Source organism: Magnolia sinica, chromosome 5 (assembly GCF_029962835.1).
Source record: "Magnolia sinica isolate HGM2019 chromosome 5, MsV1, whole genome shotgun sequence".
NCBI classification, from domain to species: domain Eukaryota; kingdom Viridiplantae; phylum Streptophyta; class Magnoliopsida; order Magnoliales; family Magnoliaceae; genus Magnolia; species Magnolia sinica.
The window spans coordinates 81,549,574-81,693,752 of record NC_080577.1 but is presented as its reverse complement, the minus strand read 5'-3'; the positions used below and the strand labels follow the sequence as shown (position 1 = coordinate 81,693,752).

General features: G+C 40.4%; 3 protein-coding genes and 2 long non-coding RNA genes across 9 annotated transcripts; 2 read left to right on the top strand and 3 right to left on the bottom strand.

Annotated features, from left to right (window-relative positions):
• Nucleotides 1-29,428: 29,428 nt before the first annotated feature.
• Nucleotides 29,429-32,525, bottom strand: LOC131247367 (BAG family molecular chaperone regulator 2-like). Its single transcript, XM_058247693.1, has 2 exons — nucleotides 31,835-32,525; nucleotides 29,429-29,711 (listed from the first exon to the last, which is right to left on the bottom strand). Exons 1-2 carry the CDS (start codon nucleotides 32,076-32,078, stop codon nucleotides 29,506-29,508), a joined length of 450 nt encoding a protein of 149 aa, XP_058103676.1. The 5' UTR covers nucleotides 32,079-32,525; the 3' UTR covers nucleotides 29,429-29,505.
• Nucleotides 32,526-45,822: 13,297 nt separating this feature from the next.
• LOC131247075 (DNA topoisomerase 2-like) lies at nucleotides 45,823-46,664 on the bottom strand. The gene is made up of 3 exons (XM_058247518.1): nucleotides 46,171-46,664; nucleotides 46,038-46,087; nucleotides 45,823-45,957 (listed from the first exon to the last, which is right to left on the bottom strand). Exons 1-3 carry the CDS (start codon nucleotides 46,304-46,306, stop codon nucleotides 45,823-45,825), a joined length of 321 nt encoding a protein of 106 aa, XP_058103501.1. The 5' UTR covers nucleotides 46,307-46,664.
• A 6,318-nt stretch (nucleotides 46,665-52,982) lies between these two features.
• On the bottom strand, nucleotides 52,983-127,668 carry LOC131246194 (uncharacterized). 5 transcript variants are annotated; one of them, XR_009171234.1, is made up of 7 exons: nucleotides 127,450-127,668; nucleotides 127,191-127,337; nucleotides 127,057-127,118; nucleotides 126,433-126,586; nucleotides 126,090-126,281; nucleotides 101,527-101,631; nucleotides 100,584-100,952 (listed from the first exon to the last, which is right to left on the bottom strand). XR_009171234.1 is itself a non-coding variant. In XM_058246102.1 (3 exons), exons 1-3 carry the CDS (start codon nucleotides 126,123-126,125, stop codon nucleotides 100,777-100,779), a joined length of 279 nt encoding a protein of 92 aa, XP_058102085.1. In that variant the 5' UTR covers nucleotides 126,126-126,426; the 3' UTR covers nucleotides 100,584-100,776. The 5 variants fall into 5 exon arrangements, 1 of the variants encoding a protein (XP_058102085.1); XR_009171233.1 differs by having other exon boundaries at nucleotides 101,551-101,631; XR_009171236.1 differs by having other exon boundaries at nucleotides 100,584-100,914; nucleotides 101,551-101,631.
• On the top strand, nucleotides 118,600-123,448 carry LOC131246195 (uncharacterized). Its single transcript, XR_009171237.1, has 4 exons — nucleotides 118,600-118,920; nucleotides 122,592-122,629; nucleotides 122,723-123,324; nucleotides 123,427-123,448. It is a non-coding gene; the product is annotated as an uncharacterized LOC131246195 (long non-coding RNA).
• On the top strand, nucleotides 123,643-124,217 carry LOC131246196 (uncharacterized). Its single transcript, XR_009171238.1, has 3 exons — nucleotides 123,643-123,733; nucleotides 123,876-123,971; nucleotides 124,069-124,217. It is a non-coding gene; the product is annotated as an uncharacterized LOC131246196 (long non-coding RNA).
• Nucleotides 127,669-144,179: the final 16,511 nt, after the last annotated feature.

Here is a 144,179-nt window from a genome sequence, read left to right as displayed (position 1 = left end):
AGATTTTTGACCGAATTTTTTTTTTTTTTTTTTTTTAATACATAGTAATACCTGAGCATGAAGACCCATGATCAAACTACCAAGCAACTCTCTTCATCATAAGTCCCGATGGTTATAAGTATAATGCTTTACAAAATATACGCAACGTCAACATTGCCAAATCGAAGAATAAATGCAATGCATCGAGAAAGCTAAGTCTTCCAAGCTACTCCAACCCTGAAAAAAAATGGAAAATAGGAGGCTTAGGCCAAAAAGCCTAGTGAGTACACACGTGTGTGCAGTGTGTCCTACAAGCAGGCAAGATAAATGTACTACAAGGAAATCATACCATAGCCATAACCATATTACATGCATCCGTAATCACGTCATCATCATCATATTGTCATGCCGTAATTATACAATATCGAAAATACTGACAAGTCCATGAGTCATACAATATCAGAGTACGCAATATAAATCAGCATGTAAATGAGGAGTTATAAAGAGTCAAATATCGGATGTCGAGGATGCAACACAATATGTGGTGCGAATGAAATGACTATGCTGGAGTGAAGTCGGGATGGTGGTACGTAGTATCGCAGACTATGGGGTCTGTCACAAGGGACTTCTATCCAAAATAGTCTCATACCTAATTTGGATAGTCAGACTCAATGTGGTAAACTCCTGATCTCGGTTAGTCGCGCGCCCCAACCGAAAGCCTGGCCATTGCGAAGGTACACACAACAGATAGTTGCGCACCATCAACCCGAGTGGATAGTGAATGAATAGATGAATGAGTATGTAACTCCTGATTAATAAGTCCACATATCAGTACAGTTCCTCTCTGAGATCATCACCGGGGTTTAGTACACTCCAAATGCCACTCTCTCTCCCAGCCGCACAGTCCAAGTGAGCGTAAGAAACCTCACTATCCACCTGGCCAATAGTCTACCAATACCTATCCGGCACGTCGATAGCGGACCCATTCATGAGCTGGTCAAACTCAGCCTAGTAATGCCCCCTACCCTCGGGCGGGTAAGGCCACACCCCTCCCAACCGACCACGACACAGTGGGAGACGCGGCCTCCTGGTATTCAGCACTCGGGCGCTCATGTATTCACTCGGTCTGAACGTTGGGGTGTCTCCTGGCCTCGGCGGTTTAAGAATTTTCACCCAAGGATATCTATGGCGCCCGTATGCTAGAACCAAACATTTCTGGTGTCCCATCTGGCCATCCACGATATGCCTATGGAGGCTACGGCCCTGATATCGCTAGGGCACACAATGCAAGATGCATGAGTCATACAATGCAGTCATGCATTAATCCTACGCATACCGTGCACTCATGTGAGATAACCTCTGCTTATTAGGGAGTCTCAAAACAATCTGTCCAACAACATATGCAATGGTCAAACACATCTTATAACAAACATGCAAATAATGCGTATGGGTATGTATAATGATGCTATGCTGTCACATACTCATAATCAGTATCAATAATCGGCCTCAACAATCGGCTTCGACAATGTGGACATTTAACCAACATTGTCCCTAAGGAATGACCCACATAAATATCAATACATACATCATGGTGAAATCACACCACATCGGTCCTCAGATACATCACTTCGGGTCTCACACAAGGGCCGCACATTCATCGCATTGAGCCTCACTCATGGGCCATGAATACACCACATCAGGCTGTACGACCCATGGGCTTCAAATACTCAAGAGGTGAGCCCTACACATGGGCCTCAAATACATCACAATGAGCCACAACCCATGGGCCTAAAATATATCTCAATTAGCCACGCCCATGAGTCTCAATTACATCACATTGGGCTTCGCTCATGGGCCTCGAATACATTGCAAGTGGCCTCAAATCTATTTCACAGGTAGACCACATACCTGGGCCTAATACACATCACTATGGGCCGCATCACATGGGCCGAAAATACATCACAATGAGCTTCATCATATGGACCGGAAATATATCTCAATGGGCCTTACCCATAGGCCACGAATACATGGCTACACCAATTATGATAAGTCCTATACTACAACCACTTCGCACGTCACATAGATAATGATTCATATTCGGTGTCACCTGGTTAAGGGCCGAGAGCCACATTTCATCATACCATTTATAGTTTAAAGATCACATTGTATAAAAATCTAGGATCTTGATAGCATTAGCTTGGGTAATATAACCCTAAATCATATTCAGTTTAGTGTACAACTTGGTCATGTGTGATTCAAGTGGTGGTATCTATGTCGATAAGTACAAATCTACATTGTTGAATGGTCATCAATGCCACTTGATTTCATACGGTTAGGTGGCCTTGTACTTATTTCACATTCATACAATTAGATGACTACGTATACTACATGTACTCCACCATTGCCTATGATTAGGTGGCTATACATACATCAAATACCCACATGATCAATGGGCCAAACAGGTAATATCACACCCTCACACCACTAGAGTTTATATATTTGTTATAATTAAACATGTTTTTAAGAGTTTAAACACAAGTATCATGATCTTATTACTTAGGGCCGCACTCTAACAAAAGTGCCAAGTGATTAAGGGATGTCCACAATCAGCCCATTTAAAGGATTAATCATCATTACTTCAAAAATTACCATACCAGTTCATCATACATTCCACACATGAAAATTACAAACTCTTATCGAAGAGGCCCAATGGTTAGCCCAAACAAGGCTATCACTGATGGGTCCATATGGCGTTCACTCAAAATGGGCCTTAACATTCTTGGGCTCACATATCAATGAAATTCATAATGGGTCCTATGCAGTAGAGTCCATGGGGATTTCCCATGAAGTTGAGTTGTGTGTGACCCACCTACGACTTAGGTCTGCTTTGATTATTTTAGTCCAAGTCCTAAAATGATATGAGGAAGTGGATGGTTTGCATGGATTAAATAGATACACCATAGTGGCCTTAGGTTGGATTTAATAGTTAAGTCCTTATTCTCACAGCCTTGTATTGTATGGTCCAATTCAGGTTGGATTGACTGTTCTGTGGGATAATGGCTTAAAGGAAACCCGGTATATGGGTCGATATCTAATACATCGTCAGGATGGCTCATAATGAATTTTCAATGATGAGAGTTTAATTTGCATTATTTCAGAACGTACGACTATCTAATCATTGGATGGGCCTAAGTCTTGGTAACATATCTTCAAAAGAGTTGATAAAATAGATAAACGATGAGGATCTTAAACATAAATCATGCCATAACCATGGTGGATTAAGTGGCATAACACCTACATCAAAGTGGGTCATACCACACACAAGTTGAGAGGGTTACCCTCCACTAAATATTCATAATTATTTGTTGGGCCCACAGAGATGTGGTTCATAAATCCAGCCCATCCATTATGTGTGTCCCACTTGGTTGAGGGGTCAGACCAAGTTTCAGATACATCCAAATTTCAGGTGGACCTAACACATGATTTTACATGCTCGAGCTTCGAGTTGTACGAATGGTTCAAGGAGATCAAAGTTACATGTGTGCTACAGGGAGGTATTTATTACATATACACAGTTCATCTATATTTTATTTTATTTTTTTATTTTTATTTCTTTCTTTTTTTTTTTTGAGATCATTTTATAGCCCATCCAAAAATGAATCATATCCGAATATTATCTGGACCTCACCACAAACAGTAGTGGAGATAATGATTTCACCATTAAACAATTTACAGGGCCCACCATACCGCTTATTTTCCATCCAATCTGTTCATAAGGTTACAAAGACCTGAATTAAGGGGAAAAACAAATTTCATACTGCTCCAAAATTTCTGACCCAAAAAGGGTTCCAATGGTTTACGTTCAATCCCTACCACTTTTGTAGTGTGGCCCACTTGATAGTTAGATCTATCTTATTTTTTTCTTCTCAAGCCTTAAGACAAACTTGCCAAATGGATGGACGGTTTGGATATAACACATACCTCATGATCAGATTGATCCAAATCTCTTTTTTTTGTAAGTATTATTATATATATATATATATATATATATATATATATATATATATATATATATATATATTTATGGTGTGGGCCGCCTGAGTTCTGTGTACGGCTGAAATTTGGGGGTGACCTATTTTTAAATGGGACCCATCAAATGCAGGGTGCTGATGTTCGACATACATCAAGGTGGGGCCTATGGTGGGGCTCACTTCTTTCCAGCGTCAACTGAGACGCTGCTTGCTGCAGCAACAGCGTCATTGCTGTTGCAACTTAGGTTTTTTTTTAATTTCATATTTAGGGCCCATAACAAGAGATCTAGCCCGTCTATTACGTGTGTCCCACTAAGTTAAGGGGTCATTTCAAGTTTCGAATACATCAAAATTTCAGGTGGGGCCCAGCAAGTGCTTTTATATGTTTTAGCCATGATTACACATTATTTTAGATGGTGTGGGCCACCTAGGTTCTTTGTATGGTTAATTTTTGGCGTGACCCATTTTCAAGAGGGGACCCATCAAATTCACGGCGCTGATGTTTGACATACATCAAGCTAAGGCCTGTGGTGGGGCCACCTCTTTCCAACGTCAAAAGAGACGCTGCATGCGTCAACGTTGTTTTGTTTTTTTTTTTTTTTTGTTTTTTTTTTTTTGTTTCTCATATATGGGGCCCACAACAGGACGATCTAGTCCATCTGTTGTGTGTGTCCCACATGGTGGAGCGTCCAATCCAAGTTTCAAATGCATCCAAATTTCAGGTGGGGCCCAGCAAGTGCTTTTATATGCTTTAGCCATGTCTACACATTAGTTTAGATGGTGTGGGCCACCTAAGATTTGGATTGTCTTCATTTTTCAGCTCCATGGCTAAAATGAGCTGAGAAATTAAATGGACAACGTGGATTAAATACATACATCACGTGTGGGGCCCGTTGGGGACCCACAACCCCTGCCCCTTTAAATCAAATGGTTGGAAGTGTCTCTCTCTTCTTTTTTTTTATACGTGTAAGTGTGTGTGAGTTTGGCCAGCCCAATGGGCCAATGGATGGGTGATTTGAATGCCATACAAACATTTTGGTGGGGCTCACTATCAATGGGTCCCACATGAACTCTATAATAAATTAATTTTATATGTTTTCTCCTATGCATCCCCACCATTAATAGCATCATCATCATTATTGCAATTATCTTCACCATCAATCATACTATCTTCATCATCCACACCATTAATCACATCATCATTAACATCATCTCTACCATACATAAACACAACAAAATAAAATAAGAATGAGTAGGGTGGGTGTACTCACCTTGATGAATTAGATGGATGGTTGAGATGAAATTAATGGTTGAGATGGATGGAAGGGATGTGATTGATGGCCCACCAAGATCAATCCTCTCTCTCTCTCTCTAATTGTAGAAAAATGGTGAAAGGCTAAGGGGTGGAAGTGTATTTATAGAGAAATGGATAAACTTTTGGTTAAGTTAGGCTAATGTGATTAATATTAGCTTAGGCTATAATTTTGATAATTAACTCATGATTTATAATTAATGGTGGATTAAAGAAGCATGGGATGGCATGGTTTGATGATGTCATACATGAGGTGTGGCATGGAGAGATGTTGACTTTGGGGAGCATATGAGAGATGGGAGGTATGGGTATGTGACATCACACACATGGGTAGAGATTCTCTCACCCATGTGTGGCATGTACATGTGTGCTTGACATGTGTTGTGCACATGTGTGGAATGAAATACATGGTGCCATGCGCACATGATACGGTTATTATTCTTCAGGGCGTATCTCACTAACGGAGTATCATACCGACGCACGGGTGGTACCTCCACGATCGCGGCGATGGGGCGGTCGATATGAGATAGGTTTCAAGGTCTTGGGGTTCTGGTCAGTTAGGTGTGTACTTATGAATGATCAATCCATGTCTAGCTTAAGGGCTTCAATCATCATAAGCATGGAAAATAGTACCGAATAGACCAGGTGTTACACCCAATATCCACACCCGTGGGATATTGGCTTTCACTATGAAAAAGGTTTTCCATGGTTCACCTTAAAACTTTCACAATTGTGTCTTTAGATGGGCTTACATAGTTACAAAAACTCCACGCTGAAATTTTTTGGATTACCTCAGAAAAAACCAAAAATGAGAGTTTCTGGATTACCACACAAACCATAAAAGATACACAAAATATAAATGGTACTTATCTGAAAATTCTCCTTTTGAAGAAGCTCGGTAGAACCAATCCGATGTAGACGAAGATGTTCAATGTCTAGTCTCACAAATGAAAGGTTCTAAATCTAAATGATTTTTAGATTAATTCAGCCTGGGCTAGCTTGATTTGATTTTGATCTCAAAGAGGGTAAAATCACAATTCCCTTCTTTAAAGAAAGAGTTGAATGGAGATCACAAAATCAAATGCAAAAAGCTATTTAAGAGAGTTTAAAATGAACACAATATAGCTTAAGAAGTGCAAGAACTTATCTCTCAGAGTGATAGTTTGATATAGCTTGAAATTCATGAAAAACTCTAAAATTCGTCCACTAGTTATAGGTGAAAATATTATTCTCTCGACTGGTCTAAGGGTTGGTTCGACTGGTCGAAGGACCAACCAAATTTCAAAATTTCTGTTGCGATAAGATAAGGTCGTTACTCGACTGGTCGAGTGGCTTGCTCGACTAGTTGAGTAGCCTGCTTTACTGGTCAAGCAATGCACTCGACTGGTCGAGTGGGACCAAAAAACCTTGTTGGATTTTGAGTCGAGCCTGCATGACTGGTCAAGCACTATTCACTCAATTGATCGAGCAGTCTCCACGACTGGTCGAGGGTCCAACAGAAAATTTTAAAAAGTTATAGCAACTCTTGGACTGGTCGAGCCAGATCTTGGACTAGTCGAACAAAGATTAGGACTAGTCGAGAAAATGACCTATAAACTTATGAAATGACCCACATAGCATATGCAATGAATGTGACCTAACCTATAGTCAATCTAGGGTCATCCATACCTTGTTTGTGAGTTTTAACAATTAAAACATTGTTTGCTCTGCAAATTCACACAGTTAAAATACTTGAAGCTTGTCTTCAAATCTTGAACTTGAGCTTGAATTCTTGAGTCTTTAAAATACTGATCTTGAAGATTATACTCGAACTTGAGCCTTGAACTATTACTTGTACTTGATCTTGAAATCTTAAACTTCGACAACGCTTCTTCAACTCGGATACATAGAAAAGTTTGATGAAGACTTGGACAACTTTAAAATACAGATTCTAAATGATTTGGCACAAAAAAATTTGACAACCTTTGGTGCTAGATTTACAATATAGCATTTACAGTTCCTTCATGTGTCATTTCAAGAATATCCCAGGCTTGTTTAGTTGTATCACATGAAATGATTCTTTTGAATTCATCATGTGATAGAGCATAAGTAATGGCATTTAAGGCCTTAGCATTTGCACTGTTTTCAATTTTCTGAGGTGTAGTCCATAAATTGAATGAGGTTTCCTTCATAAACTTAGTTCCATCACTGCCTAGAACTTCGGACGTAGGTGGTTTTTATTTGGTTACAGCAGCTTGTCACACACTTTCATGTAAGGATTTTAGAAAAATTCTCATTTTGGCTTTGCAGTATGCATAGTTAGAGCCATTAAAGGGTGGTGGCTTGGTAATAGACAAGCTATCAAAATTTGACAAAATGAAAGCTCTAGATATTTAAACTTAATGAACTTAATCCAAAAATATGAGCAACTTAGCTTTGATACCACTTGAAAAGGGTGAGCTTAACATCTTAGAGGGAGGGTGAATCAAAATCAATCATAGATCTCTATAGCTCTAGTATTGAAAAATTGATTCAAACTTAGTTCATAGAACAACCTTACACCAAAAAAGAAGTTTTAGGTAGGACAACCTGATTTCATGAATGTTTGTAAGGATCAAGACTTCAAACTAGGTAAGATATAATAAACATATCTATTACAACCATTCACCAATGCAAAAATAAAGTTACAATCATTCACCATAGATACAAAAATTAAACATTCACCATAACACCAGGAGTTATAGTGGTTTAGTGTGTACAACAACTGTTCTCAAATAGCCACACCTACTCCACTCCTAATAATTAGAACTCATGTGATATTAAAGTTCACTAAAAATAAGGTTTTCGTAGGTTCACCTTAAAACCTATACAGCTATGATTTTAAAAGGGCTATCATAAACAAAAACCCCACATTGAGATTTGCTGGCTATCTCATTCAAAACTAATACATGAGATTTTATGGATATCTCAAAGAAACCAAAATATATAGAAATAGAATTGTACTTATCTTCTCTTTGAAGACGTTCTTGATGTAGCCTGTAGAACCGCTTCGCTTGAAGTAGAATGTTCAATGTTCAGTAACACGAACAAGGGTTTTGGGTTCTAGATTGATTTTAAATTAATTCAAACCAAAGGCTACTTGTTTGAATTCCTCAAATCTCAAAAGAAGAGTGATTACTCTCTTTAAAACATAAGATCCATGAAAAGAGATCAAGGAATTAAAATAAAAAAAAGAAGCTATATAAACAAAATATTAAAATACCATGCAATAGCTTAAAGATGGTGGGGACTTCTCTCTCTCTTGGTGAAGACTTTTCTTCGCTTGGATTGGTAATTTTGGAATGAGAGAAAGCCTCTAACAAAATTTTAAATTTTGGGCGTGATTGGATAAAATTGTTCTTCGATTGGTCGAGCATGGGCTTCAACTTTGTTGGACTTTGAGTCAAGCAACCCTTGACTGGTTGAAGGTCCCTCTTTAACTAGTTGAGCAGTCTGCTCGACTGGTCAAAAAACCATAAAAATATCCATTTTTTTATTTCAAACTTGGACTGGTCGAAGATTATCTTAGAATGGTTGAGCCACAGCTTAGACTAGTTGAACCAAGGCCTAGATTAGTTGAACTTAAGCCTAAACAAAGTATAAAAACACACATAAGTTTATTTTTTGAAAGCACTAAGGTCTTTCTAGGGTCTGTTATACCTGAGAAGACTGGACATTGAAGTCTAAAGCTTGAATCTTCTTCTCGAATCTTCAATAAGGCATACTTGATCTTTTACTTGAAGTGTAGTCGAAGGTGGAGCATGATCTTCTACTATAAGTATAGTCGAACTCGAACTCATTTTAGCTTTGAACTTTCTAACTTCATGACTTGTACTTAAGCTTACACTTTTCAACTTCATGCCTTGTACTTGAAGGTGAACTTTTCATCTCGATTCACTTGAAGATTCACTTGAAGATTCACTTGAAGGTGAACTATCCATCTCATAAGTTGTTTTGTCTCATCGAAATTCAACAAACAAGAGTGTGCCCAGCACCTACAATAACTACCATGTCCGACTCTCTAAGTTCGTGGGAGGGGGTCTCCAGCGGTAACTGTGAGGCGAGTAGCCTCCGAACAATGTTGAACCCACCGTCGCTGTTAGTGATGATGAGCAACACCAATTTTCGAGCGTCACAATCATCGAGGGTATTGGAGAGGTTCCTAGTGGAGAGGCCAATTAGGGTGGAGCGAAATCTGTTTGATAAAGGGGACAAGGAGGAGACAAGGGGTCCCGTAGCCTTAACCCTTACTAAGGCTAACTTAGCTCAGATTAAGTTAAGGTACCATATTCTAGAATTGGTGATCCTCCAGGTTCCTTCGCCAGACAAGCTTCCTACTGATCCTCCAAAGGGAGCAGTTGCCATTTTCTAGGTCACCCTTCAATGTGGCCTTAGGCTCCCTCTGTAGAATATGGTAAGGTGGGTGCTCGCTCACGTGGACATGGCCCTAAGGCAGATGATCCCCAATGGATGGAGGGCATTGATCAGTTGTGTCATTCTATGGTCCGAGCTAGAGTAGCCCGAACTCACCGTTGAGGAGTTCCTCCATTTGTACCAACTGAAGCCTAACCATTTTCACTGAGGTTGGTACTATCTCTCTGCCTAGCAAGGGACCGGAGGGAGCATCATCACAGACTCCCCATCCTCTAATAAGAATTGGAGGGATAAATGGTTTTGGGCCTCTGGCTGTTGAGAAGTGGCAGACCTAACTTTTCATCGTCACTTGGTCCTTATAATGTTTACTGAACTAGGTCGGCATTCCTTTGACTTAGCTCTTTCTTAGTTTATTTTTGATTGGTCGGCCTTACGTATTCTTAATTTATTTGTGCGTATCTTCTCTCCTATCGGAGTTATTCCTAAATACCCTCCCCTGTTGAATGCTAGATCTCTTGCTTGAATCAGGAGAGTAAGAGCATTAAAGGAGGACAATAGGTCTTGGAGAGTACTTCTCCAACTAGAACTTTTGCTCAAGTCGGGTCTTGACACTGCTCTTACCGGTAAGAGCTTTGGTAAGAACTTTAACTGACCTATAGGACTTAGAAGAATTTTGTCGATCTTCATAATTAAGTTTACTCACGTTTTAATGTAAAAATGCCAGAAGCTTGCCCTTTATTGACGCCTATTACCAAGCGCAAGGTGCCTTCCCTTGAGGAGGTTGTGGCGTCGAAGAAAACAAAGAAAGAGAAGATGACTTCCAAAAGTAAGAGGGTCAACCCTTCGTCTCTCATCATTGTGGAGATCAAAGATGAGGGAGAGGCAACAGAGGCTGCCCTTGCTACTGCTGAGATGATGGTTAAGATGACCATCCGTGAGGAGCTTCCTCCTATGGAGGTCCAAGAGGCTGTTGAACCTTCTTCCGAGACTTGGCTTGTAGAGGCCGAGGGGGCCACTAGGCCAATTGCTAGGCCTTTTGAGGTTCGAGAGGAGGAAGGGTATCTTTCCAAGAGCATTCACGAGACCATAGAGGGGCTCCTACCTTGGTTGAGCGACATGTGTCCAAGAAGGAGCTCTTCCATCTTTTGGAATCTCCTCCATACACAATCCTTGCATCTGCGACAAAGTCCCTCCTCGGGGTAAGTGAATTTTCGTAAGTAGTTCGCTTTCCTCTCCATTTATTCTATTCTGAGCATTTTTTTGGCAGTTTGCTCCCTGCATGCTGAAGGTGCATCGCGACATTGCTCAGTTGCGGAAGCAGGCATGGGAGACTGAGCAGAAGCTCTTGCTGAAGGGAACTGAAGCCAATCAGCCTCGGGCTACGGCAGTCGTTGCGGAAGCTCGTGCTTCTTCTCTATGGGCCGAGCTAAAAGCAATGAAGAAGTTTCTTTCGGAGGCGTCTGATAAGTCAGCCCGAAAGGAGGATGAGAATGGGGAGCTGAGGATGAAGCTTAGAAGGGCTGAGATGAAGTTTGGGGAGGCCGAGGCGAAACTCAAGACAATTGAGGTAGAAGCTCGGTCAGCTATCTCCTTAGCTCGAGAGATGCTGTCAAGGAATACAAGTCTTCCGAAGAATACTCGGAAGACAGAGATTCTTTGTATCGGATGGCCTTCTCGAAATGCATCGAGGAGATTAAGGAGGCTTTTCTAAATCTAGATCTCTCTGGTTTCGAGGATGCTGATTAAGACTCTGAAGCTTCAGCCGAGGACGTGCCTTTCGAGCAGCCCCCCGAGGCTTGATGATCAGTTCTCTCTCTCTCTCTCTCTCTCTTTGATTTTTAAACTTTTAATGTAACTTGATGTAACATGCTCTAAGGAGCTTATCAATAAATTCACTTTTTGAGATGGTGTGTCCATTCATAGATTTTTCTAAGGTATATCGCACTTATTAGATAAGCCGGATCCAGTAGATACTTTTATGACAATAACAATCGGACCATGGAATTTTTATTCACACTATGACCAATATACAGTAAATTTTGAACCGGCTTGTCAAGGATGATAAATCTTAAGATGTTCGGTACTCCAGGATGAGGCATGAGCTGACCGTCTAGATCTTCTAGGCGGTATGATTCAAGTCAGCTTGTACTCGTCACCATGTAGGGCCCTTCCCATTTTAGGCCTAAGATTCTTGAGCCTGGTTCCTTAGTGTTTTGAAGGGTTCTCTGAAGGATTAAGTCACCAGTTCGGAACCTCCTAACATTCACCTTGACATTGTAGAAATGCACTACTTGCTGTTGGCGGATAGCGGTCCAGATTCGGGCTTATTATCTCCTTTCCTCAAGAAGGTCGAGGCTTAACACTAATAGCACGGAGTTCAATTGTTCGTCGAATGACTCTATCTATGCTGTTGGTAGCCTGATTTCCACTGGAGTGACGGCCTCTGCCCCATAGGCTAAGTAAAAGGGAGTTTTCCCAGTAGACGTCTGAGCGGTAGTTCACTATGCCCAAAGAACATTAGGAAGCTCTTCGACCCAAGCTCCCTTGGCCTTTCGAGCTTGGGACGAAGGTGGTGTTTGATAATCTTGTTGACCACATCAACTTGTCCGTTGGCTTGCAGATGTCACGGCAAGGAGTAAACATTTCACATTCTGAGATTTTCAAACATTCCTTGGAACTGCTTGTTATCGAACTGCTTTTCGTTATCGGAGATGATCGTGCGAGAAATTCCGAACCTGTATATGATGTTCTTTTAAACAAAGTCTGTTATTTTTTTCTCAGTTATTTTTGCCAGAGGTTCGACTTCAGCCCATTTCTTGAAGTAGTTGACTATGACCACAGTAAACTTGGTTTGGCCTTTATTGGTTGGGAGAGGGCCGATGATATCGATTTCTCACTGGGCAAATGACCATGGCCCGATCATAAGAGTTAGTTCTTAAGGAGGCCACCGAAGTATATTCATGAAGCGCTGTCATTTATCATATTTTCGAGCAAATTACAGAGCATTAGTTTGGATGGTCAGCCAATAATACCCCTGTCAAATGACCTTATGGGTTAAAGCTCGGCCTAGGGAGTGGTTTCCATAAATACCCTCATGAGTTTCCCTCGGAACATACTCTGCTTTGTCTGGTTGGAAACATCTAAGATAAGGGAAATAAAATCCTTTCTTATAAAGGATGTCGTTGACCATGGTGTAGCGAGCTGCCTTGGTCCGTAATTTACGCGCTTCCATCTGATCTCCGGGTAGCTTATCTTCCTTGATGAAGTTGATGATTGGGTCCATCTAAGTTGATTCTGAGCTCGTGGGAAGAGTTATGGTGAGGTCAGCCTTGTAAATGCTCAGTTTAGTAAGGAACTCGATCGGAACGGATCTTGAAATTTCGTCTTCATCTGTAGTGGCTAGCTTTGCTAACATGTCGACTTTGGAATTTTTCACTTGAGGAATCAGAGCTACATTGCATTTTTAGAATTTTTCAATCAAATCTTTAGCTTTCCCTAGATAAGTTTTCATGCGTTCCTTCTTGGCTTGATATGCTTTAGCTATTTGATTGACAACAAACTATGAATTGCTGAAGACTTTAAGGTGTTGGGCTCGCATGGTGGCTGCCAGCCTAAGTTTGACGAGCAAAACTTCGTATTCTGCTACATTGTTGGAGGCTTGAAATTCGAATCTCAAGGCATATTGTATGCATATACGAAATAGGGTCTTCAAGACTATCCCGGCCCCACTTGCCTTAAAGTTGGATGAACCATCAACAATAGCATCCACTTGGGTAGGTCGAGATTAATTTGAGAACTAGATGCTTGATCAGGTGGAATGTCTGGGACAAGTTCCAACCTGGGTAGGTCACGTTGAATGTCCAGGCCAATTTTGTGTCCGAGTGTGGGAGTAAGCTCGACGATAAAGTCAGTCACTGCCTGACCTTTAATAGTTGTTTGGGGTCGATACTTGATGTTGAACTCACTTAACTCGATTGCCCACTTTGTAAGACCCGTATCCTAGATCATACCGTTCCGTAGGCTTCCACGGTCTTCTCGGTCGAATTCCGGCAACCTTCGACTTTATCCAACATTTGCGCACGACCCTGAGTTATACATCGTCAACTAGAGTTGGCTCAACCCAAGACTTGTACTCTAGTGACCGCGCCGTCACCCAGTTCTGATGTCGCGTCTTGCGTGCCGAGGCGATACCCAGGCTAGGAGATGTGGGCCCAAGTTCGGTTTAAGGAAAATGCCACGCATTGCAAAACCCAAGAGAATCTCTACAACATGTCACATCAATCCATCAATCAATCCCATCAAGGGTCAAGTATATGTCAAGTACACCATCACCTCTCACCCATCCCCAAGCAATCCCAAAAGTTAAGAAGTTTTTACACCATCTACCCCAAAGTCAAAAAAAAGTTCTTACACCCATCACTCACCACATCCATCACTCCATCACCCATCTTTCTCTTTATAACCCTCTCTCTCTCTCTCTCTCTCATTTCTCAAACTCACCTTTCCTAAGGAAGAAAAATCACATGTCCAAAGCTCTCCCAAACGTCCATGAGAGAGAGCTTTATGTGTGGCCCACTTCCTACCCCTCATCTCCTATCTCAACGATCAAAACTCCATCTCTTCCGTTAGGATCGAAGCTAAGGGAGCAAGAAGAGTGGACGGTGGGTGATCTTGGACCCACATTTTAATCCTTTTGTAAAATGTCTTTTTGAGATCTAAGGGCCCACATATGGTGGGACCCACTTTGATGTATGCTTGTATCCAAGAGGGGCCCATAGTGGTGGGTCCCCTCCGTTATCTCCGATCTCTCTTCCCTCTCTCTTTCTCTCTCTTCTTCTCATGTATTATGGACCCCACTGTGATGAATGGTCCACGTCATCCCATCCGTAGGGCCCACCTTGTTGACCATCTTTGGGTGGGCCTGGATGTAGGAGAAACACAAATATCAGCTTGGGCCATGGGACCCAGGGCCACCCCACGGACCCACGTGATGTATGGGTTTTATCATCACCTTTCATCAAGGACAGTGAGACCCAAATCCATAGCTCAAGAGGTAGACTGGGTGATAGATACCTCGTTTCAACACTGAGGTCTTCGCCGTCAGGTCCAGACCCATAGCTCCAGTGGTAGGCTGAGTGAAAGATACCTCCTTTCAACATTGAGGTCTTGGCATGGATTCCGTACTGGGAGTGGCTAACGGTGAAGTGTAACTGATAGTGTAGTGTGGGCCAGCGGTGGAGGTCCATGGCACCCATCCACGCAGTCCATCCTTTGGGGTGGGCCACACGATCATGTATGTGTGGTATCCACCGTCCCTGGACGGTGGGACCCACCCCACGTGAGGGCCCTCCTTGATGTATGTGGCTGTTCGGTCTAAGGCTTGGACGTCAGCACCATATATAGTATATATTTTATATATTATATATATTATATATTATATTATATTATATATATATATATGAGGTGGTGGGCCCTACGTGGGACCCACCCACGTGTGATGTATGAATGTCCAGGCTGTCCAGGGCCTGGACGGGCTGATATATTGTATATATATCAATGTATTATATTATATTATATTAGCATATAATATAATATATTATATATTACTTTACAATTTAAATATTGTGGTGGGCCCTACGTGGGACCCACCTCTCCCTTTAATGCTTAAAAGCTGCACAGCAGTAGCTATTATATAATATATATATATATATATTATATTATATACTAAATGTATATATAATGGTGGGCCCTACATGGGACCCACCTCTGCCTCTTTTAGGTAGCAGTAGCTGCTCTATTGCTGTTGTGTACGGCAGCAAGTGGACCCCACCGCCAACTACTTAGCACAGCATCAAGTTTCATGGGTCCCATCTGTTCCATCCACGTTGTCTATCTATGGGACCCACCATGAGGCATGTGTTGTATACAAACCGTCTAACCATTTGAGATATCATTTTATGGCGTGAGCAAAAGAATGGGTTAGATCTAAAGTTCAAGTGGACCCCACCATTAAAATAGTGGACCGTGACATCCACCATTCAAACTTCTAAGGGCCATGGTAGTATCACCAATTAAGCTGATAATGTTTTCACTTCATTTATCTCTATGTTAACTTATGAATCGGTCTACTCTCAAATATACATAAGGGTGGGCCCGATTGGATACACACGAGGCCCATCCGTGTGGCCTATTTGATGTACATGAAGCCCGTTAGTGCGGCCCATATAATGCGACCCATGTGCAGGCCCCACCTGTTATGTACTTGAGGCCCAGGTGCAAGGCCCACCTATTATGTATATTAGGCCCATATGTAGGGCCCACCTAGTGTGTATTTGTGGCTCAAGTATGAGGCCTATTGTGTTGTGTAATAGGCCCATTGATGCGGCCCACTTCTCATATTTGAGGCCCATGGCTCGTGGCCCATTGAGATGTGTTTTTGGCCCATATGTTGTGGCCCATTTGGTGTATTCGTGACCCAGATATGTGGCCCATTGTGATGTATTTGAGGCCCATGGGTGAGGCCCGATGTGATGTGTGTGTGTGGCCGTTATGTTGCGTATGAATCCCTTATATGGGCCACTCCTTGGGAGCAATGTTGGTTAGATGTCCACATTGATGGGCAATGATGGTTAGATGTCCTCATTATGACCCTCCCTTAGGCCTTGTTAAGCCTATTCTTGCCAATTCCGATTGTCATGACCGATTGCCGATTCTAGTTGACGTGACTGATTTACCGATTTTGATTATCGATCAATTCTGATTGTCATGATCGATTGCCAATTTCGGTTGACGTGACTAATTTGTCGATTGTAATTATCGATCAATTCCGATTATCATGACCGATTATCGATTTCGGTTGATGTGACCGATTTATCGATTCTGATTATCGATCTATTCCGATTGTCATGACCGATTGCCAATTTTGGTTGACGTAACCGATTTACCGATTTTGATTGTCACGACCGATTGCCGATACATGCGGCCTGTATTTGAGGCCCACTGTGATGTGTATTCAGCCCGTGTTTAAGTTCCAATGTGATGTATATGAGGCCTATATGATGAGGCCCATTATGATGCAATTGAGGGCTAGGTGATGGAGCCCATTGTGATGTATGTTAGGACCATGTGAAAGGCCCATCGTGATGTATATTAAGCTCTTGAGTGAGGCCTATGGTGTTGTGTATCAGGCCCTTTATGAGGCCATGGGTCCACTATATGTTAGGCTCTATGTGGGCCACCCCTTGGGGGTAATGTTGGTTAAATGTCCACATTGTCGAGGTTAATTGTCTAGGCCGATTGTTGATACCGATTATGAGTATGTGACAACATAGCATCATGATACATGCCCATATGCATCATCTGCATGTTTGATATGAGATATGGTTGACCGTTGCATATGTCATGGGGCAGGTTGTTCATAGGACTCCTTGATGGGCGGAGTTGCCCCACATGAGCGTACGGTATGCGCAGGATTGATGTATGATTGGATTGTGTGACTCATGCATCTCGCATTTTGTGATTTTGATTACCTTACACCCTAGCGACATCAAGGTTGTAGCCTCCACATACAAATCGTGGATGGCCAGATGGGACACCAAAATTCTGTTCTACATGGGGTGCTATAGATATCCTTAGGTGAAAGTCTCAGAACCCTCTTGATTCTAGAGGTTGCTCTAACGTCTAGACCGAGTAAATGTATGAGCGCATGAGGGCCGTATACCATTAGGTCGCATCTCCCACTATGTTGTGGTCAATTGGAAGGGGGTACAGCCTTACCTGCCTGAGAGGAGGGGGCAATGCTAGGCTGAGTCTGACCAGCTTGAGGAATGGGTCCGCTATCGACGAACCGGGCCCGATATTGGTAGGTGGATAGTGAGGTCTCTTCCACCCACCTTGTTGAGCTCAATGGGGCGGCAATTTAGTTTGGAGTGTAATAGACCCTGGTGATTCCTCAGAGAGGAACTGTACTGATATGTGGACTTATTGAGTAGGAATTACATACTCATTCATTCATTCATTCATTCATTATCCACTCGGGTTGGTAGTGCACAACTAATTATTGTGTACTTTCACATGGCTAGGATTTCAGTTGGGCACGCGAGTAACTAGAGATCAGGAGTCTACCATATTGAGTCTGACTTTCCAAATTTAGGTATGGGACTGGTTTGGATAGAAGTCCTTTGTGATAGACCCCATAACTTGTGATACTACGTACTATCATCCCGACTTCACTCCAGCTTGGTCATTTCATTTGCACCGCATATTGCATTACATCTGCGGCATATGACATTTTGGGTTGTTATGTTTCAGCACTTATTTAACTTAGATAGACTTAGCATGATTTGCATATTGCCTTGCATTCTTAGCATAGGATATTGGCTTATTACATTTTTGCATCGCATAGCCTTGGTACGGCTGATAGCATTCAAGGATTAATAGATTGCCAGTATTTCCGCTTACTCTGATATCGTATGATTCATGATCTTGCCTGTATTACCGATGTTATATGATTTATGGCATTGTATTGCATTCTTGGCACTTACCTTACACACACACTTTCACCACCCTCTAAGCTTTCTATAAGCTTATGCACGATAGATGCGTGCAGGTGGCGTTAGGTCACAACAGCGTTGAGCTTAGAACATGCAGCGGACTTCTGGAGCTTTGATTTTGACATATGTATTTCCCTTTTAGCACTGTATTCAAATATTTATATTAGTGGATATGTGATGATGATGTTGCCTTTGTGATTTGGGTAAACTTGTGGTTATGCTTATTACGAGTTAAATATATATTAGAAAATCCTCCTTGTAGGATCCCAAGATTGGAATCTGGCGTATGGATGCTGAGAGCCGAGAATGGGTACTACGAAGGCTGTCGACACCGGATTCGGTGATCGAGAATTTTGTGAGCCCGGTTTCTGAGTTCGGGGCTTGACAGAAGTTGGTATCAGAGCATAACTAGGAAATTTCTAAGGATAACATCGCATATTTGCTGATAGCTACCTTATATTGTATGATTGTTATGAACTTAGAATGATCAGATCCCCGAATTTGAATAACTTAGAAACTTCCTGATATAGCTCCCTATCATGTGTGCATTCGAGAGTGTCCAAGGATGATAGGCCCTTGTTCCTTCCTGAAGGATATGGCACCCAAGCGAGTGACCTGAACGACTTCTGCTTCCCCGCCTGAGATTTCTGTTTCCCCACCAGAGACTTCTACACCCCCATCCGAGTCTAGCACAGCACCGACTGTGTTCGTAAGTGCGGACCAGCTACAACAGATGTTGCAAGCAATGACCGCTATTCTTCAGAGAGGAGACCGGAAGAGGCGAGCCCCCTCTGGTAGTTCCCAGTAGCATCGACGGCCACAGAGGCATAGGAACCTTCTGTCCTTCCGAGCATTTGCACCACTTATACATTAGTCTTCAAGTGTATGCTTTAGATATGGTGAGGCAGGCACCGCTTCTGGGAGTGCCCCACCCTCGGCAGCCCCTACCACCTAAACCGTTCTTTGGCGCTTGCTTTGGGTGCGGTGGGATAGGGCAGCGTAGGAGAGAGTGTCCCCATCCTCAGCAGCAGCCTCCACAGCAGCAGCAGCAGGATCCTCAAAAATCAGGAGATGTCGTCGGTGATTCATGTGACTTAGCCCCTGCACTGTCTTACTAGATTGCTTATGAATGAGGCGTCTTCAGAGTTAGACCTTGAGAATCATGGGCGTTATCCCCATATCTTAGGTGTTTGATTTTGTTGATATGTTGTGTTCTAATTATATATATAAATATAGTGGTGTGGATTTCCCTCCCTTGGTGAGCTTTGTATTGATTGTGTTAAGATTTAAATTTCAAGGATGAAATTTTTATTAGAAGGGGAGAGTTGTAAGACCCGTATCCTAGACCGTACCATTCCATAGGCTTCCGCGGTTGAATTCCGGCAACCTTCGACCTTTATGCGACGTTTGTACATGACCCTGAGTTACACGTCGTCAACAAGAGTCGGCTTAACTCGAAACTTGTGCCATAGCGACCGCACTGTCGCCGCGGTTCCCATGCCGTGTCTCGCGTGCCGAGGTGATACCCAGGCCAGGAGATGTGACCCCGCATTCGGTTTGAGGAAAACACCACACATTGCAAAACCCAAGAGAATCTCTACAACATGTCACCTCAATCCTTCAATCAATCCCATTAAGGGTCAAGTACATGTCAAGTACACCATCACCTCTCACCCATCCCCAAGCAACCTTAAAAGTCAAAAAGTTCTTACACCATCTATCCCAAAGTAAAAAAAAAGTTCTTACATCCATCACTCACCACATCCATCACTCCATCACCCATCTCTCTCTTTACAACCCTCTCTCTCTCTCTCTCTCATTTCTCAAACTCACCTTTCTCAAGCAAGAAAAATCACATGCCCAAAGCTCTCTCAAACCTCCATGAGAGAGAGCTTTGTGTGTGGCTCACTTCCTACCCCTCATCTCCCATCTCAACCATCAAAACTCCATCTCTTCCGTGAGGATCGAAGCTAAGGAGCAAACGAAGCCAAGGGAGCAAGAAGAGTGGACGGTGGGTGATCTTGGACCCACATTTTTATCCTTTTGTAAAATGTTTTTTTGAGATCTAAGGGCCCACATATGGTGGGACCCACTTTGATGTATGCTTGTATCCAAGAGGGGCCCATAGTGGCGGGGCCCCTCTATTATCTCTGATCTCTCTTCCCTCTCTCTTTCTCTCTCTCCTTCTAATGTATTATGGACCCCACTATGATGAATGGTCCACGTCATCCCATCCGTAGGGCCCACCTTGCTGACCATCTTTGGGTGGGCCTGGATGTAGGAGAAACACAAATATCAGCTTGCGCCATGGGACCCTGGGCCACCCCACGGACCGACATGATGTATGGGTTTTATCATCACCGTCCATCAGGGACAGTGAGACCCAGATCCATAGCTCAAGAGGTAGACTGGGTGATAGATACCTCATTTTAACACTGAGGTCTTCACCGTCAGGCCTAGACCCATAGCTCCAGTGGTAGGCTGAGTGAAAGATACCTCCTTTCAATGTTGAGGTCTTGGCATGGATTCCCTACTGCGAGTGGCTAATGGTGAAGTGTAACTGACAGTGTAGCGTGGGCCAGCGGTGGAGGTCCATGGGACCCATCCACACAGTCCATCCTTTGGGGTGGGCCACACCATCATGTATGTGTGGTTGCCACCGTCCCTGGACGGTGGGACCCACCCCACATGTGGGCCCTCCTTAATGTATGTGGCTGTCCAGTCCGTCCAAGGGCCTGGATGTCAGCACCATATATAGTATATATTTTATATATTATATATTTTATATTATATATATATATATATATTATATTATATATATATGAGGTGGTGGGCCCTACGTGGGACCCACCCACATGTGATGTATGAATGTCCAGGCCGTCCAGGGCCTGGACGGGTTGATATATTGTATATAATATCAATATATTATATTATATTATATTAACATATAATATAATATATTATATATTACTTTACAATTTGAATATTGTGGTGGGCCCTACATGGGACCCACCTCTCCCTTTAATGCTTAAAAGCTGCACAGCAGCAGCTATTATATAATGTATAATATATATATATATATATATATTATATTATATTATATACTGTACGTATATATAACGGTGGGCCCTACATGGGACCCACCTCTGCCTCTTTTAGGTAGCAGCAGCTGCCCTATTACTGCTGTGTACGACAACAACTGGACCTCACCGCCAACTGCTGAGCATAGCATCAAGTTTCGTGGGTCCCATCTGTTTCATCCACGCCGTCTATCTATGGGACCCACCATTAGGCATGTGTTGTATATAAACTATCCAACCATTTGAGATATCATTTTATGGCGTGAGCAAAAGAATGGGTCAGATTTAAAGTTCAAGTGGACCCCACTATTTAAATAGTGGACCGTGATATCCACCGTTCAAACTTTTAAGGGCCATGGTAGTCACCAATTAAGCTGATACTGTTTTCACTTCATTTATCTCTATGTGAACTTATGAATAGGTTGGCTCTCAAATATACATAAGGGTGGGCCCGATTGGATACACATGAGGCCCATCAATGTGGCCTATTTGATGTACATGAAGCTCGTTAGTGCGGCCCATATAATGCGGCCCATGTGCAGGGCCCACCTGTTATGTACTTGAGGCCCAGGTGCAAGGCCCACCTGTTATGTATATTAGGCCCATATGCAGGGCCCACCTGTTGTGTATTTGTGGCTCAAGTATGAGGCCCATTGTGTTATGTAGTAGGCCCATTGATGCGGCCCACTTGTCGTTTTGGAGGCCCATGGGTTGCAGCCCATTTTGATGTACTAAGGCCCATGGCTCGTGGCCCATTGAGACGTGTTTTCGGTCCATATGTCATGGCCCATTTGATGTATTCGAGACCCATATATGTGGCCCATTGTGATGTATTTGAGGCCCATGGGTGAGGCCCGATGTGATGTGTGTGTTTAGCCGTTACATTGCGTATGAATCCCTTATGTGGGCCACTCCTTGGGAGCAATGTTGGTTAGATGTCCACATTGATGGGCAATTATGGGTAGATGTCCTCATTGTGACTCTCCCTTAGGCCTTGTTAAGCCCATTCTTGCCGACTCCGATTGTCATGACCGATTGCCGATTCCGGTTGATGTGACTGATTTGACGATTCTGATTATCGATCAATTCTGATTATCATGACCGATTGTCGATTCCGGTTGACGTGACTGATTTGACGATTCTGATTATCGATCGATTCCGATTGTCATGACCGATTGCCGATTCCGGTTAATGTGACTGATTTGCCAATTCTGATTATTGATCGATTTCGATTGTCATGACCGATTGCTGATTTCGGTTGACGTGACCAATTTACCAATTCTGATTATCGATTGATACCGATTTTCATGACTGATTGCCAATTTCGATTGATATGACCGATTTGCTGATTCTGATTATTGATCGATTCTGATTGTCATGACCGATTGCCGATTTCGATTGACGTGACCGATTTACCAATTCTGATTATTGATCGATTCTGATTGTCATGACCGATTGCCGATTCCGATTGACGTGACCAATTTGCCAATTCTGATTATCGATATCGATCAATTCTGATTGTCATGACCGATTGCCGATTCCGATTGACGTGACTGATTTATCGATTCCGATTATCGATCGATTCTGATAATCGACGCCGATTCTGATTTGTCGAGGCCGATTGTATAGGCCGATTCCGATTGACGAGGCTGAGTATCGAGACCGATTCTGATTTGTCGAGGCCGATTGTATAGGCCTATTCCGATTATCGAGGCCGAGTGTCGAGGCCGATTCCGAGTGTCGATTTCGATTGCCGAGGTCGATTTCGATTACCAAGGTCGAATGTCGAGACTTATGTGATTTTATGCAGCCCGTATTTGAGGCCCATTGTGATTTGGATTCAGCCCGTGTTTTAGTTCCAATGTGATGTGTATGAGGCCTATGTGATTAGGCCCATTGTGATGCAATTGAGAGCTAGGTGATGGAGCCCATTGTGATGTATGTTAGGCCCATGTGAAAGGCCTATCGTGATGTGTATTAAGCTCTTGAGTGAGGCCCATGGTGTTTATATCAGGCCCTTTATGAGGCATGGGTCCACTATATGTTAGGCTCTATGTGGGCCACCCCTTGGGGGTAATGTTGGTTAAATGTCTATATTGTCGAGGCTAATTGTTGAGGCCGATTGTTGATACCGATTATGAGTAGGTGACAGTATAGCATCATGATATATGCCCATACGCATCATCTGCATGTTTGATATAAGATATGGTTGACCGTTGCATATGCCATAGGGCAAGTTGTTCATGGGACTCCCTGATGGGTGGAGTTGCCTCACATGAGTGCACGGTATGCGTAGGATTGATGTATGATTGGACTGTGCGACTCATGCATCTCGCATTTTATGATTTTGATTACCGTACGCCCTAGCGACATCAGGGCTGTAGCCTCTACATGCATATCGTGGATGGCCAGATGGGACACCAAAAATCTATTCTACATGAGGTGCTATAGATATCCTTAGGTAAAAGTCACAGAACCCTCTTGGTTCCAGGGGTTACTCCAACGTCTAGACCAAGTGGATGCATGAGCGCATGAGGGCCCTATACCATTAGGCCGCATCTCCCACTGTATCGTGGTCGGTTGGAAGGGGGTATGGCCTTTCCTACCTGAGAGGAGGGGGCAATGCTAGGCTGAGTCTGACCAGTTCGAGGAATGGGTCCGCTATCGATGAGCTGGGCCCGCTATTAGCAGGCGGACAGTGAGGTCTCTTCCACCCACCTTGTTGCGCGCGATGGGGCGGCAATTTGGTTTGGAGTGTAATAGACCCCGGTGATTTCCTAGAGAGGAACTGCATTGATATGTGGACTTATTGAGTAGGAATTACATATTCATTCATTCACTATCCACTCGGGTTGGTAGTGCATAAGTAATTATTATGTACTTTCACATGGCCAGGATTTCAGTTGGGCGCGCGACTAACTAGAGATCAGGAGTCTACCACATTGAGTCTGACTATCCAAATTTAGGTATGAGACTAGTTTGGATAGAAGTACTTTTGATAGACCCCATAGCTTGTGATACTACATACTATCATCCCAACTTCACTCCAGCTTAGTCATTTCATTCGTACCGCATATTGCATTACATCTGCGGCATATGACATTTTGAGTTGTTATGTTTTCGCACTTATATAACTTAGATGGACTTAGCATGATTTGCATATTGCCTTGCATTCTCAGCATATGATATTGGCTTATTACGTTTTTACATCGCATAGCCTTGGTACGGCTGATAGCATTCATGGATTTATAGATTGCTAGTATTTCTGCTTACTCTGATATCGTATGATTCATGATCTTGCATGTATTACCGATGTTATATGATTTATGGCATTGTATTGCATTCTTGGCACTTACCTTGCGCACACACTTTCACCACCCTCTATGCTTTCTATAAGCTTATGCACGATAGATGGTGCAGGTGGCGTTAGGTCGTAGCAGTGTTGAGCTTGGAACACGCAGCGGACTCGTGGAGCTTTGATTTTGACATATGTATTTCCCTTTCAACACTGTATTCAAATGTTTATATTAGTGGATATGTGATGATGATGTTGCCTTTGTAATTTGGGTAAACTTGTGGTTATGCTTATTACGAGTTAAATATACATTGAAAAATCTTCCTTGTTGGATCCCAGGATCGGAATCTGGCGTATGGACGCTGGGAGCTAAGAATGGGGTACTACGGAGGCTGTCGGCACCGGATTCGGCGATCGGGAATTTTATGAGCCCGATTTTCGAGTTTGGGGCGTGACACACTTGGTTAGCCTTCCTGAAGCTTCGGGCTTTTGGAGCACTTAACGGAGTGGTTGATCAGTCAGGACGACGATGGCGTGAGCTTGGAAGTATGGCCGCAATCATCGAGAAGAGATTACCAATGCCAATGCTAGTTTCTCCAGATTTAGATACCTAGTTTCAGCTGAAACTAGGGCCTTACCGACGTAGTATACCGGGAGTTACTTTCCCACATGCTCCCTAATTAAGGCCGAGCTAATTGCTGCATCAGAAATATTCAAGTATAATAGTAGAGATTCTCCTTGTTCAAGTTTCGAAAGCAATGATGACGATCCTAGGTATTGTTTAAGCTTTTGAAAGGCAGTCTCACATTCTTCTGTCTAATCTACTACCTATTTCCCTTTCAACTATTTGAAGAAGGGGAGAGATTTGTCTATAGCTCAAGAAACGAAGCAATTGAGTGCAGTGATTCTTCCTGTAAGTCTTTAGACGTCTTTAGTTGTCTTTGGTGAGCCCATGTCAAGCAGAGCTTTAATCTTTTTAGGGTTTGCTTCGATCCCTTGTTGGCTGACCAAAAAACTGAGGAATTTTCCCGAGCTAACTCCAAGGGCGTATTTGTTCAGATTCAACTTCATCTGATATTTACGACGAATGAGGAACATTTTTTTGAGATCAGAAGTGTGATCCGTGGCCTTGATGCTCTTGACGAGCATATTGTCTATGTAAACTTCCATTGTTCGCCCGATCTGGTGGGTGAACATCTTGTTCACAACCTGCTAATAAGTGGCTCCTACAATTTTCAATCCAAACGGCATAACTCGGTAACAATAAAGGCCTTTGTAGTGACAAAGGTTATATTTATCTTATCATATGTATGCATTACAATTTGATTATAACCAGAATAAGCGTCCATAAAGTTAAGTAGTTCATGCCCTGTAGGGTGTTGAGAGATGGACGATCGAGGATTGCATTGTAGACAGATGGACAGTCCACTACTAGGAAGTCAATCATCATAGTTACCTAGTTTTGTCCATCTCCAGCCATAAGTGGGAGCTGTATTATTCATTCTAGTATGACTTTGCTACCTGAGAAACCGAACAATGGAGTCTTGACAGGTCGAAGTCTAGACCGACCAACTCCCATCTTGTTAAACGCTTGCACAAAGAGGATATCTGCCCGACGATCCAGTATCCACAAGGATTTGGAATACCTTGCGATTGGCTATGGTCAGTATAACCACAACCACGTCGTTATGCGAATGGTGGACTCCTCGGGCATACTCTTCGGTGAAAGTCAGGCTACAGGTCTTTACTTTTTGCTCTTTCGAAGGTTGGTTGGTGGTAAGGATCTCGCGTTTTGAGTTGAAATGAACGATGCTTTGTGCATGGGCTTTCCAAGCTTGATTCAAATCTCCTCCACCGCCAGAGCCCCTGAAGATAGTGTGAATTTCTCCTACTAGTTCATTATTGATGGGCTGCGCATGTTTTGACATGACCCAATCTTTTCGATGACTGACTTATTTTCCAAGATGACCGCTACAAATGAGTGCTTCGATTTCTTGCTTGAGGTCGAAGCAGTCGCTCGTCAAATCACCGCGATCCCGATGGAAAAGAAGGTATTTTCTTTTGCTCCTTTTATTAGGATCATATTTCAACTTGCTCGGGTAGGTAAGGATACACTTGTCCTGAATCTCCATTAAGACTTGTTCGAGCGTTTTGTTGAGAGTGTATGTCTTGAACTTGCTGTAAGGTCGTTTATTTGGGCAATGGTTGTCCCATGATTGGTCGTCCTTCCACTTTCTGTTTGTAGCGGCCGAACTTGGTTCTACACTTGTTTGTTATTCTTTGGTCAGAAGACTTTTGTTCTGGATGGTGTCTCGCAGAACATGGGCTTCTTTGACGTTGGCATATTTTTGTGACCTGTTCAGTAGATCGGTCATCATTGTCGATGGGTTTTTGTCCATTGAAAAGAGGAATTGGCGATCTCTCAGTCCTCCCATTATCGCTGTCAAGGTGTGCTTTTCATAATGCTTCCGTTTGATATAATCCTTCAATAGCTTGCTGTCCTTTTCGATGACGTGAAGGAGATGAGAGGCCGGTTTGAGTCTTTTCTTTCCCCCGATGAAATTTGTGACAAAGATCTGACCGAGCTGGAAGAACGAACTGATGGAGTTTGGCTTCAATTGTTTGAGCCACAGGCGGGCGGCTCCGGTTAAGGTCAGTGAGAATGCTTAGCACATTACCGCGTTGGACGCGTTGTGTAGCTCCATCTAGACCCTAAAAGATTCCAAATGTTTTAATGGGTTGGTAGCTCCTGAGAAGGGAGTGATTTGAGGCATACAAAATCTGTCTAGGAATCATGCTTGTAAGACTTCGGTTGTAAATGGGGGTTCAGTTTCCTCCATTATCACTTCCATTAGAGTTGGCGTGTTCGTACGATAGGCTTGGTGCATGTCCCTGATCTTCGCAAGTCCTTGAGCTCGGCTTCCCATGGCTCGCCGCTCTCTGCAATAGCTTCGACTGGAGTTTTACCACGTTTCTTTCGGTCTAGCTCATGGTGTAGATCGAAAGCAGGCAAGGCTGCAGTCCTAGAGACGTGAGATGGGGCTGGATTGGTCGAACCGTGTTGTCGTCTTCTTCGAGAGGTGGCGGGTGTGTTGGAAGGCTGAGGGGGCTTATGGCCCGCTTACTCATCCTCCTTGACGGCCCTTTGTACGTTCTGAGGCTATAGTTGTTCCAACAAAACTGCCTCATGGAATTCATGTTGTTTTTCAACATTTCAACCTGCTGTTCGAGGGAGTTCAATCGTCCTCCTTAGATGCAGGACCTCTGACCTTGTCTTTCGAAATCGAAATCAGTCTGATGTTGGAAGGTAGAGCCCCGATGACTATCAAGCTACTCCGGGGGCGGCATAAGGTCAAGTGCAATTAGGGAGACGCGGGTTTTCTTCTTCTCTCTCACCATCGTGGTCTATCTGGTAAAACAGGAAATAACTTTGATCTCGTTTCTCATAGACCCTTGAACACCTGCACACAAGAGATAGAAGGACAAAGGAGACCCTGCCTAATACAGGGGATCCTCTGATGCATAAGTTAGGAATCTGGGTCTTTGTAGGAGATGATCTTTAAGGAAAAAAGTCACCAGTCGTGTTCAAGATTGTGCATTGGGTGGGTAAGTATGCGTACCTTTCACTGGCTAGGGGCTCCCTTATTTATACAAGAGGGAAGATCACACTGTATGAAGTGTTCCCTATTTAGGAGTCCTGATACGTTGAACATCTTCCCGTATGGATCTCTAGTTATGTTGGAGATCTCCCTGAGATTACGGGCATCCGAGATCCTTGAGATCCGATCTTATCTCCTGAAGATCTTGGGAGAGATCTTCGGCCCGTTCGGGAGATCTTCGGGTCGTTCGTTTGAGACAAGGTCGGACGGCAGAGGTGGATGATGCTTTAGAGGTAGTTAATACTAAGCTGTTCGACAAATCAGCATTCACCTGAGGTTGATACTGACTACCGACTTCATCGGAGACTGTGCCGACCTATGGCAGACCCATAACCAACCTATGGTCATGCCGACCTATAGTCGACCTATAACTAACCTATAGTTGCGCCAGCCTACTCAATAGATCGGCCAGTTGTCATCTGAACCCATGATTATACCAACTTACTTCGTGGTCGGCCTTTCTTTACCCGTAGATATCTCACGAGCAATCTATCTTATTGGGTCCATGCTGGTTGTAGAGTTGGCTCCTTTTATAAGTCACTCCATCTTTCTCCTAATATCTATAATATATTGTTTACCACTTATTTCAATTAAAGAAAATCGTAATTTTCTCTTGCTTGCTTTAAATAATAATAATAATAATAATAAATAAATAAATAAAATAAATTATTTTTCCTTGTTCGTTGGATTGAGATCACCCCAATCCATCTAAAGGTTATGTTTGGGAGCATCAAGAAATTGGGTGGTTTAATTTCTGCACGCACATTGCTAACCTGCTTTTCCTCTAAAACAAATAGTTCTCTAATGCCTTCTGCACACACGTGCAAATATATGCCATGTGAAAAAATAATTATATCTCCATTGTCTTTTGCATGCAAATGTATGCCACGTGCATAAGATCCAAATCATCCATAACTCGCCATCATGAGAAAGGGTTTCCCTTGAGCTAGGCCTATCCCAAAGAAAATCAACCACTGTCGTAATTGCTATCTCAGCGCCATCGGTAAGTTTTGACGGTGCAGACAGCTTTTTTTTACTACCATTTTTCTATGACTACCAAAAATGTTGACGACTTCGTATTTAAATCAACGCACTCAGTTTATTTTAATAGTTATTAAGGGTAAAAAATTACAAATGAGTAGTCCCATCAATTTCTTGAAACATTGTTAGTGATTAAAACAATGAAAAAAAATTAAAAAAAAAAATCAGACGATAATGGTCCTGCAATTCTTCCCAACGACCAGTTTCCTATGTTTGTTCGCTGGGTCTTCAAATAAGAGCACCTTGTCCATGTCTTCAACTCCAACCATGTGTAAAAAATCATCATCCTCTCTTTCCTTGCCTTTGAACAATAGCCTTTGTTCCTTTGGTTCCAAATCAGTGATCAAAGCCAAAATCATTTTCAATTGGCCTGCAAAAAAAAAAAAACAAAATCATTTAACCAAATATGAAAAATGATCAAGGTACTGCTGCAGTACCATAAGATTACCGTACTGCACATCTTTTCTCCTGCCAATATGTCGCGGATTAGATGCTGTACCGCACACCAACAACCTCGCTTATCTGTTGACGTCACCAAGTTATGTGGGTCCCACCTAAGGTATGTATTATATCCAAACCGTTCATCCACTTTTACTATCGTTGTAAGGTTTGAGCCCAAAAATAAGACAAATCCATACATCAAATAAACCACACTGGGGTCACATAAGTTTTGGATCAATCTAACATTTGTTTTTTCTCTTCATCCATATTTTTTTGACCTTATTAACAGATTGGATGGAGAAAAAAAATTATGGTGCGCCCTACGAATGTGTTAATGGTGGAAATCATTGTCTCCACTTCTATTTGTGGTGTGGTCAATTGAGCTTTGGATATGTCTCATTCTTGAATAAATGCCCTAAAATGATCTTACTAAATGGATGTACGGTGTAGATATAATAAATACATCATGGTGGGTCCCACGGAACTTTAATCTTCTTTCCATGGGATCGAGGATTGCCGGGCTCTTGTTCATGTGTCACCTACATACACAGGTAGCTGATACGGGGGTACAGCAGCTAATCAGCTTCCATATGTCACATGTATATCAAATCCAATCCGTTAACACTTTTTTCCACATTACCAGTCTCACATGGAATGTAGATCAGGATAATCTAATCATTTGATGTACCACAACACCAACATTATTGAACAACGATTGATCTGCCACAAGATGCAGATTTGACCCATCTCATGAATGGATCATCCTGATTTTCGATGTCCTCAACATACATGCATTGGCGGGGAAAATAATGCATGATTAGGTAAGATCATGATAATCGGGCAGTACCCGACAGCTTTCTTGATGCTTTAACGTTTTGCTGCAAGACCGTGGAGTTCTTCGTTTTTGGTTGTTCGGAAGCATACAAAATCGTACAATTGGGTGGGCCTCACGATCGAAAATCAATCGATGGATAACCGATGTTCCAAATCAATGTTAAAAAGTGGATCAACTGATTTAGATGTTAGGCGATATTCATGGTGGCCCACATTTTTGCATGTCCTTGATGTGGTGTGGCCTTCCTTTTATATGGCATGCATCCAACCCATCCAACAAACGCAACCATCGTTATAATGAAATGAATCCAAAATTGGGTTGATCAGATCATAAGGTGCACCCCTCAATTATTCTATATATATATATATATATATATATATATATATATATATATATATATATATATATACTCCACCCAAGAAATATCGAAATTCATGTGTAGCACATATGATGATTTGATCGGCTGGATTATTGGTTCGTATGATCGGGGGTGCATATCTTGGGCGGATTCTCATGCACATGCCACGTGAGGCCCACGATTTTGGACCTCACCGCTTTTTAAATGAAAATAATAATAATAATAATAATAATAATAATAATAATGGAGGGAATTTCGGGAGTTTCTCGATTTAAGAATCACTGCCCAGTAATGTGGCTGAGTCATTATTGCGGTAAAAACGGTAAGTTTTTAATAGGCACCGACGCCGATTGCCCGGTGAGCCGACTGTGTGGGGCCCACCGTAATTTATGTCTTTTCTACACCGTCCATCCGTTTTGCCAGACTATTTTAGGGCATGAGCCCAAAAATGAGGCGGATCAAGTGAATCACACCATAGAATAGTGTGGATTGAATGCCTACCGTTGAAAACTTAATGGGGGCCATAGAAGTTTTGGATCAACTTCATGTTTGTGTTTTCCCTTCATCGAGGCCTGTGTGGCCTTTTGAAGAGGTTGGATGCCAAATAATCATATCATGGTGGGCTGTAGGAAGGTTTCAAGGTTTCAACGGTGAGCATTATCCCCAATGTTTCCTGCCCTGGGTTCACTTGAGCTTTGGATCTACCCCATCTCAGGGCAGCCCTAAAATGAGCGGGAAAAACAGATGAACGGTGTGGACAAAACACATACATGATGGTGGGCCCCACAGAGTCCGTGACCAAGTTCCATTAAAATGTAACCAGACAATGAAAGAGCAGAAAGAGTAACGAGAGGTTTACCAAAGGTGGAAGTTGCTTCAATGGAGACATCATGCAAGTGGGACCCACTCCATACTTTTACTGTCACCATTCCTTCTCCTACACTTGCTTCATTCTCTCTTTTCTGTACAAGCATGCCGCCCGGCCTTAGTTCCCACTTGATATCACCGCTGCTGATGCAATCTCTACCGTCCCTGCCACCTTGGCCCCCACCACCTACCTTAGAATTACTCCTGCAAAACCTTCTTGATCTAAACCTAATCATTCTCTCTCTCTCTCTCTCTCTCTCTCTCTCTCTCTCTCTCTCTCTCTTTGTGTGTGTGTATCTGGTTTCTCATTCAAGGAAAGGTGATTAAGGAGGCTAGTTATAGAAGTTCGATGAGGGATGAGAGACATGCGTGGAGACAAGAAGGAAATAATTGGAAAGACAAGCCGTCCATTGGCTTTTCGCTTAGAGGATAAATTGTAGCTCTCTACCTTTTCTTAAGTTGTGGTGTCTCACTCACCATACATTTGTATCAATCCTGGCCGTCCAAGCAGTAGCGCCCATCATTGCTATCAAATAGACGGTTAAAACTAAGATGGTCCATGGGCCAAAAATTTCATCAAAACAAAGTAGAATATGGCAATCACTAGATGAGTATGTGTTTCAGGCTATGATCCAACCCCGATGGACCACAGATTTGAAATTACTAGATTAATAGCATATCTTCTTTACATGGCCCATCATCACATGATGGGCTATTACATAATACAGTATGCCACGTGTACAGTGTATGAGACACCATACCTTAAAAAGGTGTTGGTGGATACTCACCATAATCAAATTCTATTTTTCTAAGTTGGGTCCTCCACCGAAAAGACAAAAGAGGTTGGCCGTGGAATTCCATTACGGGGGAGAGTTTCTTGTGGCGGATTTTATGGGAGGAAAGCACATGGGGTTGGCAACACGGTCGCTTGATAGGCGGGCCAAGAAAATCGTATGAATGTTAGTTCATAGTTTATTGATTTCTTTTATGTGATATGTATGGCTCTATCCAATCTCCAAGTAGATTGCAGCAGAATATATGTAGGAAGGGTGGAGATTAGCTTCTTGTTTTAATGTGTGATCTGGCGTTTTTGCTCGTTAGGTGGACCTTGATGTGGCATTTTGGGAAATATTATTTCTGTGTGGTAGGTATACAAAGGTATATCTGCATGTGGCTGACATGGATCTCTCAACTTTGTTCGGACTTCCGAATCGGTCATGTAATTAATCAAATACTGATGGGGAGTTATTTGATACTCTGGCCATGCATGAGGCTTGATATGCAGGCTCTCAGAATTTGTAGAGGTATTATGCAGGGAGGGATGTGAGGGGATATATACCCCAAATCCATGGAACTCTGTGGACTTATGAGAGAGCTTCCTCGAATCCATGAGGGATAAAATTAGTAGAAATAATTTCTAATAAACTCGAAAAAAAATTGATTAATGATTTTTTAAAAATGAAATTACAACACTTTCATTGAGAAACACCGATGGATCGCCATTTTAGACTCAAACTCCAACTCAAACCCCTTTCTGTAAATAGTAAACTTATTATTTATATAGACGGTCTCCATTCCTACTAGACTTCATGGTTTTCAGCCAAAAGTAGTGAGTGTCCAATTTAGCGATCACGTTATTCTCCTCATTTTTTAAAACCATTGTCATCTTGGACATGACTCCTACAACTCAAAGGATCAAAAGTTATACTCAATTAAAACTTACTATCTATAGTAAAAACAAAATTAAATGGGACTTTGATACAATGGAATCTCGCAAATTCAGCATTAGCAATCCGGCATAGCCCAGTTGGTTGACTAAAGTAGCTTCTCCTGCTGCAAATTCATATATGATATGTTCAAAAACTCATCCTAGTTAGCGAGATATGACTATTTTAAGGTTAAGAGGGTCCGGAAAATTTCTGCCTCCAATCGAACCTTCTCTAGTCCATCTTTGCCATGAAAGTGTATGCAACCTGCTCTCAACGAAATGATACAATAGCTCAGATTAAATTGACTGAATTCTGGAACTCATTAAATTGATTAAATTCTGGAACTCATGCTGTTGCCAAATCATGGTCCCAAAATTAGATTGGTTGAACAATCAAACCTCCGATTTGTGGAAACTTGTTTGACCATCCGACTGATGGGGTCCACCTACGGATCCACTCCAATAAGCACAGTGAATAGAATGACCTGATGTGTCAGACATGTGTAATGAGTTTGATAGGTCAATCCAAAATCAATTTGATGTCGGAATCAGATAAAATGAGGAGAGTTATGTACTTGTTTGTGACCATCAGATCGGTGCGGCCCACCTACAGATCGATCCAATAGGTACAATGGAGTGAAGCTCTTGAAGTGTAAGAAATGTGTATAAAGTTTGGTAGGTCGATCCAATGTCCAAATTGAATAAATTAAATAGAGTTAAAGTCAAACTTTGTTGCGGATACCACTTGGGCCGCTATGGAATTTGCACAAGAAGATATGCCAAATTGAAGACCTTGATGCTGTGACTATTTTTATAGAATTTGAGATAAATCCAAGGTGCAGATCATATGAAACAAAGGGGTGCAGTCGCCCTGAAAATTCTAATATTCCAACAACATTAATGTCAAAAGTAGGGGTCCATGGTCACCATTTACGGGTTATCAGTCACCCTAGGTGCTGCCAACACAACACCTTAAAGGTTGCAAACACGACCCTCTAAATTCTTGCTGTGGTACTGATGGTAAATCGACCATATCTCACTCATGTAGCATCCAAATCAAGTAATCTTGGAACAGTTAGAGTATTCAAATGGAACCAAAAGCATTGCATTTGGATATTGTTTAATATAAATAAAAAAAAAAAAATGAATCATGAGATTATGTTCTGACTATTGGGGCTCGCATAAGCAATCTCAAAGTCAAATCAAACAAGCAAAAAGAAAATACAAACAAAGTAATCACAAGAACACACAAATTTATGGTGAAAAACTCTTGCGGAAAAAAAATCATAACACAAAGCAACAAGTAATCTACCATGAAAACAAATTAAAAGAGATGAACAACTTACAATGCAATCCTGACCCAGTGAAGGACGTTATGAGGTTTATCATCGTTTTCCTCAAAGAATAATTACTCCAAATCCATAGAGTTCAATGGACTCCTCGCAGAGATTCCTCGAATTCATGAGGGAAAAGAAATAAAATCTTTAAAAAAATAAAAAATTGATTGGTGATAAAAATGAATTTACAATTCTTAAAATAGTAATATCAAACCTACGAATAAGTTTCATAATCAAACTCCAACTCAAACACCCTAAAAAACATGACTTACTATAAATAGTAAACTTACTTTTTATAGATGGTCATGATTTCTACTAGACTTCATGGTTTTCGGCCAAAAATAGTAAGTGTCCAATTTGGCCTAACCATGTTATTCTCCTATTTTTTCTAAGCCCATTTCATGTTGGGCATGACTCCTCAAACCCAAAGGATCAAAAGTTATGACCGAACTAAAGCTTACTATAAATAGTAAAAACGAAAATTAATTGGACTTTCAACCATCAATCTAATGGAATATCGTAAATCTGGCGTGGGCAAACCGTCATAGTGGGTTGGTGAGATAAAATAGCTTCTCATACCCCAAAATCATATATGATACATTGAAAAACTCATTTCGGTTTGCAAGATACTCCTGTTTTAAAGTTACGATGGTCCAGATCACTTCCGCCTCCAATCGGGTCTTCTTCGGTCCATCTTCGCCATGAAAGTGTCCTTGACCTGCACTACATCAAATCCCTATATTATAAAACCCTAGAAACCCTTTCTCCAAACCCTAGATCTATTTAGAACAAGTTCCTAATACCGTAATTTCGTATTACATCCGTTTATATAACCCTAGATCCGGAATTAGAAATAAAACCGCACACATGCATAGAAACTGCGCGCACTGTCGATCTAACCTTCAATCAATCGTTCCCACAATATTCGATCAATCAAACATGCTGAAAAGTGTCTAGAAAGCTAACTTGATTTTTTAGAATTACCTAGATCAATCGAGTCTCCATGTTTAATCGATTGAACATGTCAAAAATTGTCCAGAGACTTAATTGGAAAATTTGGGATTTTTTTATTTGATAGAGGCTTCCATCTATCGATCGAAATCCCCTATTTTAGAACAGATTGAAGGCGATAATTTTAACAATTTCCATCGTGGCTTCAATATCCATGCTTCACTATTTCAAGTTGCTTCCTCAATCTCTAATCATCTACATCATAGCTATCATTATCATTTCTTGTGTACGATCCATTTTCATTTATCCTTTGTCAAGCCCAGAGTAGTCGAGTAAGACCTAAACTTCTCTACAGGAACAACTTTCATAAGTATATCCAGTATATTCATGCTCGTGTGGATCTTCTCAAGAGTAAAACCACATTCCTTTAACATCTCCTGAATAAAGTGATGATGTACATCAATATGTTTAGTTTGGGAATGGTATTCTGACTTTTCCACTAAATTAATTGTACTTTCACTATCACAATTCACTGGCATTTTCTCCTACTGAAACTCCAACTATAAGGCCCGTATCTTAAACCGTATCATTTCGTAGACTTTCGCAGTCCTCCCGGTCGAATTCTAGCGACCCGTGACGTGTAGGTAGCATTTGCACGCGATCCTGACTCGCATCCTATCGATTTAAGTCGACAACCTAAGACTTGTGCGAGTGCGACCGCGTCATCGTTGCGGTTCTAAAGCCACGTATTGCGCGCCGATGCGATACCCAGGCCAAGAGTTATGAGCCCGCATTTATTTCGAGAAATCGTGGCGCGTTGCAAATCCAGATAAGAAAATCTCTACAATATATCAAATCAATCACATCAATCAAGTCAAGTACACATCCCATCATACTCATCCCTCTCTCACCTAAAGTCAACAACACCTATCCCTATCCCATCCCTTCTTACCAAAAAGTCAAGGCAACCCATGCTTCCCATGACATATCTCTTACACACCTCTTCTCTCTCTCTCTCTCATTCCTCACTCCATTCCAAGCAACTCCCAAGGAAAGGACGTCCAAGCTTCCCATGGAGAAGCTATGGTGTGGCCCACTTCCTACCCCTTAATATCCCATCTCCAGCCTTCAATCTTCTTCTTCCACCATCATAGAGGAAGCTTAGGAGCTTAGCATTCCAAGGAGCTAAGAAGGAGCGAAATCGGTGGGTGCTTATAGGATTAGATTGTAATTTTTTATGATAGACCAAGTGGGGCTTACCGATTGATGGTATGGATCATATATGGGACCCATCTTGATGTATGTATTGTAATCCTAGGAGGGCTCATAGTGGCGGAGCCCTCCATCTCTCTCTCTCTCTCTCTCTCTCTCTCTCTCTCTCTCTCTCTCTCTCCTTCTTTCTCTCTCCTTTTGTGTATGATGACCCACCTTAATGTATGATCCACGCTGTCCATTTTGTGGGCCACACTGCTGCTAAGTGGGGCCCACCTCATTGCCATGGCTGGGGCCCATTCTAGCTGTCCATTCGGACTGGCCCGAGATGAAGGAAAGACACAAATATCAACTGATCCAAACTGTGCGGGCCACCCACGTGGGGCCCAGATGTGATGCATGTGTCTTGCATCCACCACCGTCCAGCAGATGGACGGTGGGGCCCTGATTTGATGTATGTATTTACATCTAGGCCGTCCAAGGATAATTTAAAATAATAATAATAATAATAATAACAATTAAATTATATATATATATATATATATATATATATATATATATATATATTATACCTAGTGGGCCCCACGTGGGATCCACCTGTTGGAAGCAGGTTGTGGTCAGCTTTATCTTCAATAGAACCTCGTGTATGTTGTAATTTCACCTATAGTGGAATCGCAATAATACATTGGTCTCTTGCCAAAATTTTATGAATATGGTCCATCGTCATTATGGATTATTTGATCGAAGGTCCCAATCAATCAAATGTAAGTATATGCATGATGTTTGGGGTTTACATTCATATAGTGTTATATGGGACTAGTTTATTCATTAATGTTGTGTTATGGTATGACTGTTTCCAATGTTCCAATAAAATTCAATTCCATACCTTTTCTTACTGGGTTTAACTATCTAAAAATGAAAGTTGTTTGTTAAAATAGTCTTGGACTGCATGAACTTGGACTTAACCCTAGAAGAAATAGTCTCCCATTGAATCTAACTCAGTTCAGAATTAAATAAAAATAAATATTATTATTATTATTATTATTACTATTATTATTTTTAAAAAAAGCCGCACTATAGGGCCTATACCAAGTTAAATAAAATGTGTCTTTAAGATCATAAAAAAACTCGATTTCTGACACCATACCAGCTGTAATGCTTGACACCCAGAAAGTCAAACAATTCTTGACTAAAATTGGAACCGATTCTAAAAGTTAAATAAAGCTTAATGGAGTTTGCGTCTGCATAACCTTTTTTTTTACAAGCATTTGTATTAGATCCGGACTCATTGAATAAAACTAACAGAGATGATTGTGTCTATGCATTTGATTTTGAAACATAAGCCATCAATACCAGGCACAGTAGAAAGTTGTACACGATTGACATACAATTCTTTTTAAATGTAGGAAGACATCTCTAACATATTCCCTTATTCTGCATCTACTGTGTCTACACCCAATTTTTACAAATGCCTCCTATCTTCTATCCTGCAACTTGCAAATAACTTCCCTCTTTTCTCGTATCCTTTAATGATCATAGTTTTAGCAATTTTGAAACTAATTGCATACAAATTTTAGCCTCCCACACCTCTAGCTATACGCATTGTGAAGATTTAGTCCTGGTGTATGGCCCACCTGATAAGCAGCCTGGATCTCGTACAAGTGCATCATATTGACATGCGTTTGGCTGAGTCGTCAGTGATTTGTGCAAATCGAGTAATTGTTTCTCTTTTATTTACATCCCATTGCTCCCGTTGATGCAAACGATCACACATGTCAGGAAATAATGGACCCACCCATGCAGGCCCGGACGCCTAGAAGCAATTTTTTGAGCCCGAGCAACAAAAAGCTGTGTGGCCCACTGTGGTGTGTGTTATACCCATTCCATTCATCATTTGAGCATGCTTACGTTAGGACGTGAGCCCAAAAATCAGGTCATACAAAAACCAAGTGGGCCACACCACAGGGTGATAATGGAGGCGCAATACGTTCATTATGTGAGTCCCTCCAGGATGAAGGCAGACCCAATATCAGCCTGATTCAAACTTCGCTGCGCCCAGGAAGGTTTCAATGGCAGTCGTCCCATGCCCACTTTTCCCTGCGATGTGACCCAACAGAGAGTTTTTGATCGGCTTTATTTCTCATCCACTTCTAACATGATGTGGCCGATGGCACATCATCAATGCAAGATATGCGCAACGGGGCCTTTTGTTGGGGGAGCGGATTGGAAGCGGATTGGCTGATGCACCACACACCAGCTATATAGCTAGTGTACTGACGTCAGCAAGTTCGGTGGGTCCCATCATGAGGTATGTGTTATATCCAAACCGTCCATCCATTTAGCCAGATCGTCTTAAGGCTTGCTTCTGAAAATAAGACACATCTAAATATTAGTTCGAACACACTGCCGAAAGCATGCAAAAAGCAGTGGGGGATTGAACATATACCATTGAAATCCTTTTGGGGTCACAAAAGTTTCGGATCAATATAAAAAAATTTTCCTCTTCATCCATTTATTGTTGACCTTATTAACCGATTGGATTGAAAATACACGTTAAGGTGGGCCCTACGAAAATTATTATCCTCACTGCTATTTTTGTTGTGGTCCATTTGAGCCTTGGATATGAATTATTTTTGTCTAATGCTCTAGAATGATCTGGAAAAATGGATTAACGGTGTGGATATAATAAATACATCATTATGGGGCCATGTAACTTTGATTTCCTTTGAACGGTTCGTACAACTCGAAGCTGGTCGTCATGGCAAGACACATGTCTACACCAGCTATATAGCTTGTGTAGTACACCAGCCAATCCGCTTCCGGAGAAGCTGACCTCACCCAAGAGGGCGTTGCTCTTTCCGTGGAGCCCACCTTCGTGTATGAATTCCGTATCTACGCCATCCATCCATTATTTTTCCAGGTCATTTTAGGGTATTATCCCAAAAATGAAGCAGATGCAATTATCGGGTGAACCATACCGTAGGAAACATAGGTGATTGAATGCCTTACAATTAAAAACTTCTTAAGGCACATCTTAACATTTTCGGAGTGTTTATTTGCCATTCATTGTTTTGATAAGGTTACTGTAAGACCCGTATCATAGTCCGTATCATTCCGTAGGTTTCCGTAGTCCTTCTAGTCGAATTTCGACAAACCTCGACCCACATTCGACGTTTGTGCGCGATCCTAAGATGAGTCCTGTATACCTGACTCGACTCAATCCGAAACTTGCATCTTAGCGACCGCGCCGTTGTCGCGGTTCCAACGCCACGACTCGCGCACCGATCCGATACCCAGGTTAGAAGTCGTGGGTCCGCGTTCATTCTTAAAAAACACCACACGTTGCGAATTTCGAGGGAATCTCTACGACATGTCTCATCAATCAATCAATCAATGTCACGTACAAGCCATATCCTAAGTACAACAACCCATCCCTCCTTTTCCATAAGTCAACTCTCTCCCTCCCCTCACCATTCCTCTTTTACCAAAATTTCAACCCCAACCATACCTCTCCTTACAACACCCATTCCATCCATCCTATATCAATCCATCACCTCACTTTCTCTCTTATTTTTCCAAGCAACCTCCCAAATCCCATGAAAGCACCATACGTCCAAGCTCCCTTCCACAACAACAAGTGTGGCCCACTTTCTTACTCTCTCATCTCACATCTCAACCATTCATCCATCATCTACCTCCATCAAACTTAAAGGCAAGGAGCTAAGGAGGCTAGGGGAGCAAGAAGAAGGAAGATAGGTGGGTGATCCACCATTGATTTCTATTTTAAGGGTCCACTTGTTGTGGGACTCAAAATGATGTATGCAATGAAGAGAGGGGCCCATAGTGGCGAGGTCTCTCTCTCTCTCTCTCTCTCTCTCTCTCTCTCTCTCTCTCTCTTTTCCTCTCCCTAGAATGTAGTGGGCCCCACCAAATTGTGTTAAATCTACTCCATCCATCAGATGGAGAGGCCCACCACATTTCAGGGAAATCCCACCCACTAGACTGAAATATATGTGATATATTTATATTATATTAATATATATATACACACACACACACACACACACATGCATGGTGGGCCACATCCATGTGGGACCCACCATGATGCCTTGTGTTATTCCTCACCGCCCAACGTTCAGAGACACTAGACGTGGCCCAACAGAGAAGTGTGAATTGGCTTGGGGGCATGGCTAATAGTGAAGTGTAAACTGATGTTGTGGTGTACTAAGCTTTGGGTGGGCGTTCATGTAGGCCCCACCTCGATGTATGTATATAATCCATGCCGTCTATTCCATTTCTCAGCATATTTTAGGCGTTGAGTTGAAAAATGAGATCAATCCGATGATCAAGCAGGCCATACCATAGGAAATAGTAGTGTTTACCGTTAAAACCTGTCTTGATGTTTTTATTCGCCAAAACATGATGCATATCGAGCTTGATAGGCTGGTATTGAGCCACAGAGACCAATGGGCGAGGCGGATTTCCCTATTGTGGGCCCTACATGGGAAAAACCATAAGAATATTGATTTCAAAAATAAAAATAAAAATACATGCATTAGGCAACAGCGCCTGCTGCTGCCACTGATAGCAGAGGACGCAAAAGCGTCCTCCTGCTGCATGGACAGTGGACGGGCAGGGATCACATGGTCCCACTTGTAGGCCCCACCATGATGTATGTTAGAACATCAACACCGTACAATCTGGTGGCCCCCTTCTGACCATGGGCCACCCCAAAAAAAAAAAAATCAGCCGTACATGGGACTTGGGTGGCCCACGTCACATGAACAGTGAGGATTGACACCTACCATTGAAACCCTTGTGAGTTGCAGAAGTTTCGGATCAAATATGAAATTTGTTTTTCCTATTCGTTCAGGTCCTGTGACCATATCAACAATTTGGATTGCATATAAATATTACGGTGGGCCCCATGTCTAAGTGGCCTCGTCAGTAGATTGGATGATAAATAAACATTACGATGGCCCCTGGTCCATGGGACCTTACCAACAGGCTGGGTGTAAAATAAACATTATGGTGGGCCCCAGGTCTGCATGACCTGGCCACAGGTTAGGTGGAGAATAAACATTACAGTGGGCCCCATGTTTTATGTGACCTTGTCAACGGGTTGGATGGAAAATAAACATTATGGTGGGCCCCATGTGGGACCCACTGATGTATGTATTGCAATCCACACCTTCCATTAGTGTGGGCCCCACCATGGGGTATGCACCTCATCTATGCTATCCATCCTTTCCATCCCTATGGGATCCACCATGATGCATGGGTTGCATCCAAGCCATCCAACCATTTTTAAAAGATCATTTTAAGGCTTGAGACTAAAAATAAGACAGATCTAGGATCAGGTGGACCACATTATAGGAACCAGTGGGTTTGAATGTCCACCATTAAAAAATCTTGGGGCTACCAAGTTTAGACCAAAATGATACTTGTTGTTCCTCTAAATCCAGGCCTTTGTGACCTTATGACTATGCTGGATGGGAAATAAACCCTATGATGGGGCCCATTGGAATTTAATCATGGAAAAATCATTATCTCCACTATGGTCCAGATGATCTTTTGATATGATTCATTTTATATTTATTGATTCTTAAAAATAGATGAGTTGGGTTCGGCCTATTTGAACTCGGCCCATTCAACTAGGCCCAGTTGATTTGGCACTTTGTTTAGGCCTCATTTGAGTAGGCCCGATGTGATATATGAGGCCCATTTGATGTATTAGAGGCCCATGGGTCGAGGCCGAATAGGATGTACATATGGTCCATTGTAGTGTGATTCCACCATGGTATATGTGTTGACATTTATAGCGGGCTATGCCTTGAGAGCAATGATGGTTTGATGTCCACATTGTAAGAATAATGTTGGTTAAACGTCCGCATTATGACTCTTCCTAGGGCCCATTGATAGGCTCATACTTGTAGTGTGTAGTCCGTCTAGGCCCACTTTCGTTATGAATAGAGCCCATCACCACATAACTTGTTTAGTATAGATCCATGATTCATGCTCATATGCATCATATGCATGTTTGATATGAGGAGTGACTGGTCATAGCATATGCCTTCGAACAGATTGTTTATGGGCTCCTTGATAGGCGGAGTTGCCCTTCATGAGCGCGCGGTATGCGTAGGACTATTGTATGACTGGTAGTGTGAATCATGCACTTCACATTTGTATGACATGATTACTAATTTCCTAGTGACATCAGGGTTACAACCTCCACAAACACATCGTAGATGGCAGGATCGGATACTAGAAATATTGTTACTAAGCATCGGGGCGCCATAGATGTCCCTGGGTGAAAATCCCTAAACCCGATGATACTAGAGGATGACTCCAATGTCGAGACCGAGTGGATATATGAGCACACGAGGGTTGAATACCAGGAGGCCGCGTCTCCCACTATGTCGTGGTCAGTTAGAAAGGGTTGTGGCCTTACTCACCCGAGAGTAAGGGGCAATACTAGGCTGAGTTTGACCAGCTCGTGAATGGGTCCACTATCGACGTGCCGGATAAGTATTGGCAGACTATTAGCCAGGCGGATAGTAAGGTTTCTTACGCTCACTTGGACTGTGTGGCTAGGAGAGCGACAGTGCCATTTGGAGTGTACTAAACCCTGGTGATTATCCGGAATGAGAACTGTACTGATATATGATGAGGATTAGCATGCTTGAACTGTATCTCACATCGCATGGTCTTGACATGGCCGATAGCATTCATATCTTGCACCGCATAGCTTTGGTACGGCTGATTGCATTCATCTACTCATCAACATGATTCCGCATTTCTCTGACATTGCATTCTGAGCACGCTTATATTGCGCACACACTTACACCACCCTCTAAGCTTTTTATAAGCTTATGCATGATTGATGGGTGCAGGTAATGTCAGGACGTAGGCGTAGCCTTGTCGCAGTTGGAGTGTGCAGCCGAGCTTTTGGAGTTTCTATTATTATCATTATCTTGTATTTCCCTTTATACGCACTGTATTCAAAGTTTTTTATCATAGTGGATTTTGTGATGGTGTTCTTGTGGTTATTGTTCGTGAGTTATGCTTATGGTTATGCTTATACTGAATCAAAATTATGCTTGAAATCCTCATTGTAGGATCCCAGGATCGGAACATGGTATATAGATGCTGGGAGCCGAGAATGGGGTACTACAGAGGCTGTCGGCGCTGGATCTGGAACCTTCACAAAGCCGAAGATTAATGCTCCAGATCCAGCAGCCCGCCTATTTACTACTGGAGCAGATGGTTCTATTCACCCCTGTAATTCTACGGTATAGATGGCCCTGGATTACGATCTATGGCTTATATCCCAAGGACAAATTAAACAGACAAATTTCTATATACCAACCACTATTCCTCTTTGTACTCTCGGTATTTCTAATGATATTTTTCACGAGAGAACCTCATCCCTTTTATAAGAAAAGATGGGAGTTTGGATGAGACTAGATAACTCCCATCCTCATTTAAATTTATATTTAAAAATCATCTTCCAACGGAAGAGGCCGGAAGAGGCTAAACTCATGGGACCACCCACTAGTGATTGCCCACCATTGGGCCCCACAGGCCTATGACCAACATCTCCCACTCAATCACATTGTGGGATATGAAAAGGCCTAGCTATATGTCCTAGGGGGGGGGGGGGGGGGGTGAATAGGACAATGCCAAATAAAACTTATAACAGCGGAATTAAAAAGAATATGATAGCCAAAATAAATCACAATGCAAGAAAGTAAAATAACCTCAAAATTCAGATCTTGAGAGGTTGATACAAATGTTGTTCTAAGGACAACCTTACACCAAAAACTAGAGTTTATGGTAGGACAACCTTATTTTTAGAAAGATCTTTGTATCAAATCTCAAACCAAAGAGGAATATAGAAATAAATACAAACTGAATTGAAATAAATTGTAATCACAAATGTATTGTTATAGGTACAGCCATACACCATCACTACCAGAAAACAGGGAAAAGGCTACGGATAAAAACCGTAGCTAAAAGCCTATAGCTACGGTTAAAATCCGTAGCACGACCGTAGCCATTGGTACCGTAGCCATAGGTCTAAAAGCTATGGCTACGGATAAAATCCGTAGCTATAGCGATATTGGATACGGATTAAAGCCGTAGCCATTGCTTCTGTAGCTATCAAGGATTTACGGCTACAGATTATATCTGTAGCCAAAAGTTGGGCATGAACTATAGCAATAGGCTGAAATTAGCAACAACTACGGTTTTCAGATTCAATGCTACGGTTAGTAGCCGTACCTAATGAAAGTATAGGTACGGAATAAATCTGTAGCAATATTGTCTGTAGTTTAAAATTACATACAGCTACAGATTTTATCTGTAGCTAAAAGTAGAATGAGAACTGTAGCGAAAAGCTAATTTTAGCAAGAGCTACGGTTTCAACAAAGGGCTACGGTGAATAGCCGTAGCTAATGCTTGTTGTTAATAGAAAATTTAATTGGTAATGGCAGCTCTTACTATTGTAGTACACCCTGTTAAATCATTCATTCATTCAATCAAACACAATCATTCATTTCCATTCACAAAAGTAAAATGCCAACATAATAATAGTTATATGTCTATTTAAAGTTCTCATTAACAACAAGATCCAATCGGCATCGACAGTAAATACTCATAATCACTTGCTCTTACAACTATTCCCACCTCCGGTGTCTCTTCATTTTCTTATGTTTCCATTGCCTCGCTGGTATCAACGCCTTTGATTTTAGGGAACGGTGTGAAACCTGTCTACTGCAACTCAAGGACCAGATCTGCTCTCTTCCTGTTACTCACAATAATCTCTCCTTCTACCACCCCAATGATGAATCTGACTTTGTTAGACAATCTCAACAGCTTTCTTTCAAGATTATCCAACATTACTTTCTGCATGAAAGTAGCAAGTCAATACTACCATCTTCTCAATTACCAAAAAGAAAAAATGGAGGGCCTAGATCAAAGCTCACCTTTCTCTTTACATAGAACTCAAGTCTTAAATGAAAGAATTCTTCAAGAACTGCAAGAAAAGAAGGCACGGTAATGAGAAAGCATGTATAGATTTAAGAAATTCATAGCAGTACATAGAATAAGCAAACTTACTTTGTTCGGGACTGTCATATTTCTTGATGACACCCCTCACATCGAATGAGCATATCAATGATCTTACCGAGACTGAACATGATGAGCATATCAATGATCTTACCGAGACCGAACATGGCCATCCCAAAACTTGCATTCGACAAGATCGTGACAAAATTTTTCATGATTTGAGGCTTCTTAACACCCCATCTACAGTAAGAAAGATGTTAGAAGAAAATCAGATGCACATGGAAAGAGCAACACATCTAAAATTCAAATCTCTGCCGGAAAAAAAGAAAACTATAATTCCAAATACCCACTTCCAGTTCATGAAGAAAGACTAAAGATCACATTGAAATCCATCGCTCTCCCCGAGGACCTGAAATTCCAAACTCCCAACCTCAAATTCAAGAAAAAAGAGCAAAAGAACAAAGCTAAATTCAAATATCTCTCTGAAAATCTGCAAAACCCTTCATCAACTGTTCTATACAATAGCAACTGTTCAACTAAACCCTTCATACCCCAACAACTGTTCCACATAATTCAAAAATCTGCTACCATTGTTCTATACAACAACAACATTAAGATATATTTAAACAACAACGGTGAGTGAAGGGCCAGTGAATAATCATACATTTTGAACTGTGTTTGGACAGAGATGCTAAAAAAGATTATTTTTTGTTGATCTGAAGAGGCCAGTGAATAATCAGATATGATGCATCATGTGTTCATGAATCTGTAGCTCCACCATTTTGCAGTCTTGGATTAGCATGCACAGATGATGCCTGCAACCTTCTCAATTCCTTAGAAAGTTGGTGGGAGATGAGCTGGCCAGAATGGGCTTGAAGGACTTGTGAAATATTCATGTGCATAATAGTTCTCTATGACGCTATGTATAGGTAATAGAAAAAGAAATTTTGGAAGTAAAAACCTTCAAAAGAGTAGAACTTGTCTCTAGATAAAGATTCATGACAGAGCAGGAATGTTGGAAAGGATTGGCAGATGCATCATTTATTGCTGCAGAAGGTATTTCTTTTAAGAACTTGAGGCAATCCTGGTAAAAAAGAAAGAAAGACGTTCATGAGTGGACTCTTAAACATTTTCATGTTCAAGAAGCTTTAAGAGAAAAAAAAATGGAGCATATATTGAGGACAAGTTCATTCATACAATGGCAATGAAATAAAGCATGTGAATCACCTCGAAAAAAGTATCCTTGTATGTGCACAGAAGTTTTGGATCAAGCTTATATTTTTGTTTAAATGGACCACACCACATGAAACAGATAAAATGTACTACGGTTGAAAATTTCTTGGGAGGCACAGAAGTTTTGGATCATGCTTATATTTTTGTTTAAATGGACCACACCACATGAAACAGATAAAATGTACTATGGTTGAAAATTTCTTAGGGGGCACAGAAGTTTTGGATCAAGCTTATATTCTTGTTTTCCATTCATCCATGTCTGTATGATCTTATGAACAGGTTGGATGACAAATAAACATCACTATGGGGTCTAGCAATCCAATTTCCTTAAAATGTCATGTCCACATTCCATTGGAAAAGTCAAACTGCTGAAATTAAATATCTTTCTATCAAAAGGTGAGGTCTGAAAATCTTAATATCTTTCTATCAAAACTGTGGGTGGCATTTGAAACAATTGATACTATCAAACATAATAATTGCTTAAATTAAATATATTATTTAAAACATAATATCTTTCTATTAAAACAGTGGGTGGCATTTGAAACACCAAGTGCATTCGCACTTTTGCCAATCCACACATGCTAGTTCTAGCAGAAAAATTATAACAGCTTAAAAAAATGGAAAAATAAAAAATAAAATGATAAAACTCACCTTGAAGCTATTGTTGTTTCTTCTTCCCAATTAGTTAGGATTGTCATATCAATGAGATTTTTTGGAAATTCCCAATTCCAAAATGGGCCATCAGATCAACAGTCTAGATCACTACACCACGGGCCTACCCCACGTATAAAAACATATTCTCAGGTCTGAGGGCCATAGACACTTCTGTCTAACCTGAAAGCATTTGGCTGAAAACCGATCCAACAAATGTCCTTGGTTTTGCTGCAAATATATATAAGCCATCATTAGTGACAAGTTCTCAATCAGGTAGCTACACATTCCATAGAATTTCAAGTTTATAGGCTATGACAGATTCGTTTACAAACACTAATGCAGAGATTGGTGCCATGTCCTTTTCTTTTCTTTTCTTTTTTGTTTTTTGCCATTTTTGGTTTCATGAAAAACGGAACCCAGATTCAGATAGCAATGAACTGAACACAACATTATTCATGCAGTGCTCATACCAGGATCATGATATGATGATACCAATGCCAATCACTGTTCAAATTCACTGTTCAAACTAGATTGATGTTCAAATTCACTGTGCAAAACCTCAGAATTTTATGGCGTGTTTGCATGGTCCGTGTCAAAGAATTCGATGACAGGCATGCATCCATTTTAAACCAATGCTTTGGAAATAAATAACCTACAATAGGTGGTTGTTTGATTAATTCAAACTAGGAGGAATTTACCAAGGCCTCTAATTGAATGCACAAATAACCTCCCTGACTGCTGCTGCTGGTGCCACCATCAAAGTCCCAAACAAGAACAGCTTGCAAATCAGTGAGCTTCACTTCAAGTCATCATAATTTGGAAAAATTGAAACTGTTTAAATCAAATTCATTCATGGTTGAAAAGAGACGTCTACTTCTCACAAACTTTCCTAGGAGCCTTCTGTATGTATATCACGAACCTGACCTTTGGAGAGCATGTGGAGGCATGGACAGCTTACAGAGCACCATCACTTTTTGCCCTCGCTTGGTGGCTTATCTTCATCTTTCTTTTGCTCTGTTTGACCTTGGAGAGATGCCAGCAAATCCTTAACTGAAGGATCATTAGGGTTAACTCCAGGAAGCGAAGCAAGAATAGATGACATGAAAGATTGGTCTCCAAGCACCTTGCTCATGTCATTCTGGCTCTGACATATCTGTATCTCCCACAGACACATCACCAGATTAACTAGATCTAGGATCATCCATTAACATTGCTAGGGCTTGCCCAAGCAAGGCAGTCTCATCCTCCGTGAGATCGGCTCTTTGAACACCCTGCCAATACAATTCATATAAGAATTCAATCGATTTCTATGTTAAGAAAACAAAAAAAAATCCTGACAGATGGCTCACAGCTGATCTCTACTGCCGCCTGGAGCATGTAAAAAGAAAAAAGAAAAAGAAGATGAATATGCCAATTGGGTAGTAGTCGAAATCGCCATTTCGTTTCATTTAAGTGGGAAGCAGGCCCTTAATTTCAATCAAATTCAAAAAAGCATTCACTTTGACAAAAAACGAGTAGCAACACGCTGCTAGAGGGGAAAAGGTCGAAACTGCAAATTCAGATGATTTTGAGTCTGAATTAAAATACATTATATGCATTGCCAACCTCATTCAAATTAGAATAATGATACCTGATTCAAGATTATTTTTTTCCGTTTTTCTTTATTTCCTTTAGTTCAATTCAACTGAGCATGCCTTGCATCCAAACACGCCTTACGTTTAATATAACAACCTCGCCAAAATTTGTGGCCCATAAGACATCTGCATTGAGATCCATAAATTGAGTTTGGCAGCTTGAATTTGAATCATGTCAGATCCATAAATTGAGTTTGGCAAACTACATTATGACATTAGAATTATTCAAAAGAGCTTTTCTTTTCCAAACAAACACAAACCCATGTAACTTAAGTACATAATCAAGTCTAATCAGCCATGTTTAGAAAACCAATAACTAGGCACTGAACATGCCCCACAAGTGTTATATGATTTTTAAATTTGTAGGGAAACATGCCTGGTCAAAGGCAAGGAAAATATAAAAAGGATCACAGCTGCAAAAGGATTTTAGCCATGATAGGAAACATGCCTGGTCAAAGGCAGGGAAAATATAATCTGCAAACTGAATTTCCACAATCACTCGATTCTCCTATTGTGGAAATTTAAAAAACAAACAAAGTTAAAAACAGAACATTTGAAAGCTTTGAACCATTCAGAAAATGCTAGAGTTGCATTACAGGAACACAAAAGGTAAGTTCATGATACATATTTTGGACTATTGTGCGTGCCCCACATTGCTATCACATAATGATTTTCTTTATTACCGGTGCAAATAGTACTCACCATCCATTCTTTCATACAACTAGAGACAAGCCATGAGACAGAAATCACACCAACCAATTGAACATAAGCTTCCAATCGCATGAAAAATAGATATTTAAGATTGTGTGGATAAATGAAATAGATCCAACAAAAAATTCAGACAATCTATCAGACAGATCCCACTTTGCATTGCTTATGATTCCAAAGCAACACTCTGGTTTGATGATTCAAACCATGCAATTTACAGAATTAGATCTCTCCGTATGGGAACACTCAAACACTCGGTGTTTGAGACCTTCATACTGCAAGTTACAGACATTAAAATAAATGTGAGGCTTGTGACTTTAAACAAACATTAAAAATACTGTAATAATGTCTTCATACTGCACTTCTAGCAGCAAATATTCAAGTTGAAAGAACTTTGAGAGCCATCCTGCCTTTGCACATGAATCTACATGGAAATCCATACATACCACTCATCAAGTTGGACCAACCATGTGGTGCAAAGCTCACACTGGTTAGTTGATCCTGCTTGTCCAACCAAAGGCAGAATCGGTAGATGAATTATCTAGATCAATTATTACTAGAGTTAAATGGATCATACACTTCCCTAGACAGTCCATTGATTGGACAGCTAGGATCATCTAATTAAAGTGGTTATTTTGACAAGGATGGACAATCAAAGGTGGGACCTACATGATATACAGTCTAGATCAACGATTTAACAGTATCTAGTATAATGAATATGAATTATATATCCATTTCTCTAGTGACTGACTGGACAGTTAGGATTTCCTGGCCAAAGCGATTTTCTGAGGGATAACCAATCAAAGGTGCAGCCCACATGATGGACATTCAAGATCAATTATTGAACATTTTCTAGGACAAAATATGGATCACCTATTTACCCAACCCATTGACTGAACGGTTCGGATGGAATGATATACACCAATGATAAGACCCTTTTTTAGGAGTATCTGGATCATCCATCATGATAGGGCCCTTTTTGGTGTAATCAATAAGGCCTGTCATAGGTTCAAAGTGGATCAGGGTCACTACTGATCCAGTTTTAAATGGATCATGGTTCTTTTTTCTTTTTTCTTTTTTCTTTTTACCCATTTAAAATTCAAGTTAGTCATAGGTCCACAATGTTAGACCTGATTTTGTTTTTTTTGTTTTTTTTTTTTTCAAGTTACTCATAGGTCCACAAAATTTGCGATTACTCTTCTACCTTTGTATAAGCTAACTACCTCACGTAGAGACACCCCAACAACAACTAGGATCTGAGAGATATCAATAGACAGACATTTGATACTCCAACACATTAAAAACCAGGCTTCTCAGGAGCATTCATCTCTTATCAAAGTAATCATAAAAACTCTTTGAGTTGCTCGGTCAGAAAATATGCAGGTTGAGTTGAATGGGGCCCAAGTACTAAAAAATTATGGAAAACAAACTATAACATATTCTTGTAAACTAACTGTAAAGAGATAACATTCCTATCTGTTGTCCCAAATGTAAACGGTGTAATTCTTTTAAATCAAATAACTACTGTACTTAAATTTTGTAACCACATCTCAGTAAGTTCAAAATGTGTGTAAACCAAGGATCAGAGCAAGATCGTACCTGCAATAAGTTCAAAACCCAGCATGCTATCGAACAGGTTGCCATGTAATGCTGCATCAAACAGGTCAAGCTACTGATCGGTTTGCTCATGTTCTAACAAACACAATACAGGAAAATCTCTTTTTAAGTACCATTTCTTAGACCACCAGAGAGAGGCTTGTACTCCACCTCTTCATTGCCAGTGCCTGTTCCAAAAGGGAAAAGGAATTGTAAGTCTCAAAAAAAAAAAATTCCTATTTTCCACAGAATAAAATTCCAAACTCTGCTTACAGCTGGAAATACAGAGTTCTGAAGAGCTCTTTTTGCCTGAATCTCCTATAGTTAGGTTGGAAAAAACAAAGATTTTTAGCTACAAAACTTCAAAATAGATAAATTCAAGAAAGTAATCTGATCTATGACTTCTCATTTCCCATTGCTGCAAATATATATAAGCCCCCCAGGGTCAGCTTCTTAAGAATGCTGAGCTACACATTTGACACCAACCGTCCAAATTTACCTAGGCTTGGGACCTGTTAGTGTGTGTCACAAAGAGCTCGCTTTCCACTGTGCTTGTTCAATAGCCTCTGAAAAGATATCTAAGACATTACAAAAGAAACAAGCATTTATTCAGAAAGATAACTAAGACAGTACAAAAGAATCAAGGTTTGCCACTTACGGACCAGCGATCTTAATTTGTCGGTTGTAAAATCCTGTAGGATTGATCCTCATTAGCCTGAAGGTCAGCCAAGGAACACTCAAACACTCGGTGTTTGAGACCTTCATTCTGCAAGTTACAGACATTAAAATAAATGTGAGGCTTGTGACTTTAAACAGACATTAAAAATACTGTAATAATGTCTTCATACTGCACTTCTAGCAACAAATATTCAGCATACAATTTGCTCCTTAGATTTCCACCATTGGAAACTCATTTTCTAACTTTAAATAATATCATTTTCAATACGGCCAAGCGTGTCAACACATTTAATAAGCTGTCCTTCATATTCCAGTAATTCGTAAATAATATGAAATTACTGTGCTCCATACTTAGAAAATGCTCCAGCTCCCTTAGATCACTATAAGTTACTGTGCTCCTAGTATAACCAAAGAAAAAGATCCAAATACAACTTCACCTTGAACTGCAGGGCACTGTTGATAGCATCACTTATCAGCTCCCAGTTTGGACCCATATCATGCATGAGGACAACAAGTGCCTGAAATAAGAAAATTTTAGTTAGGGAGTTCTCCATTGTCCTTGCAATTAGATTTCATATTTATTCTATTTACACGGGTTTCAATTTCTCAAAATCATTAAAATGAACAAACAGAATTTTCAAAAATAGAGTGTCTCCATAAACATAACTTTTATTTCCTTTTTTCCTCGGCTTGAATCACATTGCAACAGTTCATATGCTGCACTTTCCTTGTCGTCATTAAAATAAAACCAGTGGTTTTTAGAATAAGGGGTTTGTAACAAACTTGAAAAATCATACAGTCATAGAAAAGTAAAAGTTTTCTTTTTATTGTTTTCATAACAGATCTTTGGAAGTAAAATATGCTAAGATTCAATCTTAAATAAACAATAAAAATAAAAAGTGGGGTTTCCTAGTCACATGGACCTATGCCTATCTGTGAAAAATTCCAGAGCGTGTCTATTTTAATTTGCCACTGAATTAGAAAAGCAGCTAATATCATCATTCTCCAGAAAGAAGCAAGATCACTCTACTTTCCATTATCCTATGCTACACATTCTCCAACCCATGCACTATAGATCTGTGAGCAAATGAGATCAACAGATTTTCTCATTACCATGTGATCCTATTGACATCATAATCCACTGAATGTAAAATCATAAGATACAACATGAATGAACTTATAGGCCAATGATCCTGTTAAGTTCCATGCGTACCTCTAAGAATTGTAAGGCCATATGCCAACATATGCGAGCAAATCTGCCAGCCTGCAAGCAAAAATAAACTCAAAAATTATAATAGCTTCAAAAAATGAAAAAAAAAATAATGATAAAACTCACCTTGAAGCCCTTCCCCCTCCTCCTTTACCCGGGCTTGGGACCGGCAATGCAAGGAGTTGCATTGGCGGAGTTAAAAAAGGGCTTAAGCTCCATTTGGTTTGAGATAAATTTACATTCATAAACACCAATGTGATGACCAAATGGAGCCTAAGACTATAAATATATTCAAATATATAGTGCAAAATTCAAGCAGACTATAAATATCGATGAACTATAGAGTACGAAAAAAAAAAAAAAACAAGCCAAACATCATGTAGAGTAACTACTTAGGCCAAACATCATATAGAGTAACAACTTAAGCCAAAAAACAGCATCATGTAAGCCCCAACCAAAACCCACTTAAGCCAAATTACTATATGTTCAATTATATAGTACTATATTTGTTCAAATTATAGGAATCTCATTGATTGCTTCCCCCATTGCACAAGTGATCCCGGACCGGCCTCTCCAAGTGTAGATGCGAATCCATCTTCTTTCCACAAAGGAGCATCAGGGTGTATAATCTCAGTTAGGATAACAACAAAAGCTCCCTCTGCTAATGGCTCACAATGGACAACTGCATTTGGACTAACTTCGTGTACTTGACCACGAGCAACAACACCACGTAAGCCCCAACCAAGCAACTCGCATTTCTTACCAATATATATCGTATCCGGCTACATGTACACATATAAAATGGCGTTAGTATTATTAGCATTTATAATATAATTGTAAGCTTATTACATTAGCGAAATTATAATTACATACCGATGATCCCTGAGTAGATTTAGCCACTGGTGGTGATGGGAGGTTTTGACCAAACTGTGCCTCTTGATGCATACTCACCCAGGACTTTATATCAATCAATGATTTCTTTATCTCTAATATCTCCTGCGCTAGGCCTTCTCTTTCTTTTGCCATATTATGTAGCTTTGAACGGGCAGGAGTTGACTTCTTTAGTCCTGTTTTGCTTATCGAGCAACCCAGACCACGCATTCGTCCTCTACTATCAGAACCAACCAACTGTAAAATATTGCAAATCAAGTTATTAGGAAATTCATAATTACTGTAAAACTCAAGTAATTTTAAAACTTTATTGGTACCTATGTAAGGGCATCGTCAACGTCGGTCATCTTAGAAGCAGGATTGCTACTATAAAGCTCATCTAGTTTTTGCTGTGACAAAATTAATACAAATAAACGTAAAATAATTTAAAGTTATATAATGACATTTCATAATGGTACTGGTTAGTGGTAAGAGGGGTGCACTTACAACAAGGTCAGGATACTGGACGACTTTGTCCTTGCTCGTATGGGCTCTTAAGTAGACATCACCTCTACCTATCTCGGCATCAGAGGTAAGATTCCTCTCCATCGCCTTTGGCACATAACATATCGTTCAAATACACATCATTAATAGAGTTAATTAGATCAAAATTAAATTTAATTTTAAATTGTAATACCTATCTTTATATACATACCATCTGATGGCGAGTAACAGCCATGCTGCGCCTCCCAAGACACGCAGGTCCTTTTAGCTTTGCCCGATTGACTTTATTCCTTGCACTTACTCTCTTGAATTGCTCGGTGTTGTGTTGATCCACAAAGGTCCTCCAATCCTCCATAGGGACACCTGGGGGGGCAGGACTATCTCTAACAACTATAGGATCATTGTTTTTTATATATTGTTTAGTCAACCTTTTCTTATAATTTCTCCATGTTTCATTGATGCGTTGTGTTATGTACAAAACACCTGCATCCCAACTTTGACCCTCAAACTCATAAAACAGTGACAATGTTTCTATAACCTTTTGAATGTGTGCACAAGGCACCTGGCGAAAGTCCTCGTATATGATCGGGATATGAGCACGGGCTAGGACATCGATATGCGATGCAAAGTCTTTGTGATTGGGACTGTCCTCATTCGGTTGCCCGAATTCATTTGTCTTAAGGACTTTTTTCCTATCAGGTTGCACATGTAAAGAAGCACCCTTAGTAGGGCCTCTCTTTCTAGATGAAGAAGAAGCTGGCACATCTACATAAAAAAGAATAATAATTATATATAAACATCGTTGATTACCACCAATATATAAGAAAAATGAAATCTACATATCTAATTAATGAGAACTATCTTATTACCTTTGGTGTTGCTTGCATTTACAACCAATGCCTCTGGCTGTGAGTCCATGTGCTTATTTATATGCTAATAGAAAAAAAAACCCTAATGGTTAAGAAACAATTTAGATAACAGATAAAGCATAAACAATTCACTATATTATCCATACCTTCATTATATTTCCTTCGATATATATCATTTTGTTATATGGATTAAAAATACAAAGAATTCAATAGATTCTCCTTGATCGCTTTCTTTTCTTTGTTTTCTTAACTACAACGCTGACTTCTTCAGGTTCATTGAATATCAACTCATCGGCATTTACTAAGGTGGTGAGATCAGGTCCTGCATCAGCATCAGTCACAGCCTTCAATCGTTCTGATAGAAGGCATGTCTCCTCTTTGACAAAAATCTTTTTTGGAACCTCCAAGACCACGTGCCATTCAGGATTTTTATGATCTTTGGAGTAGAAAACTTGTACGGCATGCTCCGCGAGGATGAACGGCTCGTCACCCACTTTGTCTGAACTATAAAGACTAGATAAATTTACTAATCTCAGATTCACTTCAACATCAACAGCAACACCATGATGTGTCACCTTCACCCAATCACACTTAAATAGGATGGGCTTATACCCTGTACGGTACTCCAATTGGATAATTCTATGAAGGACTCCATAGTAAGGTTGATTTTCATCCACTGTATTTATATCCTTAGCACTAGATCGGAAAGTGGTCATACCTCTGTCATAACCCCACTATTTTGGTTCGTTTTATTCTCCTCATATTCCTTAGTGACGAAAAGGAAACCATTAATACAATACTTATTGTATTGCGTAGCAAAAGCTAGAGGTCCTCTCACTATATCTTTGAATTCTTCTTCGTTAGATTCGTTGAACTCTGTTTGTCTCTTTAACCAAGGTATGAATTCATCCTCGCTAGGCACCTTGTTAGTCCTCCTGTAGCATCGTTGCAAGAAATCTTTGTACTTCCTGTGGGTTATTCGATACCAATGTTATATTGAAATTGCATAAAGTAAAGAAGATATATATGAGCTAAAAGTACATACCCTTCCCACGCATCATAGCTGGGATGACTCTTCATGACCCAAGTATGAGCTTGTTCATATTCGATACCCATTAGGATAACACTTTGACTCGAACCTACTGGACCAACATTGTCATCATTAGAATCATCGTCAATAATTTCTTGTAACTTTTGTGGTTTTGGAATGACTCCATCAAAACGTTTTTCTAGCTTTTCCAAGAGGCTTGTTTTATGTTTTCCTCTATATTGGTTGCAGTATATAACCGTCTCCTCTTGGATGTATTGTTCTGCAATGCAACCCTCAGGTCGCGTCTTGTTACGGACATAAGCCTTGAATGTCTTCATGAACCTGACAAAAATAATGATACATTACATACACATGCATCTTTAGATGTTTCACCTATTTACTCTTACTAAGTTCATAGCGTACCTTTCGAATGGATACATCCATCGATAGTATACAGGACCACATATGCGAGCCTCGTAGGCCAAGTGGATGGTAAGATGCATCATCATGACAAATATCGATGGAGGGCATTTAATCTCAAGCTGACATAACGTCATATCCATGCCCCTCTCGAGAGTAATGAGCGTTTGAAGGTCTATGGTTGACGAGCACAAGGCATTAACGAAGGTGCAAAAGCTTATAATTATAGGACGAATGACCTTCCTATCCTTGAATGCATGCTGGATAAGAACCGGGAGTAGATGTTGCATCAACACATGATAAGAATGAGACTTCATTCCCTTTAAATCCATGCAATCTTTCATTACAATGGTCTTCCAGTTCACACTAAAACCAATAGGAACACGCAGATTATGTAAAGTTTGAATGAAAAGCTTTTTCTCTTCTTTTCTTAGACAGAAAGGACCTTGTTTCTGAATCGTCTTGCCATTACTCTTTTTCAGCCATAGACGCTTCTTAATTCCCAACCATTTCAGGTCCCTGCGCGCATTAACATCATCCTTGGTTTTGCCGGGCGTGTTCAACATCAAAGCGACAAGGATTTCACATATATTTTTCTCGACATGCATAACATCAAGGTTGTGGCGCACGGGAATATCTTTCCAATACTCCAGATCAAATAATATAGACCGTTTGAAGAACCACGGTGATTCAACGTCATCGATTAGCTCTTGTCGGCCTCCATCAATACCTCTTCTATTCTTCTTCCCAGACTTCCCCCACCGCATATTGAGGTTCGCAGTTTGTCTTTCGACCTTAATCCCATCCAGACGGATCGGTTGTCGTCGTATCTCCACTTTCTTATTGTAAGTGCCAGCACTTGTGTCCTTTCTAGCCTAGTCCAACATTGGCAACCACCGTCTATGGCCCATATAAACATGTTTCTTTCCATACTTGAGTCGCAAGGAATCTGTGTTGGGACCACATACAGGACAACCATATTTACCCTTGGTTCTACAACCAGAAACGTTGCCATATGCTGGAAAGTTATGGATTGTCCAGAGTAGAACTTCACGCATATTGAAATTGCTTTCATGGTATGCGCCGAACGTCATGACCCCTTTCTGCCATAAGTCTTGAAGTTCATCAATCAATGGTTGTAAGTAAACGTCAATATCCTTTCCCGGTTGTCGCGGTCCCTCAATGAGCAAAGTCAATATAGTAAATTGAGGTTTCATACAAAGCTTTGGTGGAAGGTTGTACGTCACACACATAACGGGCCATGAACTATATGAAGCGCTATAAGTGTCGTATGGGTTAAACCCATCTGTAGCCAAACCCAATCGAACATTACAAGACTCAGCTGAAAAATCCATATACTTGTCATCGAGATTCCTTCATGCAATAGAATCAGCTGGATGCTCCATCTTTTCATGTTGCAATTTCCTGGTTGAGTGCCAAGACATTTCTTTCGCCAACCATGGCACACTAAACATTCTTTGTAGCCTTGGTGTTAATGGAAAATACCTTAACACCTTGGCAGGTACTTGAAATTGTTTTCTGTCATCATCCATTTCTATCTTGAACCTAGAAGCGTTACAAGTTGGACAACTAGTTTTCATCTCATGCTCTCTCCAGTACAAGATGCAGTCATTTGGACAAGCATGGATCTTCACATAATCAAGACCCAACTTTGTAATAATCTTCTTTGCTTGGTAGGTATTAGTTGGGGCCTTATTACCAGAAGGCAACACCTTCTTTAGTAGTTGAAGGAGCTCTGTAAAGCTTTTTTCACTCCATCCATGGTTCACCTTTAATTTAAAAAGCTGTACAATGAAAGTCAGCACGGTGAAATCTTCTGCCCCAGGGTATAGCTCAGTCATTGCTTCTTGTAGATTTGCTTCAAAATCGTTACGTTCATTTTCCCTAAATTCGCCTTCGACTACAGGGGTCACATTCGGATCATCCTGGACAACTTTATCTAGGTTATTACCACTGAGTTCTTGAATGATCGTGTTGTGAACATCATTTAAGTTTGGGACACTATGGCATTGTTGGGAACTTGATGCACGTTCAGTGCACTCAGGTGATACATGCTCACCATGCATGTTCCAAACCCTATATTTTGGATCGAATCCATTTTTCATTAGATGTATTTCCAAATCATCATAAGAAATCGGTAAACGTGCACATCTGCAAGTGATGCATGGACAAAAAATGGTTTCTCTACCAGGAAGGTGATCTCGCGCAAACTTTAAAAAACTTCTCATTCCAGAAATAAAACATGGGTCCGGAAAACTTAGTGTTATCCACTCCCTATCCATTACAGGCGAAACCCGATTAACCAAAGGGTCCTTTTTGAACCTGCACCTTACCAAAAAAATAATTAATAAGTATTTTTCACTCATTCACGAATATAATTCTAAACACATGCATCTATGATCTTGATTTGAAATCAACTAAAACACCAAAGAGTTTTGAAGTACTTAGCTAAAATGCTAGTCAGAAATGGTTCATTGTTGTTATCAATGCACAATGAAAAAAGATCATCTATTAGCATCCATACAAGCACAACAACTTACCCAAGGCAAAAGTTCCTTCGTTGCCATGAAAAGAGATCTTTGAAGACTTAAAACCCAGTGTGGGCCACCACCATTGTTGTATTATTAGTTGAGGCTCCAAGTAAAATGATGGAAATGGTTAGACTGGAAGGTTCTATAAGGGATTTCAAGGAAAGGTTCTGAATATCCCTTTTAAGTGTTTTCTATCAAGAATTCAACGGTGCATCAAACAATTCATTGATAAGAATGTTGTTTGTCAGCTTGGCCAGATGAACGTCAACCAAATAGACCTTAATCTATTGTTAGGTCGTGCTTATCAAGAAATCTCTCAAGGCCAATGGATGGTACAACTTGAAGACCTACAGCACAATTAATTGGTTATGGCCGAAACAATTCTAGCAAGTACAACTTGAAGACCTACAGCATAATTAATTGGTTATAGCCGAAACAATTCTAGCAAGACAGAATGCAGAAAAGATTCCAAAGACGTTCGACTCAAAATAAACTCAAAATGCTGCACTATTGTGTTTTTCCTGAGTTGTAGGATCCTTCTCTCTCTCTCTCTCTCTCTCTCTCTCTCTCTCTCTCTCTCTCTCTCTCTCGCTTTAGAAACAGTCACACAACGTGCTGCTCCTGCTTCCTAGCTGTTTATACTTGACAATATTTTGAAACAGATGGTTCCCCGCTCCCACACCTACTTTGCTTATTTGGTTCCTTGTTTCTGTTTTAAAGAAACTTAAAATCGTAGTTCCCTTTTCGTAGTTCCCTGTTCAAGCTATCTATTCTAATTGTGTAACTACTATATTGACGTAGCAAAGTTCTTTGAGTTGAATATATGTGATTTAATTACCAGAAATGAAAGAAAGTAGGAATTGAAACAAGAGGTAGTGGGACCATGAGTGGTTGAAGTGGGCCAGCACCTTAAAAGTAGGGATTCATGCGGCTACTATAAATTTATGGCATTCCTTTTGAGTTGAAAGAAAGCAATCAATTGCAGGTTATTGGATTAACCAGGGGAGTCACTATTAACGCATGTTCCAATTGATTTAGCTGCACCCTATTTTCAATTTTGGGTCTTGAAATATTACCACAAATGTACTCTTTAGAATGCCCAAAATGGAAAATGGAGGGTAAGCAAATCAATCAGGTTCGGTGTTGACATCAATACCCTTTACTAATATTTCAGCATCATCAAACAAAATAGTAGTCTGTTGTGAGTATCAAACAACAATATACCCTAAAAGTATATTCCATCAACGGATAGAGAGAGAATACAATCAAACTGAAAATATACTACTCCACAAAATCACATCTCATTGACATTTTAACAACCAACTCCCCTGCATGTTTTAACAACCAACTCCACAAAAATTTCATATTCATTGAAATCAAGTGATTGGAAACATTGATCTAGTAATTGAAATAAAGATATATGCTATATAGAACACTTCATATGAGTTCTAGTAATTGAAATCATTGATCTGGTGTGCCACCCCATGAGTGTATATAGGCAAACAAATTCGAAAAACCAATCTGTGCAATTAAGATTCAGAAACAAAGGCTCCACAGGCAACAGGTAATCATACAAAGAACTTTCTATCCTTGCATGCCATTTGCTATGATTGAGGTTTGATTTTTTAACCCATCCCACTTTGAAATCCCACCATTGGATTTCTGATCATCCCATGACCACTCCCTAGGCTCTGTCTTCAATAGCCCGTCAACCAATGCTTCTTGTTTGAGTGGACAGTTCCTTTCTCATGCCATTGGTTGGATGACTACTACAGTCTAATGACTTATTGCAGCATTTCTCATCATCATCCAAGCCTCATCATCCAATAAATTGGGATGAGGCTTGATTTGCAATGAATCAAGGTGACGGAAATCAAGAGAGACAGAGAAAAGGGGCCAGAGATCGAGAGAGAGAGAAGAACGCATACCAAAATCCTCTCTGACGATGCAATCTAAGGAATGCCGATGATGATCTTTCTGTTTCAAACAATGGTGCGGGAGATCGAGAGAGAGAGAGAGAGAGAGAGAGAGAGAGAGAGGGATAGGAACAATGGTGCCGGAGATCGAGAGAGACAGAGAAAAGAGAAGTGGGAGATTGAGAGTGAGAGAGAAAGGGACGGACGTGAGAGCGAAATAAAAAAATTTTGAGAGAGGGGGAAAAGAAAAAGGAGCGCGGTTTTCCGCATTTTGTACCTGCTACGGATTTACTACGGTCTAAAGCCGTAGCTAAAAATCCATAAAGCCGTAGCTATTATTCCGTCCGTAACCAGCCCTCGGCGTTCACACGTTTGGTGGGATCTGGACGGACGGATTTTTTATTCTATTTGGGGGGTCCATCTTAATGCATTTGACAAATCCACTCGATTCATTAATTTTGTAATTTTTTTATAGGAAATAAGCCCAAAAATCAACAAAACATGTTGTCCAATTGAACCACACCAACTTTCAATGATAGGTATTAATCTCCACTGTTTCCTAACGTGTGGTCCACTTGATCATTCGATCTACTTCATTTTTTGGATCCTGCCCTAACATTATTTTTTAAAACGGATAGACGTATTAGATGGAGCATACGAATTTTAATGGGCCTCGTAGAGTCCCTCAAGGGGCTATGCAGGTTGGACGGGTGTGGGAAGGTGGTCGATTTTAGCTACGGTTTTGGGACTTTTAGCTACGAATTTTAGCCGTAGCACTTGAGCTATGGTTTATATCCGTAGCCAAAAGCTAACATAGTCTGTAGCCGTTGATCGTTTTTTTGGTAGTGCATAAAAATGGCAGGGCAACCTTGCTGGAACAACTTTTAAAGGAAATTGAATATCAAGCTGATAAAAGAATAGCAGAAAATAAATTCTAAACTATTACAAAATTCTCACAATGCTTGAATTAAATGATTACAACATTCACCACCATACATACATCCCACAAAAGAATAATTAAAGATCAGAAGTATAAATCATTCAACCACAACACAAGGGATTATATTGGTTCGCCTGTGTGTTCACCAACTGTTAAACAACAGCCACACAGAATGCTACTCCACTCCTAATATCCTCACATAGGAGATATTAGCGTTCACTAACAAAATAGGTTTTTCCAAGTTCACCCAAAACCTTTACAATTGTGTCTTTGTCTGTGGGCTTACACAATTAAAAAAACCCCACTTCTGAGTTTTCCTGGCTCTCCTCAGATAACCAATACAACAAGATTTTTCTGGCAAATCTTGAAAGAAACCAAAACAGAAAGGAATTTTCAATTAAATGTAAAATACCTGATTATCTCCTTCGTTGTAGCAGCCCGGTAGAACCAAATCAGAGTAGATGATTGAATGTCCAAGTTCAATGTCCAGTACTTAATTATAATGGTTCTAATTCTAATAGATTTTAAATTAAACCAAATAGGGCTTGCCTTAATTGATTTTGATTCCAAAGAGAGGGAATAACAATTCCTCTTATCAAATTAGATTGGAATAGCAGAAACAAAATCAATTAAATAAAGCTAAGGAATGAGAATATTAAATAAGCACACTTAGCTTAGATGGAGCTCAGAATTATCTCTCAGAAGTTCGACGAAGATTGGCTTGAATGGATTAATTAATTCGATGATTTCTTCTGAGATTCGTGCCCTATTTATAGGTGAGCAGATCGCATCTTCGACTGGTCTAGGGAGCTCTTCGACTAGTCGAAGCAATAACAGATATTTGAAAAATCAGGCGCGATAAGCTTTGACCGTTCTACGACTGGTCGAAGGTCTCCTTCGACTGGTCGTAGGCCACTTTTGACTGGTCGAAGATTTCCTTCGACTGGTCGAAGAACCTGAAAAACATCGCTGGATTTTGAGTCGAAGATTTTTCGACTGGTCGAAGATGCAGTCGACACTGTTCCTTTGACTGGTCGAACAGATTCCTGGACTAGTCGAAGCCTAACAGATTTTATCCGAAATTTGTAACAAACTCACGACTGATCGAGGAATTTCTTAGACTGGTCGAAGCAACTCTAGGACTAGTCGAAGAAGGCCTAGGACTAGTCGAAGAATAGACCAAACTTATGTAAAATAAACATTTGATTTATGTATCCAAAGTGACCTACTTCTAAGATCAACCTAAGGTCAGTCAAACCTCAACCATGAAGTAAGGACATTGAAACATTAGGAACTAGTGACCTTGAAGTATGAGCCTTAAAGTCTTGATGTAGTTGAAATCTTGAAATCTTGATGTAGCTCAATCTTGAAAGTGTCTTGAGTTCTTTACAAATTGCCTTGTACTCTTCTTGAAGTCTTGCAGCTTGAGTCTTGTCTTGTGAGCAGTTCTTGTATTCAAGATTGATCCTTGTACTTGTGAGCTTTGCTTGTTGTGAGCTTAGCTTGTTCATGAATGTTAATCCTTGAGAGAGCTTCACTTATGCAAGTTATATGTAACAGTGATTTTGGCACCACAAATTTGACAACAGACAGGGATATAAACTATAGCACTTACAATCTCCCCCTTTGTCAAATTAGTGACAAAACACATAACCAAGATAAACATAAAGTAAAACAACTGGTTAAAGAGTTATGAACCAGGTCATATAAACTGGCTTACCTACAAATCAATATTCAACATTCTCCCAATTTCATTCAACTAGTTCAAACAACTCCCCCTGAGTAACATAACCAATGCTACTCCTCTCACAATCACATCGTTAAGAACAAACCATTCTCCCCCTTTTTGTCACAATATGACAAAGGAAACAACAATAAAGGAGAACTAAATAAAGGGATATATGAGAGTAAACATGAGGAGTTATGAGAGTATAGTAAAACAGAGATAGAGATACTCAGCATAGCTTCACATAGAATAAATATCCAACATAAAACATAGATAGTATCCAACTCAAAATCAGTCAACCAAGTGCTAAGTTATAAAGTCATTACAGACAAGAAAACTAGTCAGAACTAGAACCAGATGACGGAGCAGGAATAGAGGGATCAAGTTGGTGCATGCCTTTGTTCAATCGCCTAAGATATTTGCGCATGTACTTGAATTGTAAATCATGAGCAACAGACATGTTTTCCAACTTTACATTTATATTCTCAACTTTATCCTCTAATGCACTCAGATGAGCATCAACATCAGATGGTTCAAAATCTGGATCATTTGTTGAGTCAGAATCTAGTTCCTCAAAAATGTCATCCATATTAATGTCATCACCAGCTTCTTCATGACCACCACCACCACCTTGTTCAGGAAGTAGATCCAGCTTCATCTTATTGATATTAGAATTGTTGAAGATCAGATGATGGATTGGTGCCTCATCAACCGGCATATCGACTAACATATGTGTAGCCAATACAGTCATTAAATAGGCAAAAGGAATGTCACTATGACCAGGATGGAGTCTAAACTGAAGAATGAAATGACAGATTAAGGATGGTAAACAAATCTGAGTACCATTAGAAATAGCATGGATAACACGAACCATAAACGAAGTCAAGTTAGTTTTATTACCCGAACGAGGATACAGATTAAACATAAAGATTTTGTGGAGAATTCTGTACTTGGGTAACAAATACCTTGCGGGAAGCGCATTCCCTTTTTGTGTCCATTGAACATCTATGTTGCACAAGTCTCTAGTGAGCATGCATTTTTTAGACATTGAGGGTTTATCAGTTAAGTTATGGATAGGAATACCCTCATCATTCACAGGAATGTCCATAAGGGCTGAAATTAAATGACGATCAATGTCAAAAGGCCCTTCTTTAGTAGATATTTTAAAAGTTAAATTATCCTGTGAGAAAGTACTAATACATGTAAACATGGATTGGGCAATGGACCGGTATGTAGGCCCACCCCAATGTAATAAGTTAACCCAACCTACAGCTTCAAGCATAGGAAGGATGTCAAAAGGTGCAATATGATTAACATCAACAGGATGTTCAATAATAACATTATGTAATCTAATGTCCCTAACATATGATGGATCATCATTGGGAACAAGAAGATGACGCTTAGAGATAATGGTCGATCTGGAGGAAGAAGAAGGACCACGGGAAGTAGTTTTTCTACCTCTAGAAGCCATTTGCAAAAAGGATATCAAGGAATTAAGAAGTTGCAAAGGATTGAGAAGTGGGTTTACTCAAAACAGATTTTTTTAAATTCAAACCCCAAATCTCAATGAAATCCAAAATAGAAAGCTTAAAGCTTGAAAAGTAAACAATCTAAACACAAATCAGCAAGAAAAACATGATTTGGAACACTAACCTTGAAGAACATGAAAGATGGGTTCGACAAGTCGAAGCACGACTCCTTAGAGAAGAAAAACGAAATGAGGAAGAAAGCAAAAATCTCCAAATTTAAGTGATTCCCGAGTTCTATGACTGGTCGTGGATATCTACGACCGGTAGAAGGTCGACTGGTCGAGTATACTCATGACTGGTCAAAGAATGTCCAAAAATTCATATTTCTAGCAAATTATACAAAAATTGAAATTCAATCTAGCAAATATATACACTATAATACAAGTAGGCATAAATAATCAATTTAAAATGCACATGCCAAGATCAAATTTCATCTTTTTGAACCTGCTTTTATCGAGAGGTTTTGTGAAAATGTCAGCTCGTTGATCTTCGGTAGGAATATATTCTAGAGATAAAACTTTTTCTTCTACTAATTTCCTTATATAATGAAATCTAATGTCAATGTGCTTAGTACGAGAATGCTGAATAGGATTTTTTAAAATATTTATCGCACTGGAATTATCACAATGTAATAACATAGAATCCTGTTTAATTCCATAATCACTTAGCATTCGTTGCATCCAAACAAGCTGTGTACATGCATTACCAGCTGCGATATACTCAGCTTCAGCTGTTGAAAGTGATATAGAATTTTATTTCTTACTAAACCAGAAAACTAGACAATTTCCAATGTAAAAACAACCACCACTGGTTGATTTTCTATCATCTAGATTACCAGCCCAGTCAGCATCCGAGTACCCAGCTAATTGGACACTGGTCTCATGAGGATACCAGAGATCGAGATTTACAGTACTTGCGACATATCTAATAATTCGCTTGACAGCAATCAAGTGAGATTCTTTTGGATCAAATTGATATCTTGCGCAAATACCAACACTTAGAGAAATATCAGGTCTACTAGCAGTTAAATATAACAAACTACCAATCATACTCCGATAAAGTTTTGAGTCAACATTTTTACCATTAGAGTCTTTTGAGAGTTTCAGGGTAGTACTCATAGGAGTATCGAAATTCTTGCCATTCTCAAATCCAAATCTCTTGATTAGATTCAAAGCATACTTAGATTGAGAAATGAATATTCCTTCAGGTTGTTGCTTTACTTGCAATCCAAGGAAATAAGTCAATTCCCCAACCATGCTCATTTCGAACTGTGATTTCATCAAATCTGCAAACTCAGTAGTTAAGTCAGTACAAGTTGATCCATAAATGATATCATCAACATAAATCTGCACCATTAAGATATGATCATTATGTTTTTTAACAAACAGAGTTTTATCAACAGATCCCATTTGAAAATTATGACTTAAAAGAAATTTCGTTAGTTTCTCATACCATGCCGTAGGTGCTTGTTTTAATCCATAAAGTGCCTTTTTAATCCGATACACATAATCAGTATTTTTGGAATCTTCAAAACCCATTGGCTGTTCAACATAGACTTCTTCATGTAAATCGCCATTTAGAAAAGCACTTTTCACATCCATCTGATAGATCTTTATCTTTCTAAAACATGCAATGGATATAAATAGTCTGATAGATTCAAGACGTGCTACTGGTGCAAAAGTTTCATCGAAATCAATCCCTTCAATTTGAGTATAACCTTGTACCACTAGTCTAGCCTTGTTTCTAATTATATTTCCACACTCGTCAGACTTATTTTTGAAAATCCATTTTGTTCCAATGATGTGTTTTTCTTTAGGTCTTGGTACGAGATACCAAACATCATTTCTTATGAATTGGTTGAGTTCTTCTTGCATCGCAACAATCCACTTTTTATCAGCAAGAGCTTCTTTTACGTTAGATGGTTCTATTTGGGATGTAAAACATACATAATTACATATATCCTCAAGTTGTCTACGGGTGCGAACACCGGTGAGAGGGTTTCCAAGAATTTGTGTGGTTGGATGATCTTTAACAGTCCTCAACTCAGAATCAGTCTGATTTGATGAAGTATTAGGTTTATCAATGATTAGTACTTCATCATTATCTGAATTAGAAATTGGCGTGTTTAAGTGATCATCAATGACAACATTAATGGATTCTTGAATCACACCAGTCCTTTTGTTCAGAACCCTATAAGCTCGACTGTTTAAGGAATATCCTAGAAAAATACCTTCATCACTCTTCATATCGAATTTTCTCAAATTTTCACGATCACGTAAAATATAGCACTTGCTGCCAAAAACTCGAAAGTATTTAACAGTAGGCTTTTTATTGAACCACAATTCGTAAGCCGTTTTATTATTATCTTTGCTAGTGTAGACTCGGTTAATAATATAGCAAGCTGTGTTGACTGCTTCAGTCCAAAGATTTTTAGAGAGCTTCATGCTATGCAACATGACATTAGCCATTTCTTGAAGCACCCTATTCTTTATTTCTATAATTCCATTTTGTTGTGGAGTTTTGGGAGCAGAGAATTCATGTAATATTCCTTGGTCGGTACAGAACTTCTCAAAATTGCTATTCTCAAATTCAGATCCATGATCACTACGAATTTTACTGATTTGAGAAGATTTTTCAGTTTGAATCCTTTTGAAAACTTTTCTTACTTCTTCAAGGGTTTTAGATTTATCCCTTAAGAAGACTACCCAAGTGAATCTGGTAAAGTCATCAACTATTACCAGGATATACTTTGTCCCACCACGGCTTTCTGTTCTGGTAGGTCCTATCAGATCCATGTGGAGAAGTTCGAGTGGTCTTGATGTGGTATTTGAATTCACATTTTTGTGTGAGTTCTTTGTTTGTTTGCCTATCTGGCACTCACCACATATTTTATCTAATTTTTGAAGTTTGGGTAAACCTCTTATAAGTTCTCATTTGCTCAATCTATATAAATTTTGATAATGTACATGTCCAAGACGTTTGTGCCATAAATCAGTCTCGTCTGTATGGACCATGTAACATGTTTAATTAGATGAGCTGGATTCGCTAATAATATAGTAATTTTCAGACGTTCTACGTCCAATTAATATTACAGAACCTTTATTGTTTAGTATCTCACAGCTTTGATTAGAAAACTGAACATTATGGTTATTATTACATATTTGAGATATACTAAGCAAGTTATGTTTTAAGCCTTCAATATATAAAATATTTTTAAACACAGGAAGATTAAAAAGTTGAACCGTACCTTGGCCTATAATCTTGCAGTTGCTACCATCACCAAATGTGACTGAACCATCAGTCATATCTTTCAGATCCGTGAATAAAGCTTTGTCACCTGTCATATGCCCGGAGCATCCACTATCTAGGTACCACTTTGAATGACTTGTTGCTTTGAAAGTAGTGTGAGCAACCAAGCAGGTAACTTTAGGAACCCATTTCATAACTGTTTTGGGTTTAGGAACATAGTTGGTCTTCTTTTGTGTATATTTGTAGGAATGACCTATAGAGTTAGATTTTAAGAGCTCCTTGAGTAAATCAACTATCTTTTCAGCTAGTGGATTTCGTTTCTGATTAAAGTTAACATGGCTGCTTCTAGGTTTTTGAAAAGTTTTTGAATTTCTAGAAAAATCTTGATAAGTACTTTTCCCTTTTGAGTTTGAGGACTCTCCTTTAACAAACATAGGAGGAGTATACTTTTGTTTAGGAGGTAGATTTTTATCATAGCCCAACCCGGATAGATCGCCACATTTTCTTGATCCGGATAAAAGTTTCTCTAACTTTGGATCACCTTGGGCAAATTTCCATGTGTCCTTTAGACTCAGAAGAGAAGATACTTCAGTTTTAAGTTTCTCAATTTCAGATTTTAAATCAATAATTAGGGAGTTTTTGAATTCCAAATCGCATTTTGATTTTTCAAAACAATCTGAAATTTATGATTTTTCTAAGACAAGTGATTCAAAACATTTTTTGAGTTTAGAAAACTTTTCTTTTTGAAGTTTAAGTTTGACAGCAATTTTACAACTTTCCTTATATAGGGCATTGTAAGCGTCTTGAAGATCATCTTCATTTTCACATTCACTACTCAGATTTTCTTCACTTGTTGAGTCATTATCTGAAAATGTGAATTTGGCTAGAGTCATAAGAGCTTTAACCTCATTGCCCGACTCAGTTTCAGAATCTTCTGATTCAGAAGAACCTTCAGAATCAGATGATTCATCCCATGTAGCCAACATACCCTTCTTCTTGGGTTTGTCCCTTTTAGGACATCTATTCGCTAAGTGCCCATATTCTTGACAGTTGTAACATTGACTATCTTTCAAAGATTTTCGAGATTTGGGTCTAAACTTCTTTTTATCATTTGATTTTTGAAAATCAACCCTTTTCTTACTTTTGAAAATCTTGTAAAATTTCTTAGCTAAAAGAGTCATATCATCTTCTGAATTAGAATTTTTTTCTGAATTACATTTAGAAGATTTTAGTGCGATAGATTTACCTTTAGGAGCTTTAAAGTTTAACTCGTAGGTTTGTAGAGAACCAACTAGTTCTTCTACCCTCATATTATCCGTATCACGAAGTTCCTGGATCGCGGTTACTTTAGAATTGAACCGTTCAGGAAGTGAGCGTAATATTTTTGCACACACTTTACTTTCTGGGATTTTATCGCCAAGACCCCACATTGAGTTTACAATGTCATTCAATCTAGTGTAAAAGTCCATAAACATTTCATTTTCCTCCACATGAATTTCTTCAAATCTGGTTGTGAGGAGTTGGACTTTAGATTTTTTTACAATTGTAGTACCCTCATGTGTCATTTCTAATATATCCCAAGCTTGCTTTGCAGTATCACAGGAAATGATTCTTTTGAACTCATCCGGTGATAGTGCGCAAGTAATTGCATTTAGTGCTTTAGCATTTGCACTACTCTCACTTTTCTGAAGAGTGGTCCATTGGTAATATGGTGTGACTTTCATAGATTTTGAACCATCAACCCCAGTAACTTCCATGATAGGAGGTTTCCATTCAGTCACTGTGGCTTGCCACAAATTTTCATCCATTGATTCGAGGAAGATCCTCATTCTGGCTTTCCAATAGGCATAGTTGGAGCCATCAAAGGGTGGAGGCCTTGTGACTGAAATGCTATCAAAATTTGACATCTTAAATAGCTTAAATCGTTAGCTTAGGAATTAAATCTAAGAATTAAAAGAGAGCTATTAGGCTCTGATACCACTTGAAAAGGCCTAGCTATATGTCCTAGAGGGGGGGTGAATAGGACAATGCCAAATAAAACTTATAACAGTGGAATTAAAAAGAATATGATAGCCAAAATAAATCACAATGCAAGAAAGTAAAATAACCTCAAAATTCAGATCTTGAGAGGTTGATACAAATGTTGTTCTAAGGACAACCTTACACCAAAAACTAGAGTTTATGATAGGACAACCTTATTTCTAGAAAGGTCTTTGTATCAAATCTCAAACCAAAGAGGAATACAGAAATAAATACAAACTGAATTGAAATAAATTGTAATCACAAATGTATTGTTATAGGGACAGCCATACACCATAAAAATGGCAGGGCAACCTTGCTGGAACAACTTTTAAAGGAAATTGAATATCAAGCTGATAAAAGAATAGCAGAAAATAAATTCTAAACTATTACAAAATTCTCACAATGCTTGAATTAAATGATTACAACATTCACCACCATACATACATCCCACAAAAGAATAATTAAAGATCAGAAGTATAAATCATTTAACCACAACACAAGGGATTATAGTAGTTCGCCTGTGTGTTCACCAACTGTTAAACAACAACCACACAGAATGCTACTCCACTCCTAATATCCTCACACAGGGGATATTAGCGTTCACTAACAAAATAGGTTTTCCCAGGTTCACCCAAACCCTTTACAATTATGTCTTTGTCTATGGGCTTACACAATTAAAAAAACCCCACTTCTGAGTTTTCCTGGCTCTCCTCAGATAACCAATACAACAAGATTTTTCTGGCAAATCTTGAAAGAAACCAAAACAGAAAGGATTTTACAATTAAATGTAAAATACCTGATTATCTCCTTCGTTGTAGCAGCCCGGTAGAACCAAATCAGAGTAGATGATTGAATATCCAAGTTCAATGTCCAGTACTCAATTACAATGGTTTTAATTCTAATGATTTTAAATTAAACCAAATAGGGCTTGCCTTAATTGATTTTGATTCCAAAGAAAGGGAATAACAATTCCTCTTATCAAATTAGATTGGAATAGCAAAAACAAAATCAATTAAATAAAGCTAAGGAAAGAGAATATTAAATAAGCACACTTAGCTTAGATGGAGCTCAGAATTATCTCTCAGAAGTTCGACGAAGATTGGCTTGAATGGATTAATTAATTCGATGATTTCTTCTGAGATTCGTGCCCTATTTATAGGTGAGCAGATCGCATCTTCGACTGGTCTAGGGAGCTCTTCGACTAGTCGAAGCAATAACAGATATTTGAAAAATCAGGCGCGATAAGCTTTGACCGTTCTACGACTGGTCGAAGGTCTCCTTCGACTGGTCGAAGAACCTGAAAAACATCGCTGGATTTTGAGTCGAAGATTTTTCGACTGGTCGAAGATGCAGTCGACACTGTTCCTTCGACTGGTCGAACAGATTCCTGGACTAGTCGAAGCCTAACAGATTTTATCCGAAATTTGTAACAAACTCATGACTGATCGAGGAATTTCTTAGACTGGTCGAAGCAACTCTAGGACTAGTCGAAGAATAGACCAAACTTATGTAAAATAAACATTCGATTTATGTATCCAAAGTGACCTACTTCTAAGGTCAACCTAAGGTCAGTTAAACCTCAACCATGAAGTAAGGACATTGAAACATTAGGAACTAGTGACCTTGAAGTATGAGCCTTGAAGTCTTGATGTAGTTGAAATCTTGAAATCTTGATGTAGCTCAATCTTGAAAGTGTCTTGAGTTCTTTACAAACTGCCTTGTACTCTTCTTGAAGTCTTGCAGCTTGAGTCTTGTCTTGTGAGCAGTTCTTGTATTCAAGATTGATCCTTGTACTTGTGAGCTTTGCTTGTTGTGAGCTTAGCTTGTTCATGAATGTTGATCCTTAAGAGAGCTTCACTTATGCAAGTTATATATAACAGTGATTTTGGCACCACAAATTTGATAACAGGCAGGGATCTAAACTATAGCACTTACAGGATAGGCAAAAAAAAAGTCCATCTAACTCGTCTAATAACCATCAAAACCAAATATCGCGATCAAAAGAATCAGAGGCATGAGACTAGCTGGATCACCGTAATCTTCTCACAGGTTTTAAAGTACTAAGTGACCACCTAACTAGTACTCAATAACCCAAGCTTTACAATGCCTGTCCTAGTCTGCATGACCACACCGGATGGAGTTAACTCCCGATCTGGAGTACTCGGCCAACATACACACTTATCCAACTTATCGAGTTATTTTGAAAACTCAATTTTTCACAGACTTCGACTAAAATCATTTTAAAGCAATACTTATATATATGCTTTTAAGAAAAAATATTGTTTGCAAAAGTCTAATAAAAATAACTCAATACTGCCTGTAGATAAGTCTTCAAGTGCGTATTTATAGTTCTAAAAACTTGGCGTAGTTGTCATGAGATCTTCCCCACGCAGATGTGTAATTTGGAATCAATCAAGTCGCTTTCCTAGTGTAACTGAGTCTGGCCAATCAGGGACTTTTCGTCACAGTACACTAAAGTAGCGGCACTAAATCTCGTCCTCCTATACACAAAAGGAGGGTAACTGAGGACATAAAAAGTCACCTACGGGACTGGCTACTTCCACGTTGCAACGATTAGATCAAATCATAGCAATTTGTAGGTAAAAGGTCCCAGCACGTGGCTACAATCCATGTCATAAAGTAAACAATACTAGGTGTATGTCAGGTCTACAATACATAGGTCATTCTACATGCGGTATGACTCATCTCATAACCTCATAACCTGGCTATAAATTCGGGTCATAACATTGATCGCATGAAAAAGGAATGGTGTGATTATGTTATTCGATTTGATCAGTCTTATCTTCAATCTTAAAAGATTGCATGCAGATGTGACTCACTCATATCATTATCCTTTATTATTAACAATAAAGAAAAGTTCATACCTTAGTGTATGAACATGGCTCCAAGTGTACCTCTCTTGTACATTTAAGGTTGGTCAACCTTTGCGAGTGGGTGACCGGCCTACCGACAAAAATAGAAATCATACATGATCTCAAGGTAAATGCTGATAATCTACTTACCTAGTTTATATTAGTGTTCAATACTATATAAATGCAATGTGTTATTCATTAATGAAAGATCAAAGGTACCAAAAACAAGCATATTGCTCAACTTTTCCTCAATCTCATCTGCCTGATGTAAACCTGAAATAGATCTCTGGCTATAGGTTTCGTCATGGGATTAGCCATCATCTCGTTAGTAGGAATGTGGCTGAGGGTGACCTTGTGAGACTCGTATCCTAGCCCGACCGTTCCGTAGGCTTCTGCGGTCCTCCCGGTCGAATTTTGTCAACCCGCGATCTGTAACCAGCATTTGCGCGTGATCCTGAGTCGTATCCCATATTCTAGAGTCGACTCGACCCAAGACTTGTATCATTGCGATTGCATTGTCACCATGGTTCCGACGCCGTGTCTCGCATGCTGAGGCGATACCTAGGCCAGGAGATGTGGGCCCACGTTCAGTTCGAGAAAAATGTCACACAATTACAATCTTGAGGGAATCTCTAGAACATGTCACATCAATCCATCAATCAATCAAGTACAACCCATAACCTACCCATCCTTCTCTCACCCAAAGTCAACCAAACCCATACCCATCTCTTACACCTCCATCACTTACACCCATCACTCACCCATCACCCATCCCTTTTCATCTCACCACCCATCTCTCTCTCTCTCTCTCTCTCATTTTTCTCTCTTCACTCCCAAGCAACCAAGGGAGTGACCGTCCATGGAGATGAAGCTCCATGAGACAGCCTAGCGTGGCCCACTTCCTACCCAAGATCCCCACCATCCAACCGTCCAATCTCCATCATCCTTCATCAAACTTGTAGCTTTGGAACTAGGGAGTCCAAAGAGCTAAAGAAGAGGAGCAATAGGTGGGTGAACCACCGTTGATTTTCAATTTGATCGCCCACTTGTGATGGGACCAAATTTGATGTATGTGTTGTAATCATAAGAGGGGCCCATAGTGGCGAGGTCCCTCTACTGTGCCGTCTCTCTCTCTCTCTCTCACTCCTTTGGTGATGATGAGGACGTATGGCCCACCCGGATGAACCCCACTATGATGTATGTATTTTATCCATACCTGCCACCCGTGGGGCCCACCTTACTAACATCCAGCAGCTGGCTGGACAATCCAGCACTGCTAGCACTCTCTAGCATGCTGGATGAAGTGAAAACGCAAATATCTGCTTGATCTGTTAGGTGGTGGGCCACACGTGTGGACCTACCTTGATAGTATGTGTTGTATCCCCACCGTCCAATCTCTGGACGATGGGAGAGTTACTGGGGCGATGTGGGCACACCCCTCTGATGCATGTGTTTTATACATGCCATCCATCTACTTTGGACGTGGGACCCACTCCACACACGTGACACGTGTGGAGGTGGGACCCACCTTGGTGTATGTTTTGTATATCCACACCATCCACATGATTTGGATGGTGGGACGCCAACGTGATGTTTGTGGGTCTTATCCACACTGTCAGCTAGGACGGTAGACCCACCTTATTATATATATTTCATTCACACCATCGAGCAGGGCATGAATGGTGGGCCCTGGTATGATATATGTGTTGTATCAACACCGTCCAACCATCATCCAGACCATCCAAATCTTAGACGTGGACTCCACGTGGGACGCATGTGTTATATACACACCGTCTATCTATTTTTCTATGGAAGGGGCACACCATGATATGCGTGTTGTACAGCCATGCCGTCCATCTGCTAAATGTGTGGACCCCACATGTGATGAATGGGTTGATCTCCATCGTCTATGCAGTGGCCCCCATCATGAATTATGTATTTCATTCACATCATCCAACGGTTTGGACAGTGGAAACCACCGTGATTTATGTGTTATATCCAGGCCGCCTATTGGTATGGCTCATCTGTTAGATGCAAGGCCCACCTACGGTATGTGCAGGGCCCACTTGGTGTATGTGAGGCCATTTGATATATGAGGCCCATGCGATGAGGCCCAATGTGATGTATTTATGGCCAATTTGATGAGGCTCGATGTGATGTATATGGGGCCTGTATAACGAGGCCCAATGTGACGTATACATGGCCTATGAGTGAGGCTCGATGTGCTACATATGAGGTCCAAATAATGAGGCCCGATGTGTTGTATATGAAGCCCATGTATTGAGACCCATTTTGATGTATTTTCAGCCCATTTGGTAAGGCCCAATGAGATGTATTTTCAGCCCATTTAGTAAGGCCCATTGTGATGTGTTTCTGGCCCATTTGGTAAGGCCCTTTGTTATATATTTCCGGCCCATTTAGTAAGGCCCAATGAGATGTAATTTCAGCCCATTTGGTAAGGCCCATTGTGATGTATTTTTGGCCCATTTGGTAAGGCCCAATGAGATGTATTTTTAGTCCATTTGGTAAGGGCCATTGTGATGTATTTTCGGCCCATTTGGTAAGGCCCATTGTGATGTATTTCCGACCCATTTGGTAAGGCCCTTGTGATATATTTTCAGCCCATTTAGTAAGGCCTAATGAGATGTATTTTTAGCCCATTTAGTAAGGCCCAATGAGATGTATTTCCGGCCCATTGGGTAAGGCCCTTTGTGATATATTTCCGGCCCATTTGGTAAGGCCTAATGAGATGTATTTTTGACCTATTGGTAAGGCCCATTGTGATGTATTCTCAACCTATTTGGTAAGGCCTGTTGTGATGTATTTGTGGCCCATTTAATAAGGACCATTGTGATGTATTTGTGGCCCATATGGCAAGGCCAGATGTGATGTATATGTGGCTCATGTGATGCGGCCCATTGAGATTATATGTGACCCACTATGTTGTGTATGAGGCCCTTATATGAGGCCATGGGCCTACTATATGTTTGGCTCTATGTGGGTCACTCCTTGGGAGCAATGATGGTTAAATGTCTACATTGATAGGCGATGATGGTTAAATATCTACATTGTGACCTTCCCTTAAGCCCTTTGTTAGGCCGATTACCAATTCCGATTGTCGAGGTTGATTCCAATTATCGAGGCTGATTCCGATTGTCGAAGCTGATTATCGAGGCCGATTGTCGAAACCGATTATTGATACCAATTATGAGTATATTATCCGATACCGATTATGAGTATGTGACAGCATAACATTATGATACATGCCCATACGCATCATCTGAATGTTTGTTATTAGATGTGGTTGACCATTGCATTTGTTATTGGGCAAGTTGTTATGAGACTCCCTGATAAGCGGGGATTGTCTCACATGAGCACATGGTATGCGCAAGATTGATGCATGATTGGATTGTATGATTCATGCATCTTACATTGTGTGTTGTGATTACTGTACGCCCTAGTGACATCAGGGTTGTAGCCTCCACAGTCATGTCATGGATGGCCGATGAGACATTGAAAGTTTGTTACTAGCATCGGGCCGCCATAGATGACCTTGGGTGAAAATTCATAAACCCTCTTGGTATCAGAGGACGTTCCAATGTCTAGACTGAGTGGATTACATGAGCGCCTGAGTGCCAAATATTAGTAGGCTGCGTCTCCTACTATGTCGTAGTCGGTTGTAAGGGGGTGTGGCCTTATCTGCCTAATTTGTAGTGGAAAAAACTAAGCTGAGTTTGACCAGCTCATAAATGGGTCCACTATCGACGTGCCAGGTAGGTATTGGCTGACTATTGGCTAAGCGGATAGTGAGGTCTCTTCCACTCACCTGGTTGTGCGCGATGGGGCGACAATCTAGTGTGGAGTGTACTAGACCCCGGTGATGATCCCAAAGATCTACGGTATTGATATGTGGACTTATTGAGCAAGAGTTGTATACTCAGTATCTTACTCATTTATTCATTCATTCATTCACTATCCACTCGATCTGGTGGTACGTAATTATTTGTTACGTGTACCTTTGTAATGGTCAGGATTTCGGTTGGGGCGCACGACTAACCTGAGATCAGGAGTTTACTACATTGAGTCTGACTATCCAAATTTAGGTATGTGACTGATTTAGATAGAAGTCCCTTGTAGTGGACCCCGTAGCTTGCGATACTACATACTATCATCCAGACTTCATACTCCAATTTGGTCATTTCATTTTGCATCGCATATTGCATGGCATCCTCAGCACATAGCATTTGGTTTACTATGCTTCTGTATTGCACAACCTAATTAAGGTTGATGGTATTTATGGACTCGGTATCTGATATTTGGCTTACTATGTCTTTGCATTGTATAGTTGATCTAAATTGCTTCCTCAACATATGATATTGGCCTATTATGTCTTTACATTGCATAGTCTAGATAAGGCTGATGATATTTATGGACTTACCAGCATGTTTTCGTATTACTTTGATATTGTATGATTTATAGACATGCAGTATTTTCGCTTACTCTGATATTTATATGCTTGGCACGTGCATCGTACACACTTTCACCACCTTTAAGCTTTCTATAAGCTTATGCACGATAGATAAATGCATGTGGTGTTAAGTTGCAACAGTGTTGAGCTTGGAGTGTGCAGTGGAATCCTAGAGCTTTAATTTTGACATATGTATTTCCCTTTCAGCATTGTATTCAAATGTTTATATTAGTGGATATGTGATGATGATATTACCTTTGTGATTTAGGTAAACTTGTGGTTATGCTTCTTATGAGATAAATGTTGTTAAAAAACCCTCCTTGTAGGATCTCAAGATTGGAACATGGTGTATGGGCGCTAGGACCCGAGAATGGGGCACTACGAAGGCTGTCGACACCGGATTTGACAATCAAGAATTTTGTGAGCCCATTTTCTGAGTTTGGGGTATGATAGAAGTTGGTATCAGAGCATAACTTGGGAATACCTGAGGATAACATCACATATTTGCTGATAGCTACCTACACTCTATGATTGTTAAGAACTTAGAATGGTTAGATCCCTGATTCAGAAAACTTAGAAATTTTCTGATATAGCTCCCTACCGTTGAGATTGTGAGGCTGCATAATATTCCATTTTCGATCATTTCTAATTCCGGTTTCAAAAATTAGTGGGGTCATCGTAGTGCCAATGAGGCATTTTGGGAGCAAGAGGCTAAGATTCGTGTGCATCGTCCCCATCGCTTAGGTATTTGTTGATTATATCTATAATGGTAGGTTTTCCCTCCCTTTGTGAGCTCTGTATTAGTTGTACTATGAATTAAATTTCGAAGATGAAATTTTTATTAGGAAGGGAGAGCTGTGAGACCCATATCCTATCCCGTACCATTCCTTAGGCTTTTATAGTCCACCCGGTCAAATTTTGACGATCCGTGATCTGTAACTGGCATTTGCACGCGATCCTGAGTCATATACCGTATTCCAGAGTCGACTCAAACCAAGATTGTATCCTTGCGACCGCGCTATCGCTGCGGTTCCAACGCCGCGTCTTGGACGTTGAGGCAATTCCCAGTCCAGGAGATGTGGGCCCGCGTTCAATTTGAGGAAAACGCCACATAATTGCAATCTTAAGGGAATCTTTACAACACGTCACATCAATCCATTAATCAATCAAGTCAAGTACAACTCATAACCTACCCATCCCTCTCTCACCCAAAGTCAACCAAACCCATACCCATCTCTTTCACCCCCATCATTCACACCCATCACCCATCCCTTTTCATCCCATCACCCATCACTTTCTCTCTCTCTCTCTCTCATTTTTCTCTCTTCACTCCTAAGCAACCAAGGGAGTGACCGTCCATGGAGATGGAGCTCCATGAGAGAGCCTAGTGTGGCCCACTTCCTACCCAAGATCCTCATCATCCAACCGTCGTCTAATCTCTATCATCCTCCATCAAACTTGTAGCTTTGGAGTTAGGGAGTCCAAGGAGCTAAAGAAGAGGAGCAATAGGTGGGTGAACCACCGTTGATTTTCAATTTAATCACTTGTGGTGGGATCAAATTTGATGTATGTGTTGTAATCATAAGAGGCGCCCATAGTGGTGGGGTCTCTCTACTACGCCATCTCTCTCTCTCTCTCTCTCTCTCTCTCTCTCTCTCTCTCTCTCTCTCCCTCCCTCCTTTGGTGATGATGAGGCCGTGTGGCCCACCCGGATGAACCCCAGTATGATATATGCATTTTATCCATACCTGCCACCCATGAGGCCCACCTTACTGACATCCAGCACTGCTGGCACTGTCCAACATGCTAGACGAAGTGAAAACGCAAATATCTGCTTAATTTGTTAGGTGGTGGGCACACATGTGGACCCACCTTAATAGTATGTGCTGTATCCCCACAGTCCAATCTCTGGATGATGGGAGATTTGCTGGGGTGATGTGGGTGCACCCCTTTGATGCATGTGTTTTATACATGCTGTCCATCTGCTTTGGACATGGGACCCACTCCACACGTGTGACATGTATGGAGGTGGGACCCACCTTGGTGTATGTTTTGTATATCCGCACCATCCACATGATTTGGACGATGGGACGCCAGCGTGATGTATGTGGGCCTTATCCACACTGTCAACTGGGACGGTGGACCCACCTTACTATATTTATTTCATCCACACCGTCCAGCAAGGCTTAGACGGTGGGCCCTGGTATGATATATGTGTTGTATCAACACTGTCCAACCATCATCCAGACTGTCCAGATCTTGGACGTGGACTCCACGTGGGACGCACGTGTTATATACACACCGTCCATCTGTTTTTCTATGGAAGGGGCACAGTATGATATGTGTGTTGTACAGCCATGCCGTCCATCTGCTAGATGTGTGGACCCCACACTTGATGAATGGGTTGATCCCCACCATCTGTGCAGTGGCCCCCATCATGAATTATGTATTTCATTCACACCGTCCAATGGTCTGGACGGTGGAAACCACTGTGATTTATGTATTATATCCAGGCCGCCTATTGGTGTGGCCCATCTGTTAGGTATAGGGCCCACCTGCTGTATGTGTAGGGCCCACTTAGTGTATGTAAGGCCATTTGATATATGAGGCCCATGCGATGAGGCCTAATGTGATGTATTTGTGGCCCATATGATGAGGCCCGATGTGATGTATATGGGGCTTGTATAACGAGGCCCAATGTGATGTATATGTGGCCCATAAGTGAGGCCCGATGTGCGACACATGAGGTCCAAATAATGAGGCCCGATGTGTTGGATATGAAGCCCATGTATTGAGGCCCATTGTGATGTATTTTTGGCCCATTTGGTAAAGCTCAATGAGATGTATTTTCGGCCCATTTGGTAAGGCCCATTGTGATGTGTTTCCGGCCCATTTGGTAAGGCCCTTTATGATATATTTCCGGCTCATTTGGTAAGGCTCAATGAAATGTATTTTTGGCCCATTTGGTAAGGCCCATTGTGATGTATTTCCGGCCCATTTGGTGAGGCCCAATGAGATGTATTTTTGGCCTATTTGGTAAGGCCCATTGTGATGTATTTTCGACCCATTTGGTAAGGCCAATTGTGATATATTTCTGGCTTATTTGGTAAGGCCCATTGTGATGTATTTCTGGCCTATTTGGTAAGGTCCTTGTGATATATTTCCGGCCCATTTAGTAAGGCCCAATGAGATGTATTTTCAGCCTATTTGGTAAGGCCCAATGAGATGTATTTCTGGCCCATTGGGTAAGGCCCTTTGTGATTTATTTTTGGCCCATTTGGTAAGGCCTAATGAGATGTATTTTCGGCCCATTGGTAAAGTCCATTGTGATGTATTTTTCAGCCCATTTGGTAAGGCCCGTTGTGATGTATTTGTGGCCAATTTGATAAGGCCCATTGTGATGTATTTGTGGCTCGTATGGCGTGGCCCGATGTGATGTATATGTGGCCCATGTGATGCGTCCTATTGAGATTATATGTGCCCCACTATGTTTATGCACGATAGATGCGTGCAAGTGGCATTAGGTTGTAGTAGTGTTGAGCTTGGAGCGTGCAGTAGACTCCTGGAGCTTTGATTTTGACATATATATTTCCCTTTTAGCATTGTATTCAAATGTTTATATTAGTGGATATGTGATGATGATATTGCCTTTGTGATTTGGGTAAACTTGTGGTTATACTTCTTATGAGATAAATGTACATTGGAAAATTCTTCTTATAGAATCCCAGGATCGGAACCTGGTGTATGGGCACTGGGAGCCGAGAATGGGGCACTACGGAGGCTGTCGGCACTGGATTCGGCAATCAAGAATTTTGTGAGCTCAATTTTCGAGTTTAGGGCGTGACAGACCTTCTTATCTCTCACTTGATCACGGAGGTAATGATAATTGATCTCAATGTGCTTGGACTTCTGATTGTGTTTAGGGTTCTTCATTAAATCAATGGCAGAAGTATTGTCTATCTTCAGCAATATAGGCTGACTAACACTCAATATAATACCCAGACCTAATAAAAATTTGTGAACCCACACACACTCCTGAACTGCATCACAACATATATTGTACTCGGCCTTCATAGATGAAAGCGTTATGGATGTTTTTTTCTTACTTGACCATGAGATAGCTCCCCCTCCAAGTAAAAAGACATATCTTAAAGTAGACTTTTCCTCATCGGCGTCATTACCCCTAGCAGCATCAGAATATCCTTTGAGCTCGAGGCTTGTGCCTTCATAACACAACATTAGGTCTTTTGTTCCTCTGAGATAGTGGAATATACGTTTGACGACTTACCAATGAGACTGTCCCGAGTTACTCTAATAACGACTGACTATGCCAACTACATAACTAATATCCGGTCTAGTGTAAAGCATAACATACATTAAACTCCCTACTGCGCTTACATAAGGTACTAAGAACATAGCCAATTTCTCGGCTTCAGTCTGGGGATACGATTTTCTGTCTAACTTGATAAATTTGTCCATAGGGGTTTCAACAGCTTTTGAATCTTGAACTGCTCTAAGATCTTTTGTATATAGGTGGCTTGAGACAAGCCTAAAAAATTCTTAGGGCGATCCCTGATAATTTTTACCCCAAGAATAAAGTTGGCTTTACTAAGGCCTTTCGTCTCAAAGTTCGAGAATAGCCAATCTGTAGTCAATATCAACAATTGCATATCATTACCAGCTAGCAGGATGTCGTCAACATATAGAGATAGTATTAAAAAAGATCTTCCAGACCGTTTCATGTATATATAATGATCTTTTTCACTCATCGTGAATCCAAAAGTCGTGATGGCTAAGTGGAACCTCATGTACCACTGTCTTGAAGATTGCTTCAGCCCATAAATAGATTTCAAAAACTTACAGACTTTCTTTTGATGCATTTTGTCCATATAACCCATGGGTTGTTGCATGTATATCTCTTCATCCAAGTCACTACTTAAGAATGCAGTCTTTATATTCATCTGATATAACTCTAAGTTTAAACTTGCGACAATAGACAAGATCATGCAGATTAAGGAGAACTTTGCAACAGGTGAAAAAGTCTCCTCGTAATCAATGCCTTCTTTTTATGTAAAACCTTTAACAACTAATCGTGCTTTATACTTGTCCACTGTACTACTGCCTTTCTTTTGATCTTTAGTACTCACTTATTACCTATCGCTTCGCGATTGAAAGATATATCAACAAGTTCCCAGACTTTACTCTTCTTCATGGAAGTGATCTCTTCGTTCATAACAGTCACCCAATCGGCCGAGTTAGAAAATAATAATGCATCCTGATACGAATCAGGTTCATCATCATCAACCGCAACGTAAGAGAATGTCTGCCCTTCAATATCGAAGTATCTTTGGGGGATCAATCCTCTTTCGCTTTAATGTAACTCAGGAGCTTGCTGAGATGTTCTCACACTGTCTTGACAAACTATAGGAGTATCATTATTTTGAGAAGCAGAATTCCCACTCTCCTGAGATACATCGCGTATTTTAAAGAGTTCTATTGGAACCTTTTACTTTATTTGGCTGAGATATTTATCTTCGACGATGGTCACGTCCCGAAATTCTATCTCAATCCAACGTCCATGGTCCTCATAAACTAAAACGTATCACTTTGAACACATGGGGTACCTTTTAAACACGCATTCAATGATTTTACTATCAAGTTTACCTCTGTAAGCCCCGTATCCTAGACCGTACCATTCCTTAGACTTCCGCGGTCTTCCCAATCAAATTTCGGCAACCTTCGACCCTTAACCGGTATTTGCGCGCGACCTTGATTCTCATGCCATCAACTTGAGTCGACTCAACCCAAGACTTGTACCATAGCGACCGCACCGTCACTGCAGTTCCGATGCCGCGACTCGCGCGCCGAGGCGATACCCTGGTCAGGAGATGTGGGCCAGCGTTCGGTGCGAGAAAAATGCTGCGCGTTATAAAACCCGAGAGAATCTCTACGAGATGTCACCTCAATCAATCCCATCATATCAAGTACATGTCAAGTACACATCACCTTTCACCCATTCCCAAGCAACCACAAAAGTCAAAAAGTTTTTACAAAACCCATACTTTTCTTACACCATTTGCCACAAAAGTCAAAAAAATGACTCTTACACCTATCACTCACCACATCAACACATCCATCACCCATCTCTCTCCCTTTACAAGTCTCTCTCCCTCATTCATTCTCAAACCTACTCTCCCAAGCAAGAGAAACACCATACGTATAAACCTCTCCAAGTTTCCCAAGCATCAAAGGTGGCCCACTTTCCTACCTCTTCATCTCCCATCTCAACCATCTAAATCTCATCTCCTCCATTGGAATCGAAGCTAAGAAGCTAAGGAAGCCAAGGGAGCAAGAAGATCAAGCGGTGGGTGCTTTGATAGGGTAGTTTTCATGTTTTTAAGATGGGCCAAGTGAGGCCAACCGATCAATGGTTTGGATCTCACTTTGGACCCTAAGATGTGGCCGATGGCCCGCTTGGATCGTCATGATCATTCCATGATGGGGCCATTCTCCATGGATCCCATCATGATGTTTATTTTCCTTGCATACTTAGGGTCATCTAGAACGTCTAATTTAGTGGAGAAGGGATCTCCACCGTTGGATTTTGATTTAATAGGCCCATATATAATGGGACCCACTTGATGTATGATTTAGTGCAAGGGAGGGCCCATAGTGCCGGGGTCCCTCTATCACGTAGGTCCCACTCTCTATCTCTCTCTCTCCTTCTCTATTTCATTTTTTTTATGTGTGATCATAACATGGTTGTATGGCCCACTTAAATGAACCCCACCATGAGGCATGTATTCTATCCAAACCATCTACAAGTGGGGCCCACTTTGTGTGTGTAGTATCCACACCATCCTCCATGAGATGGCCCACCTAAGCAGGGCCCACCTCTAATGTATATGCTAAGTCCAGCATCCAGGGATGCTGGACGTTTGTTGGAAAAAAAAACAAATATTGGCTTCGTTCCAAGCCAATGGAGGAGGCCCACTTATTTTGGCCCCACCTTGATGTATGCCTTCAATCCACACCATCCATTCCGTTCCCAACCTCATTTTAAGCGTTGAATCGAAAAATGGTGTCAACCTGAGGTCCTGGCGGGCCATACCGTAGCAAATGGTAGTTTTCACCATTGAAAACTTCTCTAATATTTTTATATGCCGAAATATGCCCAATATTGGGCTTGTTTTGCTTGTCTGGAGCCATGGAGCGCCATTGGACGGAGTGGATTCTCAAGAGGTGGACCCCACTTGTGAAAACCATAAAAAAATTGAAATAAAAAAAAACACATATAACACAGCAGCGTCAGCTGCTGTGTCAGAAAGGCAGCAGGTGCTGCCTGCGCACCAGCGACCGGGCGGATGGGCGGACGTACAGTGACCCACGGCTCTAGCTGTGGACCCCACCTTGATGTTTATTTGTCATCCAACCCATTCATGAGGTGGGCCACTCCCAGCAGTGGGCCCCCTCCAAATTTCAGCTCCATCAGCAGCTCAGGTGGCCCACACTAAAGGAAACAGTGGGATTGAACCTCTGCCATTGAAACCCTCTTTTATGGGCCACAGAAGTTTGGATCAAGATGAAATTTGTGTTTCTCCTTTCACTCAGGTCCACGTGACCTCATAAATAGTTTAGATGGGAAATAAACATTACAGTGGGCCCCAGGCCCACCTCCAGGTCCACGTGACCTTATAAACAGGTTGAATGGTAAATAAATATTACGGTGGGTCCCCCACCCTGGCTGTGTGACCTTAAAGGAAATAGGTTGGGTGGCAAATAAATATTACAGTGGGCCCCCAAGGTCCACCTGACCTTATGAATAGATGGGATTACAAATAAATATTACAGTGGACCCTAGGCCCATGTGACCCTATGAAAAGTTTGGATGGAAAATAAACATTATGTTGGGCCTAGGTTGGGTGGAAAAACGAACATTTTGGTGGGGCTTACTTAGGACCCACTTATGTATGTATTGTGCCCACACCTTTCATCAGTATGGACCTCCACCACGGAGTATGTGATTAATCTATACCTTCCATCCCTATGGGACCTACCATGATGCATGGGTTGCACCCAATCCGTCCAACCATCTTAGAAGTCCATGTTATGGCATGGGCTTAGAGAATGGGCCAGATCCATAGTCCAAGTGGACCCCACCTTGGCATGTTGTAAGGCCCATTAAATGTATTGGGGCCTATGGGTTGAGGCCCATTTGATGTACATATGGGGCCCAATTGGTGTGACCCATTTGATACACATAAGGCCCATGAGGTTAGGCTCATTTGATGTATTCTAAGGCCCACGGGTTATGGCACATTGCAATGCACATAAGGCCCATTGGTGCGGCCCATTGATGTGGCCTACTTGATGAATATAAGGCCCATATGATATGGCCCATTTGATATATTGAAGGCCCAATGGGATATACCTAAGGTCCATTGCAATGTGTGATCCCAACATGGTTTATGTAATGATGTTTATGATGGGCTATGCCTTGGGAGCAATGGTGGTTTGACGTCCACATTGCAAGTATAATGTTGGTTCAATGTCCACATTACAACTCTCCCTAGGGCCCATTGATAGGCCCGTACATGTGTGTAGGCCATCTAAGCCCATCTTCGTTATGAACTGCATCCATTACCATATAACATGCTTAGTATAGTCTCATAATTCACGATCATACGCATCATATGTATGCTTGATATGAGAAGTGACTGATCATAGCATATGCCTTCGGGCAGATAGTTTATGGGCTCCCGGATAGGCGGTGCTGCCTGACATGAGCGCACGATACACACAGGACTGCTGCATGACTGGATAGTGTGATTCATGCATTTGCATTGTGTGATATGGCACTGTATGCCCTAGCGACATCAGGGCCGTAGCCTCCACAGGCGTATCGTGGTTGGCAAGATTGGATACCGAAAATCTTGTTCTACATGGGGTGCTATAGATATCCCTGGGTGAAAGTCCCTAAACCTTTATGGTACCAAGAGGTTGCTCCAACGCCTAAACCGAGTGGGTATAGGAGCACCGAGTGCCGACTACCAGACGATCATGCTTTTCACTGTGTTGTGGTCGGTTGGAAGGGGGTGCGGCCTTACCCACTCGAGAGTAGGGGGCAATGCTAGACTGAGTCTGACCAGCTCGAGGAATGGGTCCGCTATTGACGAGCCGAGCCCGATATTGGTAGGCGGATAGTGAGGTCTCTTCCACTCACCTTATTGCGCGTGATGGGGCAGCAATCTGATTGGAGTGTACTAGACCTAGTGATATTCCAGATTTGAACCGTATTGACATGTGGACTTAGATGAGGATTTGTATGCTTGAGTTGCATTTCACATTGCATGGGCTTAGTATGGCCGACATCATTTATGCTTTGCACCGTATGGCCTTGGTACGGCTATGGTAGTCTTGGCTTTCATCAGTATGTTCTGCATTACTCTGTTACTGTATAGCTGCGTTACCACCTTGAGCACACACTTTCACTACCCTCTAAGCTTTCTATAAACTTATGCACAACCGTTGCGTGCAGGTGACATTGGATCACAGCAGCGCTAAGGCTTGAGCACGTAGCAAATCATTTTGGAGCTTTTGGTCTATCATCATTGTATTTCCCTTTATGCTCATTATACTTTTAAAGTTTTTGATCATAGTGGAAATGTAATGAAGTTTTTGGTTGTTGTTTGTGGGTTATGCCTTTGGTTATGCTTATTATGAATCAAACTGATGTTAAAAAAAATCCTCCTCGTAGCATCCCAGGATCGGAACCTGGCGAATGGGCGATGGGAGCCGAGAATGGGGTTCTACGGAGGCTGTTGGCGCCGGATTCTGTGATTGAGAATTTTGTGAGCCCGGTTTTCGAGTTCAGGGCGTGACAGTATGCGGAGTAGGCATCAAAACATATCCCAAAGATCCCCAAGGATGTAGGTCGGTGTAACATCCTGAAAATCGGGGGTCGAGCAGAAGCTCGGCTCCCGAGTTCCATCGCATCACTTATGTAACATAGATAATGATGATTAAATGTTGTCTATATTAGTGCATTAAACATGAATAAGATTACACTAAATCAGCATATCATACTCCAGAGTCAATTAGATTACGCAAGCGGAAGACTGTGATAGATATATAAAGCATATAAGTAGTTGTAAGTCTCTAGAGTATGAACCTGTCGCCGGGTTAAATAATTACATGTATAGTTCCAAAAATTCACAAAATGATACAGTGTAATGTTCAACTAGTTTGTATCCCTGCACTCCCGCTGACTCAACTCAAGGTTTACATAGACCTGCCAAAGAGTTGCATATACGAGAACTCCTCGTCATCATAGAAGTCAGGCTCCACCTCATAAGCATTACCATCACTTGAATCTACAATAGAGTCTGCTTAGTGTTTTAAAACACCGTACCAGAGTGGGAGTGAGTGATCAACTCAGTGGAGCTATAAGGCAAATGTTAACATGTTATCAATTCAGTCAATCAGTAATGATAAAGCAATACAACAAGCATTCCTAACTACTCTGGTTAATGCAATGATGATATGTATTAATGATGCATGCCCTCGCCTGCACTCCCTCTGCGACATCATCTCACAGTCGCGCATGCTAAACTCCCATTGTGCTTAACTCCCATGCTAAAGGCACATGCAATGCGGTGCATGGTCGTGTTAGCCAAGTTCTTAATTAGACCCATTCATACAACAGATTCAAGAAGCCAAGGTACCTCCCTTTAAATCATTTACCCAAACAATGATCCACCTAGGATCGTCAATCCTAGTTAATCACATACGATAGGTAAGTTATAGGGCAATGTCACCCCTGATTCAAAAACAGTGGATAGGTAAGTTCAGGTCACTACGGGAGGCTCACCACCTCGTCGTAGGCCTAGTTTATACTTAAGGTCACCATGGGAAAGGCTCGCCACCTTAGCGTAAGCCGACAGCTTGAATACAGTGTCCCATACCACCATATTCGGCTCATGAGTTTGGGTTACTCAATGGACACTAGGGGAGGCTCATCACCCCAGCGTAGGCTGACAGCTCAACCACGGTGTCTCATACCACCATACCCTGCTCATGAGTCTTAGCGGATCGTGGTACCAAGGTTAAACAGGCTTTTTAATGGTAAGTGGTACCTTAGATTTAAACCATAGCGTCCATACATGGTAAACATACATTAGGCCAATCGAGTTACTTAACAAGCTCGACGGGTACAAGTGCACGTTGAATTAATCGACATAGAGCGCATACACACTCCTTGTGGCCTAACCACTATCGATAATCACCGTATGACTCGAATTCATCGAACGTGTCCGTGGTGACGAAACTGATTTAGCCACTCGATCGGAAGTCGTTACCGATTGCCTGGACTACTTATTAGTCCCAATCACACTTCAAAACAGTAGCATTCACATATGGTAGTCATAACAGTGTTAAGCAAACAATGCAAGCATCGCAACCATTCGAGCATTTCATATAGCACATAGTGAACATGACATCATATATATATATTTCATACATAAATCACGTAGTAGCAAGATAGGTTGCATGAAGGAAACTATAACTATAGCTAAAGTAATTGAGAATCCTATCTCAATACCCTTCTAAAAATACATTTCAATCAGTATTTTCTCATTTAGACATTTTACTAAACACTTAGACTATACATATAAACACACATGTAATAAGTTAGTTAAAACATATATTATAGCAAATCCTTTCACATAGGAGTTGTCACACATACAACCATCATGTATTCTCATTCAACTATCATGGCAAGCACAAATCATGATTCCATATTCATTCAAACATTTTAACAAACACATGGAATGCATTATATTCAACATAGTTCATATATATATATATATATATAATACTCAGAAAACAATGCATCCAAGTACATGTGACAACAATCAATCAATCATAAATCATTAACTGATATTGAAAGCCTTGAAAACCATAACCTAAACGTTTATAGTCCTCACCTTTCATCAGTACGCCGATTACGAACTCGGCTCGTACACTACGCCTTCATCTACGACACAACGGCAACCTATAGCATGAAATAGGTTAGCTATTTCACCGATCTACCTATAGTTAAAATTGCTGGTATAGCGATACGGATAGGATGATTCGGCACGTGGAGTGGCGGGAATGAATTCCAACAACAAACCACAACTCTCTCTCACTTCTCCTCACCTTCTCCTTCTATTTTCTCTCTTCTCTCTCCTAGGGTTTGGAAATTCGTATGGAATGAGAGAGGGGTGGGTTAAGGGTCTTATATAGGCCCTGAACTGATGTCAATGGCCCCAGGGCCATGGTATACTTAGGTTATAGCTAAAGAGTGGCTGTTTCGGGCCAACGGAGCTCATCTGGATGTCTATTTCTTACATACGGTCCAAGAAAGTTCCCTGGCAATGGATCAATGCAGGCTAAAGTTTCGGTCCGATCAGATTTGTAGATCGACTATTGAGGACTAGTTTCAATTCAACGACCATCATCACTCGATCAGGGCCACAAGTATACCAATGGGTGCAGGGAAATTTCCCTGATCCAAGGGTATAGTTGGGTTAGAATTTGACGGTCTGAAACCTTATATTTGGCCTGCAAGCGAACGACCTAATTCACTTAAGTTCGAGTTTATTTTCTAGAGATATTCGCGTTTCTTACACACTTCACTCCAGGCTCAAGTTGTGTGTTTCTGGATACTCTTTGGACTTGATTCCTTAGATGGTTGTCAAGCCCAGTAAGGCGGTCATAACCATATAGTTTCGCGTTAATCAGACTTTCTACGCACGGTCCAAGTCCGATACGGAGTTTCAAGATGCTCCTTAGAGCAACTGGGTTTTGAGATTAATCCTAGGTTTTTAAGTAACGTAGAGTTAGTGATTCTATTAGTTTTGGGTCTTGCAGTTCACATAGAAAGTGATTCAAATAAACTCACTGATTAATTCAGTTTAGCATTTAATTAATTTTCGTCTAATTTCTAAAGGATTCGGTCCTTAGCAATTTCTGCCTGAGGTGGTACTCGGGTCATTGTACGGATTTTTCCAAGACGATATAGTCGGTTAAAGAAAGAATCCTCCCAGACCACATCTCATATGGGGTCTTAGGAATGGATTTAGATGAGACTCTATTAAGGACGTAGACGGCTATTAACAGTGCGTCTCCCCAGAATATGGTAGAGAGATTGACTTGTGTCATCATCGATCTAACCATGTTTGATAGTGTCCTATTCATTGTCTCTGCAACACTATTTTATTGTGGAGTGTAAGCCATTGTATACTGAAGAACAATGCCAACATTTTCACAATATGATTTGAATGTTTCAAATGTATACTCGTCACCTCTATCAGATTGAAGGATTTTAATCTTTTTCTCAAGCTGATTTTCTACCTTAGCTTTATATTTAAGAAAGTAATAAAAAACTTTAGATTTATGTGAGATGAGATACACATATCCATATCGCGAGTAATCGTCAATGAAAGTAACAAAGTATTGATATCTATTGCTAGCATGTACATTGAAGGGTCTACAAATATCTGAATGGATTATCTCTAGTGGGCCCTTGGACTTACCCACTTTAGGAAATAGTTTCTTTAAAGTCTTCTTGAACACACAATGTTCACAAAATGACAAATCAACTTTAGATAATGAGTATAATAGAACAGAACGAATTACTCTTGTCATATGATCCTTTCCGATATGACCTAACCTCGCCTGCTATTTTTGAGATTTAAATACTACAATTTCATTCGACATAGCAGATAAAGTAAGATGTGCATATCACTATCTATGTTTAGAATAAATAAATCTGAAATTAAATTTTCTCATGCAAAGATGAGATTATTTACTCTCAAAGAAACTTGTGTCCCAGAAAAACGAATATCAAAACCACTAAATAATAACCTAGAAACAAAAATTAAATTCCCGCACATGCCTGGTGTATAAAGAGTATCACGGAGGATTATTGCTCGCCCTATGCACATATGGAGATGGTAAACACTAATCCCTAGTACGTCTTTAACAGCGTTATTGCCAATATACACCATGTAACTTCCATTGGCTATAGGTCAAAATACCTCGAGTTTTTGACGATTCCGTGTCACGTGCTTTGTTGCGCGTGAATCCAAAATTTACTCGTTAGATATAGTATCAACGGAAAGGATTTCAGAACAAACGCCTACATACAAAATATCTAGTAATCTACGAATTACCGTCTTTTTATGTGCACATTGCCGAGCGTAATGGTCGAAATTTTCGCAGACAAAGCAGATTATGTTAGTCTTTTTCTTTTTCTTCTTTCCATTCCCCTTCTTGAGATTTGGAGGAGGTGTTGCGGACTTCTGTTCTCGGTCATTCTTTTTTGCTTTCTTGCGAGCTTTGAACCGTTTTTTATTAGCTTTCTGCTTATGGGTCTCTATTGCAGAGGCCTTGGCCGAACCTGGCTGAATTGTATTCATTTCAACCTCACATACCAAATGGCCACAAAAGTCTCTGAACGTAGTAATAGAATCAGTATATTTCAAAATTCTTTTGATTGGGGCCTAAGATTTAGGCAAGGAACGGTGCATTATTATTATCTTTTAATTTTCAGTCAATTTACACCCAACATTCCTAATGGCACATATCATCTGCTCCATCTTGCGGATATGATCTTTAATGGGGTAGCTGACTGGCATCCTATACTCCTGGAATTCTAATTCCATTGCCCAAACTTTTGCATATGACTTCTGCGCATAAGCATTTTTCAATGCTTCCTAGATACCCTTAGAGGTGTCATGCACTTCGTACGTTGGTATGAGTTCTTTGTGCATATTGCTAAAAAGACATTATAGGCTAAACGATTCTATTTACGCCACTTATTATATTGGGTCATTGTAGCCCTATGTTCTCTTAAATTTCCGTTCTTAGCCAATATTGGTTCCTCTTGAACCATATCGAGTGTGTATGATATGTCTTCCTTGTCCAGAAGGCTTTGCACCACGCGGGACCAATCTTCGTAGTTGTTACCATCGAATTATTGTCATTTGAGCTGTTCAGCGATTAACGCTTTGGTGGCCATCTCTACATTGCATCAAGTATCACTACTTAGCTATATGATATAAAATATTGCCACTAATCATTAGCATTTCTACATGTTATTCAAATTTTCAAGGTATAAAAGTAGTCAATTCATCTTAACGAGATCTGAAAGTCCACATACCCGAATGAGCAGTGTAGATCAATAAAGTTGAAATTAATGCTTTTATAAGAATTTATTTGTATAACATGTAACATTCCATTACAGGTTGCATGCATCATTTGGTGGAGGAGAATAAACTCTCACTCAGGTTATGCACAACCTTTATATATAGGGAGCATTCTAGTACTAAGTTTTCTATTTTCTAATAAAAAATGGGCTTAAATCTAACCACATCAAGCCTAATTATATCACATATATAAACATTATCATCAGATTTAAAAATGAAGTGTTTAGCCATAAAAGAAATTCTACCATTACCAGTGATCATGTTCATTAGAGATGGATCTGATCATTACCGTTAATGATCATTGTTGATGATGGATCCTATCATCAACATTGATCATCATGTTTGATGATCGTTTCAATCACTAATTATCTCTAGATCACTAATTCTCAGAACAAATTATATCTACACCATCCATCCGCATTGCTAGACATCAGTATCATTTAAACCTTGGACTGGAATATAAAGACCGTATTTCTTTTAATCAACGTGTTGGGTCACAGCTGTATGAGGAGTCAGACCGTGGGCTGTCAATTGATCCCAGTGGTGTGGCCCCCTGCGACGAAGAGGAAATCATGATTTTATTTCACTTGATCTTTGGTGGGCCAAAAAAATCATGGTTGCACTACAAGAAAAATACTGACGTCCTACACAAGTGGCATGTTTGTTGGTTGAAAGGGTGGCCGCTGCATGAGCATGCACGCCTAAAAAGGGAGCAGACTTCACACGTGTGTGGTACACGTGATTACGGATCAGCCAATAACAAGCATCTTGAATGATGCATTGGATGATACATGTGCACTCTAGACCATCACGGAGTTACGTGTGGATGTGGAACACGTGTATGAGACTCAGGCCATTCAATTAGGTGGGTCCCAATTTGAATGTACCTTTACCAAAAATGTTCATTTCACTCGTCAGGTTCACAATGTCCCTTACGTGGACGTAAACACGGATGCGTAACAACTGAGACATGGGCCACGTGGCCCAAATCCAGTACAACAGTTGTGTGCCCCGGCGCGTGTACAATAAAGTTCATGTACACGCCATACATATTCCAGCATGGCATAATAATTTTAAGATCCAGTACATCCATCAAAACGGAAACACTATATTTATATGCTAGCCCAAGAATCAGATAGATCCACTGGTCAGCTGGGCCACAGAATCGGGGAAACAGATTGAGTGATGACCCCAACGTCATCATGGCGCTGTGAGGCCCACCGTGATGTGCATATCAAGTGATCAATCTATTTTACTCGTAGATAACGTTTAGTAATCGGTCCCCTTACACGTGGCATACATGGATGAGTTTTGGAATGTAGCAGTGGGCCATTCCTTTGAATTGTTGGATAGATCTAGATTTTTAATGAAACTTTCAAGCTTGGATCTACCTCATTCCAAGTCGGCCCACCAAGGCCGTTGCCCTTTCCGGTGGTCATAATGATGGGCTGCTTGGGGTGGAGTATGTTGATTAATATGCACCCACTCAGAAATTGTAGATTTTCTGAAAGTTTTGAGGTCTGAAAAACACGTCCAAGCACACAAGTTTTGAGGTCTAAAAATCAGGTCCAAGCACACAAGTTTAATATCCAGGCCTGAACAGTCCAGACCTCACCCATTGCCAATTTCTTGTAGGATCTCTTTCTACGTGAAATTCTCATTAGGTGCAATAGGCTGATGAACCGTTTTGATCTTCCACACCTATGAAGCATCGACACGTACGAGTGCTTGTGGTTGGGCGCTTGTAGATCGCATCTGATCCGGATACGCGGACAGGGAACTTAGCTAAGCCAACTTGCATGTACATGACCGCAACTGTATACACCACCACATGTTCCAGGGACATAGGTACGAGATCCATACCATCCATTAAGATGCTCCCACCGTGTAGGTGATCTGTTTAAAAATTCAGATCGGTCTAATGGTCAAGATGGGCCCCACAGTTAAAGAATAGACCCACCTGATGGATAACGTGGGTAATGCACCTATCTGCCTGCTGGCACATGTGGTGGCTTTATTAATTCAGATCTCAAACGTGTGTTTTGTGTGCACGCGTGGAATTAGCAAACTGTATTTTGCCGGTCTATTGTATAAGATGAGTGTCATCCACGAAGCAAGTTCAATATTGTACGTGGTTGAGCGGCCGTGAGCTCGTTATCATGCACGCTCTATCTTACGTGACATGCATGTTCAACAATCCAGGAAAAAGAAAAAAATAAAGGGAAGAAGGGCCACTTACCTTTCATTATGAAAATAAATTGGAGATCTGCTGTTGAATTCTCTAATACCACTGAAAGTAAATGCGGAAGTGTGAACCCCCGGGATCTGATGGTCTACACGATATATATGGAACCTTCATGAAGCCGAAGATTAACACTCCGGATCCAGCGGCCCACCTATTCACTATTGGAGCAGATGAGACTATTCACCCCTCTGATTCTACGGTATAGATGGCTCCGGATTACGATCTATGACTTAGATCGTCCCAAGGACAAATTAAACCGACAAATTTCTATATGCCAACCACTGTTCCTCTTTGTACTCTCAGTATTTCTGATGATATTTTTCACGAGAGAACTTCATCCCTTTTATAAGAAAGGATGAGAGTTTGGATGAAACCAGATCATCTGGTCTTATCCCTATCTTCCATCCTCATTCAAATTTATATTTGAAAATCATCTTCACGGAAGAGGTTGGAAGATGCCTAAACTCATGGGAACCACCCACTAGTGATTGCCCACTAGTGAGCCCCACCGGCCTATGACCAACAGGTGCGGCTCTAGTCTTTTTCATGCTCACTCTTTTCTTTGTGTCTTTTTCCTTTTGGCTACTTTCCTTGCCATATGGTAGGTGTAGCCTTATATATATATATATATATATATATATATATATATATATATATATATATATATATATATATATATATATATATATATATATATTGCGGAATGCTCACCTGCGAACCTAAGCTTTCTTTAGCAATATACTTCCAGGTGGAGATATCCCCCTAGTTTTTCAAAAAAAAAAAAAAAAAAAAAAAAAAGAATATGTGTGGCCCTGGCCTCACTCAACACTGTACAGGCCTGAATACAGGGCCCCTTGATATTTTTATTGTATACCCACGCCATTCATCTATTTTTACACCTTATTTTAAGGCATAAGCCACAAAATACAGCAGATTTAACTTTCGCATGGACCACACCGTAGGAAACAGTGGTGATTGAATGCCCACAGTTAAGAACTCAATTAAAACTTTTTAGAGCCCACAGTAATGTTTATCTGCCGTCCAACCTGATGATAAGGTCACACACACACATATATGAGGTCGTCCTTATGGGAACTTCCCATGAGGTTGAGCTGTGTGGGCCCCACTGTGATGTGTGTTGAACATCTATCCCATTAGACAGATGCACCATTCTATGGTGGGCCACAGGCTTAAAAATCGAGTTAATCCATGACTTGGGTGGGCCACACCACATATAGAAGCTGAGAAGGGTTACCGTCTCATTAAAACATTCATAATCATTTATTGGGTCCATTGAGATGTGTTCACAAATCCAACCCATTCCACCGCACCGAAATCGCTATTTAGGAACTTAGGAACTGTTTTGAATGGTTGAGTCACTCTCAGTTTCCAAGTCATAAAACCTCATCTAAAATCCACAAAAATCTAATTTTGAACGACAAATGCAAGAAGAACAGGAGACTGTATGCATTTGGTCATTTGAAGAAGCTACATTACACAAATGAGAAGAGCTCAAAAACCACATTACATATCTAATTAGAAGGCTCTCTCCATTTCCACATTTGCAAAGAGCAATCTTTTTTTAATTTATTATTATTATTATTATTTTTAAAAGCAAGAAAGAAAGAATAAGAAAAAAGGCAATATAGAGATGATTTAAGAGATGGACATCTTAGACACCTCTTCTAACAGGTAATTTGATTCAGCTGACGAATCAACTGAGGCCTGGCTCATGAGTACGATCCTCTGCCTTTTCTCATTCATGTACTCAGTTTGTGCCACACTGACTCTAAACAGATGTGGGACCCACATGCTTCTTTCAACTTGAGCTGGAATGTGTGTGATTTGCATGCATGGCTTGCACCCATCTAAACTTGCATTCTAATTTATAACACATCCTCAGTCTTCCCTCTCAAACACAAATCTCTCAAGAGAATACATTTGAATTAAACTAGTCTCCTCACCTAAAATGTTAACTGTATCAAACTGTCATTCCTTCCTTCAAACTGTCTCAAATTCTCGATGTCCATGAATCTCCATGTCTGTTAAGTTGTCGGGCGATGGAACCTTCAACTGCCATCCACTGATCTTTTGCAATGCTACCATCAATGTGGCATCCTGTGCTTCAATCCAGGCCCGTTCATTGGCTCAACACTCGTGTTCTCGATCGAACCTAGTAGATTCTTGCTTCCTCCATGCTTCTTCCCTGGACATCCTCTCTTGCTCTTTATGCCTCATGGTTTGCTCTTTTTCCAGCATCATTTCGTATGGGGTCTAGTACACTGCAAGAAGGAAGTAAGATTCGACAATTAGTTAGACAAGATATTGGCCTATTTTGGGGCTTAAAACAAAAGTTGTTAGTAAGATTCAACAAATCAAAGAGAAATGGACCATTAAAAGAAAGTTGGAAAATAGGCACGCCATCACCTCTTTTCATGTTTTCAACGATTCTTTTTTTTTTTTTTTTTTTGGGTATTTCAATGTAATGGGTTTTAATCCACACACACACACCAAAAAAAAAAAGAAAAAAAGAAAAAAGGATAGATTCTTGAATTTGTCTCCCATTTTATTGATATCTTCACACTTCGTTTTGGGCTTAAAACAAATTTTGACCAATATGTTCGGCCGGTACAGGCTGATATGGATAAGAAACGCTTTACGACACGACACATCCACGTCATATCGGTTTGCTGCTGAGCCAATATGCCCTCCAATACCAGTATTCAGAACCATGAGACCACTAAAAATAAATGGGTCAGCAGTGGAAATTCAAAGGTAAATTAGATGGTTAATATTGTTAAATCAGAATGATTTTTGAGAAAGTATGCCCCATCTAATCGATAGCTAAAATCCCAATCACTTATACCCCACTTTAGTCTCATTTCAAACGGATAATTGATAACATATTGAGCTTTCTTACGGAATAGTTTGAAACCTTTTAGTGAGCCCCACATCTCAAAAAAAATAAAATAAATAAAATTGCCTAAACATCTGTAAGCACATACATATCCATAGCCTACCACAATATTACTCGTCCGGGAATAACAAATAATTGAATTTGATACAAGATGTGTTAGTACCCTTGCCACTATCTCCAGCACCAAGTAGCATGTGAGCCTGTGATTTCTCAACGTCCATTTTCATGTTTCCATGGCCACTATGTACATCGAGAAATATGAAGTGCAATCACACAACTGCACTTTCCAAGGGTCACATGGCACATGGGCGATATCCAAGCCCCTGGTCATAGTGCAGATGCCAATCACCTGGATAAAATGAGAGAACTCATACTGTTAACCCTTTCAAACAATGATAATGATATGCATAGATTATCATAACAGAAAATTACAAAGATGAAAAGAAAAAAGAATGCATGCTTTCTATAGTCACTTCAAGAGGAGGACAATAGTGGTGCGATCATCAATGTTCATCAAGTGGGCCATGCCATCACTATAAGGATTCAACATCAGTCCATTTCCCCTTATTTTTCATTGTTTTGATAAATTTTACAAAGTTTCGAGTGGAATAATGTTGGCACGGCTATGCCAACTCTCCTACCATGTGGATTGTGCTGAGTTGGCACTCTATCACGTCATTATGCCAATGTAAAAGTACAGTACATCTATTAGACTTTCTTTTACTAGTTAGTGCCACTATCCCCAAGTAAGGGAGTTATAAATTTTAGGAGGATTTAAGAGGGGTCTACAGTTCCAACCAGCCAGGTGAAGGTGAAGAGATGGGCCACACCAATCCTTCATATGGCTTATTTGTGCTGAAATACTGCCAAAATTCATATTAGGGATGTTTGGCTCTCCAGACTCCAGAAAGAAGAAAACTCACACTACAACAAATGGCACTTAGCGGCGGCTACTCTATGACAGACCCTAGTAAAGCGCTGGTAAATATGTATGTCGCCAAAAGTTAAGCCGGCGCTGGGTAATATATACCGGCGCTTATCTACCGCCGGCAATTCTTCACAACCAAGCGCCGGTAAAAGTTGTTTCTAACACTTTCTCTCATGAAAAAGCAGCGTAAGATTTCTACACAAGCGCCAATAAAATCCTTTGTATGGATTTGAGAGGCCCTGACCTGCTAGTCATTTTTTTTATTATATATAATTCAATTGAAACTTGTATTTTTAAAATATTTGAAACATAAAAATGATGCAATACAAATAAAACTGAATATTAGACAAAATTTATATTACTACACAATCAAAAAATAATATTTATTACAATAAATTGAAAATGGTCTTGATTATAAATAAATAAATAAATAAATCCTCTATATGGTCCACTGCTAGCACAAGTGGCGTCAAAAGGCTGTAGTGATTTGAACTCTGGATTGCCCCACTTGTATACAATGAGAAGAGTGGATCACCCACCATTAGACCTTTGAAAACTACTCCTATGATAGTCAGAACTAGGCTAGTCCTTACCTGCTCCATGGAAGTTGGTTTTTCGGCGCTTAACGTGCTGATCTATTGGGTGGAATGAATGATATGTGACAATATTCCTTCATGACATGAAGAGAGTTCTTTCCGCTGCTCATCAAGCTTCATTTGTAAACTTGATGACATACTACACTTGATAGCTTTTATATTTCCAGTGTTACCATTCTGTCCAATGCATATTTCAAGTTTAATTGTCTTCTTCCCTATCAGATGACAACAAGACATGTATCAATTGCTGAACATGGACACACCCATAAATGGCACAAGATGTACGTGTGGGTAAAAGAACAATTTTCTTACTTTAATACCATTATCTTGACTAAACCTTAGGGCCAATTTGGTTACATTATCGAAATTGCATTGTACAAGGCAACGGTTACTTCATTCTACAACCCTGTTTCTATTTTTGGTGCCAATGCTCGTCCACAAACCATGGACATGTGCAACTATCTGGATAAGGCTATCCGCATGGAACTTTTTGGGTAACCAAACAGGCCCTTAAGATAGTTCTAAATAGAGGCCTCCAAATTCTCTTGGCCTATAGTTATAAGTTTGCTGGAATCAAATAAAGTGAAAAAAAAAATGTCTAATGGCCATCAAGTTGGAATCGATTAGGGAGAACAAATGCACAACAAAGGAACACTCACAATGGCTGAAGAATTTATGATAATTGCAACATGCACTTATATAATAGTATAACATGGTTTACTATGTAAATATGAAAATAAAAGAATTTCTCAATGTTAGGTAGAGAAAAATAATGACAACTCAAGATACCTTGAGATACTCATCAATGTCAACCTTAATCTGCTTTGCTTTCAGAGCACCATCAACCTTAGAGAGAATGCGTGGTGATTGGCTGATTTCAGCAAACAAATCAATCTGCATTCAGGAGAGAAGAAAGATGCTAGCTTAATAGAGAACTATTAAATATTCACTACAACAAAAGTAGGATTAGCCGACGATGTGCGCGGCTAATTTGCCGGTGCTAATTAAAATCGGGCGTCGGTCAACTGTCGGGTATGAATACCATACCAAAAGCCCTAACCCTCTTTTTCTCCCCTCTCCTGACTCTCTCCCTCTCACCGCCTCCAACACTCTCTCTCTAACTCTCTCTCCGTCCCGACTCTCTCTCTCTCTCTCTCCCTTTAGATGCAGCGACAACCATCGCCATCTCCACCTCTACTATCCCTTTCTCAATCGACCCTCTCTCTCTATTTCCCCTTTTCCCTCTCTCAATTGACCATCTCTCTTTGTTTCCCCTTTCTCAATCCACCTCTATTCCTTTAGGGTCTCTCTCTCTCTCTCTCTCTCTCTCTCTCTCTCTCTCTCTCTCTCTCTCTCTCTCTGTCTTTTACAGACCGGATCTGTAGGATCCGCAGGTGTCGGATTTACACCTCATGTTATAACAATCAAAGCTGGAGAGGTATGCGTTTTTTTTTTTCAAAACTACATGGTATTCTTGTATGCTTTTATGATTACTATCAAAATGTGATTGTGCGCATGAAAATGTGGGTTCTATTCTGTAATTTTACATTGGAATGTGTTATCTGGTTTGACAATCTCCAACAACTACTTTTAGGATTTGATGCATTGCTATAGTAAACTGATATTTTGTTTTGTTTCTATGCCCTATGCCTGATTATTGTACTCTGTATTGATGTGGAGTATTTTAATTAGATTATTGTTGGTACCAAAATTGTTTAAACCTCCTGTTGTTCTTTTAGTTTAATTTATCCATGTTTTGGTTTAGATATTATGATCGTAAATGTGTTAAAATTGAAGAGATGTTGAGGCAAATATTCTAGCTTCAAAGGGTTCTTGGTAGTACTATTTTGCTGGAATTCAATTTCTGATTTTAGTCGATTCACAATTCTTTCTGAATTTGGAATTTGGGCTGAAGTTGGAAAAAAGCAGCCCGCTCAATGTAGGTTCTGTTTTCTATGCTGACCCAGACATCAACTGTGAGCATGTTTCGGAAGCCCCCAAAACCATGATTTGGTCATATAATCTGACACACCATCAATTATGATTATGAAAAGGCTTGCAATTTCAATGGCACTAGTTTCTATGTGGGATTCTTATGACTTTTATCATTTATTTTTGTAGACTCGGTTCCAACATGATGAGCAAGTTTACATATCGTTCTTAGAAATTCTAAGGATGCCTGGAAGGGAGCGCATCTCCATTAGTGATGTCTACGAAAAGGTATATGCATGGGACAATACACTTCCATTTTTGAATTTTGTGTTATCAAATTCAATGCTCTGAAGAATATGTAAATGGCCTCAATTCTATATTTCATACAAAAAAATAAAATAAAATTATATGCTGTAACTTTTCCCTTTATTACTTACTGTGTTTTTCTGATGATCGAATAAGAGATCCAAGGCTCGGTCCAATTTTGCTTTTAGGAGCATGCATATCTTTTGGTAGCATCTGGTTCAAAGGAACCAATCAACACAACCAATCAAAGAGGTAAGGTGCTAAAAGATACAATCCAGAATGCCTTTAAAGAGTATTAGAAATTTAGAAGGGCAAATAGTTAACCTCTGGAGTGTTATTTATAAAACTAAAAAAATATTGCGTTTGTGTGTTTGGTCTGGAGAAAGCTATGTAGGGCTGCCAATGGGCACTGTGATTATGGATACCCAAAGTACCTGACCCATATTCAGACCTAAGGGAATAGGATTGGGGTCCAGTTACATTTGGATACGAATCTAAACCCAAAATGATTTTTTTAAAAACAAAAAATTGAAAAGAGGATGTGAATATTATTAAGGTCAGAGGCCAGAAAATTAGATCACCCAAATGCTATTCTAAATTAGAAACTGATTGTAACGTGTCAAAAAAATCCGTACAAGGACCCGAGTACCACCTCAGGCAGAAATCACCCAGGACCAAAACCTTTAGAAATTAGGTTAATATTAGCAAGTGCTAAACTAGAGTACTTGTGAAATTAGCACTAATCACTTTAAATATAATCTGCAAGACCCAAACTATGCAGTATCATTGACGCTACATTACCCTGAAATCTAAAATCCATCCCTAAACCCGGTTGCTCTCAAGAGCACACCAAAACTCCGTATCAGACCTGGACCGCACGTCGAAAGTCCGATGACCGTAAAACTATACATTTATGACCACATTACTGGACTTGACAACCTCATCGAAAATCAAGTCTTAATTGTGTCTAGAAATAAACAACTTGAGCCCGGGTCAAAGTGTGTGAGAAACGTGAATATCTTTAGAAATGAAATCCGAATTTAAGTAATCTGAGTCGTGTCGCTTGCGGGCCAAATATAATGATTTAGACCGTCAGAATATGACCCAAATACACCCTCAGATCAGGGGAAATGTCCCATACAAGGCCATGTACTTGTGGCCCTGATCGAGTGACCGTGACCGTTGAACTAAAACTGGTCTACCACGGTCTAATTTCCAAACCCGATCGGAGCGAAAACTCAGCCTGACCTAGATCTAATATTAGGGAGCTTAAGTCCGACTGCACGTGGAAAAAGGGCCACCAGAAGTGCTCCGATGGGCTGAAATAGACGCCTGTTGGATATAACTTAAGTATATCTTGGCCCTAGGGCCATTCCCATCAGTTCTGGGCCTATATAAGGGCCTTAAACTCTCTCTCTCTCTCTCATATTCCATACGAATTTTAAAACCCTAAGAAAGAGAGTAGAGGAAAAGGAAAGGAAAGAGAGAGAAAGTGAGAGAGTGAATTGGAGATTCCTCCTGGGATTCGATCTCATTGCTCCTCGGGTTTAACAACCGCTTCTACATCGCTATTCCAGCGATTTCGACTCCGTACTTAGGTAAGAAAACCTAACCCTAACCTGTTATAGGGTTTCAAACATTGTAAGTAATGGAATAGTTAACCTATTTCATATTGTAAGTTGCCAATCCGCCGTTGACAAAGGCTAAGTGTCTAAAATGAATCCGTTACGCGTTTATCGGTGTAAGGTGCGGACTATAAATGTTTAGGTTATAATTTTCAAGGCTTTCAATGTCAGTTAATGATTTATGACTGACTTGAATTGCTATCACATGCTTAGACATAATGTTTCCCGCACTTTACACATATATATGAACTATGTTGAATATAGTACATTCTTGTGTTTGTTGATATGATTGAATGCATATAGAATTTGGATTCACGCTTGCCATGATTATCCGTCGTGGATATATGGTTGTTGTATATGTGACAACTCCATGGTGAAAGGGTTTGCCCTAACACCTGTTATAACCAACATACGTCATGTATGTTGAAGTGTGTAGACTAAGTGTTTGTTGAAATGTCTGAATGAATATGGAATTATGATTAGTACTTGTTATGATGGATGTTTGGTAATACATGATCATTGCATGTGTTGCAACCCCTATGCGAAAGGATTTGCTATAATATACGTTTTAAGTAAATTAATCTATGTATGTGATATGTGCAGTGTAAGTGTTTGATAAAAGGCCTATATGAGGAAATGCTTGTTTAAATGTTTGAAATGGGAGTGTTGAGATAGGATTCTCAATCCCCTTCTCTATAACTATAGTTTCCTTCATGTAACCTATCTTCCTACTATGTGATTTACGGAAGTAATGCCTAGGTAAGATAACATGTGTACTATGTGTTTCATGAAATGCTTAAATGCTTGAAATGGTTAAACTGTTGTGTAATGTTGTTATGCATATCATATGTGATATATAAACTGCAACTGAGTGTGATTGAACTATGACTTAGTCCAGGCAATCGGTAACAGATCTCGATTTGGTGGCTGAGGTTGTTTTTGCCCCACAGGACGTGTTTAATGAGTCTGAGTCGTACTTCGGTTGCCGACAGTGGTTAGGCCACATGGAGTACTTGTGCACTTCATGTCGATTAATTCGATGTGAGCTCGTACCAGTCGAGCTTGTCAAGTAACCTGATTGACCTGATGTATGTTCACCATGTATGGACACTACTGCTTGAATCTAAGGTATCAAACTCACCAGTGAAAACTCTTTTAACTTTGGTATCTCGATCCGCTAAGACTCATGAGCCGGGCATGATGGTATGGGATACCGTGGTCGAGCCGTCGGCCTACATTGGGGTGACAAGCCTCCCCGTAGTGTCCAGTGAGCAACACAGCCTCGTGAGCTAAATAGGGTGGTGTGGAATACTGTATTCGAGCTGTCGGCATACACTGATAAGGTGACGAGCCCTTTGTAGTGATCTCGAGCATACGCTAAGACTGCGTAGAAGCGACGAGCCTTTCCATAGCAACAAGAGTACAAACTAAGCCTACACTGATAAGGTGACGAGCCCTTTGTAGCGACTTAGAACCGTAATATCGTCTGAGATTTACTAGGATTGACGACACTAGAATGAATCATCGTTTGGGAATTGATATAAGGGAGGTACCTTAGCTTCCCAATTCTGCTGTATGAAAAGGACTAATAAGAACTTGGTAATCACGTTCATGCATCGCACTACATGTGCCGTTTAGCGTTGAGTAGAGAGTACGAGGAAGTGACTGACATGCACGACCGTTAGATGAAGATCACAGAGGGAGTGTAGGCGAGGGCATGCATCATTTATACATACCATTCTTGCATTAATCAGAGTACCTAGGGATGTTTGATTGTATTATTTTATCATTACTACTTGACTGAATTGAGAACGTGTTAACCGTTGCTTTATTATTCCACTGAGTTGATCACTCACTCCCACGTTACGGGACAGTGTTTTAAATACTAACCAAACTCTGTCTTAGTTGCAGATGAAGACCCGACTGATGAGGCAGAGACGGACTTCGCAGACGATGAGGATGCTTTCTCATATATGCAGTATTTTGGCGGGTTTACATACACCATTCTGATCAGCGGGGCTTCAGGGTTATACTTGTAGTGGAATATTACATTTTTGACATTTTGTATTTTGAAACAATACATGTAATTATTGACCTGGCAATGCATACATACTTTGGGGACCTATACTGATTTATAAAGTTATATATATTTGAGTCAGTCTTCTACTTGTGTATTACAACTGTCCCTGGATTATGTTTTGTTGATTTGGCTTAATCTTATACATGTTTTATGCACTAATACAGACAACATTTAATCATCATTAAATATGTTGCATAAGTGGTGCGTTGGAACTCGAGAGTTGGACTTCTACTCGACCCCCGATTTTCAGGGCGTTACAAGTTAGTATCAGAGCATGATTTGAATTAAACTGGACCTTGGTTATGGTCACACGATGTGCGCTGATACATTTAGACCTAGGTGGGTGTGAGAAAGATGTAGAGACAAGCTTAGGTTTTCTAGTTTCGCCAATTAGCAAAATTTACCGAAAACGATCGCTGAGCTCGGGTCTGTACACATCCATAATCGCTTGAGACGACCTCGGATCACCCCTAGACCATCAATCGATGGGTTTAGACCATGATTTACCCAATCCCAGCCTTCAACAATTGAGAAGTGTGAAATTATATCAGAAAGTACTCGAAATGACCTGAAACGATTCAAGGGGGAGCCGGGGGCCAAAGGAGACACTTCCAGGGGGACCTTGAGTGGGTCCCACATGTTTTTAGGGTCCAGGGGGCAGGAGGACCTCACCCCACCGGCGAGGCATCGCTGGTTTGTCTAGAGACCGGCGAGGACCTCACCGGTTCCCCGAGGCCTCGCCAGCTGGCAGGCCTGGCCAGGTTGGACGGCTCGCGCCGATGCCTCTAGGGCGTTGTATGGCCCACTGATGTAGGGTGGGTCAATTTTTACCCCTCCTAACATGCCCCCTCTTCATAACCTACCCCTCCAAGCTCTCCTTTTTCTTCAAAAACCTCTGTTTCTCTCTCAAATCTCCCCTCATCCACTCATTTCATCATTTTCCTTCAACACACACACCCATCCACTATTTCTCATCAAAACCCTCTCCTATCTCTCTCTTTTCCTTCGATTTGAGTGTACAAATCTCTCATTTGTGTCTCACATACCTTCAAGTTCAACAACCCATCCTATTTTCACCTATCATTCCACTCCAATGGCTCTATTCGAGCTTGTGACGACCATTTTCTCGATTTCTATGCTTCTTTCTCTCATGGGGAAGAAGAGGACTCCTACGGATGAGGCCGGGCCTAGTCGCCCTACTCGTTCAAGGAGGCCTAGAGGCACCGCCATTAGTGCAAGTATCAATCGAGAGATAAGGACCAACCGGGAGCTTAATCCCCAGTCTCCCCTCGAAAGGATCCACCTGACGGATATGTCTCATAGGAGATTTCAGGGTCGCAGGTCCTCTTTGAAGCTCATGTGGATGAGAGGCTCTTTGGGCAATATCTGGTGATGGACCGCCTGGTCGAGGCCGGGTGGGGTCCTGTATTCGAGGGTGAATACCGCGCAAATGTGGGCACAGTCCATGCCTTCTACGCCCACATGCGAGAGCCTACGTTGAAGCCCTTGCAGTTCAAGATCCCAGTAGGTAGAGATTGGGAGGCCACAATTGATGCTGGGTTGATGGCTCGGCTTATGAAGATGCTGCTTGGCGAAGTGCATGCAAGCAAGAAGAATTTGAAGAGTTCACGTGAAAGGGATCGCCGCACACGATTCCTTTGTGGATAACTGGCCCACTGGAATCTGAACAACAGCCTCCTAGCAACCAATATGACTGACGACTTCTGTCTGCTCCACCACATCTTCACGTATAACGTGTACCCTAGGTGGAGCAAGCGCAGCGAGTGCACTCGTCTGATGGTAGATTTTCTGTACCAGGTGGGGCAGGGAGAGAAGTTGTGCGTGCCTACGCACGTTCTGCGGCAAATAGTCCTTACCGCACGCTCCACTAGATCGCCTGATTCTCTCCCATTCGGCCGACTCATATGCAAGATTGCACATGAGTTTGGCTATAGACTTGGGGCGGAAGTGCTGGTGCCGACCCATGACATCAACAAAACTACTCTCAATCAGACATCAACAAAACTACTCTCAATCAGATGGAAATTGGGCCACGACAGCGGCAAGCACGACTCGATGAGAGTGAGGATGCGACGGCCAGTGAGGAGTATGAAAGTGAGGAGGAAAGCAAAGAAGAGATAGAAGAAGAATAAAAAGAAGAAGTGGAGGCTCAGGACATGGATGAGAGCTCCTCTCCTACGGCAACGGAGCATGACCCTGATCGGGCTGCTAGGGAAGCCCATTTAGTTCGACTTGAGGAGGGCCAGGCTGCCCTAAAATAGGAGATCATTGATACCCGGGCCCTCGTGAAGCACAAGTTTAAGAAGGTGACTCACACCTTGAAGGCTATCTTGTGCTGCCTGCAAGATAAGGGCGCCCCTCCTCCATCGCCAGACTCGGATGTTTAGTCATCCATGCCGTCGCCCTGTAGTTTATTTTGTTGTTGTTTTAGAATGTTTGCGTTTTAATGTTGATGGGCCTAGTAGTATAGTAGGTAGGAAGTATGTTTGTGTTTGGTAGTTTGTTCTACTGTTTACAGCCTTGCTTGTAATAGCTCATATACGTTTCCTGTCATGATTCATGTAATATGTATTTTATGTATTGTGATAATTTTGGTAAATGAAATGCATGAAGTTTCCTTAAACTGTGTGTAAATGCTATGTGGTTGAGGTTGTGGGCATGCTGAATCTGACCTGGGTTGCACCCTATGTTGTATATAAGGAATGCCACCTAAGGCCGCACGGAGTACGGCATGGCTCACTCTTGGCGATTCGTCTGACGGGGCACCTCCCCTAAGCGATAGCCATACGGACCCCAGTTCGGGCCCATCTCCCTCTGACACCATGCCGAACTCTCAGTCGGCCACTGGCCCCACCAATGGGCCTACACCTGTTGTGCCACCGGTTCTAGAGCAGAACCTTGCGTCCTCTTCGACGCCATCTGTACTTCAATCGGCTTCCCCTACTGACAGGTTGGAGTAGATGATGTTGTTGATGCAGCAACAGCAGGTACAGCAGTAGGCACAACAATAGCAGCAGCAACAGTTTTTGACCACCATGGCGGGAATTTTTACCCAGAGCATGGGTGTGGCTCCGCTTGCTCCATTTACACCCCCTGCTGGGAATACAGGTGCCAGCGGCCAGTTTGAGCGATTCCAGCACTTATGGCCCCCTACTTTTGCGGGTACTCACAGACCCGAGGAGGCCGATTATTGGCTCGACCGCATCTCTAAGATGCTAAAGCCGCTACACTGCACAGAGCCCGAGCAGGTGGAGTTGGTCACCTTCATGTTCGAGGAGGCCAGCTTATGATGGGATAATGTCCTCCGTACTATTGCGGTCGGACACATATGGACGTGGGCGGATTTTGAGACCCGCTTCCACGAAAAATATTATCCCGTCACCTATCACCACGAGAAGGAGAGTGAGTTACTTCGCCTCCGACAGGGAGGGATGATAGTGGCAGAGTATGGAACAGATTTACAGAGTTGGGCAGGTACACCCCGTTAATTCTGGCAGATGAGTCGATGCGTATGTGACATTTTTCTGAGGGCCTGCGATCAGATATTCGCTCGAAGATGTGTTGCGCTAGCATACCTAACTATGTTGAGCTAGTGAGCATGTCCATGAGAGCTGAGCAGGATGGGGACAGGCAGTCCCGTATGTAAGCACCGATGGCTCCTAGGCTGCGACCAGAGATTCCGAGCAGACCATTCCTCGGGAAGAGGCCGCGGGTAGATTCACCGCCGAGGATGATGGCTTCACCTGCCCTTGTGAGGTGACTTGATGTGTGGTGTGCCTATTGTAAGAGGCCAGGCCACACAGAGGTGAACTGCTTCACCAGGATGAGGGTTAGCAGCTTCTCATCGCTCCAGAGGATCAACTGCCAGCTTCCCCAGGTTATATCGACACCACCTCTACGCTCGGCACCAGGTCATCCATCATTCTGGCCACCTGTACCTCGATCTAGGTTGCCTCAGTGACCTACGGCGCCCCAGCCCAACCGATCTCAGCAGGCGCGCATCATGCACTTACAGCGGAAGCGCCTGATTTTACAACTACTGTACCTTTGGCCTTCGAGCTCACCGTCCACATTGAAGGTACCCCTATATTTCTGTTGGTGGATATAGGATCCACTATATCTGTGATATCATGTTCTGCAGTCCAGCGCTTAGGGCTGAAGATGACTCCGATGGTTGGAGTGCGAGTTATCACAGCACCAGGAACTTTTACAGATGCCACAAAAATGTGTGAGGGTTGCTTGATAGATCTAGGAAGTAGGACGATATGCATTGACTTGATTGTCACCACGATATACCATTTCGACGTCATCCTTAGTATGGATTAGCTAACTGAAGTGAGGGCCGAGATTGACTACGAGACCCGACTAGTGACAGCTCACGAGCCTAAGGGCACGCCCTTTATGTTTCCCATACAGGTCAGTTGCCCTTTTCGAGTTCTTTTTTATGCTTCCTTACTGAAGAATGTTGACGGCCCGACACTTAAAAACACACTAGTGGTTCGAGAGTTTGAGGACGTGTTCAGTAATATACCCGGACTACCTCCTCGGCGCGAGATCGACTTCACTATCGACCTTATGCCCAGTGCGACACCAATATCTGTTCTGACTTATCGCATGGCTCCATGTGAGATAGAGGAACTGAGGAAACAGATCGACGATCTATTAGATACTGGCTTCATATGGCCGAGTGTGTCTCCTTGGGGAGCACCCGTGTTATTTGTGAAGAAGAAGGACGGTTCACTGCGATTGTGTATTAATTATCGCAGGTTGAACCAAGTGACAGTGAAGAACAAGTATCCCTTACCCAGGATAGATGATCTGTTCGATCAGTTGAAAGGGGCGCAGTATTTTTTGAAGATCTATCTATAGTCAGGGTATCATCAGTTGCGCGTCAGGGATGAGGACGTGTAGAAGACGGCCTTCGGGACCAGTTTTAGGCACTATGAGTTTCTCGTGATGTCGTTCGGCCTTACGAATGCTTCGGCTGTGTTCATGGACTTGATGAACAGGGTATTTCGGCCGTTTCTTTACCGATTCGTCATTGTGTTTATTGATGGCATCCTGATATACTCCAAGAGTCGAGAAGATCACGAGGAGCACCTGCGGGTAGTCTTCGATACACTCAGGAAAAACCAGTTGTTTGCACAGTACAAGAAGTGCGACTTCTGGAAAGAAGAAGTCAAGTTCCTGGGACATGTGGTGTCTAAGGAAGGGATAGGTGTGGACCTTGGTCTGTCTAAGGACTGGGAGCAGCCCGGTTTGGTTATCGAGGTGAGGAGTTTTCTTGGTCTGATAGATTACTATTGATGATTCATTCGGGACTTCTCCAAGATAGCCAGACCTTTGTCTCAGTTGACTCGGAAAGATCTTAAGTTCGGCTGGAATGAAAAGGCAGAGGCAGCTTTTCAGGAGTTGAAGGACAGGTTGACGTCCGCCCCTGTGCTAGTATTGCCAGAGCAAGGGGTCAAGTATGTTATATATACAGCCGCGTCTCGTGTCGGTTTGGGTTGTGTCCTTATGTAGAAGGACAGGCTGATTGCATATGCCTCGAGATAGTTAAGGAAACACGAGGAGAACTACCCGACGCACGACCTGGAGTTAGCAGCCATCATCTTTACACTGAAGCACTAGAGACATTACCTCTATGAAGAGGAGTTCGAGCTCTTTTGCGATCACAAGAGCCTCAGATATATATTCACTCAACGAGACCTGAATATGAGGCAGCGACGATGGATGCAGACCCTAAAGAACTTCAAGTTCGAAGTCTCTTACCATCCTGGTAAGGCCAACCTTGTGGCAGACGCGCTAAGCCACAAGAAGGCATTGACATTTGTGGCTCCGTTGATGGTAGCAGAGTGGGACATGGTAGAGTTCGTGTGAGACTTTGAGCGGAAACTCAAAGTGGAGGAGCCGTACGAGGGCATCGTACATATTCGAGTACAGCCCCTTATTGATGACAGGATTATCGCAGCTCAGGCAGACGATGAGCTGTTGGCGAAGATGAGAGAGCAGGTTAGTGCAGATGAGGACTCAGAATGGAGAGTTGGCATGGATGGGGGCTTACGTTACCATGGCCGCCTATGCGTCCCGAACCTCCCTGACTTGAGGAAGGAAGTTCTTGTGGTTGCTCACAATTCAAGGATGGCTATGCATCCAGGCAGTACGAAGATGTATCGTGACATGAAGAGGTCGTACTGGTGGGACAATATGAAGGCTCACATAGAAGATTACGTGTCACATTGTCTCACGTGCTAGTAGGTTAAGGCAGAGCATCGCCGACCTCCTAGACTACTTCAGCCCATGCCTATAGCAGAATGGAAGTGGGATTTCATCTCTATGGATTTCATCTCAGGCCTACCGAAGACGAGGAAGGGACACGACTCTATTTGGGTGATCATGAACCGATTGACTAACTCGGCCCATTTCCTCCCAATTAAGGTCTCGAACTCTGCAGACGAGTTGGCCAAGTTGTACATCAGGGAGATAGTGCATTTGCATGAAGTTCCTTTGGAGATTGTATCGGACCGGGACACGCGATTTACATCTATTTTCTGGACTTGCATCTAGGAAGCGATGGGTGTAAAGTTGAAGTTCAGTACCGCGTTCCACCCACAGACTGACGGGCAGATGGAACGGGTGAATCAGATTTTGGAAGATATGTTGCGAGCCTGTGTGCTAGATTTCAAGGACAGTTGGGATGACTGTCTTCCTTATGTAGAGTTCACCTATAATAACAGCTTCCAGGCGAGCATTGGCATGGCTCCCTATGAGGCACTGTATGGGCGCCCGTGTAGAGCACTGCATTGCTGGGCAGAGGTTGGCGAGAAGAGCTTGATTGGCCCGGAGTTAGTTTAGGCAACTTCAGAGAAGATCGACATTATCAAGTGCCAACTTCTAACAGCGCAGAGAAGACAGAAGAGCTACGCCGATACGAGGTGGCGGCAGCTAGAGTTCGAGGTTGGGGACCATGTATTCCTTAAAGTTTTCCCCATGAAGGGAGTCCTTTGGTTTGGCAAGAAGGGGAAGCTCACGCCTCGATTCATTAGCCCATTCCAGATACTTAATCGAGTGGGGGCAGTAGCGTACCGCTTTGCTTTGCCCACTTCACTCGTAGGTGTTCACAACGTATTTCATGTCTCTATGCTGAAGAAATACATTCCCAATCCTTCCCAAATTATCAGATGGGAGCAGGTACAGTTGAACGAGGACGCTACTTATGTACTGCGACCGACGCGTGTCCTAGACAGGAAGGAACAAGTGCTACGTTGCAAGGTTATTCCTCTTCTGAAAGTGCTGTGGATGCATCACACGGAAGAAGAGGCTACTTGGGAGACAGAAGCCAAGGTTCGAAAGAACTGCCCTCAGATTCTCGAGGAGTACGAAAATGTACTAATTTCGAGGACAAAATTTTTCTTTAAGGGGGGTAGATTGTAACGTCTCGGAAAAATCCGTACAAGGACCCGAGTACCACCTCAGGAAGAAATCACCCAAGACCAAAACCTTTAGAAATTAGGTTAATATTAGCAAGTGCTAAACTAAAGTACTTGTGAAATTAGCACTAATCACTTTAAATATGATCTGCAAGACCCAAACCGTGCAGTATCATTGACGCTACATTACCCTGAAATCTAGAATCCATCCTTACACCCGGTTGCTCTCGGGAGCACACCGAAACTCTGTATCGGACCTGGACCGCATGTCAAAAGTTCTATGACCTCAAAACTATACATTTATGACCACATTACTGGACTTGACAACCCCCTCGAAAATCAAGTCTTAATTGTGTCTAGAAATGCACAACTTGAGCCCGGATCAAAGTGTGTGAGAAACGTGAATATCTTTAGAAATGAAATCCGAATTTAAGTAATCTGAGTCGTGTCACTTGCGGGCCAAATATAAGGATTTAGACCGTCAGAATCTGACCCAAATACACCCTCGGATCAAGGAAAATATCTCATACAAGGCCATGTACTTGTGGCCCTGATCAAGTGACTGTGACCGTTAAACTGAAACTGGTCCGCCATAGTCGATCTGCAGATCCGATTGGAGCGAAAACTCAGCCTGACTTAGATCCAATGTCAAGGAGTTTAAGTCTAACCGCACGTGGAAAAGGGGCCACCAGAAGTGCTCCGATGGGCTGAAACAGACACCCTTTGGATATAACTTAAGTATATCTTGGCCCTGAGGCCATTCCCATCAGTTCTGGGCCTATATAAGGGCCTTAAACTCTCTCTCTCTCTCATATTCCATACGAATTCTAAAACCCTAAGAAAGAGAGTAGAGGAAAAGGAAAGGAAAGAGAGAGAGTGAGAGAGAGTGAGTTGGAGATTCCTGCTGGGATTCGATCCCATTGTTCCTCGGGTTTAACTACCGCTTCTACATCGCTCTTCTGGCTATTCCGACTCCGTACTTAGGTAAGAAAACCTAACCCTAACCTGTTATAGGGTTTTAAACATTGTAAGTAATGGAATAGCTAACCTATTTCATACTGTAGGTTGCCAATCCACCATTGACAAAGGCTAAGTGTCTAAAACGAATCCGTTACACGTTTACCAGTGTAAGGTGCGGACTATAAATGTTTAGGTTATAGTTTTTAAGGCTTTCAATGTCAGTTAATGATTTATGACTGACTTGAATTGCTATCACATGCTTAGACACGATGTTTCCCACACTTTACACATATATATGAACTGTGTTGAATATAGTACATTCTTGTGTTTGTTGATATGATTGAATGCGTATGGAATTTGGATTCGTGCTTGCCATGATTATCTGTCGTGGATATATGGTTGTTGTATATGTGACAACTCCGTGGTGAAAGGGTTTGCCCTAACACCTGTTATAACCAACATATGTCATGTATGTTGAAGTGTGTAGACTAAGTATTTGTTGAAATGTCTGAATGAATATGGAATTATAATTAGTACTTGTTATGATGGATGTTTGGTAATACATGATCGTTGTATGTGTTGCAACCCCTATGTGAAAGGATTTGCTATAATATACGTTTTAAGTAAATTAATCTATGTATGTGATATGTGTAGTATAAGTGTTTGATAAAAGGCCTATATGAGGAAATGCTTGTTTAAATGTTTGAAATGGGAGTGTTGAGATAGGATTCTCAATCCCCTTCTCTATAACTATAGTTTCCTTCATGTAACCTATCTTCCTACTATGTGATTTATGGAAGTAATGCCTAGGTAAGATAACATGTGTACTATGTGTTTCATGAAATGCTTAAATGCTTGAAATGGTTAAACCATTGTGTAATGCTGCTATGCGTATCATATTTGATATATAAACTGCAACTGAGTGTGATTGGGACTATGACTTAGTCCAGGCAATTGGTAACATATCTCGATTTGGTGGCTGAGGTTGTTTTAGCCCCACAGGACATGTTCGATGAGTCCAAGCCGTACTTTGGTTGCCAACGGTGGTTAGGCCACACGGAGTGCTCGTGCACTCCATGTCGGTCAATTCGATGTACGCTCATACCGGTCAAGCTCGTCAAGTAACCCGATTGACCTGATGTATGTTCACCATGTATGGACGCTACTGCTCGAATCTAAGGTACCAAACTCACTAGTGAAAATCTCTTTAAACTTGGTACCTCGATCCGCTAAGACTCATGAGCCGGGCATGGTGGTATGCGACACCGTGGTCAAGCTGTCGACCTACGCTGGGGTGACGAGCCTCCCCGTAGTGTCCAGTGAGCAACACAACCTCGTGAGCCGAATACGGTGGTATGGGACACTGTATTCGAGCTGTCGGCGTACACTGATAAGGTGACGAGCCCTTTGTAGTGATCTCGAGCGTACGTTAAGACTGCGTAGAGGTGACGAACCTTTCCTTAGCAACAAGAGTACAAACTAGGCCTACACTGATAAGGTGACGAGCCCTTTGTAGCGACCTAGAACCGTAACATCGTATGAGATTTACTAGGATTGATGACCCTAGAATGGATCATTGTTTGGGAATTGATATAAGGGAGGTACCTTAGCTTCCCAATTCTGCTGTATGAAAAGGACTAATAAGAACTTGGTAATCACGTTCATGCACCACACTGCATGTGCCGTTTGGCATTGAGTAGAGAGCACGAGGAAGTGACTGACATGCGCGACCGTTAGATGAAGATCACAGAGGGAGTGCAGGCGAGGGCATGCATCATTTATACATACCATTCTTGCATTAATCAGAGTACCTAGGGATGTTTGATTGTATTATTTTATCATTACTGCTTGACTGAATTGAGAACATGTTAACCTTTGCTTTATTGTTCCACTGAGTTGATCACTCACTCCCACGTTACGGGACGGTGTTTTAAACACCAACCAGACTCTGTCTTAGTTGCAGATGGAGACCCGACTGATGAGGCAGAGACGGACTTCACAGATGATGCTTTCTCATATATGCAGTATTCAGGCAGGTTTACATAGACCGTTCTGATCGGCGGAGCTTTAGGGTTATACTTGTAGTGGACTATTATATTTTTGACATTTTGTATTTTGAAACAATACATGTAATTATTGACCTGATAATGTATACATACTTTGGGGACCTATACTGATTTATAAAGTTATACATATTTGAGTCAGTCTTCCACTTACGTATTACAACTGTCCCTGGATTATGTTTTATTGATTTGGCTTAATCTTATTCATATTTTATGCACTAATACAGACAACATTTAATCATCATTAAATATGTTGCATAAGTGATGCATTGGAACTCAGGAGTTGGACTTCTACTCGACCCCCGATTTTCAGGGCGTTACACTGATCCACTACAGCCTGTTGCATGCTTGCTTAGAGAATGCAGACCATCTTTCCCTAAGTGTCTCTTGTGAAGGGCATACAAGCCATATAAACAAACGGGCCCACCATGAAGATCTGTACACTGAGACAGAACATTGGCATCTATGGATTTCAATGGTGCAGTCTGCCTGATGAGTGGATGAGACTGGTTTTTACACCAAGTGATCTTTCATTGTGGGCCCTGCCATTTACATGGATGGCATGTTCTGTGTAAGTGGGAATGGCGAGACTGCAAGCTAAGTTAACATACATTTGCTGTCGGTGATCAATTCTCTTCTCAACTTTCCCTATTTTCCTTACATTTTATTCTGGATAGAAAGAAATATTACTCAAAATCAACAAATCAAGGTTTTTACCTTGGGCTTTGGATTCAGTTATCATGCAAAGCCTTCATTAAATATAATCTGCTGAAACTCTGGCCTGCCACCTTGCAAAATCCAATCCAAAAATAATATTGGTAGTGTTAAGGACGATAGAATTATAGCACAAGAAATTAACTTTGGAGTTGACTGGTATAGTTTAAAATTCATACTGAAAGTTTTTATTTCCTTACATTTTCTTCCCATCATTTCTTTGATTTATGATCTACGTTTCTGTCTGTTTTGTGTTATTCAAAAAGGAAATACAAAAGCAGGAAGGACACTGAAGTGTTATATGCAGAAGGACAGAGAAGTTTACATTTTCTTCATTATTCTTTTTCACTTCTCTGATATTCCATTGTATTAAAGAAGTCTTGTACTAAGAAAGATTTGATTCACAACTTAGAAAATTAAACAATATTTTTGTGAATTCAAATTCCTCATGTTTGAAGTAACCTTGGATTCAAGCATGGCTTAAACTGAAATTCCTTTAATGCAAAAGAAAAGAAGAAGAAGAAGAAGAAGAAACTTTTTCTACATTCTTCATTTCATTTTTCTGATATTCAGTTGTAGTAAACTGAAATTCCTACAGATTTGTAGACTTAATGCAAGGATTAGGCAGAACCTTGCTGCAATGCAGTAGTTGGAACATGAGCTTGGGGCCATGTCTTCCTTTGATCATAGGCAGGTTTTTATCAACTCAGTCTGGTCAAACTTTAGAACTGAAAGGCTAAATCTTGCCTTGAGTCTTACTATCCAACATTAAAAACTGGTGCATTAGTTGTATATCTTTGAATCAAAGTTGGGTTTGGGCTGAATCATTTCATGCGTTCAAAATGCAGTGTCTTCCCTCCTCAGTTACTTATATCCCCCCCTTTTTTTTTCTTTTTTTTTTCTTTTGCTTTAAATGAAGGTTCGTGCATTCAAAAATGCAACATCTTTCCCTGCTTAGGTAACTCATCTCCTTTTTTTTTTTTTCTTTAAATGAAGGTTGGGGAGAACGGCTATGGATCTATTCCTTCATATTCTTCAAAGCCATATGGAGGGTTTGTATTTCATATCTTAGAGTTTTGCCTCTGCTTTAGGCTGGTTATTTGGGTATTTTATTTTTTAATTAAGCCTGCTCTTTGTATATTTTCATTTGTACAGACTGCCTTCAACCCTGGAGATTGTCATCGTGGCCCATGCAGTGGGTAAAGTGATGGGTAAAGGTGGAGCAGACATAGGAAATATTCGTAAGGTATGTTCCGTTCCTGGTTATTATTGTTTTATATCAGGTAACAGGCTTGCATTTTTAACAGTCCCATTAAGTGAACTGTCCCAAAAAAAGTCAATTCAGTGCAAACATTATACCATTCATAAAAGGTGTAAAAATGATAGTTTTAAAGCATAAAAGGTCCCATTCAGTGAACTGTCCCAAAAAATTCTTCTTTTTTTAAAAGTTTCATGGAAAACCTTTGTTATTGTAATATTATGACAAGTAATGAAAAACGACGGAACATTCATACAACTTTTTAAAGATTAATCTACCTTTTTTTTGTATGTTCTCTTCAGAAGACTTTTCTGCATTTTTCTCTCTTCCGATTTTGGTGATGTCTCTTTCTATGGGGTAAATTATGGTGCCTCTGCAATATAAATTTTTGCTATGACCTGTTTGCTCTTTTTCTTTTCCTGTGAGAATCTAGTTATGAATTGTCGGTATCTAAACAGTTTATTGGCATGTTTTTGCTTCACTAGAACTAGTACTTCGTCTTTATTAAATATTAATTCTTTCATTTTTTAGTTCTATTTATAGGCAGACGCATTAAAATGATAGTGAGATAAGAATCGGTATTACCTGCTGTTGTCTTACTATGGATTTGGGGTTGAAAAAGCATGAACATGGGAACCTGCTTAATGCGGTTTCCATTTTCCGTGTCACCTCAAGCATAAAGTGGATGGGTTTCACTAATGATGCTGATCCAATACCGATTTGGAGGTTCATCCAAACATGCCCTTCAACTGTGGCATTCTCCATCTGCTGCCTTGCCTCCCTTTTTTGTTTTCTTTTTTGGTAGTGGCAGCAACTTGCCTATTGATATTCCATCTCTTTGAGGGTCCTGCAAGGGGTATAGACAAGATTGACAAAATTCTACATGCCCATTATTTGATTTGTATCCTTCTTCCAGTACTGAAACAAATCAATCAGGAATAGAGAATTGAGCTGGAAATAGAGGCAAAGCTACAGGGTAGGTGCATGATGTTCCTGCCTTTTATTATTATTAATTATTATTTTTAATATATTGCCTTTAAATCATGTCTCTCCTCTGATGGATTTTTGTTGTAGGAGGGGAAAAACCATCTTCTAATCAACCTCGTCAGGCGGAACGTGGCTATGATGAGAAACTGTACTGGTAAGTTAAATACACCCATAAAGGTTTTCCCTCAATAACAAAGAGCTCCATTGGCTTTTAGGTGTTGCACTGATGCATTGTGTATATTTGAGCAGTGACAACTGCAAAGCTTCCATCGTGGATTTCCATAGAAGCTGCTCAAATTGTTCCTTTGACCTTTGCCTAAGTCGTTGTCATGAGATACGTGGAGAAAGCCTACCTGGAGGCATTGGAGCAGTTACATTCAACTACATAAATAAAGGGAAAGCTTATGTTCATGGTGGCAAGCCTGTTTTGGGTACAATGCTCTCTCTATTAAGAAATGGTAATTCTTTGTTACTTTCTTCAGTTGCAATGCCCGAATGGAAAGCTAATGATGGCAATGGTAGCGTTCCCTGTCCTCCCAAGGAGCTCGGAGGTTGTGGCGCTTGCAATCTCGATTTGAGATGCATTTTCCCATTGGATTGGATACAACAGCTGGAAATAAGTGCAAAAGAAATAGCTTGTAGTTATGACTTTCCTGAAATGTTAGATGCTTCTTCCTACTGTCCCTTTTGTGTCAGCATGCATGATCAGGCAATGGGATTTGATGGGAAGTTGCGAGAAGTCAGTGCTAGAGAGGAGTCTTATGATAACTATTTATATTGTCTTAGTGCAAAGGATCTTCACGGTGAAGATCTTGAACATTTTCAGAAGCATTGGATTAAGGGCCAGCCTGTTGTAGTACGCAATGTGCTTCATGATAAATCTGATTTAAGCTGGGATCCTTTGGTATTTTTTTGTCCTTTGCTTGAAAGGAACAGTACCAGTCATGGGAATGATATGAAGTCAGTTAAAGCTACTGATTGTTTGGATTGGTGTGAGGTATGTTTTCTTGATATTTCTTGCATTAATTCTCCAAAAAAAAAAAGAGAAAAGTTTTATCATAAGTAATGTTAAATTGAGTTGAATGCAATCCTAGAACTCCATCATCAAGATTAGTTTCATTCCATGAAGCTGTAGCAGTTCATGTGGCAGTCTTAGAGCTTTTGTTTACTATTGCTGCTATTGAGGATTAATATTACTGATGACCGTTCATTTTAAAATGATTTAAATTGCTTTACCTGAAGAATGTTCTTGAGTGTGCTTTATTTAGGAGTCGCAAGCTCCCAGCACTCGATGACCAGACTCACTTCTTCTTCTTATCTTTTTCATACATTTTTTAGATGTATAACATTATGCAGATTGGTTAATTTCTAACTGGATGCGTTCTGTAGTAGGATTTGTTTATTGATCCTACTGTTATTATGGCACTGAAGTTATAAATGGTCTTTTTTCTTGACAGGCCTCAGTGGGCACCCGTGAAGATGGGGTTATGACTATAGAACTCCTAGAAAATGCCTTTTTCTTTTCATTGGAACTGTTCGGAAGACAATCTTACAAAGGGAAGCATTTGTCCCTCCAAAATTGTCATTTATTTTTAGGCCCTCATTTTATTTTTTGAAAAAAAGAAGAAGAAGAAGAAGAAAAAAGATGGTTGGGACTCCCTTGTAAAGGTAAAGCAAATGAAAATACTTTACTGCAGCCTTTGTTGTTTCCCACACAGATGCAAATGTCTTGTCGATGCAAAATGGTTGCATTCCCTAGTTTTCATTCTATCCAAACATGCCCTTAACTTTTTGAAACAAACGCTTTTGTGCTCTCACACCAGAATCTCTTGCTGTTTGGCTTCACGTTTTGTAAAACTAGAAGTAATACTAGTCTACCAACACAAACTAGAGAAACAAGAATCACTTAATGTCTCTCTGCATAAAATGTTTTGGATTTTGTAAAAAAAAAAAAAAATAAATTAAATAGAAGGGAGAATTGGTCCAGTGCTCTCAGAGCATTATAATTATAGCACTCCTAGTTTTTGAATGTCATGATTTTTGTCTAATCCATTGATCAAGTTGTTGACTGGACCTTTTATGTGTAAATTATCTTGACCGTCCATACTAAAGGACATTGATCAAATGGTCAATATTTTTCAGAATGGTGTGGTTTTTGCATGTTAGCCCATGAAAAATGGGTTGGACCTGGTGAACAGTATAGTGGATCAATGGATTTGACTGTCTGATTCAAGTAGGACCACTGTAACTTATAGTGCTCTGATAGCACTGGAGAATTTCTCAAGAAAAGGAGTGACACAATCATACGTCATTCTAGCATTATCTTTCAGAGATCCTTCTTGTTCATCACATACTTATTACATTTCCCCATAAATTGAGTAGGTAGTCTGGTAGTTGCTGGGAGTCTTGGTACTTGAACATTAAAGGTTGTGCTTTCATACCATACATCACTCAGAAAACTGCTCTATTTGATTATAGAGTGTGACGGTATTGGTGAACCCAACGTGGAACCACAGGTTAGATTGGGTTTTACTGCTTCAAATTATGCTTGTTTTAATCACTTGTTGTGCTCTTTCCCATTTGTTTTATTCCTGAACTTCATCTTGCAGTTTTTGGAATGGGTTGATGAAGTAGCAAACTGTCATTACTCTGAAGGCATGGGCTATACCATCTGCGATGTATGTGAAGGTAAAGCGACAATCCAGACATAACTGTAAACCATACAAAACTGTAGATCTACATCTCTCTCATTATACATGATATATGCATATGAGATGCTGATATTACAACATTTTTCCTCTGTGGTTCCTCCAAAAGTGTTTTCTCTTCGGCACTTGCCAATGTAGTTCTTTGGGTTGGGCTGCAGCCCTTGTAATTTTTCTGCTTCCTTTCTTCAATGCATATGATGCAAGGGAACTGATAATAAATGTGACTCACATTATAGCTGAAATTCGATGTTTCCGTCTCTTTTGACTTGCATGGTACAAGTTTCAGCTGATTCTGGACATTCATGGAAGAAGTATGGGCCGATATACGTCCTGGATGAACATTTGAGTGTGATTCAACCAGTTTCTTAACAGACTGCGAATGAGACACTACATATTCTATTGCAATTAGTTGAAGCTATAGGTAGAATTTGTATTTCAGAATCCATGGAAATAGGGGAATTGTTAGGGCAAAATTCAAGTATAACTTGCCACCCAAATCAATGGTACTTGTGTAATTTCTGCTTGCATATTTAATTCAAAATTTCACTTTTTCATTGGTTTGTCTAGAGATTCAGTTTTTGAACCTTGTTTCTTTGTCTATGCAGAGAAATAAGGCATGGGTTTTCATTTACCCCAACAATATATGAGGTAATGCTTCAATATTTTGGAATGGTTTTCTTTGATTTTTATTTTTATTTTTTCAAAAAATATTAGAGTGTAATTAAATTGAGAGTTGTTGTAGATGCTAATAGATTCTCAACTTTCTAAATCTGTTCTTTTACTACTATTATTGTGATCATTATGTAGAAGATTCTTGCTTAGATTCTTAGGAGATGAAATCAGTCTTTCATGAGACTAAAGGTCAGGTTCGGTGGATTCAATCAAAGTGGGAGGAGGAACACAAAAGGCTTGGTGAGAAACTGGAAACTTACATAGGTTGATGTTCTTTGGTTAGCAGGAAAAAGAAAAACAAGAGGGAAAAAAACTTCTGACTTTCCTACTTTATTTAAAAGAGAAAAGCTCATTGACTAGTTTTTGCTTTTTGTCACCTCAGAACATCATATCAAGGGCCTGGAACAGGCTGCATCTTCCTATCATAAAGTGCTTGAGGAAAATCGCACGCTCTTCAATTAAGTACAAGACCTTAAAGGTTACTGCCTGGCATTTGTAGGATTGAAGGCTATATTGATTTTGTAGGAGCTTTGAAGCCTAATATCGACTCTTTTATTTTTTTGTCATTGTTGCAGGGTGTATTAGGGGCTACTGTAGAGTGAGACCCTTCTTACCAGGGCAAGCGGATGGCCAGACTACTGTAGATTATATTGGAGAAAATGGGAGTATCATGATTGTAAATCCTCTTAAGCATGGTAAAGATACAAGGAGAGTATTTTCTTTTAACAAAGTGTTTGGAACAAATGTCACACAACGTCTGTTCTCTTTCTCAGAGAAGGTTTCTTTTATGAAATAAGGGGATATATATGATTTCTCCATGATATAATGGCAATTTTTCTGAACTGACTTTCCTTCAATATACCAATGAAAATACCCTGCATTTTAGAAATGGTGAAAATACTTTTCTGTCAGAATAGACTCAATAACTGTGTCATGAAAGCATTTTGGTTTTTGTCTAAATACTAATGTTAATATGTGAGACTCGGAATTTTGTGAGGTTACACCCTTCATAATATTCTTATAAGAAACAAGAATCAAGCAGTTATTCCAGAAGCAGATATTCTTGTCATTATCTACAGAAATATCCACTACTCTTCAATCTCCATCAAACATACACTTATAAACATTTGGGAACATGGGTTGACAGATCTTTTTAAGCAAAATTTCTTGTAATACATGAATACAATCATTCCAATAGTGATTTGGTTTTGTTGTTGATAAGCAGGACATGTTGTTATGAAAATATCACTAAATGGTATCTAAAACTGGTGTTGTTGGGTTAATTTCTTTAAAAACATCAGGGATGCATGGTAGGCTTTGGGTGAACATTTTCTTCAGTCACTCAGACTTATTGTTTTTGTGCAGTGCAAGTGTTTGCTGACACACAACCATTGATCAGATCTATTCTTGATGGTTACAATGTCTGCATCTTTGCATATGGGCAAACAGGCTGTGGAAGACATACACAATGGTAATATCAACAGTGCACTCACTAAGATAAAGTAGCTTTGATTTTCTTTAGATGAAGATGTCCAAGTTAGACAGAAAAACAGTATGATCATTGGTATTTCTGCAAGTGAATATTATGATCACACTGTGGGTTCTATGCTTACTGAGCACTCACAAAAACACTATTTTCTATTGCTTGAAATGAATTGGAATTCATTGATATTATTAGAACTCAGATCCTTTTTCCTTGCTCTCCATATCTATTGCTTGATTCAGTCCACCCTACAAGTAATTAGGATAATGTCAAGAAGTAGATCAAATGAGGAATAATTTCTTCCTTTTCTATATATAACTGGACAGCCAATAGGGGTTGTGCGGCTGTAGGTAGGGTTGTCAATGGGTAGGGTCCTATTAGGCCTATTTGAATGCTACTTTTTGACTCTTTTTTTTCCCTTGCGTGCAGGATTTTAATCAATTGTGCCTAAATTTAGGCATACAAACACTTCAGCCTTTTGACGCCACTCGTGCTAGGAGTAAACCATATAGAGGATTTGTTATTTTTTTTTAAAAAAAAATTATTTTTAATTCAAGACCATTTTCAATTTATTGTAATAAATATTATATTTTTTTTATTGTGTAGTAATATAAACTTTGTTTAATATTCAGTTTTAATTGTATTGCATCATTTTTTATGTTTCAAATATTAAGAAAATACAGGTTTTAATTGAATTATATATAATAAAAAATTACTGGCTTGCTGGGGCCTCTCAAATCTATACAAAGACTTTTTCCAGTGCTTGTATAGTTTTTTATCGGCACTTATCCGTGATTAAAAGTGTCCAAAAATTATCCTTTTACCGGTGCTTGGAGAGACTTTTGCCGGCGCTTCTTTAAGAAATACCAGCGACCAACAAAAGCGTCGGTGATGCCAAAACAAGCGTCGAAAAAGAGCACATGAGCGCCAGTAAAGGTAGCTTAGCACCGCCAGAAGCTTTACCGACATACCCCTTTACTGGCGCTTGTCTAGCAAAGGTAAAAGGATTGTCGGCGCTTTTTGGGAATTTTACCGGCGCTTCTAAGCACAGTAAAAGTCCCATTTCTTATAGTGATTGATTAGGAAGTTCAAACAAAATCGTGATGCAGCCACCTTCAAGTTGGGAGTAGAAGGATCGGGTAGCCTCATGTTTCATGGGAATGCACTTAGAATAACATTCCGCATTTGAATGCAACTGGGTGGAACCACATCACAGAAGCTGAAATGATAATCACAAAGGAACTCTGGGAAATCATGAAGCAATACCAAGAGCACCCTTAGAGTGCCTTTGTACATAAAGTGAACCTGCCCACAAGTAATAATAGAGATAAAAATGTCAGACTCCACCAGGAAAAAAAAAAAAACTGATTTTTTTTTCTTTTTTCTTTTTTGAAGGTAAGGAATTCCATTTGTTGCACCGATCACATGTGAATGTAAAAATAATAACAAGACAAACCGATTCCCCAAGTTCAACATTCCTCAAGTATGGCTCCATGAATTTGAACGAGTCAACAAGTAGGCACTGTACCAAAGGCCAACCCTTCTGAGAGTTGATTTTTAGCAATTTTGGCATGAAACTTCTGTGGCTCACCAACTCGAGCCATGCAAAGCTAAAAGAACATCAATCAGATTACCAACCTCACCGAGGAAAATGTAAAGAAAGAACATTTCTCATGCAGAATTAATGAATGATCAGATACATTATAGAACTTGAATACTTAAAAAATTGCAATTTCTAAATTCTAATCACATTCTCCACAATTTCCTTAGACGTGATTAACCTTATGAAATCTTCAAAATGGCAACAAAAAAAAAAAAAAAAAAAAAAACTAGTTATAATGAAGATTCCCCACCGTTGAGTCATTTGGCCACAAATCAATAACAGGAGGATGTGATTGGGCATAAGAGGCCAGGATAGGATTCCTATAGTAACACCAGGGCAGGTCTTAGACATGCACACTTCTAGCAAGTAATGGTTCATGGTCATCCAGATTAAGGTTTGGGGCTAGACACTTTGCAATATTCTCATCAAAACCGCTGTATAAAGTATTGAAAGTAGTAAAAAGAGCAACATGCGAACCTCCAACTGGGAACTTTCAAAGTTTGTAATGCATAGAAAGCATTCGCAAATGCTGTCAAGACCTGATGATACCATAGTTGTGTAAGATGAGGAGCAAGAAGATAATGATGACATAAAGCATGAGTAACACATACTTGAAAGTTGGAACTATCAAGGACAGGGTCAGGGGAACCAAGGTCCAAAAGCCAGTTCAGAAACAATCTGAAATATGCCCTTGGGCTGAAAGCACCTTTCTTCTCTTCTGCATCCTTTTGGATAACTCTCACAGTCACTGACAAAATCTGCCACTTGTCATAATGAGAACACTGTAAGTAACCATAATGAAAGCAGCAGTATAAATTTTAATTTTATTTTTAAAAAAGAGAACAAAAAATTTTCCTTGTGTGTTTCAACCTTGGGCAAAAGAAACACTTTACTTGCTCCTTGGTCCACCGCACAATACTAACAACAACAAAGATAAAATGAAGTTACAAATCAGTAACTTTAGTGTTTTTTATTTTTATTTTTATTTAGTGTTTTTTTCTTTAAATAAGCAATTTAAAATTGTCCATGACAATAAGCAACAGAAGAATTCTCACAATTTTTTTAAAAATTTATTTTTATTTTAACTTTAGTGTTTTTTTTTTTTTAAAAAAAATTATTTTAACTTTAGTGTTTTTTTTAAAATTTTTTTAAAATGATAATAAAAATGAAAAATACTATGAAATGAAATTGAAAACTGAAATTAAAAAGCCATGTAGGAATTTCCATTGGAAAATGGTTTATAGACTGGTTGGCTTCTTAAGAATGCTGTTTCTTTTCAATGCTATTTTTTTCTCGATAATGCTTATATTCTTGTGTATGAATAAACTGCAGGTTTCTTGTCTGTTTGCTGAGTGGTGTTGGATTTCACCAAATGATACATAAGTCTACATGCATGCCTGTTTATCTATTGAATTAGCAAACCTTTACAAGAAGGGTGTAGCCATGAAAGATGAAAGCTCACCTTTCCTCCAAAATGGAAGATGAGAGGCAAGAGAACAATAGTTGGAATTCCCACAAGGTAGAAAGTTTTGAGGTTAATGAGAGCACTGATCTTTTGCCACCCGCATCCTATAACAGGCTGTGACTGATTCAAATTGAGAATCTTCACAAACATGAAAGTGAAAATGACTAAAAGCTACTATAAATATGATTTTCAGGAGCATAAATCCAGAACTCACTTAGTCGACTCAGTTGAATTCCCACATTGATTATCAAAGTGTGAAATTCCAATGGAAATAAAGAAGCAGTCGGAAGCTGAAAACTTCAACAATTCTTCCGAAGCATCACCAAAAAACAGAGGCTAGAAAAGAACATTCACTTTGTCTCCAACGCAATGTCTGGCATTCAAAAACCAATTTCGAATATCAATATTTTCTTCTGGGCAAGCCACTCTTGTAAAAAAAAATAGAACAAACTGTATATCAAATGAAATGAAACTCTGACAGAACACTTAATAATCTATCTGAAACACATCCTAAGCAAAGTAATTAAGGTCAGGGGTGCTGAGTAAGAATGGATGCCATGTCAGTTGTACCTATTGCAGAAACATCACTGAACCTTTCTTATAAAATAATAGGTGAGAGAATTCTAGGTACTTAAACAATAAATCTTGTACTGAAAGAAGCCAGGCCAACAGTTATAATATATTTCAGGGAACTTTTTAACGTATGCTGGGTCTTTGGCAGCTATAGATAGATGGTTATGAAAAGAAACATAACAAGTATCCACATTCAACCAAAAAATTTTCTAACATTGGTCAATGGGTTCTTATAAGCTTTGAAATTCTTAGGGCATGCTGCATTGTGGATCTTGACTTACCAATTTTAGAGATTATCATGTTAACTTTTAGTGGAATCAAATGAACAATCTGATTTCATGACTAGGATAATGAAATGCATACATACAATCATCTAGAAAACCATAAACTAGAAGTAGGATTAGCCAAATCCCTTGAGTTATACCGATCCAATAATGCATGACACTTTTTTAGGAGTTGGGGCTTGATGATGAACGACTCCAATCATCACTCAACATGTCCTTTCAACACATCTAACTCACATTCTTACTAATTTTTCCTTAAGTATATGTACTTATAGATTGGTAATCTCCCACATTTTTTTTTATAGTTTGAATGGAAATGCCAGGAGCCTATATTATTTATAAATTTAAATTCTCCATCTAATCATAGAAAGTCTCAAAGGAATTCTTTTAAGATGTGAGAATCATACCCCCATTCACTGAAACATTTAAAATAATAATAAGGTTATCTGGATGAACAAAGATTAGATAACTATAACCATTATATATGTGCAAACAGGAGTGCAATTATACAATAACAGTTGATCTAGGTCAGATTTTTTTCTTTTTCTTTTTTCTATTTTCTTTTTCTTTTTCTTTTCTTTGTTTCTTTTTACTTGTTTTTTTTTTTCCTTTCTTTTTTTTTCTTCCTTTTAATAGGGTATGAGCTATTGTAAAACCACCAACTTCAACTGTATAGCTCCTCATCAATGTTGACCTGCAAAACAAATTGAGCATTACCTACACAAATAGCTTTAGCTGCCATGATTTCAGCAGTGAATTAAGACTGAGCAATGATAAAAAGTTTAGTATTCTACAATGATAAGCCATGGGTCCCTACACATGCATGGCTCAGTGATAGACTCACAACAATTTCAATACACAAGTCATGGGTTCGAAAACCCATTGTGGTGTGTGGGTGTTAAGAAAAAAAGAAAAAAGAAAAGAAAAGAAAAGGGGCTAAGAAAAGTATTGTAGCTTTAAGGATAATTATCTGGTTTCAAGCTCATGTCCATCTTATCTGCCCTGAGGTGTTGTAGCTTTAAGGATAATTATCCCGTTTCACCCTACCTATGTTTTGGCTTCAGCAAGCTGGACCCGTAAGAGGCATTGTCACACCCAATTCATGGAACAGTTAGGACATTCAGATCAATGCCAAATGATTATCATTGTACTATAGTAATTAAAGTAGTTGATTTTTTTTCCGACAACCGTGTTATCTTATACATGGCCCACTGTATGAGCAGACCAGCTTGAAGCTCAAGCCAGGTCACTACGAGATGGGACCCACATAAATTTACAGACCAGATGACAAATTATGAAAAAAATTACTAAGTGTGCACCTGCATGCAACATTGTAGCTAACCACTCCATCATTTGGCACATTTCTCATTTGAATTGTGCATTAGGTGATGGCCCATCAGTGGGCCCCATCCAGTGAGCAATCATAAAAACCAGCCTAACCATCCACAAAGGAATGCACAAGATTGAAATTCATAATTGGATAGAGACTATGTACATATAAAATAGATAGTGCACAGAACTAAAAGAAGGCATTTACAGAGCAAAGTATAAAAGAGAATCCAGAAACACTTAGGAATGCTCTTTTTCACAGGCCATCTATCTGAATAGAGAGAGAAAAAAAAGCATATAGATCCAGAATATATACATTGGGAATGCAAAGAAACATCAAGTGCCCTACCACCTGATGCACATTGGGATAGAACTCAAGTGTCCCACAATTTGATGCACATTGGCATAGAACTCAAGTTCCCACATTGGGCTTGTGCTTTGGCCCATTGAATTTGGGTTTCAACATAGTAAATCCCTAATTAGGAAATCACTACGGTTGAAATTGATGAAATCTCGACTCTTACCTATTTCAGATTTTCATCATAATCACTAAGGTTAAAATTGATGTATGCATCGACTCCCCTGAACTTAATGGCGGCTCGATTGTAAGCCCTGAAATTAGGGTGGTTTGCCTAAATGAAAATTTCAGAAAACCAGTCTAAAAAAGTTCAACAAAGAATCACCAATAAACAACAAGGGCCTTCTTCCAAAATGACAATTACCAAGCAGCAGAGAGAGAAGATAGAGTCAGGGGCTGGTAGAAGGGGAGAGAGAGAGAGAGAGAGAGAGAGAGAGAGAGAGAGAGAGAGAGAGAGTCGCGTAGGGGCTGGGAATGAAATGAAGGTAGGGTTGATATATATATATATATATATATATATAGAGAGTAAGATATCCGTCGGGGCCTTTACCCCTTTTTGTTGTAGTGTTAAGACCGTTTATTTAAAGAACATAAAAATCCACGGTAGAAGAGTGAAATACCTGAGAAGTTCTTGGTACCAGGAGCGTTGTAGGTGAAACACAAAATTGAGGTCAGGGTCTTTGAGGGTGGTTGTCTCATCAATCTCCTCATCAGCCTTGTCAGTCATATGGCAATGGGAGGATCCTTTCAGATCGAATCGCCTATGAATACGGAACTCCGAGCAAAACAAATTGCCCATGACCATGAAGCAGACCTATTTTTTGTTTTCACCAAAAAAGGTTGAATGGATATTAATCATTTCAATGCATAAACAAATCTTAGCAACAGAATTTCAATCTCTGCACAGGATCTGAACCTTTTGCCCACCCACCGGTTTAACACAATGCACGCCAAAGAACTTTGTGACCAAAGAGTTTTCGTATTGAGAAACATGTTGGTAGTAGCTGGGAAGAATCCTGATGAGTACCTGTACATTGGTTATCAAGAGGACAATCATGACTCAGATTTGAATTCAAACTTGTTGATTTCTATAGATGAAGGTAATCAGCCTAGGATGTGTTTTGCTCAGGCTGCAAGGAAAATAGTTTATGGTTTTTGGGATTACTACCATTAGTAAAATTACTCTCTGCAAGCAGCAAGGAGAGAAGATTATTACTGAAGGCCCTTCAAACCCCATCTACAAGTAGTCGGAGATTTGAGTGAATAATACAGGACCGCAGCAGAATTGTAATTACTCTCTACTACATGCATCAAAGATCTGAAAAGATAAAGGAAATAAAAAAAGAAACAGTTCATATCATTTAAGAAAAACCAGTAAAAAAACTACAACTATAAATTTTATCAAAGAGAGGATACCAAGGTAAATCCGATATTGAACTCATACTGCTTAAATCCGATAGAGATGATAGAGATGAACTTATGCATTAAATCCACTATGGAGCACGAAATTCATTGATCAAGATGCTTATCTTTGCATATGTTACTGGAGATAGCCAAAATCCCCACTTCAACCAAGGTGGTAATGAGGTTGTAATTGTCACGCCCCAAACTCGGAAACCGGGCTCACAAAATTCTCAATCGCCGAATTTGGTACCGACAGCCTCCGTAGTACCCCATTCTCGGCTCCCGGCATCCATACGCCAGGTTCCGATCCTGGGATCCTACAAGGAGGATTTTCCAACATGAATTTTTCTCGTAAGAAGCATAACCACAAGTATACCCAAATTACAAGAACAACATCATCACCATATATCTACTAATATAATCATTCGAGTACAATGCTAAAATGGAAATACAATATAAAGGTATCAAAGAAAACTCCAAAAGCTCCACCGCACGCTCCTGCCTCAGGTCGGCTGCAACCTAACATCACCTACATGCACCTATCGTGCATAAGCTTATAGAAAGCTTAGAGGGTGGTGAAAGTGTGTGGGCAAGATAAGTGCCAAGAACACAAATACAATGCCATAAATCATAAAATATCGGAATAAGCAGAAATACTGACAAGATCATGAATCATACGATATCAGAGTAAGCGGAAATATACCAGTAAGTCCATGAGTGCTATCAGTCGTACCAAGGTAATGAGATGCAGGGCATGAATGCTAACGACCATATCAAGCTATGCAATGCAAAACATAATAAGACAATAACAGATGCTGAGGATGCAATGCAATATGCAAATCCTGACGAGCCACGAATACCATCAACCTCCTCTAGGCCATACATCAAAGCTGCGCGTATCACGCGATCATGTGGAGATAACTCTGTCTCACAAGGAGTCCCATAAACATCTCAGCCCAATGGCATCTGCTTTAATCAATCATCCATCACAACATGCATACGAATGATGGGGGTCCACAAAAGGATAGTGGGTCTAGTCTAAATATCAAGATAAGCTTTAAACAAAGAATACTCCAAACCTGATACTGCATATCCTTCCATCTACGGTAAGGGGTGATATAGACTGCCTTGCCGAAGCTCACTGATTAAAATGTGGCACTACAGTTAAGGAAGGAATCCAACTTATAGCCACCACAACATCGGACGATGCTTTCGATGTGGGACAAAGTTTCGCCTTCACTGTGTGCACAGTAGCTTGCCAATCACTAGTAGCTCGCCCAGACCTGGTGCTCCCGTGGTCCCGCCCACGTGCGCCTGCCCACATGTGGTCACAGTGATGGAGCATCACAATATCCCCTATTAAGGGCAGAGCCGATTCTAAGTACAATAAGTGGGCTTCCTTACCCTCTCTTTCGTACAAGAAACTGGACTTTCCTATGGGCCCAATATATACACAAGGTAGATTCCAAGGTATAGGTATCATGATGCTATGTTGTCGCATACTCATAATTGGTATCGATAATCGGAATCGGCCGAACAAGACCTAAGGGAAGGTCACAATGTGGACATTAAACCATCATTGCCCAACAATGTGGCCATTTAACCAACATTGCTCCTAAGGAGTGGCCCATACAAGGGATTCATACACAACTTAACGGGTCATACATACATCGCACTGGGCCTCAACCATGGGTCTTTAATACATCACAATGGGCCTCACCAAATGGGCCGAAAATATATCACAATGGGCCACATCCCATGGGCTTCAAATATGCAACAAGTGGGCCCTACACCTGGGCCTCAAAACATGCAACAGGTGAGCCCTTCTCATGGGTCAAAGATACATCATGATGGGCTACATGTGTATTAAAGTGGGCCTCTCGAATGGGCCACAAAATACATCAAAGTGGGCCTCTCGAATGGGCCACAAAATACATCAAAGTGGGCCTCACAGATAGCCACAAAATACATCAAGGTGGGCCTCACAGATGGCCACAAAATACATAAAGGTGGGCCTCACAAATGGTCACAAATTACATCAAGGTGGGCCTCATGGATGGGCTATAAACACATCAAAGGTGGGCCTCATGGATGGGCCATAAACACATCAAAGGTGGGCCTCATACCAGAAAATGAATGGACAGCGTGGATGAAACACATTCACCATGGTGCATCTCACGCACTGACGGATGGCGTGTATAAAACACATACACAATAAGGGGGCCCCATCGTCCAGGGGCAAATGGACAGTGTGCATATAGATTAATACATCAAGGTGGGTCCATCCCACACGTGCAGCACGTGTGGGGTGGGCCCCCACACGTCTGCCAGAAGGGTGGGCAGTAGGGATAAAATACATATATCATGGTGTCCCATGAAGCTGGGCAGCGTGAATATACAACACATACACCATCTTGGGCCTCACAATACAATCCATGGTAGGATGCCCCAAGTGAATAATCTAATCTGTTCACCGTCATGGCCACCTCGAATGAGGTCAAATAGACTCTGACTAGGACTGGTTTGGGTGACAAGGGACTCCAAAGAGGGCCCTAGAGTGTTTCAATAGATGGGCATTAATACCCTTAGTACGGCCCATTCGAGACTCATATTTGCCTCAAAATTTGGCACATGACCTAAAATTATAAGGAGAAGATGGTGGATGGTGTGGATTAAACAATTTCATCATGGTGGGGTCCACGTGAGGTGTCAGCCCAATAATGCTTCCACCCTCACCGTCATTGGATAAAAACGTCCAGGGACTTACTCTTGTTTTTTCTTCTTCTCTTTCTTCCTTTATTTTTATTTTATTCTACTATATGGGGCCCACTAGTGGATAATCCATTCCGTCTATTATATCGACCAGCTCTCTATGGACCAAAGGAGTCTAATGATGGATAGGTCCACCACTTATACACACAACAGTAGGTATTAAAAGGTTCCAACAGTGGGACTTTGTTTCCCTCAATGTGGTCCATTAAGAACTAAGATTTGTCTCATTTTTCAACTCATTGCCTAAAACTACATGGGGAAGGTGGTGGACGGCATGGATTAAACAAATACATCAAGGTGGGATCCATGGTTGGGACGTCCCCACCCCACGTTGGCATGGTTGACGTGAGGGGTGCTCCCACTACCACCATCAGTTGTGGTGTGGTCCACCTGATGGTTGGATCGAGTAGATTTCTGGGCTCCATGGCTAAAATGTGCCAGAAAATGGGCGTATGGTGTGGATCTAAGAAATACATCAATATAGGTCCCATGAGTGAAAACTCACTCCAAACCTCCTAAGCAAAAAGTAAGAAATGACGTGGAACCCTTAGCATTTGTGGTATGGCGCACTTGGGAATCAGATTGGCTTCACATTTCGGCTCAATGCCTAAAATTGGTTGGGGAATGAAATGGATGGCATGGATTGGGTGCATACATCAAGGTGGGGCCTACATAGACAGCCTTTCCCAATAGCTTTGAACCAAAGCTAATATTTGTTTTTTTTTTCCACTTAACGTCCAGCGTCCCTGGACACTGGACGGTTTGGGCTCACACATATATTAGGTGGGCCCTGCTCATGTGGGCCACCAAATGATGGATGGTGTGCATACAACACATAAAGTGGGCCCCACCAACAGATAACTTGGATAAAATACATGCCTCATGGTGAGGTCCATCCAAGTGGGCCACACGGCTACATCACAACACAAAAAAAAATATGAAAAAGAGAGGGAAAGAGAGATAGAAAGAGAGAGGGACACGTGTGATGGAGGGCTCCGCCACTATGAGCCCTCCCTTGCATTCAATCATACATCAAGTGGGTCCCAATAAATGTGGGCCCATCAAATCAAAGATCAATGGTGGAGATTCCGTCTCCACCAAAATGGAAGGTCTAGATGACCTCTTTTAAACTTAGAAAGTAAACATCATGATGGGGTACATGGAGAATGGCCCCGTCATGGAATGATCATGATAATTAAGGTGGGCCATCAGCCACATCTTAGGGTCCAAAGTGAGATCCATACCATCGATCGGTAGGCCTCACTTGGTCCATCATAAAAACATGAAAACTAGCCTATAGAAGCACCTACCGTTCGATTTTCTTGGTCCGTTGGAAAGTCGATCTCCTTATGCTTCTCTTTGATGGAGGGTGAGGAGGTTTGAAAGGATAGGATGGAGGATTTGGGATGTGAAAGTGGGCCACACACATGCACTTTCTCTCCTTAGAATGCATGGACGTCCACCCTCTCCTCTTGCTTGGAATATGTGAAGGAGAAGGAGAGAGAGAGAGGTGGTTGTAAGGGAGAGGTGATGGATGTGAGGTGAGTGATGGGTAGCGTGAGAGACTTGTTGACTTTTAGGGTTTGCTTGACTTGTGGAGAAAGAAAGCATGGGTGTGTGTACTTGACATGAGGTGAATGATTAATTGATTGATTGAGTGATGGGATATGTTGTAGAGATTCTCTTGGGATTACAAATGCGCGGCGTTTTCTTCGAAATAAACGTCGACCCACATCTCCCTACCAGGGTATCGGATCGGTATGTAAGACACGACGTTGGAACCGCAACGACGGTGCGGTCGCAATGGTACAAGTCTTAGATTAGGCCGACTCAGATATACGAGATACGACTTAGGGTCCTTTGCAAATATCGATTATAGGTCACAACTTGCCGGAATTCGTCGGGAAGGATCGCGGGAGTCGACGGAACAGTACGGACTAGGATATGGGTCTTACAGTAATAGAAATTAGAACATATAGTAAATAAAAATGAATGTTTCCCTTTAATACTTGAAGTAAAGGAACATATTGTCACGCACCAAACCCGGAAACCGGACTCACAAAATTTTCGATCGCTGAATCTGGTGCCAACAACCTTTGTAGTACCCCATTCTCGTCTCCCAGCGCGTATACGCTAGATTCCAATCCTGGGATCCTATAAGGAGGATTTTCTGACATACATTTAGCTCGTAATAAGCATAACCACAAGTTTACCCAAATCACAAAGGCAACATCATCATCACATATCCACTAATATAAACATTTAAATACAATGCTGAAAGGAAAATACATATATCGAAATCAAAGCTTCAGAAGACAGCTGCACGCTCCAAGCTCAACGCTGCTGTGACCTAATGCCACCTGCACGCATCTATTATGCATAAGCTTATAGAAAGCTTAGAGGATGGTGAAAAAGTGTGCGAGATAAGTGCCAAGCACACAAATACAATGCCATAATCATACAATATCGGAAATACTGGCAAGATCATGAATCATACGATATTAGAGTAAGTGGAAACATACTGGTAAGTCCATGAGTCATACAATATCAGAGTACGAAATGTAGATCAAAATGAGCCAAATATCAGATGCTGAGTATGTAATACAATATGCAAATCCTGATGAGCCACAAATACCCTCAACCTCATCCAAGCCATATAAATGCAGAATCATAGTATCCCAAAATATTAAGTGTTGCTAATGCAATGCAATATGTGATGCGAATGAAATGACTAAGCTGGAGTGAAGTCGGGATGATAGTACGTAGTATTGCAGGCTATGGGGTTCATCAAAAGGGACTTCTATCCAAACCAGTCTTATACCTAAATTTGGATAGTCAGACTCAAAGTGGTAGACCCCTGATCTCAAGTTAGTCGTGCGCTCCAACTAAAATTTTGGCCATTGCGAAGGTATACGTAATAAATAGTTGCGCACCACCAGCTCAAGTGGATAGTGAATGAATGAATGAATATAATGCTAAGTATGCAACTCCTGCTCCACAAATCAATACTGTACGTCTCTGGGATCATCAACGGGGTTTAATACACTCCAAGCTGGCTACCGCCCCAGCCGGCCACGGAGCCCAGCGAGTGGAAAAGACCTCACTACCCGCCTGCCAGTAGTATACCAATGCTTACCCGGCTCGTTGATAGCAGACCCAATTAGGAGCTGGTTAAACTCAGCCTAGCTTATAGCCTCCTCACTTGGGCAGATAAGGCCACACCCCCTCCCAACTAACTACGACACAATGGGAGACGCGACCTACTGGTATTTGGCACTTGAGAGCTTATGTATCCACTCAGTCTAAACATTGGGGCATCTCCTGGCCTTGGAGGTTTAGGGCACTACCAGAAAAATGGGCAAAGGCTACGGATTTAATTCGTAGCCATAGACCTATAGCTACGGATTCAATCAGTAGTAGGTCTGTGGCACAACCGTCGTCGTACGTCCCGAAACAATAGGTTTAAAACCTATGGCTATGGATCTAATCCGTAGCAATAGGTTAAAATAGCTACGGATATAATCCGTAGAAAATTTTTCTGTAGCCAAAAAACCTACAGCTACGGATATTATTGGTAGCTAAAAGTAGTGTTGGATCCGTAGCAATAGCCCGAATTTTATAACAGCTACGGTTAATATTCGTAGCTATAGCCTACATTAAAAAAAATTTATCATCATTCATTCATTCATTCAATTGCCACCTGTATAATCATTTATTCATTCAATTACCAACTACATAATCATTCATTCATTCAATTACAATCATTCATTCATTCAATTATCACCTGCATAATCATTCATTCATTCAATTACATTCATATATGAGTTGCCTCAGATTGAAGCAATTACTAATGGTGAAGAGTTACAAGACCATTCAGTAATGGTGAACCAAGAACCATTCTCTGGCCTCATATGAGCTGCCTCAGATTGAAGCAAGGCAAGAGAAACACTTTCATTTCAGTTGTGGATGACTTTCATGGCCAACTGGTGAGCAGTCTTGTTCTGCAACTTTGCAAGTTCATCCATGGTTTCATATGTGTCTTTATCAGCAAAAAGCTTTAGATTAAATCGTGCCGGTGCCTTTGTTATGCCCTCCCACTTCTCAACTGTCTCTTTCAGTTTGTCAAAGCCCTGCATAAGACAGGAAGAAACTTAATGTATGCTTACTTTGCTGGTATAGAACCGTTCGAATTTTCCATTAGTTGCCCCAGGAATGATATGTAGATGAAAATGGGGCAAAACCAAGCATTAAGACACTGCTGATATAGAAATTTTCTGTGGCAGTGTTCTTTTAAAAATGGTTAGACATTTGCTAAATTTCAGATCCCAGAACCCATGAAATAATTCAAGTTGCAAGTATGGCTGGAAGAAATTCAGAAGTTGTAAATAACATGACCCACATACAAACTTGGGTACTTACCAAGCGAGTTGTGAAATCGCCGAAAGATTCTCCTTATTGGCATTTGCGACTCTAGTTGTAGGTTTAGGGATTTGAGAATACATTTACGTTTTAGGTTTAGGTTTAGGTTTTACGTTTTAGGTTTAGGTTTAGGTTTTACGTTTAGGTTTAGGTTTAAGTTTAAGTTATAGGTTTAGGTTTAGGTTAGGTTATTGGTTAAGGTTTAGGGAATTGAGTTTAGGTTATAGGTTACAGGTTTAGGTTATAGGTTATAGGTTAAGGTTTAGGCTATAGGTTAAGGTTTAGGTTTAGGAAATCGGGTTCGGGTTTGGGATCGGGTTTATGTTTGGGTTTTCAAGTTTAGGTTTAGGTTTAGGTTAGGGAGTTGAGATTAGGATTAGGTGTAGGTTTAGGTTTAGGGATTTGAGAATACATTTAGGTTTTAGGTTTAGGTTTAGGTTTTAGGTTTAGGTTTAAGTTTAAGGTTTTAGGTTAAGGTTATAGGTTAAGGTTATAGGTTTAGGTTTAGGTTTAGGTTTAGGTTATAGGTTAAGGTTTTAGGTCATAGGTTTTGGTTTAGGTTAAGGTTATAGGTATAGGTTAAGGTTTAGGTTTAGGTTTAGGTTAATGTTTAGGTTTAGGTTATAAGCTATAGGTTTAGGGAATTGAGAATAGGTTAAGGTTTAGGTTTAGGAAATCGGGTTCGAGTTCGGGATCGGGTTTAGGTTGGGTTTTCAAGTTTAGGTTTAGGTTTAGGTTAGAGAGTTGAGATTAGGATTAGAAGTAGGTTTAGGTTTAGGGATTTGAGAATACATTTAGGTTTTAGGTTTTGGTTTAGGTTTTAGGTTTTAGGTTAAGGTTATAGGTTTAGGTTAAGGTTTAGGTTTAGGTTTAGGTTTAGGTTAAGGTTTAGGTCATAGGTTTTGGTTTAGGTTAAGGTTATAGGTATAGGTTAAGGTTTAGGTTTAGGTTATAGGTTAAGGTTTTAGGTCATAGGTTTTGGTTTAGCTTAAGGTTTAGGTTTAGGTTATAGGTTAAGGTTTTAGGTATAGGTTAAGGTTTAGGTTTAGGTTTAGGTTTAGGTTATAGGTTTTGGTTTAGGTTAAGGTTATAGGTATAGGTTAAGGTTTAAGTTTAGGTTTAGGTTAAGGTTTAGGTTTAGGTTATAAGCTATAGGTTTAGGGAATTGAGAATAGGTTAAGGTTTAGGTTTAGGAAATTGGGTTCGGGTTCGGGATCGGGTTTAGGTTTGGGTTTTCAAGTTTAGGTTTAGGTTTAGGTTAGAGAGTTGAGATTAGGATTAGATGTAGGTTTAGGTTTAGGGATTTGAGAATACATTTAGGTTTTAGGTTTAGGTTTAGGTTTTAGGTTTTAGGTTAAGGTTATAGATTTAGGTTAAGGTTTAGGTTTAGGTTTATGTTAAGGTTGAGGTTTAGGTTATAGGTTAAGGTTTTAGGTCATAGGTTTGGGTTTAGGTTAAGGTTATAGGTTTAGGTTTAGGTTTAGGTTAAGGTTTAGGTTTAGGTTTAGGTTATAAGATATAGGTTTAGGGAATTGAGAATAGGTTAAGGTTAAGGTTTAGGAAATCGGGTTCGGGTTCGGGATCCGGTTTATGTTTGGGTTTTCAAGTTTAGGTATAGGATTAGGTTAGGGAGTTGAGATTAGGATTAGGTGTAGGTATAGGTTTAGGGATTTGAGAATACATTTAGGTTTTAGGTTTAGGTTTAGGTTTTAGGTTATAGGTTAAGGTTATATGTTAAGGTTAAGGTTTAGGTTTAGGTTAAGGTTGAGGTTTATGTTATAGGTTAAGGTTTTAGGTCATAGGTTTTGGTTTAGGTTAAGGTTATAGGTATAGATTAAGGTTTAGGTTTAGGTTAAGGTTTGGGTTTATGTTATAAGCTATAGGTTTAGGAAATTGAGAATAGGTTAAGGTTTAGGTTTAGGAAATCGGGTTCGGGTTCGGGATCGAGTTTATGTTTGGGTTTTCAAGTTTAGGTTTAGGTTTAGGTTAGGGAGTTGAGATTAGGATTAGGTGTAGGTTTAGGTTTAGGGATTTGAGAATACATTTAGGTTTTAGGTTTAGGTTTCGGTTAGGGAGTTGAGATTAGGATTAGGTGTAGGTTTAGGTCTAGGGATTTGAGAATACATTTAGGTTTTAGGTTTAGGTTTCGGTTTTCGGTTCTAGGCTAAGGTTTAGGTTTAGGTTAAGGTTAAGGTCGAGGTTTAGGTTTAGGTCTAGGGATTTGAGAATACATTTAGGTTTTAGGTTTAGGTTTAGGTTTTAGGTTCTAGGTTAAGGTTTAGGTTTAGGTTAAGGTTAAGGTCGAGGTTTAGGTTTAGGTTTAGGTTTAGGTTATAGGTTAAGGTTTTAGGTCATAGGTTTTGGTTTAGGTTAAAGTTTAGGTTTAGGTTATAAGCTATAGGTTTAGGGAATTGAGAATAGGTTAAGGTTTAGGTTTAGGAAATCGGGTTCGGGTTCGGGATCGGGTTTATGTTTGGGTTCTCAAGTTAGGTTTAGGTTTAGGTTAGGGAGTTGCGATTAGGATTAGGTGTAGGTTTATGTTTAGGGATTTGAGAATACATTTAGGTTTTAGGTTTAGGCTTAGGTTATAGGTTTAGGTTAAGGTTTAGGTTTATGTTTAGGTTTAGGTTTAGGTTTAGGTTATAGGTTAAGGTTTAGGTCATAGGTTTTGGTTTAGGTTAAGGTTATAGGTATAGGTTAAGGTTTAGGTAATAGGTTATAGGTTAAGGTTTTAGGTATAGGTTAAGGTTTAGGTTTAGGTTTAGGTTTAGGTTATAGGTTAAGGTTTTAGGTCATAGGTTTTGGTTTAGGTTAAGGTTATAGGTATAGGTTAAGGTTTAGGTTTAGGTTTAGGTTAAGGTTTAGGTTTAGGTTATAAGCTATAGGTTTAGGGAATTGAGAATAGGTTAAGGTTTAGGTTTAGGAAATCGGGTTCGGGTTCGGGATTGGGTTTAGGTTTGGGTTTTCAAGTTTAGGTTTAGGTTTAGGTTAGGGAGTTGAGATTAGGATTAGATGTAGGTTTAGGTTTAGGGATTTGAGAATACATTTAGGTTTAGGTTTTAGGTTTTAGGTTAAGGTTATAGATTTAGGTTAAGGTTTAGGTTTAGGTTTAGGTTAAGGTTATGGTTTAGGTTATAGGTTATGGTTTTATGTTATAGGTTTTGGTTTAGGTTAAGGTTATAGGTTTAGGTTTAGGTTTAGGTTATAAGCTATAGGTTTAGGGAATTGAGAATAGGATAAGGTTTAGGTTTAGGAAATCGGGTTCGGGTTCGGGATCGGGTTTATGTTTGGGTTTTCAAGTTTAGGTTTAGGTTTAGGTTAGAGAGTTGAGATTAGGATTAGATGTAGGTTTAGGTTTAGGGATTTGAGAATACATTTAGGTTTTAGGTTTTAGGTTAAGGTTATAGGTTTAGGTTTAGGGATTTGAGAATACATTTAGGTTTTAGGTTTTATGTTAAGGTTATAGGTTTAGGTTTAGGTTTAGGTTTAGGTTTAGGTTAAGGTTGAGGTTTAGGTTATATGTTAAGGTTTTAGGTCATAGGTTTTGGTTTTGGTGAAGGTTATATGTATAGGTTAAGGTTTAGGTTTATGTTTAGGTTTAGGTTATAGGTTAAGGTTTTAGGTCATAGGTTTTGGTTTAGGTTAAGGTTATAGGTGTAGGTTAAGGTTTAGGTTTAGGTTTAGGATTAGGTTATAGGTTAAGGTTTTAGGTCATAGGTTTTGGTTTAGGTTAAGGTTATAGGTATAGGTTAAGGTTTAGGTTTAGGTTTAGGTTTAGGTTATAGGTTAAGGTTTTAGGTCATAGGTTTTGGTTTAGGTTAAGGTTATAGGTATAGGTTAAGGTTTAGGTTTACGTTTATGTTATGGTTTAGGTTTAGGTTATAAGCTATAGGTTTGGAATTGAGAATAGGTTTTAGGTTTAGGTTGTAGGTTTTAGGTTAAGGTTAGAGATTTAGGTTAAGGTTTAGGTTTAGGTTTAGGTTAAGGTTGAGGTTTAGGTAATAGGTTAAGGTTTTAGGTCTTAGGTTTTGGTTTAGGTTAAGGTTATAGGTTTAGATTTAGGTTTAGGTTAAGATTTAGGTTTAGGTTTAGGTTATAAGATATAGGTTTAGGGAATTGAGAATAGGTTAAGGTTTTGGCTTAGGAAATCGGGTTCGGGATCGGGATCGGGTTTATGTTTGGGTTTTCAAGTTTAGGTTTAGGTTTAGGTTAGGGAGTTGAGATTAGGATTAGGTGTAGGTTTATGTTTAGGGATTTGATAATACATTTAGGTTTTAGGTTGAGGTTTAGGTTTTAGGTTTTAGGTTAAGGTCATAGGTTTAGGTTAAGGTTTAGGTTTAGGTTGAGGTTTAGGTTATAGGTTAACATTTTAGGTCATAGGTTTTGGTTTAGGTTAAGGTTATAGGTATAGGTTAAGGTTTAGGTTTAGGTTATAGGTTATGGTTTTAGGTCATAGGTTTTGGTTTAGGTTAAGGTTATAGGTATAGGTTAAGGTTTAGGTTTAGGTTTAGGTTTAGGTTATTGGTTGAGGTTTTAGGTCATAGGTTTTGGTTTAGGTTAAGGTTATAGGTATAGGTTAAGGTTTAGGTTTAGGTTTAGGTTTAGGTTATAGGTTAAGGTTTTAGGTCATAGGTTTTGGTTTAGGTTAAGGTTATAGGTTTAGGTTAAGGTTTAGGTTTAGGTTATGGTTTAGGTTTAGGTTATAAGCTATAGGTTTAGGGATTTGAGAATAGGTTGAGGTTTAGGTTTAGGAAATCGGGTTCAGGTTCGGGATCGGGTTTAGATTTTGATTTTCAAGTTTAGGTTTAGGTTTAGGTTAGAGAGTTGAGATTAGGATTAGATGTAGGTTTAGGTTTAGGGATTTGAGAATACATTTAGGTTTTAGGTTTAGGTTTAGGTTTTAGGTTTTAGGATAAGGTTATAGATTTAGGTTAAGGTTTAGGTTTAGGTTTAGGTTAAGGTTGAGGTTTAGGTTATAGGTTAAGGTTTTAGGTCA

Coding starts and splice junctions, on each gene's coding strand:
- LOC131247367 (XM_058247693.1), bottom strand. CDS start 32,078: ATGATTAGGTTTAGATCAAGAAGGTTTTGCAGGAGTAATTCTAAGGTA. Junction 29,712..31,834: donor TGAAGCAACTTCCACCTTTG/GTAAACCTCTCG, acceptor TTTTTTTTGCAG/GCCAATTGAAAATGATTTTG.
- LOC131246194 (XM_058246102.1), bottom strand. CDS start 126,125: ATGAGGCTACCCGATCCTTCTACTCCCAACTTGAAG. Junction 101,632..126,089: donor CTTCTACTCCCAACTTGAAG/GTGGCTGCATCA, acceptor TCCTGAATGCAG/ATTGATTTGTTTGCTGAAAT. Junction 100,915..101,526: donor ACATTGATGAGTATCTCAAG/GTATCTTGAGTT, acceptor TGCATTGGACAG/AATGGTAACACTGGAAATAT.
- LOC131247075 (XM_058247518.1), bottom strand. CDS start 46,306: ATGCAAGTTTTGGGATGGCCATGTTCGGTCTCGGTAAGATCATTGATA. Junction 46,088..46,170: donor ATATGACAGTCCCGAACAAA/GTAAGTTTGCTT, acceptor CTTTTCTTGCAG/TTCTTGAAGAATTCTTTCAT. Junction 45,958..46,037: donor AGTTCTATGTAAAGAGAAAG/GTGAGCTTTGAT, acceptor ACTTTCATGCAG/AAAGTAATGTTGGATAATCT.